This window comes from Hyperoodon ampullatus, assembly GCF_949752795.1.
Source record: "Hyperoodon ampullatus genome assembly, chromosome: 9".
Lineage (NCBI taxonomy): Eukaryota > Metazoa > Chordata > Mammalia > Artiodactyla > Ziphiidae > Hyperoodon > Hyperoodon ampullatus.
In genome coordinates this window covers 91,240,820-91,384,998 of record NC_136922.1, presented here as the reverse complement: position 1 = coordinate 91,384,998, position 144,179 = coordinate 91,240,820, and the positions used below count along the sequence as shown (strand labels likewise).

Sequence of the window (144,179 nt, the reverse complement as noted above, 5' to 3'; positions counted from 1 at the left end):
GCGGCAACGCGTGGAGTCGGATAAGGGAAAAGCGAGGCAAGGCAGGCGGGTGAGTCTGTGCGGGGCTGGGCTTAGGGGAAACCCGGTGCTTGCCGGCTACGAGAGAGCGGAGGCTTCGCTGGGACTGTGCAGGCCGCACCCCCCTTTCTCCCCACCCCCCGCCTCATCTTCAGCCTCCTTCTCGGTCTTCCTCCTCCTCCTTCTCCTCTTCCTCCCTCTCCCCTCTACGCCACAGCAGTTACCGCCGGGAAAAGGGAGCGGGGCAGAAGGCTGCGCGGCGGCGAGCCTCGACTGCTTCAAAAATCTCTTCAATTGGGCAGCCGAGGCGGCTGCTCGTCTTCAGTGCTCTCCGCTACGTTTTTGTAGGGGCAGGAATCTTAGGTCTCAGGACTCCCTGTTTTCCCAACCCCCTTGCCCCTCTCTGACGTCCTTCCCCAGTGGCTCCCGTCTCCCAAGACCGAAGCCATCACTTCCACTCTGACCCGTGGTGCTCATTAATCCCACTGCTCGTTGCCCACTCGTCCTGCCGCTTGTTTTTTGCTCCGCTGCTACCACTGTGGAGTTAGCCTTTGCTCCCCCCTGGTGCTTGCCATTAGTCCCCAGCCTATCTGCTACCCTAGAGCTTCTTCCGATTTGCAGTCTTTCCTTTAACCACATCTGTCATTTTAAAGCTGCCCCTTAACTATCTAGATTATGCTGCTGCTCGTTCTGACCCACCTGTTTCACAGCGTTCTTGGGTATTGTCCGTTCCTTCCCTCTTTCCTATACAGATTCTTTCAGCATACACTTCCAGAAAAAAAGGGATGCCCCGTGTTGGCCCCTGAAAAGTCAAGGAAGTTGGGAAGTGAATGAAGTGAGGTAGGATACTGTTAAACATTTTGAGTGAAGCTCATTTATTCAGGCTACTCCGGAGAGGAGCGTCTTCGTTTTGCTTTCAGTGATCTATTTGTGGATTATTCGCTCTGTTGGGACGTGTTTTTTTTTTTCTTTCCCCATTTTGGACCGGTTTCTCCATGCTACCAATCATTCTTCTGAATTGAGTCTCCCCAGGATACTTAATGTGGGCTCTGATTATACCAACAAATACTAGCCTGGGCGTTTAAAAATAAGATAAATCTGGCACACAACCAAATTCATCTGTGAGCTCCACAAGCAAATATAAGTGGTGTTCTGATTATATGCAGGTTATACGTGGGTTACAGATTCCTTCCAAATTGAGAATTGATTATTGACTCAGTTTTATTGATGTTCAGCTTAATTGATGACATTTTATTTATAGTTTGAGTGGAAATTTCCTCTCCAGCTAATATCTGACTGACTTGATATTTTTGGATTTGGGAAGTTCTTTCTTTTAACATATCTAGAATGGTAGGTATCTGAATAAATTGTCTTCTCTTGAAAACCATTAGGTCTATAAGCAAAAGAAAAATCGATTTTTTTTTCAAAACTAAATCTCATTTTTTCCATAGAAAAGAAGGGGGCTGGGAAAGAAATGACAAAGCTGTGCACATAAATGCATTTGGTAACACTCAGTGTCATTATTATTTACATTAAAAAGCAGAAAACTAGAAGCCAGTGGTGGCTTATGATGTCTGTTTTGTGAAGAAGGAGCTTTTGCTATAATCAGACTACTGTGAAGTAAAGAATTACCAGAAAACCAAACAGGATTACATAGATCAGATACATACATCTCAAATTTAAACATAAATAAGACATTGTGTTCTTAAGATATATGTAAAAATATTAAGTCATAGTAGCAATCTCATGCAGCAATATACCTCTTATTTGCAAAAGTAATAATACCTCAAGTGTAAATATAAATACATATAGTTGCCCATTAAATCACTTTTGGATGTTACTGCATAATTGTGATTTTTTTTTTTACAGATTTTATCTGTAATACTTGATGGAATCTTACATTTGACATTATATTCACTTGATTGTGATAAATGGTCTGTTTCATCAAATGTAAACCGAGGTTAGGAAAGCTGTTTATAAACTTCATTTTTCCTTTCAGCCACTTAAGCCACAATTTGGGGAAACTAAATAAATCCCGACTTTTCTGAGAATTGGAAGCAATTTATATAGCAAACCTTGTCCTAAGTTATGACCTGAGGTTTTTTAAAAAAAATTATTACTTACTTTTAGTTTATCAGTAGGAATATATTTAATACAATTGATCTTCAACTCTAAGCAAAAAATATATTTCATTTTTCTTTGTAATACACTGGTGGAGAAGCTTTCCACTTTGAACAAGCCTAACACACGGGTTTAGAAACCCTTGGCAGTCATACTTGGCTGAATTGTAAGCAGTGTGTTCTAGGAGAGGACTGTTTGTCTGGCAGAAGAGGGTAATTGATTTTAATACATCTTTTGTTTTGTAAAGATATTTTGCTTCAATAAAAGCATTCTCAAGTAATTTTCTCCACTCTATAGTTTTTCTCCTGCCATCGTCAAATTCTTAGTATCAGCACTGTGAAGTCAAAATGAATTTACTTTGGAATCTTTAACACATCTGAAGAAGATATCTAAAGTTCTTTGACATTTTGATAGGAAATACAGAGCTGAGAGTTCAAAGTATTTTTGTATGGTTTAACTTTTTAAAATTTTTATAAATTTATTTATTTATTTTTGGCTGTGTTGGGTCTTCGTTGCTGCACGCGGGCTTTCTCTAGTTACCGTGAGTGGGGGCTACTCTTAGTTGCGGTGCATGGGCTTCTCATTGCAGTGGCTTCTCTTGTTGCCGAGCACGGGGTCTAGGCGCACGGGCTTCAGTAGTTGTGGCTCGCGGGCTCTAGAGCGCAGGCTCAGTAGTTGTGGCGCACGGGCTTTGTTGCTCCGCGGCATGTGGGCTATTCCCGGACCAGAGCTCGAACCCGTATCCCCTGCATTGGCAGGCGGATTCTTAATCAGTGCGCCACCAGGGAAGCCCGTGTGGTTTAACTTCTTAGATGTAACATTTTGAGTATTGTAGCTTCATAATTTCGTGGGGTTCTTTTTTTTGGATAGTTTGGAATACTTTCTGCCAGTTTCAGTAGTTGAATTCTTCAATTGAATAGATTATTTCTACAGGAGGGCTTTTGAACATGAGTTACTTAAGGTTGACTTGTTATGAAATTTGTTTTCATAAAGTTCCATAGACAAATCTTTATTTTTATTAGGATGAGACAGTTATAATCAAATGGCAAAATACAGAAAAATTGTTTTGTAATGCCCTTCAACTTCAGTCTGATTGGAGCACTAGTGATAACTTGCAGTTTGTTACTTTGTAAAAGAAAGAGGGCATTGCTTAAGGATGAACTCCTTGCATTAGGGGAGTTTTATTTTAAAGTGATGTTATATGTATCGATATAATGAAAAAATATCTTCTCAGTTTAAGCACTATGATTTTAGAAATCTTCCCTTTCTCTCCTTTGCTACTCCTGCTTTAAGGTTAAGCTACACTCTTCATTTAAAAAAAAGTTTCTTTTTCTTTAAATTTATTTTATTTTATTTATTTATTTTTTTTTGCGGTACGCGGGCCTCTCACTGCTGTGGCCTCTCCCGTTGCGGAGCACAGGCTCCGGACGCGCAGGCTCAGCGGCCATGGCTCAGCGGCCATGGCTCACGGGCCCAGCCGCTCCGTGGCATGTGGGATCCTCCCGGACTGAGGCACGAACTCGTGTCCTCTGCATAGGCAGGCGGACTCTCAACCCCTGTGCCACCAGGGAAGCCCTCTTTTTTTGATACCTGCAGATAGCACTTGATTGAATCTATTCTCAATGTTATTATTATTTTTAAATTTTTTTAAAAGTCATTTATTTATCTGTTTATTTATTTAGGCTGCATTGGGTCTCTGTTGCTGCATGCAGGCTTTATCTAGTTGAGGTGAGCGGGGGCTACTCTTCATTGCGGTGCGTGGGCCTCTCGTTGCAGTGGCTTCTCTTGTCGTGAAGCACGGGCTCCAGGCACATGGGCTTCAGTAGTTGTGGCTTGCAGGCTCTAGAGCGCAGGCTCAGTAGCTGTGGCGCACAGGCTTAGTTGTTCCCCAGCATATGGGATCTTGCTGGACCAGGGCTCAAACCCGTGTCCCCTGCATTGGCAGGCGGATTCTTAACCACTGTGCCACTAGGGAAGCCCAATGTTATTATTTTTATAGACCATTCAAGTGAAATAGAAAGTTTTAGTTTGTGAAAACTTAAACCTCTGCTGAAAATTCATTTAGCTTTCTGTCATTAAGTATAGTACTGTCTTGACTTTTTGTGAAGGAAGTTACATTCATCTCAGTTAGTTCTAAAGAAAAACAGTAGGGAAATAGGTTATAGAGATTTTTAGGGCTCTAGAAATAGTATAACTAGAATGTACTACATACTTTTCTCAAAGGATTTCTTAATCTAAGTGGAACTTGTAAATGGTTTTCATCCCACTGGAATAGCATGTATTGGATAAAACTTGTTAACACATTTTGAGATTTAAAAAATTTTGTGTTACCTGAGAGATATTAGGAAAAATCTGCAAATGCCCATTCTTATATAAAATGTGTCAATACCACTGATATTTTAAAGAGAGTAATATTTTTTTTCTCAAAAGTTGAGAGTACACAAATTATAAAGATGGCATAGTTTACTCACTTATTTAGTGATGCAATGAAAGAAGATAGTGGGACTGTTAATCCTGTATTTAGTGGTTTTCTGAAAAAACTTTTTTCAGAATTGTTTTTAATCTGATATTTATGTGGCCTTCTTTATTAGAAAAGATTGTGTAGTAAATGTTAACTTTTTCACGTGTAGTAATATTAATCCAGTGGGTTTTGTCACATTTCTTTTTTGTAGCATGATTCTTTTATTTTTTAATCAGAAAGTAGTTTATAGAAGAGAAAATTTCAACACTATTTTGGCCCCTTAGATTAGCCTTCCCGTAACAGTTTTTCTTTTACTATAAGAGAGAAATTACATGCTACTAAAAAGAAGATGATTACTTTTACTTGCTAGGAAAATGAAACTTTAAAGATAGGGCAAGTACAAGGCAATTTGAGTATGAGTTTATTTTTCTCCTAAGGAGTTTATTTGTGAGGATGGTTTCATTCTTTCTGAACTCTGTTTATACAAGAGAGTTGTCCTGTTTTAAACTTTAATTGCATTGGGTGATGGGCAGATGATGTATTGCTATTGGGATAAAGCTTGCTATTTGTATATGTCAGATATCTGTTCACAATCAAATATGTTATTTAGTTATGGTATCTAAAACCTCCCCTCTTGAGTATTTAGAGAAAATACGGAGAAGGGGAAATCAAAATAATCAGATTGGTTTGTATATATGCCTAAAACCAGTATGGGGGAAAAAAAAGTCAAGGCAAAGAAACAGTGTAATTAGAAGAATAAAATGCCAGCATTTAAAGATAGTAGATGTTTGTATCACTGCTTTTGGAAGGAATTAGTGAACAATGATGTAGGGAAATAATGGTTGAATTTTTTTTTTTTCTTTTTTTTTTTTGCGGTACGCGGGCCTCTCACTGCTGTGGCCTCTCCCGTTGCGGAGCACAGGCTCCGGACGCGCAGGCTCAGTGGCCATGGCTCACGGGCCCAGCCGCTCCACGGCATGTGGGATCCTCCCGGACTGGGGCACGAACCCGTGTCCCCTGCATCGGCAGGCGGACTCTCAACCACCGCGCCACCAGGGAAGCCCCAATGGTTGAATTTTGAAGAGTAGTTATAGACTGAAATATCAAAGGGGTGGAGCTATATGTTGTCATTAAGCCAAATATCTGAAATTTCTTAAGCATATTTTTCAGTTCTCAGAATAAAGAGGAAGGGCTAATTTTCCTGATTATTTAAGAACCTACTAATTCAATCCCTGTTAAGGGCAATTGGTGTCTTCAGATAATGAATTTCTTGAAATAACATTGGCTGATTTGGGTTATTGAACATTGATTTTAGCAACTTTTTTTCTTTTTATTTTCTGCCTTTCATATTATGCCTTTTTTTTTTTTTTTAACAATGTTTCGTGATTTTCAGCTATTGTTTGGGTGGACCCTTTTGTGAATGCTGTAATTGAATGAAAATTTGAAATATAAGCAGTATTGCTTTTTTTTTTTAGCATCTTTATTGGAGTATAATTGCTTTACAATGGTGTGTTAGTTTCTGCTTTATAACAAAGTTAATCAGTTATACATATACATATGTTCCCATATCTCTTCCCTCTTGCGTCTCCCTCCCTCCCACCCTCCCTATCCCACCCCTCTAGGTGGTCACAGACCACCTAGCTGATCTCCCTGTGCTATGCAGCTGCTTCCCACTAGCTATCTATCTTACATTTGGTAGTGTATATATGTCCATGCCACTCTCTCACTTTGTCACAGCTTACCCTTCCCCCTCCCTATATCCTCAAGTCCATGCTCTAGTAGGTCTGTGTCTTTATTCCTGTCTTACCCCTAGGTACTTCATGACCTTTTTTTTTTTTTCTCCCATATATATGTGTTAGCATATGGTATTTGTTTTTCTCTTTCTGACTTTCTTCACTCTGTATGACAGACTCTAGGTCCATCCACCTCACTACAAATAACTCAATTTCATTTCTTTTAATGGCTGAGTAATATTCCATTGTATATATGTGCCACATCTTCTTTATCCATTCATCTGTTGATAGACACTTAGGTTGCTTCCATGTCCTGGCTATTGTAAATAGAGCTGCAATGAACATTTTGGTACATGACTCTTTTTGAATTACGGTTTTCTCAGGGTATATGCCCAGTAGTGGGATTGCTGGGTCGTATGGTAGTTCTATTTTTAGTATTTTAAGGAACCTCCATACTGTTCTCCATAGTGGCTGTATCAATTTACATTGCCACCAACAGTGCAGGAGGGTTCCCGTTTCTCCACACCCTGTCCCGCATGTATTGTTTGTAGATTTTTTGATGATGGCCATTCAGACCGGTGTGAGATGATATCTCATTGTAGTTTTGATTTGCATTTCTCTAATGATTAATGATGTTGAGCATTCTTTCATGTGTTTGTTGGCAATCTGTGTATCTTTGGAGAAATGTCTATTTAGGTCTTCTGCCCATTTTTGGATTGGGTTGTTTGTTTTTTTGTTATTGAGCTTCATGAGCTGCTTGTAAATTTTGGAGATTAATCCTTTGTCAGTTGCTTCATTTGCAAATATTTTCTCCTATTCTGAGGGTTGTCTTTTGGTCTTGTTTATGGTTTCCTTTGCTGTGCAAAAAGCTTTTAAGTGTGATTAGGTCCCATTTGTTTATTTTTGTTTTTATTTTCATTTCTCTAGGAGGTGGGTCAAAAAGGATCTTGCTGTGATTTATGTCATAGAGTGTTCTGCCTATGTTTTCCTCTAAGAGTTTTATAGTGTCTGGCCTTACATTTAGGTCTTTAATCCATTTTGAGTTTATTTTTGTGTATGGTGTTAGGGAGTGTTCTAATTTCAGCAGTATTGCTTTTAGTAGTAAGATTAATTTTTCTTTTGATGGAGATCCCCTCCATTTTGATTAGATTTTTTCCTTTAATTTTTAAATTAATTCTTAGTTGAGAATTAGCTCATACAAGTTCCCTGTCAAATTAGATCTTTCCAGAATTCTTTTTCGTACTTTAAATGGGGACTTAGGTATTTGTTGGGTAAAGAAAAGTGTTATGATATGCCTTGTTTTTGTCATTTAAAATGAAGTAAAGATATTATTAGTGTTAAAAAAATTGACTTATTAGCATGAAAAATTTTAAACAAAAGTAGACACAAATCTCTATGTGTGTGTCACTTCAAAGATCATCAACTCATAGTCAATCTGGGTTTACCTATGCCCCCACTTAGTTTACTCCTTGTCCCCCTACTCTTTGACCTGGATTATTTTGTTGTTTTTTGTTTGTTTTTTGCGGTATGAGGGCCTCTCACTGTTGTGGCCTCCCCCGCCGCGGAGCACAGGCTCCGGACGTGCAGGCCCAGCAGCCATGGCCCACGGGCCAGCCTCTCTGCGTCATGTGGGATCTTCCTGGACCGGGGCACGAACCCGCGTCCCCTGCATCGGCAGGCGGACCCCCAACCACTGCGCCACCAGGGAAGCCCTGACCTGGATTATTTTGAAGCAGATCCTCGCCATCACAATTATTTCATTTGTACTAGAACTCTTTTTGACGTATAATATCCTTGATTTTTTAAAAAAAATCAGGATTATTGAATCAATTTGTCAAATAGTCTTTAAGTACTTATTATAGACCTACTTCTTGGGAAATGGCCCAACCTCTTCTAAGAGTTTATTACCTTGTTGGGTATACTTTCATAATAATATAACTAGCACTATCCAAAGCATTATACAACTAACGCTTTGATACATGGGTCTGAGTCCATTATGTTAGTATAGGGTTGTCTAGGAGTAGGGCTTCCTTGAGAAAGTGGGACTTGAATAAAGAATATGTACTGTCTGCATAGGCAGATCATCTTCAGAAGGAGAACATTCCATACGTTCCATGTGGGGCTTGGAAGCAGGATCAAACACTTGGTGGGGACCAGCATGATGTGAGAGAGGTGTAAGGAGTCTGATCTCAGTAGAATAAGGTGTTAATTTCTGAGAATGGTGTCAGAGAAATTAGTATGCTAGAGTAGGGCTAGATTATGAGGTGTATTCAGTGTCAGGTTGAATCTGATCAGCTACGGTAAGGAGCCAGTAGTTGGTTGGGGGCAGGAGATGACATGATGAAAGTACTCTTTAGGAAGATTCCTTCTTCAGTAGTATGCAGCATATTTTGGGGTTGACAGTTGAGTTGAGTGTGAAAAATTAATGAGTAGGCCACTGAGGTAAGGGGCCACCTGAGAGATGTTGGTGTGGATAGTCTACACGATTTGGCACCTAATTGATTCCATCTTCTCTTCAGTCCTTATATCCAGAAATGACAACAAGGTTTTGGAGAATAGAGGACTGAAGAAATGTGTATTTGTCTTTGGTAGTAAACTGCAATTTGTTATCCAAGCCCAGCTTTTGAAAAGGAAGTGATGTATGATTACTCAAATAACAATCTCAAGAAAATTCAGCAGAAAATAGCTACCAGTGTTTTCAAATAATTTTAGATATGTATTCACTGGGAGTTTGGAAAATAAAGAAAATCTTTATTACATGATAATGAGGTGGAACATATTTCATTTGTAAAAGGGAGATTGATGCCTCATCTGCTTCTTATGTGTGTAAGAGTTCAGAAGAAGTATTAGGAAATGTATATTTGAACAGCTTGTAACCAGTATATATTACTGGATAGCTTTAAAGTTTAATAATGATCTGATTAATGCAGAAGGAATGGCATAAAATTCTGATGAATAGGGCACTAATATTGTCAGCCCCAACTCCTTTAAGGATGGATAAGGATAGGTCAGCAGGCCAAAGAAGAATGTAGGGACATTATTAAGTGAAAGTTTATTCTTTGATTTATTTTGATATACCTTGTTTTGCAAAGGTATTGTTAAAAACAGATCTGGTTACACAACAGCCATATTTATTTTATTTGAAAATGTTTTTAAGTTCTCAGACCCTTGAAGTTATTCTTTTCTTTGTTTTGCTTTGTTCACTCTTCATTAAACCAACTTTCTTCATCTATTGTGTATTTCTGGATAGCATGCTTGCTTTGTTTTGTGAAGGATAATTTCATTTGTTATCTTAAAGCAGCAGGGGAAAAGTAGATTTCTTGTTTCTGGCTGTGTAAATAGTAGATGAATAATCCTGTATTGCCATTGTTCTCTTCCTGCTTCCCTCAGTATCACATGTATTCCCTTTCTACAATATTTAGCATGTGAATCTCAAGAATTCTCATAGTTGAGTCTGAAAACATCTCAAGCTTAGGTGCTTACAGCTTCAAAATTTAATTTACCTTAATTTACCAATCATTTTCTTTCCTATTATTATAAAAGGTATAACCTACAATAATGCCATGGACCTTTTGGGTACTTGGGAAATATTAATAAGGATAAAGATAATGATGCAATACAGTGCATTGTTGGGAAATATGTGTTTTTCATGGATGTTCCCTCCATCCTAAACCTCCTTAATCCTGGTGATGTGACAGAACTATTTTTGACATTTTTTTCCTTCTTTATTTAGCGGGTTATGTGTACTATCAAATATGGTCACTGGAATAGAAGGCTATTGCCTTCTGCTTGGGTATGTTTTAACAGAGCCTTTAATATTTTAATTGTGGATTTAAGATTGAATTGCTATCGCCTTTGTGCAGGAGAATCTTGAGGAGGATTATGCTTCTTTCTCATTACCACCCAGTGTATGTGGGAAGGAAGTAAATATCAAATATGCAGTATAGGAGAACCTTAGTATTTGAGAATATTTCCAGTGGTAGCTGCCAATCCATTCTTTTCCCCAAGAACTTTTAATTTAATGCCTTGAGTGTGGAGCCACTTAAAAGTGTCACAGTGGGTGGTGGAGGGGAGAGGAGAAAATGGTTCCATGCTCCAAAAATCTCTCCCAGATTTTAACAACTTGAATTAACCTCAAATTATTAGTATTTTGCATAGTTTTATTCATGAAATTCTTGGGAGGGAGCCCTTTTTGTGTGAGTGGCTTTGGGGTGTCTTGGGTAGCTGGGAGGGCAGGTGCATTTCAAACCTAGGAAAAGGGAGGAGAGGCAGAAAATACAGTGAAACACTTCAAATTCTAATAATGACCACGGTGCATTTTTGCCTAAGGCATTGATGGCACTGGCTCCTTTGCTGCCTTTGGCTACATACCTTAGGTTTTCTTTTCTAAGTTAGGCTTCTAGTTGGGAAGGCTACAGACTTTAGCCTTTTCTAAGTCAGACTAGCATCCCTGTCCAGGCTTGTGCATTTTAACGTCTCTAGCTCAAAACCTGACCATTTTTGTGTCTTTAATCTGCCAGAAGGAAGGGGGAAATGGGAAAGAGAAGAAAATGATATGTGTGATACTCCTCATTTTGCTCATGTATTGGCGTAAGGTTATTCTAAGATTGTTTTATAGAAGAACCTCTTCCTTTCATTTTTAATTTTATGTAATCAGTTATAAAGTAGTTTCATGAATTTACTAAATTAATACTTAGAAATCTTTTAAAATGTCCTTTAGCAATAGAGTTGGTGATAGGTTGAAGGGTACTGATGTTAGATGCTTCGTGGTACTTTCTTGGAATTTCTTGCTTCTACTAAAATCTTTTCTGTTGTCCTGGACCTAGTCCTAGACGTGAACTTTGCTTCTAAAAAGTAAAGCTAGTAGTCTTTTTTAAGGTAGTTACCATCCCTGTACTGTATTCAAATCTGTTTGATCCTAATGAAAACAAGTATGACAGTAAAACACTTTAATATAGCTGTGCTAACAAAAGAACATTGGTTAGTCATGTGTTGCCCTCTATTTTTTTGTCATGCCTAGCAAATGTTTTCAGCAGCTTTGGAGAACTCTGAATAATATATGATGTGTTTGTGTTTACAGATTGTGCTTTTTATTATATACTGCTAAATTCTGTAATTTTTAAAACTTGACATTATATTAAAGGAAATATTGCTCTTGGAGTAACAGGCTAACTTAAATGATTTTTTTTATAGTTGAACATAGTTTTCATTGGTCTGTAGATTTCCTTGCCAGCCCTTTCAATTCCCCCTATTTTTTTTTTTTTTTTTTTTTTTTTTTGCTGTACGCGGGCCTCTCACTGTTGTAGCCTCTCCCATTGCGGAGCACAGGCTCCGGACGCGCAGGCTCAGCGGCCATGGCTCACGGGCCCAGCCGCTCTGCGGCATGTGGGATCTTCCCGGACTGGGGCACGAACCCGTGTCCCCTAGCATCCGCAGGCGGACTCTCAACCACTGCACCACCAGGGAAGCCGAATTCCCCCTATTTTTATTTATGGCTTCTGCTGGGAGCATGTAGGTTAGTATGGAACCAGACTGCCTGAGCTTGAATCTTACTCCTGCCACTTCTTGTCAGACCTAGGGCAAGTTACCTTATGCTGTCTGGACCTCAGCTTCCTCATTTGTAGAATGCAGCTATTAAGATTGTTGTGTGGAATAAATGAGTTAATGTATATAAAGTGCATGGAATAGTGTTTGGCATATAGTAAGCCCTGGATACGTGTTTGCTGTTTTTATACATTTGAAAGAATTTTTTAGAAATCTATTTTTGAAGACTTATCTTTTTATTCAGTGTACTTTTTTATGTCTGGGTAGTAGACATACGTTTTCAGTAGTTATTTGACCAGCTGGAAACACAGGTAATGTGTTTTAGGGGGTAATCAAAGGACTGACCTACCTGGAATTCTTTCGAATCAAGGAGTAATGGAAAATGAACCTGGACAGGTATGCTAGAAAATAATTATGGAGTGTTTTGAACTAAGGCAGAGAAATTTAGATGTGGTTGATAAGAGGGGAATCATTGCAATCACTGCAAGTTTGTTTGTTTGTTTTAAGTCAGGGGAGTGATGTGTTTAAAATAGTATTTAGGGGAAGATGGTTTTGAGTGCCGTTGATAGCATAGACTTATTTGATTTTATGTGGATAAGAGGATTTTTTTTTGTCTGTTCTGTTCACTGATGTATCCAAAGTGACCCAAATAGTGCCTGGTAGATAGTAGGTGCTCAATAAATACTTATTGGATGAATAAGCCGTAAGGGGGACTGAGTTAACAGAGACAAGCACAAAGGAAAGTAAGCTTTTTGGATACCTACCTTTAAAGGGGTAGAAGTGAAAAAGTTTGTTCTTTTAAAATATTTATTTATTTATTTATTTGGCTGCGTCGGGTCTTCGTTGCAGCACGTGGGATCTTCATTGCGGCACGCGGGCTTCTCTCTAGTTGTGGCGCACAGGCTCCAGAGTGTTCAGGCTTAGTTGCTCCACATCATGTGGGATCTTAGTTTCCTTACCAGGGATCGAACCCATGTCCCCTGCATTGGAAGTTGGATTCTTAACCACTGAACCACCAGGGAGGTCCCTGAAAAAGGTATTATTAAAGGAACAATTAGAGAGGTAAAAGGAAGATGGAAAAGTTTGTCTCAGAAAACAAAGGAAGAAATTTTCTAGGAGAGAGAAGTCACAGGGATAGGAAGATCTAGGATGATACCACTTCAACTTCAAGAAGAAAAAAGGAATTGACATAGTTCAATGCAACATTCAAGCAAAATGAGAATAGAGGAAGCCCTTTGGCTTGTGTGTGACAATCACTAATCACATGAGAGCGATTTCAGTAGACTAAGAATGTAAATCAGATTGGCGGGAAGTTGAGAAAGATGTTAAGTAGAGACTGTAGCTAAAGACTATTCAGTAGTAGGTAATGACTGTAAAAGTGGCAAGAAGACAAATTTTAATAGCAGCTTTCACAGTTACTGAATGTGTAATATGAGAGATTCTATTTATTAGAAATGAGAAAACTTGAGGCAGTCTTTGTGCTGAATGTTCTTCAGTTTCACAGTACAGAAGACTTATTACACATGCTGCTTCAGTGCTGTGCTACTTGCTAATAACTCTGTAATCTTGAGGAAAGTTGCTTAATCTTTTGTGCCTCAGTTTTCTTCCTTGTGAATGATGGAGATCTATTTCATAGATCTGTTATGTTCATAGATCTATGTTATTTCATAGATCTGTTAAATTGCTTAATCTTTTTAAAACTCCTACAACAATGCTTGGTATGTAGTAAATATTTGATAAATATTAGCTGTTATTATCATCCACTGCTGAAGTAACGTAGAGAGTAGGATTGGATGATAGAATAGAAGAAATAGAAAGAAAAATTAATAAAATTATTGCCAAGTAGTGGTAAGAACTAAATGGAAAAGCCTTAGAATCTTTGCTCTGACTGTCCCTCTGCCTGGAGAACACTTATCTAATTACTACATAGCTGTCAGAACTCCCTCAGACCTTTGTTCACATGATGTCCTTTTCACTAAGGCCTGCCCTATTTATTTACAGTTAGCATCCAGGCCCCTCTCCCCTAATATTAATATTTGCATTTTAAAACTTTTTTTTTCTATAATACTTATCTCCAAACATATCATGTAATCCACTTACTCATTATATATGCTGTTTGTTGTTGATCTCCATCTACTAGGATGGGGATGTTTGTTCTTTGATGTATCCCAGGTTCTTGGAATAATACTTGGTACATAGTAGGTGCTCAGTATATGCTTATTGAATGAGTAACTTATTTTACCATTGACGTGGGGTGGATGGGGCAATCAGTTTAAGTGGTGGTGGGGATACATTTTTGGAGGAGAGCCAATTTTCTGAGATTGATGGACACTACATAGAAGTTGATCTTCTCACAGACTTTGTCTTCTCAAATGGCTTTTCTGAGTCCATTTTGGTAATGGTTTTCCTGGAAATCACTTGGGATACTCATTTAGCTGAGGAAAAAAAATGTAAGATGTATCTCTTTTTTTCCCCTATAATAATTATATTTTATATTTGATTAGCTAATAAAAGCTTATATTTGTATGCTTATTAGAATCTAGGAACTGTTCTAACTTCTTTATATTATTAATTTTTAAAAACTCTACAGCTTTACAAGTACATTACAGTTTCCTTGTAAGCCATCATTAGGGGTGAAGGAAAAGCCCTTTGCACTGAGACAAAGGGCAGTGCTTTCCCAGATTTTTGTGTTCCATTGACAGGGAGCTTCTGATACCTCTCTCTAGCAGTCACAGCCTAGACACTACTGCTTGCCTAAAGTCCATCAGGACTAATCTCATTATATATTTTATCCCTTTTTATGTCAGTTACTACCATTCTCCCAGGTGACAGTTCATGTCTCACACTTGAATTCTCACAATTTTCTGAATATTTCTTATCTTTTCACTCCTCTCCATCATCAGCAAAATTTCTTGTATCCTTGTTTTTTTTTTTCCTGAACACTTCCTCTACTTTCTACTTTTCTGAAGACACTGCCTTGTACATGTTGGCTATAATGTTTTTCATTTTTTTCTTATATACTATCATTAGGGGTCAGTGAGGAGTCCATGCACTGAGATTTAAGACTGCATTTCCCATTCTGACCTCTTCCATGGAACAGGAGTCAAAAAGTGAGCCTGGTTATATTGTTCAAAAACCCTTATGTTTGCTGGCATTTCTTGCATTCTGAGTTACTCATCTTTTCTTCGCTTTTAGCTCTTAGTTTACTGTCATTCTTGCTAATAACACTATCCCTTTTTAAATTCTTGGTAATTTCAACATATACCATCTGTGTTGCTCCTATTACTGTGGCCTCTTAAGTTCTAAAATTCTTTAATGATCTTTCTCTCCACCCTATCTCAGTCACCATTCCATGGTCATATCTTTCTTTTTTTGGCCGTGCCGCATGGCATGTGGGATCCCAGTTCCCCAACCAGGGATTGAACACATGCCCCCTGCAATGGTAGCACAGAGTCCTAACCACTGGCCCTCCAGGGAAGTCCCCATGGTCATATCTTATACCTCGTTATTACCAATAACATGAACCCCATGACTTGCAGTTCATGCAGCCCCTCTCTGACCACCATCTGTCTTTTCAGCTCCTTCCACGTACTTCCCAACTCAACAAGCTTACTATCATTAGGACCTCCAGTCCAGTTTCTATTCCCTTTGCACTGTCCTTTGCCACCCTTGATTTCCTTTCTTCCCTTCTTACCCAGTGTATTACATTCATGACCTAGGTATCAGTCATGATATTCATTCTCTTTCATTGGCCTCACCTCTCTTGCTCCTTTCTTGCTTCTTCATACTTACTTGGCGAAACCTTAACCCTAGTTAAATCAGATTCTCTGAGTTCTTCATGTCTGCACCTGTGCAGCTGACAGGGACTAAAGACTGAAAGTTACTGAAAAGCCCTTAATATTGTCTGGAAATCCTAGTCTATTTCCTTAGTCCATTTAGTTTCCCCTCTCCTAGATGACCTAGTTTATACCTTTGCCTTTCTCCTCAAACTTCCAACCGTCCTCATACTCACTCTCAGTTGATGGACCTGCTTTCTACTTCATTGAGAAAATAGAAGCAGTCAGAAGAATATTTATAGACTCCACCACCTATGTACCTATTGATATGACATTGCCTGCCTTCCATTACTATGGATGAATTGTCTTTGCTTCTGTCTAATCCCAGTGCCTCTGACTAATGCATTAGATCCCATCCCCTTTCATTTACTTTAGACAGTACTCTAGCAATTTCTCCTCCCTCTCTTTACATCCTCAGTTCTTCCTTCTCTTCTGGATTATTCCCATCAGTGTACAGACATACTGTTTTTCTCATCATAAAAATATCTTCTCTTGATCACTATTCCTTGTTCTTCTCTATTTCCATTGCTATAGAACCCCTTAAAGCATTGTCTAAGTGCACTTGTTCTAATTGTTTTCTCATGTTCTTTCTTAAGCCTATTCCAATCAGGCTTTTGCCCTTACCACTGTACTAACATTTTTTTGTTCAGGTCTCCCAACAATGACATTATTAAATCTAGTAGTCAGTTCTTTGTCTTATGCAATCAGTCTACATTTGACAAAGTTATTTTCTTCTTCCTCTTTGATACACTTGTTTCACATGCCTTTTAGGATACCACATTCTTTTGGTTTTCTTCAAAACTCATTGGCTGCTCCTTCTTAGTCTTTCTTGGTAGATCCCAGGCAGGGCTCACTCCTTGATTATCTTTATCTGCTCTCACTCCCTTGGTCATCTCTGCTAGTTTCATGGCTTTGAATTACTTCTAAATATTGATGAGACTCAAATTTATTTCTCTAGTCCAGACCGCTCTCCTGAACTCCAGATTTGTATGCCCAGTTGCCTACTCACTATCTCCGTTTGAATGATTATTAAACATCTCAAACTCAACATGTGCAAAATGGAATTCTTGCTCTTCCCCCCACCAAGTCTGCCCTCTCATACCTGCATCACCCACAAAGCCTTCCTCATCTTAGTTGTTGGCAGCTTCAAGTTGCTCAGGATAGAAACCTTGGTAAAATCATTCTTGATTCTCTTGTTCTCACATCCCACATTCATTTCATCAGGAAGTTGTTGGCTCTACCTTTAAAACATACCCGGAATTCAACCAGTTTTTCCCATCTCCATAGCTATCATCATCTCTTGCTGGGTAATTGCAACAACCTTTTAACCAACTTCCCTGCTTTTACCCTTTTCTTTATAGTCGGTTAACTAACAGCTGTCAGAATGATCCTTTGAAAACATAAATGAGATGGCAAGATTTGCTCTGAGTTTAAGAAATTTCATGAATTAATAAGATTAGAGATTATTCTAGTCTATCTTATCTTACTAAATCTTGAAGGCATATTTAATGTAGTCTTTGATTATGCTAATTTTTATGGATGGGGAAGTTGTCAGGGATGGCTCATGGCCTGCTTCTTTTCTCCTCACTAACCCTCCTCTCCTCCACCCTATACACAGAAAGACTTGACACCTATATCTCAGAGGAAATTGGAAAAAGAAGGTATGAGTTGGTTGCTATTGCAGAAAGTTGCTTTGAGTAGAAGACTGGACCACCCTTTTAAAATAGAGATCTGTGGGGACTTCCCTGGTGGTCCAGTGGTTAATTCTCCATGCTCCCATTGCAGGGGGCATGGGTTTGATCCCTGGTTGGGGAACTAAGATCCCACATGCCACGTAGTGTGGCCAAAAAAAAAAATAGAGATCTGTTGTTATTTCACTACTACCTCTAACCTCCTTTAGCAATACTTGCTTTCTCCCCAACCCCTGCCAAATTTAGTGTCCACCCTCTACTCCTGCCCTTTCTGTTTTTCCCTACTTCCAGATGGATATATTGTATTTCTTAAGACTTTTGGCTCTATTTGAATTAGTATTTTATACTCTAAACTCTTTTCAGATATCTTGATAACCCATTCTTAAGTCTCTGATGTGAGTTGGTTTTACTTTTGTTCATAAAGTTTCCAACAGAATGATGCTGAACGTGACAGTAAAAGGGAAATTGGTACAAATAGGTGAAGAAGAAATCCTGTGTAAAATTGTGGGGAAGATGAAAGATATGTTTTTTGGGTACTCTGAATGTACTTGTCATAATGCTAATGATTTCTAGAGGAGTTACACTGTAATGCAACATATAAAGAAGCTTGGAGATGAGTTGAAAAAAAAACTTCACAGTTCATTTCCTTTAGGTCTTTACTTCTGTTCTCTGAAGGCAGATGTTCTTTAATTAGTTTTCTTTTGATTCCCTTTCAGAGTGTTCTCTTATACTGGGATCAGCAATGATATTACAAGTTGTGATATTGTGTATACATTACTACTGATATCATATCTTTTCATATTATGGTGCATAGTACCATAGATTGGTACCAAGAGATTGGTCTGAAGGTAGATATATGCCTGTTTTCTCAAGCTGTTTCATAGACTTGTGTTGTTCAGTATGGTATTCACAAGCTAAATGTTGGCTATTGAGCACTTGAGATGTAGCTGGTCTGAATTAAGATGTGTACTCAGTGTAAAATAACGATTACATGTTGAATTCATAATATTTTGGATATATTGGATTAAATAAAATTAATTACTGGTTCTTTTTCTTAATGTGGCTGGTAGAAAATTTAAAATTCTGTGTATGGTTTGCATTATATTTCTCTTTGACAATGCTGTCTTATACTTACCTTTCTCTTTGTCCTAACACTTTGAGTTATTTTAACTCAGTTAATAATCTGTTATGTATTCACTAAAAATGATTTTGGTATTATGTATTATAAAGGATTTTTTTCCTAATACTTTTATGTTGTTATCCTTCTTAGTATTCACTTTCTCAAGCTCTGAGTTGTCCTTTTTTTTTTTCTTTTTTTTTTTCAACCTTTTGACTTTTGTCATACCCTTCTCATGGTACTACATAGGCATAAGTGATTCTTTCTGTATATTGCCTGGAAAAATTTTGGAGGAATTTAAAAGTTGATCTTTTATTTACTTCTTAAAATAATATTAGGACTACTAATAGTATATTTTACAAATCATTCGGTTACTAATGTAAAATTTTAAAATTTAAAGTAAAGGCAGTTTGTATCTGGTAAAAAAGAAAATGGATTGAAAATTTCACATGTGAGGAAAGACTGATTGAACATAAAACCCAGCAAACAAATAAACAAGCAAAAAATACCTGCACTGACTTAGTCTGTTGTTACAGGTTTTACAAACTTTCATAAACTTGGACATTAGCATCATTACTACTGTTTTTCCCTCCGTGTTATAGTCCTTTAAGGATTTAAGCTTATGATTTTATTACTCTTACCTTTTTTGATCTGTTGAAAAAAGATTCATCCTGGGTTCAGTGAATCCTTTTTTTAGGGTTAAGCCTTGAACTGTGTTTAAAACCAAGTGGCGTATAGCTCAGATCTGGGTAGTTTTTAAGTGAAAAACTGATTTGGGTAGCTGTGGATTATTTAAAGGGGGATTTTGATTTCTGAGCTCCAAAATATATTTCAAAGTAATCCATGATATGTTGTTACCATAAAGGTATTAATAAAAATGGCTTTGTTAGGCATTTGAAAATAATTTATTTACTGGAGAGCTATTTTATTAGTTTCACCTACTCAGAGAGTCCACAGCACCTAGGTATGGAAAATTATGTAAAAGCACATTCAGAAGAAAGTGTATAAGAAAAAAGTTTGGGCCAAAGGGCTTGAATTTTTTAATTTAATTTAATTTAATTTTTTATACAGCAGGTGCTTTTTTTAATAAATGTATTTATTTTATTTTTGGCTGCATTGGGTCTTTGTTGCCATACGTGGGCTTTCTCTAGTTGTGGTGAGCACGGGCTACTCTTCGTTGCGGTGTGCAGGCTTCTCATCGCGGTGGCTTCTCTTGTTGCAGAGCACGGGCTCTAGGAGCGCTGGCTTCAGTAGTTGTGGCACGTGGGCTCAGTAGTTGTGGCGCACAGGCTCAGTAACTGTGGCGCATGGGCTTAGTTGCTCTGCAGCATGTGGGATCTTCCTGCACCAGGGATAGAACCCGTGTCCGCTGCATTTGCAGATTCCTAACTACACTGCACCACCAGGGAAGCCCCAGCAGGTTCTTATTGGTTATCTATTTTATACATATTAGTGCGTATATGTCAATCCCAATCTCCCAATTCATCCCACCAACACAAACCCCGCCCCCCCTTTCCCCCCTTGGTGTCCATACGTTTGTTCTCTGCATCTGTGTCTCTATTTCTGCCTTGCAAACCGGTTCATCTGTACCATTTTTCTAGATTCCACATATATGCGTTAATATATGATATTTGTTTTTCTCTTTCTGACTTACTTCACTCTGTATGACAGTCTCTAGGTCCTTTTTTTAATGACTGGAATTGATAAAAAGTAGGTTTGAAAATGACAAGTAGGGGAGAAAAGATAAAGATATCTAGGGAGAAAAGATAGAGAAATAGAGAAAATAGGGGTTGTGGGAAAGAAGAAGAAAAGTGAGCTCATTGAAGTTCACATTCTTAGATGCTCAATGGAAGGATAATTTTGATAGACTCTTTGATAGACTGAAACAAAGATTTTGCTACCTGTCAACTTTCTGGATCTTAGAATACCCTATTTACCTGTTTGGTTCCTCCTAAGTTTTGAGGATAGGCCTGATTTCTGTTGGCTGTGCAGACTTAGATTTGGGTTGATCTATAAGAATAATTTCTGAATCCATTTGTGTTGTTTATATCAAATGTTTGTACTTTTTTATTGCTGAGTCGTATTTTGTGGTGTGGATATATCACAGTTTATTCGGATTTTCAGTGTTTTTGGCTTTTACTAATTGAGTTGTTATGAACGTTTGTATACAGATGTTTGCATTAATATACGTTTCCATTTCTCTGGGATAAATGCCCAAGAGCACACTTACTGGATCATCAGGTAAGTGCATATTTAGTTTTAAAAGAAACTGTAGGATTATTTCCTAGAGTTGCTGTATGATTTTGCATTTCCGCAAGCATCGTATTAGTGATTCAGTTTCTCTGCGTTCTAATCAAAGTGGGTGTGTGTTAGCCCTGTTTTTTATTGTAGTCATTCAGATAGATGTGTAATGATATCTCATTGTAGTTTTAATTTGCATTTCATTACGGTTAAAGATGTAGAACATCTTTTCATGTGCTTATTGGTCATTTGTAATCCTCTTTGGTGAAATGTCTGTTGACGTCTTTTGCCCATTTTCTAATTTGAGGGGTTTTTTTGGCCTTAAGTTGTGAGAGCTCTTTATATATTCTAGATACAAGTACTTTGTCAAGTATGTGGTTTGCAAATATTTTTTCTCAGTCTGTAGCTTGTCTTTTCATCTTCTTCATGGGGCTATTCACAGAGCAAAAGTTTTAAATTTTGATGGGAGCCAGTATGTTAGTTCTTTGTTTTATGTATTGTGCTTTTTGTGTCAAGTCTAAGAACTCTTTACCTAGTCCTAAGTCTTGAAGATTTTCTCTTAAGTTTTTTCCTAAAAGTTTTAGAGTTTTACATTTTATGTTTAAGTGTATGATCCATTTTGAGCTACTTTTTGTATAAGATATGAGGTTTAGGTTGAGGATTTTTTTTTTTTCTTTTTAGTCCATTTGTCCTAGCACCTTCTGTTGGAAAGGCTGTCTTTCCTCTATCAAATTGCTTGCATACTGTTGTCAACAATTAATTGGGCATATTTGTGTGGACCTATTTCTGAGTTTTCTGTTCTGTTCCATCCATCCATATGTCTATCTCTCCATCAGTACCACACTGTTTTGTTTTGTTTTAATTTAATTTATTTTTTTATACAGCAGGTTCTAATTAGTTATTTATTTTATACATACTAGGGTATATATGTCAATCCCAATCTCCCAATTCATCCCACCACCGCCCCCCCACCCCGAGTACCACACTGTTTTTATTACTGTAGCTATATAGTAAGCCTCGATATCAGGAAAAGCGATTCCTCCCACTTAATTCTTATTTTTCAAAATTGCTTTAGGTCTTGTAGGATCTCCTCTCCATACAGATTTTAGAATAAGCTTATTTATACCTATAAAAAATCTTTCTGTGACTTTGCTAAGAATTACATTACATCTATATCAATTATGGAGTATTGTTCTTTACTATGTTGTGTCTTCTAGTCAGTGAACATGCTAAGTCTCCAGTTCTTTAGGTCTTCTTGGATTTTGTTCATCAGCATTTTGTAATTTTCAGTATACAGACCTTGCACATTTTGTTAGATTTATAGCTAAGTATTTCATTTTCTTTGGAGTGATTTTAAATGGCATTGTATTTGTAATTTAGGTTTTCACATGTTTATTATTAGTATATAGAAATGTGGTTGATTTTTATGTATTAATCTTGTATCCTCTGACTGTGCAGAACTCACTTATTAGTTCTAGGGCATTTTTTTTTTATAGATTCCATGGTATTTTCTAGGTGGAAAGTCATGTCATCTGCAAACAGGGACATATTTTTTTCTTCGGTTCCAATCTGTTTGCCTTTCATTTGCTTTTCTTAACCTTATTTGCTAGCTGGAAATTCCATTAACTATGTTGAAAGAGATTGGTGAGAACAGCCATTCTTGCCTTGAACTTGAGCTTATGGGGGAAATACATAATTTTCACCATTAAGTTGTGATGTTAGCTATGGGGGAAGCATGGAAACTATTAAGTTGTGATGTTAGCTATGGGTTTTTTTATATATATTCTTTACCAAGTTGAGGAAGTTCTCCTCTATTCCTAGTTTACTGAGAATTTTTGTTTTGAATTTGGTTAAATGCTTTTCTCTCAATTGATATGATCATATAATTTTTCTTCTTTAGCCCTTTTATCTCATGGATTACAGCGATTGATTTTCAAATGTTGAACCAGCCTTGCACCTAGAATAAATCCCAGTAGTCTTTTTATACGTTTCTGGATTTTATTTGCGAACATATTGTTTAGGATTTTTGCATCTAAGTTCATGAGAAATAGTGGTCTGAAATGTTTATGTTTTTTGGTACTGTGTCTGATTTTGATGCCAGAGTAATATTGGTCTCATAAAATGAGTTGGGAAGTGTTCCTCCTCTTTTCTGGAAGATGGTATAAAAATAGAACTAATTCTTTAAATTTTTGGTAAGATTCTCCAGTGAAGCCATTTGGGCCAGGGGATTTCTTTTTCCTGAGCTTCTGAGCTATGGATTCAAATTTTTTTTTTTTAATGCTTAAAGGATTATTCAGATTATCTGTTTCATCTGTATTGAGTTTTGGTGATGTGTGGTTTTTTAAAAAATTGTTTGTTTTTATCTTTTTTCTTTCTGTTTTATTGAGATATAATTGACATATAGCACTGTGTAAGGTTAAGGTGTACAGCATAATTTCACTTACATCATGAAATGATTATCACAATAAATTTAGTGAACATCATCTCATGTAGATACAAAGTTAAAGAAATTGAAAAAAATTTTTCCCTGTGATGAGAACTCTTAGGATTTACTCTCTTAACAACTTTCATATATAACATACAGCAGTATTAATTTTATTCATCATGTTGTACCTTACAACCCTAGTATTTATTTACCTTAAAACTGGAAATTTGTACCTTTTGACCACCTTCATCCAATTTACCCTCCCCCAACCCCCAGCCTCTAGTAACCACAAATCTCATCTCTTTTTTTAATAAGTTTGTTTGGTTTTGAAGTGTAACTGACTTACAATACTATTTTAGTTCCTTTTATACAACATAGTGATTGTATATTTCTATACATTTCAAAATGATCACCATGACGTCTAGTTATGATATGTCACCATACAAAGATATGTACATGGTTGTTTATTATATTCCCCACATGATGTATGGTTTTTTAAGAATTTTTCTAAGTTGTTGAATTTATGAGTATGAAGTTGTTCTCAGTATTTCCTTATTGTCCTTTTAGTGGCTGAGAGATCTGTAGTGATCCCCTGTTTCCTTCTGATATGATTCCAGTCTTTCCTCTTTTTGTCTTTGTTAGTCTTGCTAGAGGTTTATCAGTTTATCTTCTGTTTTCAATCTTATTGATCTCTGCTCTTTATTTTCTTCCTTCTGCTTGCTTTGAGTTTATCTTCCTCTTTTTGTAGTTTATTGCAATAGGAACTAAGATTATCGACTTACGGCCTTTTTTCCCTAGTGTAAGCATTTAGCGCTATAAATTTTCCTCTGGGCACTGCTTTAGCTGCGTTTCACACATTTTGATATGTTGTATTTTCATTTTCACTTAGCTCTATGTATTTTTAAAATTTTCTTTGAGTCTTCCTCTTTGGCTCATGGATTATTCAGTGGTATCTTTGTTAAACTTGCAAGTGTATGGAGATTTATTGAATTCCAGTTGGATTCCATTATGGTCAGAGAACGTAATCTGTATGATATCAGTTCTTTGAAATTTGTTGAGGTTTTATGGCCCAGGATATTATTTATCTAGATGAATGTTCTATGGGTCCTTGAAAAGAATATATGTTCTCCTACTTTTTTTTTTTAATTAATTAATTTATTTATTTATTTTTTGGCTGCGTTGGGTCTTCGTTGTGGCGAGTGCGGGCTACTCTTCGTTGTGGTGCACGGGTTTCTCATTGCAGTGGCTTCTCTTGTTGCAGAGCATGGGCTCTAGGTGCATGGGCTTCAGTAGTTGTGGAGCGCGGGCTTCAGTAGTTGTGGCTCGTGGGATCTAGAGCTAAGGCTCAGTAGTTGTAGCGCACAGGCTTAGTTGCTCTGTGGCATGTGGGATCTTCCCGGACCAGGGATTGAACTTATGTCCCCTGCATTAACAGGTGTATTCTTAACCACTGCACCACCAGGCAAGTCCCCTCCTACTTATTTTTGACTCTATATAGTCTTACTGGAAAGCCACCTACCCCTCCCTATGCAACTCTCTTCTTACTCCCTGCCCCATCCATTCTGTTTGGTTCATGTTCCTTATTATTGGTTTGTATAGCATCATTAACATTTATTCTTATTTTCTCCCTTTATAATTTTTTGTTTCTCATAAATTCTTTATTTTTATGTCCCATGTGTCATTTGACGTTTTCTGTAGTTTTAAACAAAATTTAATATTCTTTGTTCTAAATAGTCACTAGTTTTTATGTTGGCGATGTAATTTGTGCTTACACTAGTGGCAAATTGACCTTGAAATGTTACCACTCCAAGGTGAAATATGGTGTGTGTTTTTATTATTCTTTAAAAAGGCAACCACAAAGTATGATTCTCTGGATAAACTTAGACTGAATAGGAATTATGTGCTAGGCATATTGCTCTGCATTAAATGGGAGGAAAATTTGTGTTCTCAAGGCACTTCATGGGGCACAAGATGAACACTTCTGCAATGTTTCTAATAGTATAAGACAGCAGACACCAGCTGCTTAATGGAGAAGTACTATAGAAATTCAGAAAAGGAGTAATTAAAGAATGTGGGCAGGATTAATTTGTGTGGTCTTGTGAAAAAAATAATACGATTGACCCTTGAACAATGTGACGGTTAGGGACACTGACCTCCATGCAGTCGAAAATCCACATATAAAGAAAATGTAAAAAAAGAAAATCCGTGTATAATTTACAGTTGGCCCTCAATATATGCGGTTCTTCCATTTCTGAGATTTCTCTTTATCTGAGGTTTTGCATTTGCGGGTTCAACCAACATCAGATCATGTAGTACTGTAGCATTTACTGTTGAAAAAATTTGCATGTAAGTGGACCTGTGCAGTTCAAACTCATGTTGTTCAAGGGCCAACTGTATTTCAATGAGTGGTAGATGGAGTGGGAAAGGAAGTTGAAGTGAAACTGGGGAACATTATATAAGGGGACTGCTGAACAAAAATGAGTATGACCTGTGGGAGAGAGTGAGGGGGACATTCTGTGAGGCAGTGGGGTTATTCAGTAGTTGACCATTGAACAACTTGAGGGTTTGTGGTGCCTAACTTTACAGTTGGCCCTTCATATCCCCAGTTCCAAATCCGAGGATTCAACCAACTGCAGATTTTGTACTGTAGTATTTATTGGGAAAAAATCCATGTATAAGTGGATCCCCAGTTGAAACCCATGTTGATCAAGGGTCAACTCTACTAACAAGTAGAGGGAGGGTTCCAAATACAAGAAAGAGCTTCAATTCGAGCAGGAGGCAGTAGCAGATTTAAAGGTTCTCATTCTGAAGAGTGACTTCAAGAATGGAGTATAAAGCATTGGCATAACTTGAGAGCTTGTTAGAAAAGCAAATTTTAATACCTTACCTCAGACCTACAGAATCAGAATCTACATTTTAAAAAAATATTTATTTTGGCTGCGCGGGGTCTTAGTTGCAGCATGCGGGATCCTTAGTTGCGGCATGCGGGATCTAGTTCTCTGAACAGGGATCAAACCCGGGCCCCCTGCATTGGGAGCACAGAGTCCCAACTGCTAGAATAAGATATTCAAGTCCCAACCACTTGAATAAGATATTCAAGTGATTTGTATGCATGATCAAGTTTAATAAGCACTGGTCTGAAGGGAAGTTAATCAGACAGAACTGTGTGTGAATTGGATTCTAGAGGAGAGAGATTTCATGTAGTTCCTATATTAGTTATCCAGTTGAAATGGTGGCCAAAGGGCATATAAGAGAGTCTTTTTTTTTTTTTTTTTTTTTTTTTTTTGCGGTACGCGGGCCTCTCACTGTTGTGGCCTCTCCCGTTGCGGAGCACAGGCTCCGGATGCGCAGGCTCAGCGGCCATGGCTCACGGGCCCAGCCGCTCCGCGGCATATGGGATCCTCCCAGACCGGGGCACGAACCCGTATCCCCTGCATCGGCAGGCGGACTCTCAACCACTGCGCCACCAGGGAGGCCCGAGAGTCTTATTAAAGGAATACAATCAGTAGGATTTAATGACCAGGGTTTAGAGAATGGAGACTGCTAAATTGAAGATTATGATCAAGTTTTGGCACTGGGCAACTGAAAACTGGGTGGGCCATTGACAGGAAATAAAAAGCCTGGGTGGCATAAAAAACTGATTATTCTTTAGTCTCAGGCTACTAGAACTTTTTGTTAATGGAAAATCAGCATAATAAGTAACACTGGAGAAAATCTTGAAGAACGAATGGAAAAAACTTTTATAATTACAAAATCCTAAAATAAACAGCATTTTCATTATTTTTTCATGTTATCTTGATTTTTTATTAATATGTGAACTTGTTTTTATATTGTTGTATACTTTATTTATTTATTTTAACTTTTGGCTGTGTTGGGTCTCCGTTGCTGCGCGGGGCTTTCTCTAGTTGCGGCGAGCATGGTCTACTCTTTGTTGCGGTGCGTGGGCTTCTCATTGCAGTGGCTACTCTTGTTGCAGAGCACGGGCTCTAGGGCACGTGGGCTTCAGTATTTGTGGTGCACGGGCTTAGTTGCTCTGCGGCATGTGGGATCTTCCCAGACCAGGGCTCGAACCTGTGTCCGCTGCATTGGCAGGCGGATTCTTAACCACTGCGCCACCAGGGAAGTCCCTGTTGTATACTTTAAATGTTTATTATATAAATGTTTTATATTTCTTCATAATTTAATTAATTTAAAGTACTTTTCCCATTATAAAATACATACACTCTCACCCAAAATTTTAAAAATGCAAATTAAAAATAACAATGATTCCAGTATTTACCTTTTAGATTGGTAAGGATTAAAATGTTTGGTTCTAATAGGCTTTAGTGAGAATATAGATTGGTGCAACTTTTATATATATATATATATATATACACACATACACACATTTACTTATTTATTTATTTTTTGCTGCATTGGGTCTTCATTGATGCGGGCAATCTGTCTCTAGTTGCGGCGAGCTGGGGCTACTCTGATGCAGTGCACAGGCTTCTCATTGCGGTGGCTTCTCTTGTTGCGGAACACAGGCTCTAGGCGCACGGGCTTCCGTAGTTGTGGCACATGGGCTCAGTAGTTATGGCTCGTGGGCTCTAGAGCGCTGGCTCAGTAGTTGTGGTGCATGAATTTAGTTGGTCCACGACATGTGGGATCTTCCCGGACCAAGGCTCGAACCCATCCATGTGCCCTGCATTGGCAGGCAGATTCTTAACCACTGCACCACCAGGGAAGTACCGGTGCAACTTTTTAAAGGGCAATTTGCCAGTGTTCGTCAAAATTAAAAATTGCACATACCATTCTTGATCTAGCAATTTCACTTCTAGGAATGTGTTCTGCAAATATACTGGCTCTAGTTCAGTTAATCTACAAGGCTGATTTGTCACATACACCAATTCTTTGTATCTATGTATTCAGGAAACTATTTTTCAAATGAATATAGACAAAATAGCATTATTTCATAGGAGAATTTTTCAGTTTACTCTGATTTCTTTCCAGTCCTTTGAAAAGTTATTTTATGTTTTTTTTCTAGCATTTTGATATTTTTAGGATTCTTTTGTCAGTTTCAAAAGGCATCTACCAGGCTTGGTTTTTTTTTTATGTATTTGACTAAAATTTACAGTTATTTATATTGGATGGAATGATTTTAATAGCTTTTGAAGATTTTTGATGGGATTTGGTTTACAATTTCCCCCCTTATTTTAAGGAATATTGGAAGCTAAGGGTCATAGGTTGGTTGATTTTTATGAATATATTTAATATTCAGAAAAACATTTCACAATCGGTAATTATTATTTCACTGTAAATCTTATATGTATTTACCATAGATATGTGCTGAAAAATATCTAGAACAACCACATCAGTAAGAAATGCTAATATTTTGGTTATTAATTGCTATAAAAGTTAAGAATGTCTTCATTGAGGCCTTGGGGAATAATAATAAAATTACCTAAAGACTGGAATAATGAAATATTTCATTCAAACAAGAGTGTGAAAGAACTTGAAAAAGTGGCCTAAATCTTGCCACAAAAGACAGATTAGTAAATTTAATGATAAGAAATACAAAACTAACAAATCTGTTTATTAATAAACATAAGATACTTATAGAAATATTTATGAGATATCTATATTTATTATATTAATAAATATAAATATTTTTACATGTAGATAACTGTAAGTACAGATATATCTATTAAATTAAAAATAACTTATACATACAGGTTATATTATAAATACATATAACAGTCAACCAATATGGTATATATTAATATAAAATATAATCAGGGTCATGTGACTGATTTGTTCAGATCATTGAGATGAATATATAAATTTGGCAATTTCAGTGAATTTATTATTCAGCAGACTGAATTTTGGAGAATTGGTTTCTGATATACTAACATACTGGAACGTATGTTCAAGGGTGTGTATTGCAGTATTGTAATACCAAAAGACTGAAACTACTGAAATTAATGTCAATAGGGCTTGTTAAATTATGTGTGCATCTATATGATGGAATATGTTGTAGCCATGGAAAGGAAAGAAGTAGAGATATATGTATTAAGATAGAAAAATTTCTGGTGTATGTTAAGTGAAAAGGAGAAGGTTCAGAACAATGCACACAGTCCTTTTCATTTTCAGTTTAAAAAGGAGATGCAGGGCTTCCCTGGTGGCGCAGTAGTTGAGAGTCCGCCTGCCGATGCAGGGGACACGGGTTCGTGCCCCGGTCCGGGAAGATCCCACATGCCGCGGAGCGGCTGGGCCCGTGAGCCATGGCCGCTGAGCCTGCGCGTCCGGAGCCTGTGCTCCGCAACGGGAGAGGCCACAACAGTGAGAGGCCCACGTACAGCAAAAAAAAAAAAAAAAAAAAGGAGATGCATATGAGTATATGCTTATATATACATTGAATATATCTGGAAGAATACATAAGAATTATTTACAGTGGTTGCCACTAGGGCCCTAAAATGTGGAAACAAAGTTAATAGGTACCCTTATTGTGTTTTAATTTTGATCAATTTTACTAACTAGTAAAAGTAAAATTAAACATTTATGGCATATATTCACTGTAGAAAATGTGAAAATGACATGTAGAAGAAAAGTCTCCCAAAGATGATGCTTGTTAAAAATTTTGTTTTACTGTGTTTCCTTTCAATCTTTTTATTTTATACATATATATATTTTTTGTATTAGTTTATTTACTGCAACATTAGTGTTTGTCATATACTCTTTACCATACTTTCTGAAATAAGATGGGGATGTAAAATAAACTTATAAGAGCCAGTATTAAACATAATATTCCATTATGTTTCTGATGGGAAGGCAGTGTGGTTGTGTATGTTACCACATTGATTTCCTGGGTTGATGGCTGATCTTGGTGGGTTGGGTGCATAATGTCTTCCTCATGGTTGCATGTATGTCACTCTTAAAGCTCCCTAGTGGGTTGAAGAAGACAGAGCCTCCCTGGGTAGGAAAACTTTCCCCCCATTGGACATCTGGGTATTTCTTTTTTTTTTGCGGAACGCGGGCCTCTCACCGTTGTGGCCTCTCCCGCCGCGGAGCACAGGCTCCGGACGCACAGGCCCAGCGGCCATGGCCCACGGGCCTAGCCGCTCCGCGGCACGCGGGATCCTCCCGGACCGGGGCACGAACCCGTGTCCCCTGCATCGGCAGGCGGACTCTCAACCACTGTGCCACCAGGGAAGCTCCCGGTATTTCTGTTTTTGATGTTAGAGTGTACCCTTTTTTTTTTTTATACAGCAGGTTCTTATTAGTCATCAGTTTTATACACATCAGTGTATACATGTCAATCCCAATCATCCAATTCATCAAGAGTGTACCTTTTTAATTGAGTATCATTTTGACCCAGTGGACATACTGATCCTCCAAGGATACTGCAAATGCAAGCATATCAATCAGTCACACCAACATGAATGAATTTTAAGTAGATTATTTTCTGTGGAAAACTATATTAAATCATTTAAATTTATTGGCCAGTTTCTTACATAGTGACATTAAAATTTGTTTAACTTTCTTTTTCTAGGTTTTTTTTTTACTCAAATTATTTTTACTGGGATTTATTCTTTTCCTTTTATACTTTAGAATGAACATACAATTTATTGATTAGATTTTTATTCTTAATTTTGAGGATTATAGCTTTGGTATTTGTTAGTTTTCATTTGAAGTTGCTTCTATCAAATTCACTTTTCCTACATATTGTACACTGAAATTTTGTCAAGAAGAGTTGACCCATCAGTTTTTAGTAGAATGTTTTACCATGTGCAGTTTTTGTCCAGGTCTGCTTAATTTTGTTTATTAACTCTGCCATTAATATTCTTTATGAATTGGGCAAAAAGCTGATGCTGTATTTCCTAGCTAATCAATGAAAAAGTTGTAAGCAACTTCTGTTTGATACTATAGGACTGCTAACTTTGTGATGTTCACTGAGTCTCAGAATTCTTTCAGTTCTTTTGTTATTTCAGCTCTTCTTCACCCTAAAAGCATTGGGCATGATTTTGACCTTTTATTTTGGAGGCTTCCTGTTCCAATGATAAGATTTTAAAATGTAGAATTCTGTCTGCATGTGACTTATTCATATCTTTGATAAAGTTTTGTTCCGTAGTTGCTATTGGTTATTCTACCACATAGATAAAGCCTTTGGAGTAGTGCAAGACAGTTTCGATCTTGGAAATACTGATCTTCACACTGACTGAAACCAGACTTCAGCTGGTTTAAATTGACTGCAAAATTATATTAACTGGACTCTCGAGTGCTAGGCAAGGCCGAAACAGCTTATATTTCTTTTAACTAAATTCTTTGCCTAAGCTGTGTTTCCAGACATGAAAATACTGGAGCAGAGGACATCATTATATAAGGCTTTTGCATTGTGTTTGCATCGTATTCAATCCTATTTTCAAAAGGATTGAATCAGTTTATAATGCCATCAGCAGTGTATAAACACCTCAATTTCAATGTATTTTCTTTAGAAATCAATTTATAATGCCATCAGCAGTGTATAAACACCTCAATTTCAATGTATTTTCTTTAGAATTTGTTATCATTATTTGAAAATATTAACTAGGAGTAAAATGGTCTTGTGGAGTTATATTTTCATTTGCTTTGTGTAGAAATTCAATAGGAACAACAAATTAGAAGCGGCTTGGGAAAATGTTAACTCCTAACTAGAGCATTTGGTTATGCAGCCTTCACTACATTATTGTTTTGAATCAAAACAGCTTTAAAAGTTAAGATTGGTTATTAGCATAATGAAAGAGAGTGTCCCTGGAATGAAAGTCACGAAGAGTACTGTCGTACTCTTGGAACAGAGGAGTTCTTTTGTCTTATGTCCCTCTAGGCTCAGAATAGAATAATATGCTGCTTTTATCCAGGAGTTTGACAGTCACTGTGCTTAAATCTGTCTCTGTGACTGCTTGGTTCAGTCAATTAAAAAATAGCTGTTTGTTTCTTTGCCAAGTTTGTAATGCCATAATATAATTTGCAAGGAAGTGAATAAAAAACTATTTTTGTCATGTTTTAATAGCTTTTCTTGTTTATTCTTTTTTATTTAACAAGAAAATTAGTGTAGCCCCACTTTTATTGTTTTTGAATGTAGTTTTTAAAACTATAAGTAATTTAAGAGAAACTTAGAAATAATCTTTTAAATTCAGCACATCACTAGTTCAGTTGTTAGAAAATAAGGAATACTTAAATAGGTTAAGTGAATATTTTTATTTACTTTCCCATTTATGACACTTTTAAGACTCTTATTCAGCCTCCAAGCCATCCAACAATTTTATTAAAACCTGATTCTAAGGCAGGTTAATCACTTTTTTAAATATTAGCAAGATAAGAAATTATAATTGCATCTTTTAAAAGATTTATTTTTAACTGTTGTTTAGAATTTCTTATAATTTGTGAGGTGTATACTTAAGTTTCTTTTTTTTTTTCTTTTCTCTGTTTAATTTCTTGTGGAGCCAATCATCTTTAGAGCTAGTTTGAAAGGGTTGCTTAAATGCTATTAGATGCTTTCTGCCATCACTTACTTGTAGTGAGGAACCTTTAATATACTATATAACAAGATCTCATTTGGCTACTAAGTGTGCCTTCCAGCTCTGTGCTAGGTGTAGGGACACTGCCTTCAAGGCACTGGCATGTAGGCTAGCTGAATTACAAGATTCGCAGATATAACGTAAGACAGTTATGAGTAATACAAGTCATTGTGTACATAGGAGCTGAATAAAGAGAAGGAAAAGAATAATCAATAATTCACTTTCATGGCTATTTTCTACCTTTAATTTTGCTTATCTCTTGATGATTTTGCTTCCCCAAACATAATTTTATCAGATCTCTTTAAAATTAGTCTTAACATGATTTTTTCATAAGTACTTAACTTATTTACAATTTTAGTACCAGTTGTGAAGGTGCAGCTTCTAGGCTTGTGCACTACTCTCATAATAATTCATAATTGCAAAATATTCTGTAGTTTAATAAATTTTTTTGAGGAATCTCAAATTTTATAAGATAGGTGTCTTATAAAGTCACTTACAATAGAAAAGTTTCTTTAAAATATCAAGTTTTTCCAGTAGTTTGAGTGGTCTCTGGTTGGTTTTGCATGCATAGTGACTTTTTATCAACTAGAATCCCCTGTCTCTATTCCAGTCCACAGACCAATGGTTTACTTGTAATTTAGGATAGTTGTCTTGAATATTTCAGGATTCAGACTTCTAGGGGAGAGCTAAAAGACTTCCCTCTCTTCCTCCCCTCAGCCCCTACCCCCTGCCCCCCGCCGTCCCCTGCTTTGCTCTGCTAGGAGTCTTTACCACCAGCTGAATAGTGGAACCAAATTCTAATAGTGGAGGCTTAACTGTAAGGACCCCGCAGGCATGGAGAGCTGATAAGTAGAGATTTTGTTTATGGCTTTTAAAAAATAATGATATTTAAGTAATTTGAGGTATAATTTACATACAGTGAAATATATAAGCTTTGACAAATGCATGCACCTGTGTAGCTTACACCTCTATCAAGATCTATAACATTCCGGGACTTCCCTGGTGGCGTACTGATTAAGAATCCGCCTGCTAATGCAGGTGACACGGGTTCAAGCCCTGGTCCGGGAAGATCCCATATGCCGTGGAGCAACTAAGCCTGTGCGCCACAACTACTGAGCCTGCGCTCTAGAGCCTGCGAGGCACAACTACTGAGCCCTTGTGCCACAACTACTGAAGCCCAGGCACCTAGAGCCCCTGCTCTGCAACAAGAGAAGCCACTGCAAGGAGAAGCCCGCGCACCGCAACAAAGAAGTAGCCCCCGCTCACCACAACTAGAGAAAGCCCGTGCGCAGCAACGAAGACAGAACGCAGCCAAAAATAAATAAATAAATAAATTTAGGGGGAAAAAAGATCTATAACATTCCAGTCACCCCAGAAATCCCTTATGCCCCTTACTACTCAGTACCTGTCCCGTGGAATCAATCTCTGTTCTGATTCTGTTACCAGAGCTTAGTTTTGGCTGTTAATGGAATTTTACATAAGTGGAATAATTTTTTTTTTTTTTTTTTTTTGCGGTACGTGGGCCTCTCACTGTTGTGGCCTCTTCCTTTGCGGAGCACAGGCTCTGGACGCGCAGACTTAGCGGCCATGGCTCACGGGCCTAACCGCTCTGCGGCATGTGGGATCATCCCGGACCGGGGCAGGAACCCGTGTCCCCTGCATCGGCAGGCGGACTCTGAACCACTGCGCCACCAGGGAAGTCCCTAAGTGGAATAATTTTGTGACTGGCTTCTTGTACTTAGCATAATGCTTCTGAGATTGTGCATGTCATATCTATCAGCAGTTCCTTTTTACTGCTGAGTAGTATTGTAGTATTCCATTGAATAAATATACCACAGTTTGTTTATCCATTCATATGCTGGTGGACATTTGGGTTGTTTTCAGTTTGGCTACTGTGAATAAAGCTGTTTATGAACATTCATGTATAAGCTCTTATGGACATGTGTTTTCATTTTTTCTTGGGTAAATATCTAGAATTGGAATTACTAGGTTATATGGTAAGTGTCTGATTAAAAACTGTTTTCCCAAGGCCAGTGTTTAGAGGGGAATGGAAGTGAGAGACACCTTAAAAGGCTATACCATGGGGCTTCCCTGGTGGTGCAGTGGGTGGGAGTCTGCCTGCCAATGCGGGGGGCGCAGGTTCGTGCCCCGGTCCGGGAGGATCCTGCGTGCCGCGGAGCAGCTGGGCCCGTGAGCCGTGGCCACTGAGCCTGCGCGTCCAGGGCCTGTGCTCCGCGGCGGGAGGGGCCGCAGTGGTGAGAGGCCCGCGTACCGCAAAAAAAAAAAAAAGGCTATACCATGAATGACCTTCGAGGTCATATTAAAGAAGATTTATCCCAAGTACAGTATAAAGCCATGGAAGGGTTTAAGAGGAGAGAGTAAAATTATCAAGTGTATAATTTTACTCTGACTGCTCTTCGAAGAGTGGATTAAAGGTGAGGCTAAAGAAGGAAGATCTTGTGAAGAGGACTCTTTTATTGCAAATGACATAAAACTTGACCCAAACTGGCTTAAGCACAAGGAGAATATTTTGGGTCACATAAATGAGAAAGCCCAGGTAGTATCATCAAAACCTTGAATATTAAATATGTGTCTGAGTTAAAAATTTATATTTCAATAGCCCTCATATCACTGAACTCTAGACAGGGTTATTCAAGTGACCCCCATGCATAGGAAAGTGCATTGTGTATATTAGATGCTCAGTAAATATTTTAATGAATGAATGAATGTTCTTGGGCATCTCTGAGAGTCATATTGAGAGTCATTCTTAAAACCTCTTTCTCGGGGCTTCCCTGGTGGCGCAGTGGTTGAGAGTCCGCCTGCCGATGCAGGGGACACGGGTTCGAGCCCTGGTCTGGGAAGATCCCACATGCTGCGGAGCGGTTAGGCCCGTGAGCCATGGCCGCTGAGTCTGTGCGTCCGGAGCCTGTGCTCCGCAATGGGAGAGGCCACAACAGTGAGAGGCCCATGTACCGCAAAAAAAAAACCAAAACCTCTTTCTCTTCCTTTCTCTAACATCTAGTCTATCCTCCTGCCAGAATATTTCTCAAACTTGTTCACTTTTCTCAGTCTCTACTGTAACTATATTCTTTTTTCTCCTGCCTCTCTCTCGAGTATCTTCATGGTCTTTATATGCATCCCTTTCTCCACTGCAGTCTCTACAAGGTTGGAATCACTCTGGTCTTGGTCCTGTGTCCTCATTTCTTTCTCTCTGCCCTTCCCTGGGTATAAGGTAGATTTTTTAAAAAGGAAGGTTAAAGGTGTGGTATTTGGAGTAAGGCATGGGGTTTTAAGTGATTGTGATATACAGTGAACTACATACTGATTTGCTTTAAGGAGAAAGTAGAAAATATACCAGTGGTTATTATAAAACTTCAGGGAAGGAATAGATATGTAAAATTTGAAGGAAAATTTCTAGTAGAGTTCTTTCTGGTTTGCTTGAGAATTGGGAAAATATATTATTTCTTTGCTTTCAGTCTATAAATTAAATATACAAAATAAAATCTTAATGTACATATCAAGTAATCTGTAACCATTTTATTTTTCCAAGCCAATAAATTACTTTAAAATCTGTAAAGGAGATGAAGAAAAAAATGTGTGCAGAATAAATCAGTTAAAGTACCAGCATTTATACTTTCTTTTTGCTCTTGACTTCATCCTTACCACTCCACCCTTTATTTTCCTCAGACATTCAGATTTTCTGGAAAGTTTACATCTTTACATCACAGACTGTTAACTAAAAAGGGTTGACTCATAGTGATGATGGGGAAAGTCACGGCAGCATGGAGTAGACAGAATTGCACAGTAGTTTGCACAGCTATGTTTAGAACATAGCTGATTTATTTTTAAATCTGGAAGAACCTGAAATTTGCCTGTGTAAATAGAGTAAAGGTCATTGAGTATATAATAAATTTATTAGTCATTAATTTTTCTCCCCCAAGCAACAACAACTTCCTTATGATTATCAACATCATCATCATCTTCTTCAGTGCCTAGCACTGTATCTGACACATAGTAGGTACATAGGATTTGCTGCTTTAAAAGTGATGAACTTCAGTTCCCTGGAAAATTCACAGATGGTGAAAGATAAAGTAAACACTGCTAAAAATGCTCAGTTCTAGAAATGGAAATGTATTTTAGGGAGGAGTAAGAATTTGGTCTAAATATCTAGTCTATATAAAGTTCTTTTTTTTAAATGTGAATTTATTTCTTGTCATTTATCTTTTTTCTAGACATTTAAATATAGCATGTAAACCTGCCCCAACCAGTGATCATTGTATTGTAGTAATATGACTTTTTTCAAGTGTATTTTTCTGAAAAACTTTGTTCTTAAAAACTAAAAAATTTACCTTTAGTCACACAAGCTATGAATTTTTAGAAAAATTCAAACTGTACAAATAAAGCAAAGTCCCTCTTAATTGAACCCCACTGCCCTCTGCCCATCCAGATCACTTAGATAGCTAACTCCTCTGGTCAGTTTGGCATTTATACTTCTGAGATTTTATACATACACACAAATACACACACTTAAAAAAATGTTTAAAATTATAGTTTCCCTTAAGTGAGTTTTAGGAAGCTTTCTGCACTTTCTCATCTGGTTTTATTACATATATGATACAGCACTTTTAGTTTATGTAACCAAGTCCTATCCTTTTATTTAAAATTAATTTACTAAAACTAGAGAGCAGCAGCCTAGAAAATAAGCCAGACTTATCTAAGAATCTGCTTTAGTAGACAAGCTGTCTTCCATATCATCTTTGGTAATTTATGCCATCAATAGCAATCCTAATGTATTAGATACAGTGTGTATACAAAGAAGTACTCTGCTAATTCAGACTCTCCTCCGGTCTAAATTAGGAAAACTGTGTTTGTATAGGAAAAACTTGGGAAAAACTTTTTTTATACAGTAACTTTTTAGATTTTTCTAGCTATTTAACACTAAAATTAAGAGCCATTTATTAACATTAAATATCAAAACATTGGGTTTTATTAAATAAATCTTACAATTTTCTTGAGAATGGTGACAATTTTGAATTTTAGAATCACAAGATGCTGGATTATCATTAAATGTTTCCTAAGTAACATTTTATTTTATTACTATTGTTGGCCATTATATAATCCCCTTAAAAAACTTTGTGCTTAATTGTAGGAGGTTTAATCACTTTGCATTTTTAGAATTTTTAGAACCAGGAGAGATCTCAGTGATTTATCTAATACAATCCCTTTATAATACAGACAAAGAAGCCTCAGGCCCCTAGAAAGTCAATAACTTGATCAGTTTCCCAAAACTAGTTATTGTAAGAATCAGAACTCTAACCTAGATCTCCTGCTATATATACCTTATTTTCTGACCCTTTCTAGCTTTGAGTTTAATTGAAATAGAGAATGAGCTCAATATTTGCATGTTTGTTTCTTTAATTGGTAAGAAAATCTGCCAGAACCTATAACGGCGGAAAGTAGTTTGGGAAAGTGAAATTTCCTGTGAGAAAGAGTATTTCTTAAGTCTTTGTCTTAGTGATATGTGGTTGATAATTATCCAGTCTTTTATTATTCCATCTCTTTTTTCCTTCTCTCCCGTCTCCTTTCTCCCTTTGAGTGCAGATAGCAAGACTGTAAAGTAGACCTATTATAGGGAGATTGGACCTAGGGAGGTAGGGTCAAACTAGAGTAGGTTAATTATGTTTTGTAAATTTCCATACTGGTTCTGATGTTCCAACCCAGTCACTAGAAACCAAAGGAACCAAAACCAGATTTTTAGAAGCATCCCTGACTTAATCAAAGTTGGCAGTATTATAAACGTATTGAATTCTCTTTCCATTAGTTTTCCAGCCTACACCTGTAAAGTCTATCTTCTATGTTTTCTTTTTTAAAAAACTCCTTTTATCCTTCTTCAAACATTGTTTGCTTAGTAATTTTTTTTACAAAGGAACATAAAATATAAAGTGAATATACTTATAAGGCAGATATTCTTTTAATTCTTTGAAAGGTCACTGGTAAACAACTTTTTTTTTTTTTTTTTTTTTTTGCGGTACGCGGGCCTCTCACTGTTGTGGCCTCTCCCGTTGCGGAGCACAGGCTCCGGTCGCGCAGGCTCAGCGGCCATGGCTCACGGGCCCAGCCGCTCCACGGCATGTGGGATCCTCCCGGACCGGGGCACGAACCCGTGTCCCCTGCATCGGCAGGCGGACTCTCAACCACTGCGCCACCAGGGAAGCCCTAACAACTTATTTTTTAATATTATCTTTATTGTATTTCTTCCACCTGTTTTTTATAAAGATTTTATAGGTAAAGCGAGGACACGCTATGGAATAAGATGGGTACAATTAGGTGACGATGTTTATTCTTATAGCTGTGAATCATTATGTAGCCACAGTTGGGAGTACAGTGTTTGTTGGCAGTAGCCTTTCAAAGAGTATCTTCTGAATATTTGATAAAAGTAGTTGAAGAGTCATGAACATTAGCAAAACCACTGATTCTGATAAGCACCTTTAAAATTGTTCATCTGTGAACAAACTGTGGCCTGCAGACCAAATCCTGTCCACGGACTGTTTTTGTAAGGTCCATGAGCTAAGAATGGTTTTTAACATTTTTAAAAGTTTGTAAAAACAAAACAAAACAAAAAAAGAATATGCAATAAAGATTGTATGTGGCCCTCAATGCCTAAAATATTTACTATCTGGCCTTTGAAGAAAACAATTGTCGATAGCTGAACAGAATCATAGAGAAGGCTCTAAATGGTCATAAAGAACCATTTTAAGCCATTCAGATTTACAGTAAAAATAATAGAAATGAAGAAAGTAAACACAGATGGACTGTTTGTTACAATATTGTCCACAGTAATAAAAAATTGGAAACAAATTTTTAGTAATGGGACTGATTAAATAAATTACAGGACATCTGTGTAGAAAAATATTACACATTGAGTGACATCACCCATGACTTATGCAAGGGAAGATATGAATTGCATTAAGCAGTGGGCTAGATTCCAGAACAGTGTGCAGCATGATCCTCCCCCTTTCAAAACACACAGATATTTATAATATGTACTTGAGGTGGGTAGGTACAGAAAACTTTATATACTAGAAAATTGGATTGTGGGTAACTTACACATTTTTTTTGAATTGTTCCAGTTTTGTAACTGCTAATTATTTTATAGTGAAATTAAATAATTGACTTTTTGGCATAGATAAAAATTAAACTTGAATAGAGTTTTAAGTCACAAAGAGAAGAGATAATATATTAATATGTAACATAGTATTAGAAGTATGGATACTCTGTTGAAACTTAGAAGTCTTTGGACAAATGAAAGAAAATAAAACTGCTGTCAAAATCCTCTTAATATATTATCCTTGGACAGTCAGTAGGCTGAACATGTAATAATGGCATTTCAATGGGCTATTCAAAGAAAATAATACAATTTTGAGGTATATTCCTAACAGTTTGAGGGACTGTGTATCATAGAGAACACTCCCTTCCACAAAAGATTTGTTGGTGTCCCTTTCAGAGATAAAATTTTGATTTAGACCATGAAATTTAGATTAAAATGGCACTTCTTTCCTTCACCTCCCTTTTCTTCTTTTCCTTTGCAGAGTATATAATTGAGGGACAGTTCATATAAAAGTAAACATTTGACCTTTTACATATGTATGCACACTTGTCTCCGACACCTAGATCATTATATGGAACATTTACAGTCACTTTAGATAGTTCACTTTTGCCTCTTTCCAGTCAGTATCACTGTTCCCACTAAGAAGCAAGCATTCTGACTTTTGATTAGCTTTGCCTATTCTCAGACTTTGTGTAATGAAACCTTGTACTCCTTTGTGCTTGGCTCCTTGCTCTCGACATAATATTTTTGAGATTTATCAAAGTAGTTATTCGTATTAGTAGTATCTTTTCTGTTGAGAAGTAGTATTCCATTGTATGAATATAGCACAGTTTATCCACTCTTCTGTTGATGGACATTTGAATCATTTCCTTTTTTTGTTGGGGAGGGAGGGGAAGCTATTATGAATAATGCTGCTGTGAACATTCTTGTACAAATCTTTTTGTAGGCATATGCACTCATTTCACTTGAATATATACCTAGGAGAGGATTTTCTGGGTTATAGGGTAGGTGTGTGTTTAACTTTATTAAAAACTGCGTTTCCAGAAATAGTTGTCCCATTTTATGCTCTAATCAAAATATGGCAGTTTTTTAAAAATTAATTAAAAAAATTTTTTGGCTGTGTTGGGTCTTTGCTGCACATGGGCTTTTCTCTAGTTGCGGCGAGCAGGGACTACTCTTCGTTGTGGTGCGCGGGCTTCTCTTGTTGCAGAGCACGGGCTCTAGGTGCGTGGGCTTCAGTAGTTGTGGCACTTGGGCTCAGTAGTTGTGGCTCGCAGGCTCTAGAGCGCAGGCTCAGTAGTTGTGGTGCACAGGCTTAGTTGCTCTGTGGCACGTGGGATCTTCCCGCACCAGGGCTCAAACCCGTGTCCCCTGAATTGGCAGGCAGATTCTTAACCACTGCACCACCAGGGAAGCCCAAAACATGGCAGTTCTAGTTGCTTCATGTCCTCACTAACACTTGGAATTGATTATAGCTATTCTGGTGATTGTGTAGTGATGTCTCAATGTAGTTTTAATTTGCTTTTCTCTGATGACCAGTGGTGTTGAACATATTAAGTGCTTATTGACCATTTGTGTAAATTGTATTATCTTTTATTATTGATTTGTAGGAGTTCTTTATGTATTTTGGGAGTGGATTCTTTGTTAGATGTGTTGTGAATGTTTTCTTGCAATATTAGCTTGTCTTTTCACTTCATTATTGGCATCTTTTGATGTGCAGAAGGCTTTAATTTTGATGAAGTCTGTTTTATCAATTAAAATTTTTATGGTTATTGCCTTTTGTGTGCTGAGAAATCTTTCCCCTGCCCCAAAGTCATGAAGATATTCTCCTAAATATTCCTCTAAAAGCTTTATGTATATTCTTATTTACTTTTTAATTGAATTATTTGTTCCTTTATTTTTTGTAGGGATTTTTCATACAGTTGAGATACGAGTCTTTTATCAGCAATATATATCAATAGCTTAGCATTCAAATTTAAATCTGTGATTCAACTGAAATTAATTATGTATATGATGTTAGGTAGAGGTTCACTTTTTTCCCACATTGGTATTCAGTTTCTTCAATATCATATATGGAAAACACCTATCTTTCTCCATTGAATTTTATTGATGTCTGTCCAAAAATTATCACGAATGCCAGCACTGTTTTTACTTACTGTAATTTCACACTGAGTTTTGAAATCTGGTTGTGTAAGTTCTCCAGCTTTGTTCTTCTTCAAGATTGCTTGAGTATTTTAATTCCTTTACATTTCCATGTAAATTTTAGAACCAGCTTGCCAATTTCTGTTTTTAAAAAGTCCATTTGGATTTAGATTTTGATTGCATTGAATATATACATTAATTTGAGGACAATTGATATCTTAAAAATATCATGTCTTCCAATTCATAAACATTGTGTATCTCTCCGTTTATTGAGGTCTTCTTTCATTTCTCTTTGTAGTATTTTGTGATTTAATGTAGATGTGTTTCACATCTCTTGGTATATTTATTCCTAAGTAATGTTTTATTTAATTCTATTAATAAGTGGTGTTGTGGTTTTACTTTATATCTCTATTGTATGTTACTGGTATTTAGAAATACAATAGATGTTTGTGTATTCCTTTTGTATCCAGCAGTCTTGCTAAATTCACTTAGTAGTTCAAGTAATTTTTCTATTCCTTTGGATCTTCTATGTATGAAGTTACATCATTTGCAAATAAAGACTGGTTTTAGTTTAACAATATTTGTTTGTTTACTTTTCTTGTCTTGCTGTACTGGCTAGGACTTCTAGTAAAATGTTCGAATAGGTAAGTTGAGAGCAGACTGTCTTGACTTGTTTTTGACTTCAGGGAAAGTGTTCAGTGTTTCACCATTAGGTATGATGTTAGCTGTAGGCTTTTTATAGATACTTTATCACATTGAGGAAGTTTCCTTTTATTTCTAATTTGCTGAGAATTTTTATCATGAATAGATGTTAAATTTTCTTACTTTTCTATGTCTTTTGAGGTGATCATGATTCTTTTTTATTTGGTTAATGTGGTGAATTCCACTGACTTTTTTTGGTGTGTGTGTGAACTCGTAATGTTTATTTCACAAGTATTGTTTGTAGTTTTTAAATATCTTTTTGTCTTATACTTTATAAGACATTTAAAATATACATATGAATGAATAAATGAGGATGAATGTAATGGGTCATTAGAGCCCACTGATAATTCAAGGTTTATATCCAAGCAGCTTTATTCTGATTCCGTGTTCATCAAGCAACTTCATCTTCACATTAACTTGCTCATTGAGGCCGTAGGTTGTGCAGGCCAATCTTCACACCTGGTCTGCTTGGCATTATATTCTATTCTTCAGTGTCACTGGCATCCTGGTATACTCTCCTTGGCAGTTTGTACACTTATCCACTGACTAATTTTTGAATGTTAAATTAATTTTGCATCCCTGGGATAATCACAGTCATGATATATTTCCTTTAATATATTTGCTATATTTTGTTTGTTAAGTTTTAAAGAAAAAATTTTTTTTGGTCTATGTTCATGAAGATTCTTGTTCAGTAATTTTCTTGTCATGTTTTTGTCAGGTTATGATAACAGTGTGCTGCCTCATAAAATGCCTTGGGAAGTGTTTTCCTATTCCACTCTTTAAAAGAGTTTGTCTAAGTTTGGTATTACTTATTTTTAAAATATTTTGAGGATTCACCCATGAAGCCATCTGGGGAGGTTTTAAAATATATATTAAATTACATTAACCTTTAGAGGACAATCTAGATTTTCTATTTCCTCTTGGCTGAGTTTTATTTATTTATTTATTATTTTTTGGACATGGCCCGCGGCTTGTGGGATCTTCATTCACTGACCAGGGATCAAACCTGTGCCCCCTGCAGTAGAAGCGCGGGGTCTTAACCATTGGACTGCCAGGGAAGTCCCTTGGGTCAGTTTTAGAAACTTGTGTTTTTACAGAATCTAGGCATTTCCTTTTATGCTTTTACTTCTTCTTATGCTATCTGTAATAATGTTCCCATTTCATTATGATATTGGTAATACATGTTAGTCTTCTACATTTTGTTTTTAATTGTTCTTTACATATAATATTGTTTAATTTAAAATTTTTATATAGCATTGACTACAACTTCTGGAATAATGTTAATAGTAATGATAGCATCCTACCTTATTCCTGATTTTAGTGAGAATCCCTTTAACATTTCATCATTAGAATGTATTGGGGTAGATATCCATTATCACATTATAGAATAATCTTTTTATTCCTATTAAGAGAGTTCATAAGGACAAGATAGTGAGTTTTATTAAGTGACTTTTTAGTATTTCTGGAGGTGGACAGTTTTTTCGTTTTGCCCTTTTTTTTTTTTTTTGTGGTACGCGGGCCTCTCACTGTTGTGGCCTCTCCCGTTGCGGAGCACAGGCTCCGGACGCGCAGGCTTAGCGGCCATGGCTCACGGGCCCAGCTGCTCCACGGCATGTGGGATCTTCCTGGACCGGGGCACGAACCCATGTCCCTTGCATCGGCAGGCGGACTCTCAACCACTGCGCCACCAGGGAAGCCCTGTTTTGACCTTTTGAGGTGATAAATAATTCCCTATTATGAAGTCCTTGCACTGCTGGGAAATCTCTACTTAGTTTAATATTGTTGAATTTGGTTTTGCTAATATTGTACTTAGGACTTTTGTATTTATGTTTTCATGAGAATGATCTGTTGTTTTCTTTACTCAGATTTTGATAGTAAGCTTATGATATAGTTCCCTCTTGTCTGTTTTTCCTCTCCTTTTCTCCTTCCCTCCCCATTTTATCGAACTTCATCCTTCTCTACAATTACACCTACAGAGCACTTTATACTTGTTCCTTACTGTAAGGCTAATTTGCTTATTAGTCTCTGTTTAGGAGACATAATCTTATAAATCTAATTTTGCTACTTGAGCAATTTTTTTTCACCTAGTAGGTTGTAGTCTAGGTTGCTACTCAGAAGCTTCAAGCTAGTCCTTCTCTGATTCTTAGTTTGATGTAGATTTCTGCTTGGTTAATGTATTCTTATACATTTCTGTTGCTTTAAAGCAGAATTTTCTTTTTTAAAAACAATTCTTATTTTGTGCATTAAAGCTTCTAGAAGCATTGTAGGTGTTCCAAACAGTTTACTGTAATTTGCCTCGTCCCCCAAATTGGTGGATAAGTGCTGAAGTTCTAGCCATTATCAAAAGTTAGACCCTTTCACAGGTTATAAATGTAGTAACAGAGTTTACAGTTATCTACAGCAGTTTATTATGCATGCATATTATTGATATTACCAGCTTGATTCTTAAACTTTCCCCTTAATAGGTATACTGTGATTTTTACAATAATTGGAAGGTAATGGTTGCATACTTCTATATAATGACTACAACTCTTGCAAAAATGATTGGAGGTGGATTGTAACTAAATGGTGACTTAATTTTAATGTTCTATTTTGATTATTTTCTTTTTTATTCCCTCTTTCTCCTTGCATTCCTCACCACCGTTATTCATATAAACTGTTTTCTCTTTAATAAAACCCAGCTGCTTCCTTTGTGATGCTAAACTCAGTAGGCTACCTTTGGCTATTCTCCTTTCTTGTTAAAACATAACTTAGACTCTAATAATTTTTTTATCTCACTTCCATACCTTTACTTTCTTTGCTCTTGCATTTTTCGGTATTCATATTTTATTTTCATTATTACTCCTTTTTGCACCCCAACAGAATTTCTTCCTTCTATGAAATATGAAACTGCACCCAATTCTAAACTTCTAGATAATTTTCTCACTCTTTGAATTTTTATATACAGATAGTATGAGTTTTTAGAATTTTACTGGGGCCCTCAACATCAGGAACATTTTGTAAATGTTTAGTAAGTGTTGGTTAACATCACTAGGGACAGTTTTACTTAATGCTTCAACATGTATTATTGAGAATGATCTTGGTTTCATTGTAGTTGTCATGTGGTGGGTAAGTATTTCATGTCAGTGTTTCTCAGTTACTGTATTTATTTCCTGAATTTTGTCTAATTGGAAAACAAGGCTGTGTCCCCGAATTATTTCAAGTTTGTGAAATTTTATAGTTAAGAGTATGAAGATGCAGAAAGAATTTTTTTTTTTTTTTTTGTGGTACGTGGCCTCTCCTGTTGCGGAGCACAGGCTCTGGACTCGCAGGCTCAGCGGCCATGGCTCACGGGCCCAGCCGCTCCGCGGCATGGGGGATCTTCCCGGACCGGGGCATGAACCCGTGTCCCCTGCATCGGCAGGCAGACCCTCAACCACTGCGCCACCAGGGGAGCCCAGAAAGAATTTTTAATATCTTAAAAATAAGGCTAGTAGTTTCTTTCTCACAGTATGCTAGGGCCAACTCAGCAGGACATGTAAAAGTAAATGCTTAGAGTGGAGAGAAATCATTTGCTTAATAAAATACGAAAAAGATTTCCTCAGGGAGAAGGTTGAGAGAAATAGATTTGAAAGCAGTCCAAGACTTAGACTCATAGACTCATGTTCAAATTTGTGAGGTTTCCATGTTAGTTTAGAGCAGGGGTCCATGCTGCTTATTTTTGTAAGGTCTAAGGGAATGGTTTTTAAATTTTCAGGTGGTTGAAAAAATTAAGAAGAGTATTTTGTGATATGGGAAAATTAAATGAAATTCAGATTTTAGTGTCCATAAATAAAGTTTTATTGGAACCCAGTCACACTCATTTATTTAAGTATTGTCTGTAACCGCCTTTGCATTTCAGCATCAGAGTTGAGTAACTGCAAGTGTGTATGGCTCACAAAGCATAAAATATTTAGCATTTAGCCTTTGACAAAAAATATTTGCTGACCCCTAGTTTAGCGCCTCTTCTCTTTTAGTGTTACATTTTTTAATGGGGCTTTTAGTTTCTAAGATAGCAATGGTATGGATGAGTTAATGTGTTTTCCATTCCACAATTAAGTAAACAGTGCATCCTTCATCTCAGAATTTACATGCACGTACGTTTCAGTCATTTTTTTTAACCTATAGGTTTAAATTCCATGAAACCATCTGAGATGTATAATTATTTAAATAGACCATTTTGGCTGCAAAAAATAAATATAACATTCTTTCTAAATTGCTTCACTTGTAGTCAGTCATGAACTTTTAAAGTATGTGTATAGAGTATACTTATATGTGCAAATTAATTAATTATATTTTATTTTTTGGCCGTGCTGTGCAGCTTGCAAGATCTTAGTTCCCCAACCAGGGATCGTACCCAGGCCCCAGCAGTGAAAGCGTCCTAACCACTGGACCACCAGCTAATTCCCTTATATGTGCAATCTAAAGATTACTAAAACAAGCACATTGGAAACACAGCCTTTGAGTTGGTTGAATGAGTTTCCATTTCTATACAGATTTGAAGCCACTTTTTTTTTACATGATTCTTTTCTTAGGGGGTAATGATGTGTGTTTTACTATTGTATTGGATCTAATGTCATGTAACAATGGTCCTTTATTGTTTATAAAATGTTTTATTATTTAAAACATTCCAACACACACATTCTCTTTGAGACTTTCTCCAGAAATACAGTTTGCTTAACATTTTCTGTTTGAAGTAGGAATGAACTAGTTGTACATGTACAGAGGATTCTGAACTGTGTACTATTTTTACTTGGCTTTATAGTGTAAAACTGTTACCATTCTGGATTTTACTGCGTCAGAATAGAAGCAAGACACACGTGGAGATTAGGGAGGAAGAAAACAAATTGAAACATTAATTTTTGTCTTCTTTTTATTTTATTTTATTATTATTATTTTTTGTCTTCTTTTTAAAGGAGAATTATTAGCTATTATTTCTATATCTTAGGCTCCTTAAATACCCTTATTATTAATCTTTTAATTTTATCCTGGGTGGGGTGCATGGTAATATATCTAGAAGTACATAATACTGACAATTCCGGGAGTATTCATATATAAGCTTGATTCCTGTATTTGTTTAGCATTAATGTTTAAAATTCATTTTTTCCATTTAAAAGGCACTTTTAAACCAGATTATCTCATACCTTTCCTGTCTACTGTACCCTTCTACGTCTCACCCAGACAAAAAATTGAAAGGCTGTACTTCCTTATTAGTCGGTGCATGACATGAAGTGGGAACACCAAAGTGCTGGCAGGATAAAAGAACTTAGGGATGGTTGAATTGGAAATGATCTCATGGTGGAAGAGGAGCATTTGATTGGCACCATGTGATCTGGGATCAGAATTGAGGAGATGGTAGAATCTAGATTTGGGTAAAGAAAAGGTCACACTTAACCATGCTAATAAACATTATTATTTTTTTATTTTTTAATTCTGAGAGGATGATACTGGCCCTTGCACTTCAGTTTAGTATTTCTCCTTGGATTAATTTTTTTCTATCTTATCTGTTACTACTGGTATATTGTAAATCGATATACAGAAGCCTCTCTAAAAGAACTAATTTAATAGGTCCAGAGTGACTTGGAGGGTTTTAAGCTTTTGGTAGCTGGATGCATTTGTTTCAAATAGTCTCTGGGTCAGTTCTTAAAAACTCTATAAAATAGGCATACACTTCTACCAGGCACCTTCCCCCAAATAGATCTGTTCTTTTTCCTTAATTGAAAATACATTGATGTAGGCAACTACTTCTGTTGACAACCTGCCCAAGTATGACAGAGAACTAATTGGCACATTAATTAGTCTCTGCTTTGATTTTATACAGATTTGATTTTATCTTATTAATAAGACCTTTATCAGGCCTTTAATTTTTTATACTCCTAGCCTTCTTCTGAGAGGGCATTAAGTTAATAGGAAACACATTAATGCTAATTCTCTAATTATACATTTAAAAGATTTTTCATCTCATCACTTGTTTCTTTTTATTTGTCAATAGCACCTAGTTTTTAACTAATTTAAAATAGCTTTTCCCATTGTAAATATAAATGTTTATTTTCTAAAAATTGGGAAATAGAAGAAAATAAACGGAAGAAAAGAAGCTACTTATAACTGCTCTACTAAGTGATAAAAGTCTGCTACTTTGGTATATTTCTTTTGAGTCACTCTTCCATATCTCCCTCCACCTCTCCCAGTTGTGGGAACCTATTATTTGCTCTACATTTGCCTGTGGTACAATGTTGAGCACAATAGACACAATCTTTAAACGGAAAGAATTCAAAGTTTAATGTCCTTAAAGTTATTTTTAAAAATAAATTTGTTGTTATAGAGAAATACATAAATATAGTCTGTCTTTACAAAAATCATAGACAAGGCTCAAGTTTCCAATCCATCCCATTTTCTTCATTGTTTCATAGGTGTAGCCACTATTACCACCTTGTGTTTAATTTTTTTCTGTGATTTTGCATATAAAATTATATATTTTCCTCAACTTATTATGGGATTATATTCCAGTAAGTTGAAAATCTTGTCAGTCAAAAGTGCATTTAGTACACCTAACATGCCGAACATTATAGCATAGCCTAGCCTACCTTAAATGTGCTCAGAACACTTACATTAGCATACAGTTGGGCAAAAACACCTAACAAAACCTTTTTTATAATAAAGTGTTGAATATCTCATGTAATTTATTGAATACTATCTGAAAGCGAGAAACAGAATGGTTATCTGGGTACAGAATGGTTTAAGTGTATCTGTTGTTTACCCTTCTGATGGTGTGGCTAACTGGGACACGTGGCTGCCTGGGAGTTGTGGCTCACTGCTGCTACCCAGCATCACAGGAGAGTATTGTACTGCATATCGCTAGCCTGGGATAAGATCAGAATTCAGAATTCGAAGTACGTTTTGTCTTCTCCGAACACACATCGCTTTTGCATCATGATAAAGTTGCAAGTTGAACAATCATAAGTTGAAGACCATCTGTATGTTTGTATATAAAGAAAACATATGGTTTCTTTTTTAATGTAAAAACTGTCATATAGTACCTGCAATTAGCTTTTTTCATTCAGTATGTTTGTAAGTACAGATCTACCTTAGTCTTTTAAATTGCTGTAGTATTTCATTTTGTTGATATGCCATAAATTTGCCATTTCCTATTGATGGACTTCTTTTGTGTGTGTGGCCTCACTGTGGCGTGCGGGATCTTAGTTCCCTGACAAGGGATCGAACCCGTGCCCCCTGCAGTGGAAGCGCGGAGTCCTAACCACTGGACTGCCAGGGAATTCCTTGATGGACATTTAGGTTTCCAGTTTTTTTGCTGTTACAAACAGTGCTGGAACTATTTGTACATGGTGCCTCATTAAAATGTGCACTGGTTTCTCTAAAAAAGATAAAAGGAAGTGCAGTTAGTAGATCTTAGAGAATATGTGGTTATCCTTGAGATTTTACTATTTGTATTGCTCTTAAAGTTGGATCTTATAGCAGTTTATCTTATATCAGTCCTCTCTCAACTGGCATGTTATTGTTGTTTAATGTTTTATTTTATCCTTGTTAAATCCAACAAGTTATATTATTTTATACAGAAATAGAATATTCTATAGAAATATTCAATTTACATATACTTTTACTATATTCTTTCCTCACCATCTTCTTTAATCTCTGACTGTTCTTCTGAGATCATTTTCCTTCTTCCTGAAGAATATCTTCACAAATTCCTTTAATGGATGTCTCTTACTGGTAAACTGTCTCTATTTTTGTTTATTTGTTTTAATTTTAATTTAGCCTTATTTTAAAATCAGTTATTTTTATCATGGAAAATTTTAAGCATATGTGAAAGTAGACCAAATAGTGTGATTAAACCCAATTATTTCCATCCCTCAGTTTCTGTAGTTACGGACTTTTGCTATTCTAATTTCATCACTTCCCCATTCTGTGCTCCTTTCCTGCTAAGATATCATACCATGAAGTCTGTAAATACTTTAGAATGTATCTCCTCTAGAAGAGCTTTTTAACAAAATAAACACAATACTACTATCATATTTAACTAATATCTTCTAATAATCAGTCCATGTGAAAAGCTCGATTATCTCAAAAAATGTTGTTTTATCATTTACTTTCATTCTTAAGGGTTATTGTTTTCAAGGAGCACAACTGTAGGTTGACAGTAATTTTCTCTCAGAATCTTGAATATTGTCTTTCCCTTCTGGCTTCACTTGTTGCTATTGAGAAATCTGCTGTAAAGTCTAATTATCATTTCATTGGGTGAAGGGTTCTTTTTAAATGTTTGCTTTTGAGATTCTTGTTGCCTTTAGTGTTCTGCAGTTTTACTGTCTTGTGTCTGGGTGTGGATTTATTGATCTCACTTGGGTATGTTGTGCTTTCTGGGGCAGGGGGTTATTTTTAACCATTCTGGGAAAATTGCAGCTATTATCTTTTCCTTTTAAGACTTTGAAGAACTGTATATTCAGAAACATAAAACATGTACATGTAAAACATGTAGACTTTAATTATATAGCAAACATCTTTGTAACCATTTCCCAGGTCTAAAATAGAATATTTCATTGAAGGTGAGTCAAAGAAGGTGAGCAAAGTCAAATCCCATGCTCTTGGATTGGAGGAATTAATATTGTTAAAATGGCCGTACTACCCAAAGCAATCTACAGATTTAATGTAATCCCTATCAAAAATACCCATGATGTTTTCCACAGGACTAGAACAAATAATCCTAAAATTTACATGCAGCCATAAAAGACTCAGAATTCCCAAAAGCAGAAGGCATTACCCTCCCAGACTTTGAACAATACTACAAAGCTACAGTAATCAAAACAGTGTGGTATTAGCACAAAAACAGACATGTGGATCAGTGGAACAGAATAGAGAGCCCAGAATAAACCCACACACCTATGGTCAATTAGTCTTCGACAAAGGAGGCAAGAATATACAATGGAAAAAGACAATCTCTTCAACAAGTTGTGTTGGAAAAGTTGGACAGCCACATGTAAATCAATGAAGTTAGAACACACCTTCATACCATACACAAAAATAAACTCAAAATGGCCTAAAGACTTAAATATAAGGCATGACACCATAAAAATCCAAGAAGAAAACGTAGGCAAAACATTCTCTGACATAAATCGTACCAATGTTTTCTTAGGTCAGTCTCCCAAGGCAATAGAAACAAAAGCAAAAATAAACAAATGGGACCTGATCAAACTTACAAGCTTCTGTACAGCAAAAGAAAACATAAACAAAATAAAAAGACAACCTACCGACTGGGAGAAAATGTTTGCAAATGATGCGACTGACAGGGCTTAATTTCCAAAATATAAAAACAGCTCACATATCTCAAAAACAACAACAACAAAACAACCCAACTGATAAATGGGTACAAGACCTAAATAGACATTTTTCCAAAGAAGGCATACACATGACCAACAGGCACATGAAAGGATCCTCAACATCGCTAATTATTAGAGAAATGCAAATCAGAACTACAATGAGGTACCACCTCACACTGGTCAGAATAACCATCATTAAAAAGTCTACGAACAACAAGTGTTGGAGAGGGTTTAGAGAAAGGGAATCCTCCTACACTGTTGGTAGTAATGTAAGTTGGTGCAGCCACTATGGAAAACAATAAGGAGGTTCCTCAAGAAACTAAAAATAGAGTTGCCTTATGGTCCAGCAGTCCCACTCCTGGGCATATATTTGGACAAAATTATAATTCAAAAAGATACATGTACCCCCTATGTTCACAACAGCACTATTTACAATAGCCAAGACATGGAAACAACCTAAATGTCCATCAACAGATGAATGGATAAAGAAGGTGTGGTACATATATATACACAATGGAATATACTAAGCCATAACAAAGAATGAAATAATGCCATTTGCAGCAACATGGATGCAGCTAGAGGTTGTCATACTAAGTGAAGTAAGTCAGAAAGAGAAAGACAAATACCATATGATATCACTTGTATGTGGAATCTAAAATATGACACAAATGAGCCCATCTACAAAACAAAGAGACTTGCAGACATAGAGAACGGCCTTGTGGTTGCCGAGGGAGAGGGGAGTGGGGGAGGGATGGATTGGGGGTTTGGGATTAGCAGATGCAAATGATTACATATAGAATGGATAAACAACGAGGTCCTACTGTATAACACAGGGAACAGTATTCAATACCCTGTGATAAACCATAATGGGAAAGAATATAAAAAAGAATGTATACATATGTATAACTGAATCACTTTGCTGTACAGCAGAAACTAACAACATTGTAAATCAACTATACTTGAATAAAAAAATAGAATATTTCAAGTACTTCAGAACACATACACCCCGTCCCCCGCCAAGCATACACACGTCTTCCTGTTCACCTCTTCATAACCCTCTCCCTTTCACCCAGAGGCAATCGCTGTCCTGACTTTTTATCACCTTATGTGCACCTCTAAAAGTTTTCTTTTATCTGTTGAAATTTGTATGAGCACAGTTATATTCTACTTCTTGCTTCCTTGTTCAGTACTGTATTTCTGGGATTCATCTTTGTTGTGTAGCTATAGTTCATTTTTATACCATTGTTTCTTCAAATATGTTTCTTCTTTTCCTTTTCTCTCCTTCTAGTATTCCCATGATGTGTATGTTGACGTGCTTAATGGTGTTTTACATTTCTCTGAAGCTCTGTTCATTTTTCTTCATTTTTTCCCCTCTCTGTTCTTTGGATTGCTTAATCTCTATTAATCTATCTTCTCTTTCACCAATTCATTCTTCTGCCAGTCTACATGTACAGGCTTTGAGCCCCTCTAGTGACTTTCTAATTTCAGTCATTGTACTTCTAACTCCAGAATTTCCATTAAAAAAATAGCATCTATCTCTTTATTGAAATTCTCTATTTGCTGTGACATTGTCATTATATATTACTTCTTTAATTATGGCTCCCTTTAGTTTTTTGAACATATTTAAAATGGCTCCTTTGAAGTCTTTGTCTGTTAAATCCAACATCTGGTGGCTCTCACAGGCAGTTTCTGTTGCCTGTTTTTTTCCTGGCGTACGGGTTATACTTTCTTGTTTCTTTGCACAGTTGTAATTTCTGGTTGGAAACTGGACATTTTATATAATATTATAGCAAGTCTGGGTACTAGTCTCCTCCTACCCTTCCCAGGGTTTGTTATTCTTATTTGCTTATTTGTTTAGTGACTGGGTGGATTAATTTAGTGAAGTCTGTTTCCCTCTTTCAGTGTTAAGCATCTGTTGGTGTCCCTGGGGTGTGCAGATTTGGGTATGTCCACATGCATCCTGGGATGATAGTGTTTTGGGCAGGGCCCTCTTCCACTGTCTCTTTCATTGACCACACCCAGATGTTAAACTCCGCAAATTGCCTGCTGACTGCTCAACAATGCCCTAGGACATAAATTGCTTCTCAGCCTGATTGAAAAAGAATATTGAGCTCACTTGAAGGCATAGTTCTTGAGGTCAGAGCTTGAAATTTGTTCTGACCCCAGGAGGGTTCATCCCAGCAGTTAAGAACCTGATTCTCCTTATTCTTTCCTGCAAAGTAGCTGGTTTACAGTTCAGCCTGTGTCTGACTCTCCTCCCAGTTGTCTTTCACTACAACCGTCATGGTTTTGAGATTGTGCTTAGGTTTGGACTTCAGACACCATTACAAATGAAGCCAGTTTTGGGGGAAGAGATTCAGAGCTGTTTTAAGACCTGCTTTACCTTCATGTTAAAATCTCTGGCTAAGCTCTGGCATTGAGTAGGGGGGGCAGTGGTGCACTTTTTTCTCCGTGTGACACTCCCAGTTTAGTAACTGAGCACTCATTGGAGGGGTATACAGTAACCTCAAGTCTCATCTTGCCTTTCCTGGTGCAGGACCCCAGCTTTATGAAGTAGCTGGTTGGAGGGCAGTCTGGGTCGTAGTATTTTCAACATGCAGCAGCAGCATAGGTCCTCTTTCCCATGAGTGGCAGTTGGGTGGAAGAGGGGAGCCTCCATCTATCGGCTGCACTTAACGTGGAACTTTAGCTTCAGCATCAGGTAGCTTTGGGCAGGATGAGAGATGCTAATGTCCTGCCCCTCCTAGGAAGATGGCTCTCTGAGTGGTAACCCTGTGTTCTTGGCAGCGTCAGCCTGGAGTGAAGTTTGAGTCTCACTGAACTAAGAAGGGGGAGGGAAGGAGAGAGGGAACAGTTTTTAGTCAGATACCACATAGTATTGTTGTTTTTCCTGAGTTTTAGTAGATTTTCTTGAATACGCATTTCTTCATTTGCCTTACGCTCTTAGCATCATTTCTGGATAGTTTAAATGGTTGGTTTTAAATAGTTTTCAGCAGTTTTGCTGGGGAATGAGCTCATGGAGCTCCTTACACTGTCACGCTGGAAGTGGAACCCAGAGAGATCTTTTGAAAATATAAGTCAAATCCACGCCATTCCTCTCTCTAAAACTCTCGGGTCCTCTTCATGTATTTCGCAAAGAAAGCCAAAGCTATTCCAATGGCCGATGATGAACCCTTGCCAGTTCCTGGAACTTCACATCGCTCTGACCTTATCTCAAATTGTTCTTCCCCTCCCTTATTCTACTCTAGCCACTCTGAATTTGCTGTTCTTCAAGCATTTCAGGCAGTTTCCCTTCTTGGGGTCTCTCTACTGATTTTTTCCTTGCCTGGTCTGTTCTCAGTGTATGCATGGCTTACTCAGGTCCCTCTTAAATGTTACCTTTTCAATGAAATCTACTCCAACTGGCCCATTTAAATTGCAGCCTGACTCTGGTACCTTCTCTCACCTTTTATCATACTTAATTTACTGACTTATTATGATTTTTGTTTAGATTTTGAATTAGAACAGGAAACAAAGGTAGAGATATTTGCCTGTTAGGGTCACTAAAGTATCCCAAAAACCTAGACTAGAATTTGAAACAAGGGCTTAATAACTATTTATTGAATCACTGAGTGAATGAAGGTAAAAACGAACTTTTAGATGGCAAAAACCTTCAGTGGTCAGCCATCTAAGTTTTCTAATAAAGTTAAAACTTTGTACCTAGAGAGAATAATAAGTAATGTTTTTGGTATACTGGGTACAATTAGAATAACCAGTTAGCTTTCTTGATTAGAGAGCCTAAATGTACTTTTTTTTTTTTAAACTCTCTCCCCCTTTAAAAGACTAATCATTGTTAAGTTCTGCCTACTATGCTTTTCATAGTAGAGATCTTTACCAAATTGGCTTGAATTAGATATTTTTACTTGAACCATTTTAAATGTGTTTGAAAACATTTTTATTTAAAGGAAAGTTGTCACAAGCCTTTTTTCTTTAAAATTGATTGTTCACAAAATGATCATCTTCAATTTTTTTAATACATTTATATTTTCATAGTGTTAGGTTTTTGAAAATATATTTGTATGCAGCAGTTGCGTTTCTTTATGGCTTTGATTTAAATGGTTTGTCATCTTTGTTGTCTTTGTACAGCTGATAAATTGGTGGATTTTGTTGAACAACTCTCCCAAATCAACATCACATTGCTCTAACTATGCAAATGAATACTACATGCAAATTAGAAATTACTTTTTTTAGTTGTGTTACATCATAAGAAAATAGAAAAACCTTTGCCTTTTCAGTGAGGTGTTCACAGAAGTCTATTACTATGTCTAATGTGCATTTGCTACATGTAGACTTGTAAAGATTAGCACAGTTTTGTTCAGTGACTCTTACAATATGTGCTTACACATTTATGGATGAATGAATAGGTACTTCCCTTTCCTTCACTCCCTTCCTTCCTCCATCCCTTCTTTCTTGTTTTCCTTCCATTTGACACATATTTGTTAAGTGTTTGCTCTCTGCCAGAACTCTTCTAGGATTTTTGGATACGCTAACAAGTGAAACAGTCTCTGTCCTCATGGAGGTTGCTTTCTATTGGAAAAACATTGTTTGTCTCCTTCCACCCTTATCTACCCCTTCTCCTGAAAAAGATACTTAGGGGACATGATATATTATGTGAGATGACTTGTATGCTGATTTTTATTTACATCTTAAGAATATAAAGTACAGGGAATTCCCTGGCGGTCCAGTGGTTAGGACTTGGTGCTTTCACTGCCAGGGGCCGGGTTCAGTTCCTGGCTGGGGAACTAAGATCCCACAAGCCACGCAGCGGCCAAAAAAAAAAAGAATATAAAGTACAAATAAGTTACTAAATAAAGAACAAATTGGTGGGGAGGTAGAAAGCAGCCCCACATAATCGATTTTTTTGTATAACTGCAGCTTAACCTTTTATGAGAGACACTTTAAATTCTTAGGTTTTCTATGAGAAAATGTCTAAATGAGATGTTTATTTCTATGAGAAAATGAATAAGCTTTCCTGCCTTCCTAACTTGGGTATATAGGCAGTCTTAAGTTCCATTGTAAATGTACATTCATGGTATATGTATATTGGTATTTTGGTATTTAATTTAAAAAGGCGAAGAGGTGTTGGTGCTGATATTTAGTCAGTTGACTTACCTTGCTCTTTCACTTGCAAACTGTTCATAGCTACTGTTCAATCTGTTTTTGCCTTTGTGTAGTTTATATGAGTAACATGCTTTGTGAAGTATATGCCTAATACAGAAACAGTGAACAACCTGGAGCAGTGTTTCCTACTTTTGAAGAGTGTTGTCAGTCAAAACTGACATATAACAAATAATTCATTCCTCCTTTTATTTATTATTCATTCATCAAATACGTGAGTGCTTATTATTTACCCCCAGTCATGTTGTAGCTGCCTGGTATATCATCGTAAATGTGATGCACCAGTTAACTTCTTTCCTGGAGCTTCCATTCTATTGAGAATGGACTGATTGTTAAAGAAACAAGAATTTCTAGTTATAAAACATTGGCTAAGTAGAATATAAGCTGTGTGGTGTTGTATGTAAATTTATTATAGGTTTTTTAAAAATGTTAGTTTATAGTTATATGTATATATTGAATTTATGGTTTTTATGGAAACTTAAGATGCTTTTCTAGTTACCATTCGAAGTGTGTGTGTGTATATTTCATATCTATAAATAGCTTTTCTCTTATGTGTAATTATAGTGTACATATAATTTGGGGTGTATAATGTATTCAGGAATGTAATTTCTATGTAACTATTCAGTGGAATTGCATCATACACACATTTAACTTATCACAAATTCACTGCCACATTGGCAGAAAATTAAAGGATTAATTAAATAAAGCAACCAAATACTTAAGTTTTTTCGAAAGTGCTGTTTATTACATATTTCATTTAAGTGTGTATAGTTATATTTTCATTTTTAATTTTGTAAAATATTTGTAACGTAAAACTTGTCATTTTAAGTATTTTTAAGCGTACAATTCAGTGGCATTAAGTACATTCACAGTGTTGCGTAACCATCACAACTTTCTATTTCTAAAATCCTTTTATCATCCCAAATGGAAACTCTGTACTTATTAAACAAAAACTTCCCATTCTCCCTCCCCCTCCCAGCCTCTGTTCTGCTTTCTGTGTCAATGAATTGCCTATTCTAGTTACCTCGTATCAGTGGAATCATACAGTTTTTGTGTTTTGTGACTGGCTTATTTTACTTAACATAATGTTTTTAAGGTTCATCCACATTGTACCATGTATCAGAATTTCATTCTTTTTATGGCTAAATAACATTTCATTGTATGTATACACTACATTTTGTTTATCCATTCATCTGTTGATGGACACGTGGGTTGTATTGTGAATAATTCTGCTATGAATATTTGTGTACAAGTATCTGTTCAAATCCTTTCTTTCAGTTCTTTTGGTATATCCCCAAAAGTGGAATTGCTGGATCAGATGCTAATTCCATGTTTAACTTTTTTTTTTTTTTTTTGCGGTACGCGGGCCTCTCACTGTTGTGGCCTCTCCCAGCACAGGCTCCGGACGCGCAGGCTCAGCGGCCATGGCTCACTGGCCCAGCCGCTCCGCGGCGTGTGGGATCTTCCCGGACCGGGGCACGAACCCGTGTCCCCTGCATCGGCAGGCAGACTCTCAACCACTGCACCACCAGGGAAGCCCCCATGTTTAACTTTTTGAGGAACCACCAAACTGTTTTCCATAGCAGCTGCAGTTCTTGACATTTTATAGTGGTTTTTTTCTTTTCTTTTAATTTTTATTGGAGTTTAGTTGATTTACAATGTGTCAGTTTCAGGTGTATAGCAAAGTGAATCTGTTATACATATACATATATCCATTCTTTTTTAGATGCTTTTCCCATATAGGCCATTACAGAGTAATGAGTAGAGTTTCCTATGCTATACAGTAATGGCCCAATTTTTTTTTTTTTTTAACATCTTTATTGGGGTATAATTGCTTTACAATGTTGTGTTAGCTTCTGCTGTATAACAAAGTGAATCAGCTATATGTATACGTATATCCCCATATCTCCTCCCTCTTGAGGCTCCCTCCCACCCTCCCTATCCCACTATAGTGTATTTTATACAAATCTTTTAAACAGGGTCCTAAGTACATAACCATGTATACAGCACTTTATGAGTGATAAGGAACTTTTGAGCATGATTTTGAGTGTATGATTTTTATTTTGTACACTTACTACATGGGAGGTTTTTGGTGATGCAGGAGCATTTTTATGTATGTCGGAATTTGTACTGTGTTGTCTGTTTACAATAGCCAGGACATGGAACCAACCTAAATGTCCATCCACAGATGAATGGATAAAGAAGATGTGGCACATATATACAGTGGAATATTACTCAGCCATAAAAAGAAATGAAATTGAGTTATTTGTAGTGAGGTGGATGGACCTAGAGTCCGTCATACAGAATGAAGTAAGTCAGAAAGAGAAAAACAAATACCGTATGCTAACGCATATATATGGAATCTTTAAAAAAAAAAAAAGGTGCTGATGAACCTAGTTGCAGGGCAGGAATAAAGAGGTAGACATAGAGAATGGACTTGAGGACATGGGGTGGGAGGGGGAAGCTGGGGCGAAGTGAGAGTAGCATCGACATATATACACTACCGAATGTAAAATAGTTGGCTGGTGGGAAGCAGCAGCATAGCACAGAGAGATCGGCTAGGTGCTTTGCAATGACCTAGAGGGGTGGGATAGGGAGGATGGGAGGGAGGCTCAAGAGGGAGGGGATATGGGGACATGTGTATGCATATGGCTGATACGCTTTGTTGTGCAACAGAAACTAACACAGTATTGTGAAGCAATTACACTCCAATAAAGATCTATTTTAAAAAAATGACCGCTTAGAGTTGAGCCCAAGAAAAGTCTGCCCCAACCAACACATGCTTGCTACCCTGCTCTGTCTCTGGCTCACTCTTAACCTGAAGTGGAGGACTGCCCTTCCCCCAGCTCATTGTGATCCCCCCACGCCCCCCCCATTTCTGAGATTTGTAAGTAATAAATCTTGTTACTTAAAAAAAAAAAGAATTTATACTGTGTTGTGTTGTTAGTTGCAGGTGATATAGAGAACAAGAACTTAGATAATGAAGTAGAGATTTCCTGTAGAATTTAAATTTTTGAAAAAGTAATGTCACTTTTACTTTCAGGACATTTGCACTATATACCGAAGAATATGTGACTGAGCCTTCAGTAATCATAACTTCTTTCTTACCATATTGGAAAGGACATGGGCTTTGAAGTTGGCAGTCTTACTTTTGCATTGTCTTTAACACCCCTCATTTATTTGTTTGTTTATTTTTGAATTTTTATTGGAGTATAGTTGATTTAGTGTTGTGTTTCTGCTGTACAGCAAAGTGAATCAGTTACTCAGTTATACATATACATATACCCACTCTTTTTTAGATTCTTTTCCCATATAGGTCATTACAGAGTATTGAGTAGAGTTCCCTGTGCTCTACAGTAGGTCCTTATTAGTTATCTATTTTATACGTAGTAGTGTGTGTATGTCAATCCCAATCTTCCAACTTATCCCTCTCCCCCTTCCCCCCTGGTAACCATAAGATTAAACCCCTCATTTTATATATGAGGAAACTGATAGTGGCAAAACTGGGTCTGCAGACCAGGATTCCTGAATTGTTTATAAATACATATACCATTTTTTTCTTTTTAAAAAACTTATATTTTGAAATAATTATAGGTTCATAAGAAGATATTTCGTTTTATTTTTCTTCTAATTATTAACAAAAGTCAGATTGAATTTTCCTAAAAGAGATGAAAATAATTTCTTTTTTTAAGTTTGGCCATTTGAATTGCAAAAATGTTTGTTGTAGCAATACAGATAATACAGATTTTCAAAATAAAATTAGTACCTCCATTTTGTCTTTTGTGATATGGATAACATTTTGGTGTATAACCTTCAATGTGCTTTATTTTCTTCGAGAAACAAATCAAATATATACACATAGAGTTTTTATATTTACGTAGAAGTAATTATATATTTACGTTAGTCTCCAGTTTACTTTTACAAATTAAAAAATCCTATATAATAGACATCTTCTGATTCAACACACATCAACCTTATGGCTATATCATTATTTACTTAATGATTTGCCAACTGATGGATAGTTAACATTGTTTGCAGTTTTCTACTCTTATGAACAATGCTGCAAAACATATAGCAAAGTACTTGGTGCACATGTGTGAGTATTTATGTAGGATAGAGTCTAAGGTGGTTTAAGGGAGTGGTTAAAAGCACAGATGTGGGGCTAATTCCTGGAATGAATCCAGGCCGCACCACTTAATAGCTGTGCAATTTAAGACAAGGTACTCTTTGTGCTCCCGTTTCCCTTTGTAAAGAGGAACTTAGATCAGTTGATAATCTCCACTTTGCGGGGAGACTAACTTTGACAGGCTGGTGGGGGAAAAATGCTACCTCACTGTTTACTAAAGAGGTTGATCATCTTTTCATATGTTATAATCATTTGTAATTCTTTTGTGAACTACTCATCATATTCTGTTCTCATTTTTTCTTTTGACTTGTTTGCTTTTTAAAAATTGCTTGTAAGATTTTTTTATATATTCTGGATAGTGACTCTTGTATACAGTGAATATATCCTTTACTCTGTTGCTTGCTTTACTCTGTTGCTTGCTTTACTCTGTTGCTTTAATTTGTCTGTTTTTTTCTTTTCACATTGCTAAGTTGATCATATCTATCTTTTATGAATTTCTGTTTCTGCTTAGGAAGACTTTCTGTATCCCAAGATTTTTAAAAATTCTATTTTCTTCTAACACTTTAATAGTTTATTTCAATGTATAGCTCTTTAGACAGATCATATGGGATTTATTTTGATTGCAGTGTGAGATAGCTATATACTGTTTCTTTCTTAAAATGGATAGACCAGGATCCTGTTACTGCTTTTAAATTGGGTCTATCCTCGCCATATTGATTTGTTATGTCCCCCCACACCTTTTAAAAATAAATTTATTTATTTATTTTTGGCTGCATTGGGTCTTCGTTGCTGTGCATGGGCTTTCTCTAGTTGTGATGAGCAGGGGCTACTCTTTGTTGCAGTGTGCGGGCTTCTCATTGCGGTGGCTTCTCTTGTTGCAGAGCACAGGCTCTAGGCGCATGGGCTTCAGTAGTTGTGGCTCACGGGCTCTAGAGCACAGGCTCAGTAGCTGTGGCACACGGGCTCGGTTGCTCTGCAGCATGTAGGATCTTCTCAGACCAGGGCTCGAACCCATGTCCTCTGCATTGGCAGGTGGATTCTTAACTACTGCGCCACCAGGGAAGCCGTTGTTATGTCCCTTTTGTCAAATATTAAAATCTCATTAATTCGTGGTTCTGTTTATAGATTCTCTATTTAGTTTCTTTGATCTTTTGTACCAATATCAAATTATTTGTTACTGTAGCTTTGTAGTACAGTTCAGTATCTGCTAGTGCAGATCCCCACATTTCTTCCACAAAAGTTTCAGAGCATGTCTCATGCATTTACTCTTTCATGTAAACTTTAGAATTAGTTTGTCAAATTATGTAAACAAACAAAATATCTCCGTTATTTTGACATAGCGTTTTAATTTAACAGTGACTTTAGCCTGAAAATTTTCAATTCTCCATAATCTAAAAAGATAAATTATTTAATTTTTAAAAAGACTTTGAGGCATGGAGGTCTATTTGTTCTCTTCCCCCTTTCTGTAGGCTTTTTGTAGCATTTCTATAATAAAAAGGAATATTTTAATTTTGTTTAATACATGTGTATTTTCCCAGAAGTGAATTTTTCATTGGCATATTAATACATATTTAATTGTAAACAATTAGGTTCTATGGCATATTTTTTTCAGGTCTTATGTTTTCTGTGGTAATGGTTTGATATTAACATGTAATTACAGGTAACTGAAACTGCTCTTCTTCATTAGTTTTATTTTGTAAATTAGGACACATTTTAGACTACTATAATACTCTTTTAGTTATGTGGCAGTATTACTACTAGCTTTTAGGTGAAAGATAAGACAGTTTAGAGTATGTTTTAAGGTGAAAGATAAGACAGTTTAAGTTTAGAGTATTTTTTTTTTTTTTTTTTTTTTTTTTTGCGGTACACGGGCCTCTCACTGTGGTGGCCTCTCCCGTTGCGGAGCACAGGCTCCGGACGCGCAGGCTCAGCGGCCATGGCTCACGGGCCCAGCCGCTCCGCAGCATGTGGGATCTTCCCGGACCGGGGCACGAACCCATGTCCCCTGCATCGGCAGGCGGACTCCCAACCACTGCGCCACCAGGGAAGCCCTAGAGTATGTTTTAAGGTGAAGATGTTTCTGTATAGTATTTATTCCCCTAAAATATGCTGTGATTAGTACTGGTTAGTATTAAATGTTTTAGCTAAAAAAAGGAAGTTCTTTTCTGTTTCTGTTGAATCAAAAAATTTAACAACCTCACGCCTTTTATCTTGACATGAAGAATATACAGAATTCCATCTTCTGAGATAGCAAAAATTGATCTGATTAACATTTTTCAAATTTTTTATGAAATTTGATTCTTGATCATTGAATATGCCATTTTTTTCAGTAGTAAGCAGTATATTTTGTTTTTTCTTATGCAGGTCTTTGAAGTTCTACATTTTAGTTCCTAGCGCTGAACCTCCTTCTCCCTTAAATTATTATAAACTTTTGCTGCTGTTTAATAAACGTGAAGATGTCTCGCAGTCCTGATGTGAAGGAAGACCCTGTGGAATGTCCTCTTTGCATGGAGCCCTTGGAGATAGATGATATCAACTTTTTCCCTTGCACCTGTGGCTACCAGATTTGCCGATTTTGTTGGCATCGAATTCGCACTGATGAAAATGGGCTTTGTCCTGCATGCAGAAAGGTAAATACTCCAAAATAACTTTGTGTTTAGTTTTTTTCCCCATGCCTATGAGTAAGTAGATTTAAAAGAATCTACAAACCTCAGATGAGATAATGTGTAGCATTGTATTTTTAAGATTTAATGAAGTGGAAAGAACACTGCCCTGAGAGTTAACCTCTCTGGTTGGCCTTAGTTTTCTTATCTGAGGAGATTGACAAGATTGGTGGTGCTGGCTGTTTAATAGGATTAGGAGTAGAGAGAGGCAGTAGATTTAGATAGGATGGTGTGAAATTGGAAAAACACAATCAGTATTACATCTGAGGGGAAATTTGCTTTAGTTTTCTAGTACAAAATAGTAGAGAAGTTTTGATGTTTACTAAAAAAGATCATGAGTTAAAATGAAAAGAGAAATCCTGGTTTAGAAGGTAATACTTACTCATTTGTTGGTCCTTATGACAATCCTAGGCTGATAGTGCTATCCCTATTGTATGCTTAAGGAAACTAGGCCTTTTAAGTAACTTATCGAAGGCATCAACTAATGGGTAGTAGGTTTGGGGGTCAAATGCAAGTCCTTTGAATCCTTTCTAAATCTAAAATATCTATGATTTTTAAAATAGTATTCTGGGTTTTGTTGTTTTTATAGGCAGATGCAGCAGTTACAGTGTAGTAAGTGACCTATTAGGGTGAGTAGGATTGCTGCATCTCTGTTTTGAAGGACTTTGTTACCACCTTAAGGATTAATGCAAATAGCTATTTTTTGCCTTATCTTTAATGTCTGTTTGTATGATTTAAGCTTTCTTTTGTTTACCCATTCAAAGAGCTCTTGGTTCATTATTACCAAATTTTGAGAATTGGAAATGTGTTTTAGATACCTAGATTAGTAAAAAAAAATAATATCTCAGAAGGCAATGCATTGTCCAGTTGTTTTTTTTTTTAATCTAGTGGGCAGTTAACGTGTATTATATGAATGAAAAGAGGTGAGCTCTACTTAAATGTTAATTAATGTAGTTATATATATATATATATATATATATATATATATATATATAAGTTATATAACAGTAGGTGTTTATAATGTATATATATATCTTTTTATATAGTTCATATACTTTAAGAATGTGAATGGAAAGATAAATGAAAATGATAACATTAGCTTTTTAAATTTGTGTTAATGAATTTTAAAAAATTCAGTTGTATTTTAAAAATCAGTTCCCCATTATTCCATTAGAGGACAATTGTATTGAACTATTATGTTGAAAGTGGTGACTTTCAGGATAACCTAAGACTATCTGAGGAAATGGCAAAGAAATTCATTTCAGTTTTAAGGGATTACCTAGAATCACCTCAAATCCTTAGAAAGTGGAGCAAAAAATAGAAAAAAATTTAGGATTAAAAACTAAATAGAGTAACTTCAGCAAAGCTGGTTGTTAGTAAAAGGGTTCCTTTCTGGGAGGACTAGTGTGAGGAATCTGGAGGGCAGAACGCCATTGGGATCAATTTAAAGAAAAAGTGTTAACTCAAAACATATTCAGGAGAAGACTGTTGAAAAAAGGTAATAATAGTGGTGCTTCAAGATCCTAGGAAAACTGTCAGTGTGGTTGGTTGAGTACAGAGGCATTGGAGCAACAGTCCAACTTTTATGCCAGGTAGCAGATACAGATGCCCTCTAGTTGGAACACTGATTATAAATTTAGGTCAGAGCCTTAAAGGGGATAGAAATACCCTGGAGGAACTAGGACCTCCTATGCTCAGAAGATGAACTATTAACATACCCTTTTGAGCTGTTTTTCCTCTCTGTGGTCACAAAAAAACATCCTGCAGCAAACAGAAATAGCATTTTATAGACTGGTGGACAGTCCTTACATGTGCAACAACCAAGAATCAATAGGTATTTCAGGAAAGCCAACATTATGGAAGGGAAGCACAAAAATCAGTATATAGAAGAATCTAACATAAGTAAGCAAACAGAAAGAAACTTTTTCAAGTGTCATTGGTACCTCTCAAAGAGGTAAGAGAGAATGACATATTCATGTAGAAGGAACTTTTTTTAAAAAAAAAAACAGAGATCTTCAAAATAAACAGTCTTATAGATAGGTTGAAGAAAAGAATGAACACAGTTCAAGAGCAAATTAGCAAGTTGGAAGATTGTGCTGAGTATTTTTTTGCGGGATATAGTGCAGAAAGATAAAAAATAGAAAGCATGAAAGAAAAGTTAAGCAATGTAAAAGAGAGATCTACTGGTTCTCGTCTCTGCTAAAAGAAGTTTTAGAAGCAGTGAGCTAAGAATGGATCGGAAGAAATAATGAAAGAACTAATAGAAGAAAATTACTCACTATGAAAAGCAGATGTCCTCAGATTAGAAGGGTTCTGTCAGTATGAAGCAAGATGACTGAAAAATATCAACACCTATTTACATAATTGTGAGATTTTAGAATATCTAGAATAAAGACAAAGTTCTGAAAGTCCATGAGAGAAAAATACATAGATTACAAAGGAACAAGAATAAAATGGATGCCAGTGTTTTTGTTTTACAACCATAGAAAAGAGAACACAAACGAAAAATTTGTTTTTCCAAATTTTTGAGTGAAAATAAGTTTTAATGAAGAATTCTCAATTTCATTCAGATTTGAAAGCATAATAAAACAATTTACAGACATACAAAGATTAATCGGGTTTGATATCCACTATACAATACAAGTTGAAGAGTTGAGGATGACTGCGAGATTTTGAACTGAGCAACTAGAAGTAGAGAATGGCCATTAACTGAGATGGGGAAGACTGCATCTTCTAGGAATAGGGTTTTTGAGAAGATCAGGAACTCGGTTTTAAACATGTTAAGTTTGAGATTCCTATTAGAAACTTAAGTGGAGATATTGACTAGACAGGTGAATATTCAAGTTTGGTTTGGGCATGGAGATATAAATTTGGGAGTTAATATATAGCCTTTTTTTTTTTTTGCGGTATGCGGGCCTCTCACTGTTGTGGCCTCTCCTGTTGCGGAGCACAGGCTCCGGACGCGCAGGCTCAGCGGCCATGGCTCACGGGCCCAGCTGCTCCGCGGCATGTGGGATCCTCCCGGACCGGGGCACGAACCCATGTCCCCTGCATCGGCAGGCGGACTCTCAACCACTGCACCACCAGGGAAGCCCAGAATATTTTTATAAATTAATGACACTGAATGAAATCACAAGAGGGTCAGTGGAAAAAATGAGAGATTGTCTAAGGATGAACACCAAGGCTCTCCAACATTTATAGAAAGAAAAGAAAAAAAAATCCAGATTAAAGAAATATGAGACAACCTCCTTTTTTTTTTTTTTTTTTTTTTTTTTTGCGGTACGCGGGCCTCTCACTGTTGTGGCCTCTCCCGTTGCGGAGCACAGGCTCTGGATGCGCAGGCTCAGCGGCCATGGCTCACGGGCCCAGCCGCTCCGCGGCATATGGGATCCTCCCAGACCGGGGCACGAACCCGTATCCCCTGCATCAGCAGGCGGACTCTCAACCACTGCGCCACCAGGGAGGCCCTAGACAACCTCCTTTTGGGTCTCCAAGTTAGAATCTTTAGCTGAGGCACTTATTGTTAATAGTCAGACCAGGAGTTTTTTTTGCTTTTGTCTTTGTTTTTTAATTTCTTGTTGGCTTAATATCCACTTAATATCCACAACTCTTAGAACCTCTCCTTAGTTTCTTAACTACCAGACTTTGCTCATACCTGTCTCATGGCATGAGTCACGGAAGGCAGACAGTGTAGGACACACAAAGTCTTGGAATCTGGCTTAGCTTTGCTAGAGAGTGCTGAACACACATAATTATGAAGCTGCCCATCTCAGTCAGGGACCAGCAAATCTTTACATCTCTGGAGCCCAGCCTCAGTGGTTGTGTTAACACAGAAGGAAACCACAAGTGTTTCTGGAGAGGACCATGAAGCTACAGTTTAGATACAGCCCAACCCTGCAGGGAGAAGCCTGTAGAAGGCGTTCTGTGAGATGTCAAATTGAGATGATTTAAATAAACTTGGAGATGCAGGTGGTGCTAGTTGAAGCCAGCTCCTTATTTTGCCTCACAAGATGAAACCTGTCTGTTTGCAGAAAGGGCCTCTTTTGTTTTAATAGCTTTGAAAAGCAGAGAGAGAGGCAGGTTTTAAAAACATACGAAGTTGGGCTTCCCTGGTGGTGCAGTGGTTGAGAGTCCGCCTGCCGACGCAGGGGACATGGGTTCGTGCCCCGGTCCGGGAGGATCCCACATGCCACGGAATGGCTGGGCCTGTGAGTCATGGCCGCTGAGCCTGCATGTCTGGAGCCTGTGCTCCGCAACGGGAGAGGCCACAACAGTGAGAGGCCCGCGTACTGCAAAACAAACAAACAAACAAACAAAAAATATGAAGTTGAATGTTTCTCTTTGGTCCTAGTGGCTGAGCCTAGTGGGGTCAAAAGGACCTTAGTGCTTTCCTAAACAGGTGCAGGTCATTCCTTAGACTGCCTTTGCATGTCCTTTTAGTACAGCATGTCTGAGAAAAATATCTGGTGGAAACAGCAGATGTGGGAACATGGGTGGTTTACTGATGTAGCACCATACAACATTGGCTCACATGGAAATTAGAGACTGGCCAAGGAAATGAAAACTTCAACAAGGGTATTATTTTTACCTCAGAAATAATAGAAGATATTGAATCCATGAAACAAGAACAGTATGGTATAAATAATTCAGTGAATAAGAAACAGTTATTGAAAATTAAAATATGATAGCAGAAATAATTCAAGCAAAGAGTTAGAAGATGAAGTTGAGATGATCTCTTAACAAGTAGTGCAAAAAAGGCAAAGGAGAATGTTTGAGAGAAGAGATAACTTTTATTTGAGGATCAGTCCAGGAGGTCACATAACAAATAAGTTAGTATTCTTGAAAGAGATCACAATGATACAGAGGAAAATTGTCTTCAATAATATATTTTTGAAGAATATTCCCAGAACCAAAGGACATATTTTCAGATTAAAAAGGCACCGAAGAATACAAAAACATTAATTCAAAAAGATATATGCACTGTTATGTTCCTTGTGGTATTATTTACAGTAACAAGATATGAAAACAACCTAAGTGTCCATCAATGGATGAATGGATAAAGAAGATGTGTATTCCACACACTGGAATACTACTCAGCCATCAAAAAGGTGGAATCTTGCCATTTGTGACAGCATGGATGGACCTTGAAGGGTCCATGCTAAGTGAAATAAGTCAGATGGAGAAAGACAAATATTATATGATTTCACTCATATGTGGAATATACAAACAAAACAAAATAAATGAACAAACCAAATAAAAACAAACACATAGATACAGAGAACAGAGTAGTGGTTACCAGAGGGGAAGGGGTGGGGTGGGGGGAAGGTGAAATAGATAAAGGGCATCAACTGCTTGGTGACAGATAGAAACTAAATTTTTGGTAGTGAGCACGCTGTAGGGCACACAGAAGTAGAAATATAATGTTGTACACATGAAACTTACAGAAGGTTATAAACCAATGTTACCTCAAAAAAAAACCACCAAAAAAGCAAAAATGCCCATCAAGTGCCAGGCACAGACTTATATTTTTAAGTATCAAAATACCAAAGAGAAAGAACCTCTACAAGTTTCCAAAGAGGAAGAAGTAGGTTGCACATAAAAGATCAGGAATCAGTCATTTCAGACTTTTCTAAATCAAGTCTTAAAGCTAGAAGACACTTCTGAAGGAAATTTATTTTCATTTTAGAACTCTGTATCTGCTTGACTGTTAATTAAGTGTGAGGGAGTTATGAAAAGACATTTTCAGACCTGAAAGTTCTCAAAAATATTTTACCTTCTGCGCATTCTTTCTCAGAAATTTAGTAGAGGATATGCCCCATCAATATAAAGGAATGAAGAAAAAAAAATACATGGGATAGGGGAAATAGGTAATCAAACATAGGCAAGAAGCAGTGGGATTTCTTGGATGATGGGGAAAGATGAAAGATGTGACCTGTAGAGGGCAGTTAATCCAGAATGAGGCAAATCAGAAAGCTCCAAGAGGAATCTCTACAAAAAGATCAAAATGAAAGAATACTTGGTGTTTTTAAAGAGAAATGTCTTGTGAAGCCATTTCAACAATTGGAGGAAATTTGATGGTTGAATTAGTAATAAACACATAGAGATCTAATCAGACAAAAACACAGTTATTAACTCTATGGGAAACAAAAACTTGTACAGAAAAAGTAATCATATTATGCTGCAATGGCTCAGATATGAAGCAGGGGTTGAAATTTATTTTTTTTTCCATACAGATATCCTGTTGTTACTGCATCTTTTGTAGAAAAGACTACCCCTTTACTTTTTTTTTTTTGCGGTACATGGGCCTCTCACTGTTGTGGCCTCTCCTGTTGCGGAGCACAGGCTCTGGACGCACAGGCTCAGCGGCCATGGCTCACAGGCCTAGCTGCTCCGTGGCATGTGGGATCTTCCCGGACCGGGGCACGAATCCACGTCCCCTGCATCGGCAGGCAGACTCTCAACCACTGTGCCACCAGGGAAGGCCCCCTTTACTTTTGAATGGTTTTGGACTCTCATGAAAATCAGTTGCTCATAAATGTGTCAGTCTATTTCTAGAGTCTGTATGTCATCCACTGATGATTATGTCCATCTTTTTGTCAATACCATACTGTCTTGACTACTCTAAATCTTCAAATCTGTTATAATAAAAACTTTCAAATTTGTTATTCTTTTTAGAATTTATTCTGTGTACCTGAACCTTAGCCTTTCCACATAAGTTTTTTAATTAGCTTGTCATTTTGTACAAAATGGTTGAGATTGCATTGAATAAGCAGGTCAGTTTGAGGAAAAATGACATCTTGAGAATGTTGACTCATATAGGTCATGAATAAGTTTTATCTTTCCATTTTTCTAGGTTTTAAACATTTCAGAAACAATGTTCTGTAGTTTTCATGTACAGAGTACAGCATGTTTTGTTATATTTGCCTATAACTATTTTTTTTTAGGGGGGGATTTTTTTTGGATTTTTTTTTTTTTTTTTTGGCCATGCCATGCGGCATGTGGTATCCCAGCTCCCTCACCAGGGATCAAACCTGTGCCCCCTGCAGTGGAAGGGTGGTATCCCAACCACTGGACCACCAGGGAAGTCCCTGTGTTTTTTGAGCTTTGGCACATGATACTGTTTTTAAAATTCCATTTTCCAGTTGTTCATTGTCATTATGTAGAATAATTGATTTTTGTTAAATAGATTCATTAGGATTTTCTAAATAGATGATCACATCTTCTGTGGATAAAGACAGTTTTATTTCTTTCCAACCTTTATTTCTTTAAATTGTTTTTCTTGCCTTATTGCAGTGGGTAAGCCCTACACTATAACCTTGGATAAAAGTGGGACGAACACATATCCTTGTTTGTTCCCAATCCTAGTAAGAAGAGGTTGAGTAGTTCACTATGAAGTATGTCACTGTTTTTTTGTAGGTGGTCCTTATCAGGTTGAGGAAGTTTGCTTTTATTCTTTGCCTACAGAGAGTTTTTATCATGAGTGGGTGTTGCATTTTATCCAGTGCCTTTTCTGCTTCTATTGAGATGATCGTGTGTTATCTCCTTTGTTCTGTAGAAACAGTGATTTAGGTTGATTTTTTTAATCAACTTTCCCTCCCAAGGGTAAATCTCATATGGTCATGATGTATTATCCTTTTTATTTTCAATTTGCTAATATTTTCAGGAGGAGTTTTGCGTCTGTGTCATGAGAGGTATTTATCTGTGGCTTTCTTTTATGTTGTTTTTAGATTTGGTACCAAAGAAATACTGGTTTCAGGAAATGTTTCCTCCTCTATATTCTGAAAGAGTACATGTGACTGGTGTTCTTTTTTATTTCCTCCCTAAATTCATTGTTTACACTCTATCAGGGTGTCTTCAGGAGGGCTGATATGAAAACTGGCTACCACAGGATTCCTGTATGTAGATATCTGGAATTCTTTTTGTACTGGTTCCCCCTTTGTGGTATTTTGACCCATAAATTTCAGTTGCCTCAACCTCTTCAAATTTTGAACACTGTCCCCCTCTGCTCATTGTGACCGTTGGACCCAGTGCCAAGGTCCAGTAAGTGCCAGAAGAGCAGAAAACTGGGACACTTGTGGTTTTCATCTGTCTTCTTTCTTTTCTCTCAGAGGTCATAGACCTGCTGTTCACTGTCTGTTGTTCGGTGTCTGAAAACAGTTATTTCATATATTTTGTCTAGTTTTCTAGTTGTTTATGCTGGTATCCCTAGTCTTTTACCATCTAATCTGCCATGGCTGGAGGTCGAAGTGTATAAATAATATTTGAACTTCATAATAATGTAATTGTGACCCTTGACCTAACCAAAATTAGGATGGAAGGTTGGAAAGTGGGCTTGGAATGTATGGTTAGGCTGGCTGAAAGAAATCTAAATCTTCAATTTGCATAATGTAATAATATTTAATACTGAAAAATCAGGAAGTAGCAATACAAGCATGTTATTTAATGATGTGATAGTAAATGACAAAAGAATCATCTAAGAGAATAAACAGATTATTTTAGGGAGAGGCAACTGTTGCGGGGGGGGGAAGGATATGGGGGACTGCTCTTTTTCCTAATAAACCTTGTAGAACTGTTTGACTAGGAACACATATAAGAAAAATATCAGTGAAACTAGGGGAAAAAAGATAGAGTGGGCAAATGGAAATCATAGGAAAGAAAGTATAATAGTAATGATATTAGTTAGTCATAATCAAATTCAAGATCAAACACATTTAAAAAAGATAAAGAAGGGCTTCCCTGGTGGCGCAGTGGTTGAGAGTCCGCCTGCCGATGCAGGGGACACGGGTTCGTGCCCCGGTCTGGGAAGATCCCACATGCCGCGGAGCGGTTGGGCCCGTGAGCCATGGCCGTTGAGCCTGCGCGTCCGGAGCCTGTGCTCCGCAATGGGAGAGGCCACAACAGTGAGAGGCCCACGTACAGCCAAAAAAAAAAAAAAAGATAAAGAAGATACTTTTCTTACTGATGAAAGGTCCCCTAAAGTCACGAAACTTTTATTTACTTAACAGAGTTAAGAAGTATATTGAGCTGATGTAAATACCAGGAGAAACTGCACCCACATGCATAATGGAGAGACTTCTAATTTCTGTATTTTAGAAATATATGAAGTACACAATAAAAAGGAAATGGAAAATTTGATTAACACAGTTAGCAAGCATGTGTGTGTTTGTGCATGCACACAACTCTGTACAAATAAATTTGTACAAAGCTTTAAAATACAGGTATAGTGGGCATAAAAATTGACTGTTAGGCCACAATGGATATATTAATCAGTTCCAGAAAGTAGAACTCACTTGTGTATTTCTATTTATTCTTCTTGGGGTTTGTAGGGCTTCTTGAATCTGTGGATTTGGTGAGTTTCATTAGTTCTGGAAAAAATTAAGCTGTTATCTCTTCAGCTGTTGCATTTATTCTCTCTCCTCTCTTTCTGAGACTGATTAAATATTTTCCAGATCTTTTCACTATCTGCCATGTCTTTTAATCTCTTTTCTGTTTCTTTCTTTTTCTTCCTTTCATGCATTAATGGATGATCTCTTCTGATCAATCAGAATTTTTTTTTTTTAGGTCTAGTCTACTGAGTTTTAAAATTTTGCCATTGTGTTTTCCATTTCTAGAAGTAACGTTTGTTCTTTTTATTATTATTATTTTTTGCGGTATGCGGGCCTCTCACTGCTGTGGCCTCTCCCGTTGCGGAGCACAGGCTCCGGACGCGCAGGCTCAGCGGCCATGGCTCACGGGCCCAGCTGCTCCGCAGCATGTGGGATCTTCCCGGACCAGGGCACGAACCCGTGTCCCCTGCATCTCCAGGCGGACTTTCAACCACTGCGCCACCAGGGAAGCCCCGTTTGTTCTTTTTTGATACTTGATTTTTTTTTTTTTTTTTTTGCGGTACGCGGGCCTGTCACTGTTGTGGCCTCTCCCGTTGCGGAGCACAGGCTCCGGACTCGCAGGCTCAGCGGCCATGGCTCATAGGCCTAGCCGCTCTGCAGCATGTGGGATCTTCCTGGACCGGGGCACGAACCCGTGTCCCCTGCATCGGCAGGCGGACTCCCAACCACTGCGCCACCAGGGAAGCCCAATACTTGATTTTTTAAAAAGCTTTTTATACCATGCAGATATTTTCAAGTTTGTCATATATTTGTTTAAACAGATTAGAATTATTGTTTTAAAATCTGTCCAGTAATTCCAGAAGCTGAAGTCTTGTGAGGGATGTTTCTGTTGTTTGTTGTTCATGTTGTTTTATTTCTTTATGTGATTTGTTGTCTCTATCTGCTTCGTGGTTGTCACTGAATTATTTTTAGGGTTCTCCAAGGCCCCAGATGAATTTGCCCTCTGATAGAGAGGCTTTGATTTGGCTTCTGCTGGATCCTGTAAACATTGCCATTAGGGATGCCTTAAGCGTAAAGGTCTTTGCTCTGGCCAACCATAAAGGTCTTTTGTTCTCCTGAGTGCACATCTTCCCTGCGATTGGTTTCAACTTCTCTAGGATGGTTTTCTTCTGCACCCTTTTCCTTTTTTCTTATCTTGTACTGACCTCTGTGTATTTTGTACTTACCCTAAGACAAAATGAGTTCTTTGAGGGTGGGCTGGGTCTCAGCTTAACGTGGGAGTGATCTCCCCCAAAATTCTTCACCTTGATTTGGCCTTGGACTTCTAATGCTGTCCCTCTTCCCCCATTTGTACCTCTCTCCCATTTGTTGTTACTCAGACTTTCCACTTATCTCTCTGGGTTTTGACTTTTATCCAAAAATTGTCTTGGGACTTCCCCACTGCAGATCAGTATTGTTTTTAAGATGTTGGTTAGAAAAAAGTCTTATACAGTATTTTTCGTTGTCTTTAGCAAGAGGAAGAGATAAAGCTGTAAATGCATTAATTAGGAAATGAAGAACAAAAATAGATGAACTTATTTCCAGGTTAAGAAACCAGAAAAAGAATAAACATTGCGACAGTGGAAAGTAGAGATTGAGTAGAATTTAGTGAAATAGGAAAAAAGCAATATTTCAGTAAAGGTTAGAACTGGTTCTTTGAAACAACAAATAAAATAAAGTCCTGGTAAGTGATCAGAAAATAAAACAGAAGACACATGTAAATACACATGTAAATTATGAATAAAAGTGGAAACATAACTACACATTTTTATTTTTTTGGCATTTATATTACTTTGCATCATCTTTTATCAGGATTTTACAGTGTCAGAGATTGTTAGCAAAGAAAAAAACCGGAGTGCTTGTCAAATCCGTCATGTTTTCAGAAGAGTTGAAAGTTACATCAGTGTTTTTCAGACTATCTCTGATGCAAAACCAGATTTTTTGTATCCCCCCTGCCCCTGTCTGTTGGTGACTGATACAGGGTCCTATTAAGCATGCCTAGTACCCAGCTTGTGTCATGTGATTTACCACCTAAGTTCGATAACAACCACACAGATAACTATCTTATTCTTCAGAGCCCACTGATGATGTACTTGAATGCTGTGGCAACGTTAAGTTGCTATAAAAGTTTCCAAACGCTTTTTCTCAATTTTTATACTTCTCTTCTCATGGACTGGTAAGATTCAGTGCATGGATTAGACTTTGAAATGGAACTAGGAACAATCTATATGCTTGATCCACTCAGGGAGTAGACTGTCACCACTATAGATGTTAGTGAAGGGCCACAGCTTTCAAATAAACTTAATGATAAACACTCCGAAAGGAGCTACCCAGAAATCCTGTGGTAGAAAATAGCGTTTCCATGTGCAAATGAAAATTTTAAATGATCTTGTGGAAAGATATTTTAATTGGTTTGTATGTAGTTCATTTTTATACTTGTGCCCATATAGCTTTGAATAGCTTCATGGGATTAAAATCATCCAGGCAGATAGATTAAGATTTGAAAGGAGATAATATAGGTACAGAAGGGTGAGTGGAGAGAGAGAAAAGATTTAAATTGGGAAGATTACATCATTGATTGAAGAATTTAATTTATTGTAATAGATCCATAACCATTTGATTCCTCAAATTAAAATGTAAGAACACTTTGAAGTAAGTTTTTTTTTTTCTTTCTAAAGATGGTAGCCAATTCTTTTTATTTATTTATTTATTTTTGGTGGCTTTGGGTCTTCGTTGCTGCACGCGGTCTTCCTCTAGTTGCGGCGAGCAGGGGCGACTCTCTGTTGCGGTGCACGGACTTCTCATTGCGGTGGCTTCTCTTGCTGCGGAGCACGGGCTGTAGGCGCACGGGCTTCAGTATTTGTGGCACGCGGGCTCAGTAGTTATGGCTTGCGGGCTCTAGAGCGCAGGCTCAGTAGTTGTGGTGCATGGGCTTAGTTGCTCCGCAGCATCTGGGATCTTCCCGGACCAGGGCTCGAATCCCTGTCTCCTGCATTGGCAGGCGGATTCTTAACCACTGCGCTACTAGGGAGGTCCCCCACTTTTTTTCTTGACGGCAGGATTTCTGTTAATCCCCACTTCTGATATTCTGATAGGCACAGTTTCCCATTTCTGAGATCTCTTCACATTCAGCTTTTAGATATTATTATTTAGTGTGTTCCATCTTCCATTTATTATTAACTGTTTTTTGTAGTAGTACAGTTGTCCCTTGGTATCTGCACAGGATCGTTTCCAGGAACACCACACCCCACCCCTGCAGATACCAAAGTTCGTGGATGCTCAGGTCCCTTATATAAAACAGTGTAGTATTTGGGTATAACTTACACACATCCTCCCATATACTTTAAATCATCTCTAGGTTACATATAATATCTAATACAACATAAATGCTGTATAAATAGTTGTAAATACAGTGTAAATGCTACGTAAACAGTTGCTGGGTGCATGGCAAATTCAAGTTTTGTTTTTTTGGAACTTTCTGGAATTTTGTACCCCCAAATATTTTCAGTCCATGGTTGGTTGAATCTGAGGATGTGGAACCTGCAGATATGGAGGGCTAGCTGTTATAATAACTGACTTATTGAATAGTTCTGTGCAGAACACAATTTTAATTACTTTATAAGTGTGTTGTCTTTCTTAATTCTCACAGAAACCCTCTGAATAAAGTACTCTGATTCCCATTTTACAGAATAGAAGACTGAGGCAGACAGATTACATAACTTTGCCAAGGTCTCTTGGTAAAGAATGATCCAAGATTCAAAGCCAGTCAGTGTGAGTCCACAGCTCTTATTCAGGCCATCAGTAGTCTTGGCATTAGCAGTAGGAATGAAAACAAAATTATAATGATGAGAGAGGAAACCATTGTAAGAGTGTAATTACTAGTATTTATTGAGGGATTACTGTGTGCCAGTTACACATAATAATTGCTTTATGAATGTTATTTTTACACCAGCCTTTAAGATTATTTTCATTTTACTTATGAGGATATGGAGGCATAGAGTTTAATTGACTTGCCAGAGACCACGTGGATAATAAGTGTTGAAGCTAAGTTCAAACTCCTGGGCCAGAGGATCTATGTATTGCTGTTTATTTGCCCATCTGTGTCCGTAGACTGGGAACGTATTAAAGAATAAGTACTTAATTAATCTCCAAGCACATAGTAAGTTTTCATTAAATATTTGTTGATTGTAATACATAAACCCATATTTAGATGAGAGAACTTACACTCTTTGCCTCTTACACAGTGCCTTAGAAGCTTAATTTTCCTCTAAACTGTGTGCTAGGCATTGTAGGGAATACCAAGATTGTTGTTTTAAATTTTAGAACCTTTGGTGATGTTTCAAATTTCAGCACAAAAAGTGGTTTAAATAGTATTTTAAAACAATTCTATATAACATGTAACTTTTATTAAATAAAAACTGAAAAGATTCAGAAAAAGGGAGTTGTAACAAAGGGAGATGTGATGTGCATACACATCATCCAGAATTTGATAATTGTTATTCATACAGTTTTCTGTTTATTTAATGCTAACTTCTATATTTGTTTTATGCCTACAGCCATATCCAGAAGACCCAGCAGTTTATAAACCACTCTCCCAGGAAGAACTGCAAAGGATAAAGAATGAGAAAAAACAGAAACAAAATGAGAGAAAACAGAAAATATCAGAAAATCGCAAACATTTGGCTAGTGTACGTGTTGTACAAAAAAACCTCGTCTTTGTTGTAGGTCTGTCTCAGCGCCTAGCAGACCCAGAGGTAAGTCTTCTTCTCTTTTCTTTCTCAACTTGGCATTTTTTCTTTTTGTTTATTTTGAAATAATAGCTGACTCTGCCAACTTCAGGATTTACCTGAAAATATTAAAACTTAGGAGAAAATGGGAAATATTTTTTTAATGATCACTAAGAAACCAATGACCAGTTGTGATCTTAGGCAAGTGTATTAATCTTCCTTGGCTCATTTTCTTCAGTTGTAAAACTAGGCAGTTGAACTAGATCTCTAAAGTCCCCTTTAGTGCTAATAACCTGTGAAAGTTGGATAATGGTTCTGTTTTGCTCTTAAGGCTAATGTGACATGACTACTCTGTTTGTTTCCTCTTTTCTGTAGCTGTATTAAGGACCAACAGTGGAGATGCAGTTTCATGAACCCACCAAAGATCCGTATTATTTTTTTTTAAATCGTGCCCAAGTAGTGAACCTTGGTTTTAGAACAGTGATAGAACTGTTGCTATACTGTATCATCATTCTTTACTCATTCATTTTAAGCCAGTTTTGGGGAAAGAGGGAGAATTTGATGAAGGGAAACCATGGACCAGGTTCTTTGTCATTCGTTTGGAGGCAGGGGAGGTCTTAACCCTTTTGTTTATTACTTAACTCTTTTCTCTCCTTCCTCCACCAGCCTTATTAGAATAATGTTGAACTCATAACTTTCCTTGATGGCCATGGATGCACATCTGCTAACTTTTAGTTTCTGATATACCAGGAGGTGCTGACTAGATTGTTGGGAAGGCAGATAGAAACTGATTGGCAGCCAGAATGTTGGAGAGAGCCGAATTTGGGGGATCTGTCAAAAGTACTCCTTGAGAAGGGTTTGAAGTAATGCTCATGATGGTTGCAATCAGAGGGAGGATTATAGTGAATATGATTAGGGAGGTGGGAATCTTTGAACTTGGCTAAGTGGGCTAAAGGCCCCAGAATGAGGAAATTTAAGGTGCCTATACATTGATTTTGTACAAATCAGTTTAGAGACAATAAAAAATATTTATTGCTGATAAGTTTACTATGTATTGAGGCTGTGAAGGGCTTCATGATAAGTAGAGGAGAAAAATCAGGGTGACCTTACTAAGAAGGCTTTATCATTGGTAATAAATGTGGAGGCAGCTCAAGAATTACTAGGACCTAGGTCCAGCTCAAGAATTACTAGGACCTGGGTCCATTAGTGGGCTGCATGATCTTCCGGAGACGTTCTTTCCAAAGTCAGAGGGTTCATAGTGGAGAAGACTTCTTTAATAAGAGATGATAAGGAGAGCGCTCATTTTAGACCTATGGCTTAACCTCAGCAGCCACTTCTCCCTTTTTCCTAAATCTAGTACTTAACTCCCCAGACAGGCAGAATCCCACTTCACCCTTGAACACTGCCACAACTTTGTCCCAACGCTTCTGTCTCCCTCTTTCAACACTACTTTTTTTTCCAACCAGAGAGCATTTCTTGCCTCTGCAAGTTTTTTATTTACCTACCTCTATTTATTCCTACTAATTTTTTTTTTTTGCTGCACCATGCAGCTTGTGAGATCTCAGCTCCTTGACCGGGGACTGAACCTGGGCCACGGCAGTGAAAGCACAGACTCCTAACCACTAGGCAACCAGGGAATTTCCTGCTACTCCAGTAAATTAATGGAACTTTTATTTTGATTTTATAACTCTTGGATATGGATGTACTTGATTTTCTTAATACAGAATCCAGTCACCTGTGGTACTGGAGGCATACAGAGCACCACCCAAAGACTGGATAAAATTAAGCCATAGTCTCAGTCTGATGCTTGGATTATAGGTTTCCTACCTCTTCTTTGGAATCTATGGTTTGTTTTTACTTATGTACAGAGATTTCTTATTTTCATTTCAAATAACATGATGTTAGTAAGATTAATCTGAAGAACTATTACACAGAAAGAAATTAACCTAGGGGGTGACTAGTGAGAGAGAACATTTTATCATGAGTCTAAATATACTTAAAAATCACTGTCCTGGTTTTATACTTTTGAAATCATTGTTGCTTGGTGAGAGGACAGTGAATTTTCTTAAACATTAGTTTCTCTCATTTCTCTTGAAAGCCTAGGAAGACCAGAGATTAGTGTTTTAGTTATTAAATCCTACTACTTCTAAATATTATCTTTAAAATTTTTCTTAATGTAACTGTCTAACCCTTTCAGATTGGAAAAATTAAAGTCAGCTTCATTAGAAAACTCGAAGTTTCAAATTGTTAGGGTAACTTTTGAGACAAAGAAGATCCCTGTGATTTACTTATTTTGGGATGATGACAGTTTGATATTTGACTGAATTCTGATTAGCAAAACAGGAACATTTAGGAAAATTTAAAGCTTGTTTTGAAAATAATTTTTGTACATCTGAAAACTTCATACCAAGATTGATAGTCAAATGTATTCATTTATCGCTCAATAGAAAAAAAAACTATCGTAGAAGATATGGTAATTAGAGGTAATGATTAGAGGTAATCATCTCCTAAATCCTAAAAATTTATATTGTCAGAACCTAATTCATTCATTCTGTAAATTAACTCTCGAATACTTACAATCTGTTAGGTACTTTGATGTTGGAGGTGAAGTGGTTTAGCAAGCAGACAGTCTCTACACGTACAAGCTTACAGACAGTGGAGAAGACAGAATTAAGTACTTGTAAGCATGCCGAGCATTTATAAACAGGGAAGTACAGGGCTTTTTGAGAACATGTAACAGTGGGGAATTTAGCTAGTACAGAGATCCACAAAAAGCCTCCCTGAGGAAAGGATGATTAAAAATCATTAGGGATTAGCTGGGCAGCGAATAAGGACAAGGATGTTTCAGGTTCGTGACTGCGTGAAAGAGCAGCTTGTTTGAGGAACTGAAAGACTTTAAAGACACAACCATTTCATTTTACAAACGGGAAACCGAGGCCCAAGGAAGTTGAGTGACTTGCCTAGGATCACTCAGCTATTTCATAGCAGAGCCAGGGCTAGAAACCACCCCCATCCTCCCCACCTCCCTGGTCTTAGAGCTCCTATTCCAATGTATTTTACACCAGTGAATGGTCTGTTGTTCCTCCATCCGTCCATTTATCCATCCATCCTTCCATCTGCTTACCACATTTTTTATTTTCTCTGTGGTGGTCATGAACACTTGACTGTGTTCCCAAAGAATAAATAGGAAGACATTTTACACATTAGGTATGCCATTGGGAATTTATAATTTTATCATGTGGCCTTTTATATGGTAATTAGTACTAAAGTTGGCTCACTGTGAAGTAAATATAGGACATTAAATATATGGGTAATGTGGTGATACGCAAGGTGTTCCGCCTACTACCCATACTCTTTACCTTTTTTATTTACTAGAGTATTGTTTTGCTCATTGACTTATGTTTCAGACAGAATCTGTAATGTGCAACTTAATATAGAACGTCTAAATTATTTAAATTTCCCTTGCCTGGGCAAACCATTTCTTATCAGCCATAGGCCATTTTCTAATACATTAAGGCCCACCAGTGTTTTATATCCATGTTATTCCTTTTTTTTTTTTTAAGATTTAGATCTGTATTTATTTATTTATTTGGCTGTGTTGGGTCTTAGTTGCAGCGTGTGGGCTTAGTTGCCCTGCAGCATGTGGGATCTTAGTTCCCTGACCAGGGATCGAACCCACATCCCCTGCATTGGAAGGTGGATTCTTAATCACTGGACCACAAGGGAAGTCCCCCATGTTACTTTTTCTGTTCAATACTAAGACAGTTTAATTTTTCAATAAGCATTTATTGAGTTCCTACAGTGTGCCAGGCATTGTGTAAGACATTGAACATAAACCAGTAAAAAGGTAGCCCCTGTTTATTTATAAAAGCAGCAGTACAGTATGAGGAGTGCTGTGTGCTGTGGAGGCACAAGAGATGGTACCTGACCTTGGGGGGAAGATGTGTACTCTCCTGCTATCTCTGGGGTAAAGTGCTTCAGGTACAGGAATTATACAAATGCTTCTGGATGAGAAAGAGCTCAGTCTGCAAATGATTTGTTTGGCTGGAAAATTAGAGTGAAATGGTGAGAGGGGAGGCTGACAAGGTAAGTGGTAAGGGATAATGAAGGGCTTTTAAAACATGCTAACAAGTTTGCACTTTATCTTAAAGGCAATGGGAAGCTATTAACTATTCTTAAGAACAGAATGACGTGGCTAGATTTGTGCTTTGAAAATATTATTCTGGCTGCTCAGTGTACTTATGTACAAATCTTATGTTGTTATGAAGGTGTTACTCAAATACTGGCCAGAATTTATTTCCATAAGCCAGCTTTTAACCTTTTCAGACCCAGTACCCACTTTTTTTTAAACTAATATTTTATGACACCCTTTAAGTTTCACGCAATGACTTCTTGATAATATCTGTCTGTGTAGATACATAATTTGAAAAAAGTGAAGGAGAAATTAAAAATTATAAAAAGACTGTTTCTGCATGTAAATACTTGGGTAGCTCTGCTCTAGAACCTTGCTACTCAAGGTGTGGCCACTGGGCTGGTAGCATTAGTATCACCTGGGAGCTTAATTATGCGGACTCTCAGGGTCTGAAATATGTATTTTAACTAGATTCTCAAATGACTTGTATGTGTATATAAGTTTGTAAAGTACTTTTTTTCCAGTATGTTATAAAATAGGTGCTTGCATCTGTTTGTAGAATCACTGTGAATATGACAACTGCAAAGGCAGATTGTTACAGGTGTATGTATTGGCACCTCAGGTACCATGAAGTGCCGATGATGTTATTTTTCTGAAGCAATTCTTAGTAAAATTTCAAACAAAGCACTTGTGGTTGTCACTTAATTACATACTACTTGCTTTTAAATTCAACATATGTCAGAACTGTGGGGAACTACTTTATGTTTATAATTTGTTTCTAGGTTCACTTAATTGTAAACAGGCCTCTCAGCTAGATGAATGTCTTGTAGAACATTCAAAAGTGGTGCAGGACAATTCTTTGTGGTACAGGGCTAGCCTGAGCGCTGCTGTCAGCTTTCCCTGGCTCCCATCCACTGAACACGAATAGTGTCTCCCAGTTATTTTGACAACCTCCCCTAATAAAAGCTCCCACAGAGTTCCAAAATGTTCCAGCTTCCCTTGATGCTGCCTTTATTGAGAACTACTGCCGTAAACTTGGATATGATATGAGCTGCTGATGCAGCACAACTTGTAACCAGCCTGAATCCTTTGAAGCAGGTATTTTGGCTGAGGCCTTTTGCTGAGTTGGTATGCATCAAGCTGGAATATTGAATACAGTTCTATACTCCACTGGCCAGAAAGCTTTTCAAGATATACTCTTCCCTAACCCTCTGTTCTAAGCCTTTTTTTGTGAACAACCCAAGAGTTATTGCCTTTACCACACTTACCGCCATATCCCTCGGGGGATTTGGGTAGAAGACAGATTGAAAGCCAATGTAGTCACTTCACCTTCTAATCCATTAAAATTGGCTGTAGAAAACAGAAGGCCTAAACCCTATACTTATAAAAACCTGAAATAAAATAAGGTAAAAAAATATATAAATCAAGTTGAAAACTGTTAAGAATTAATGACACCCCAATCACGGACTGTTTCACAAAGCTTTGGTTCTGTCAGGTGCAGAACATATTAGCTAAGTTGCAAGTATGTGAGAATATTATCAAGAGTATAAGAGTATTTGGAAAGGATACTTTGCACACACTTGAACAGACATGTGCATAAAGCTTTCATTGAAAGAGAGCTTGCTATTTGGAGAGATTGTAGGAACAGTAGGTCTATAGATGAATTCTAGGAAAAGAACAAAATTTAATTTTGAGGTAGTTGCAAATCATAGGAGAGGTTTTTGTATCAGGTTAGCCAAGGTTAAGTAAGTTTTAGAGAAGCTAAGTGAATGCATATAGTGATCACATAGTAAAGGAGATGACACAAGTATGAGGGAAAATGACCACCAAGAAGTAACCAGGTAGTAGAGAAAATATTGTATAAATCTGTTTTCCCAGTTTTTTTTTCATCCATCACCTCACATTTGTTATTTATTAGGAAAAAGAGAGAAAAAAAAAACAGGAGACAGTTGAGAAATGGTGAAATTGACATAAGGAAAATTTATTGACACACACAGAGTAATAAATCATAAAGCATAGAAGTTTGAGGAACATTCTGTTACCATATTTGGAATGCGTAACTTATAAACAATGCTTTAATATATAAAATATTATATACAATAGATTTATGAGTAAAGACTGTCTCTACTGGTGTCTGTTCTTGAGTTTCTGTTTCTGTTTAATACATAATCTTGGTCATTGTTCTGAGAATTACTTTCTTATAATGATCATCTATTAATGAAAATGTGGTTAAGATATTTGATCTGTTTTGTGTTTAAGAATACTGTGAAGCTAAAATCCCTTAGATTATTGGTGTAGATATTAGAATGTAATAGATAATACTGAACTTAGTAAGTCTCAGTTTCTATTCAGTGGGTCAATAAAGAATAGCTTTTAGACTTTGTTGATGATTTCCTGTAGGTTAACCACACAAATTGTAATTAGGAAGTAGTCACATTTACTAGAAAACTTTAAAAATTATTTTATTTTCACTGAAGAGGGATGGTGTATGTCCCCATTAAAAGGATAAAGTTGATGAAATGGGGACAGTTTATACCTTATTTCTTCTTCTTTTATAGGTTTTAAAACGACCAGAATATTTTGGGAAGTTTGGTAAAATACATAAAGTTGTCATCAATAATAGCACATCATATGCAGGCTCACAGGTAACTAATTATAGGGATTTTTGCCTTTCCTCCCTATGGTCTGGGCTTGACCTGGGCTGCTCAGAAGGAAAACTTGCTTTCTGTGATTAGAAAGCTTAAGGGTCAAAGATTTAAGCAGTGTAGTGACCTCTGTTGGTGGGGTGGGGGAATTTTTGGTGCTTATTTGACCTTTTCAGGACTTAACAGTGAATTGATAGTATTAAGACGGAAATAGTAAAACAAAGATCTAGTGGTGGTTTGAAGGGGAGGGGGAATTGAGTATATTATCAGGCAGTTAAATTATATAATGATTTCTAATTAATAATGTTTTCAGATATTGTGAACTTAATACAGCGTCTTTGTTATGCTGGTATTAGCAGATAGAATACTCCTACAGATTGCATTTATTTTGGGGAGAACATAGTTTGACACTGTCTTCAAATCTTATTTTTTTTAAATCTAACTTTCAAGTTTGTTTTTTGTAACCTTGACAAGCCTGTCAGATGACTTTTTAAAAAAATAAATTTTATTCATATTTATTTTAGTCTACTTAAAATCAGATAAAATTCATTAAGTATGATTGTCTTAAGATGAACTAGTATATGGTTTAATCAAAGCTACTACTACTTCTAATCATTTGTCATTATTATTAATGAAAGTAGTAGTAAAGGCCTTTAGAATTCCTTAGGCAGGTTGTAAGATAATTTTGTTGTTGTTGTTAAGTTTTTGTTGAATTTGATACTAATAACAGTGGGTTTTCACTTTAGGGTCCAAGCGCCAGTGCTTACGTAACCTATATCCGGTCGGAAGATGCTCTCAGAGCCATACAGTGTGTCAACAATGTGGTGGTAGATGGCAGAACACTTAAGGTAATACGGTCCTCTTGATTTTTTTTTTTTTTTTTAAGGGGGAAGGGATAACATGTATTAAGTAGAGAAGAGCATAGCTTTTACATATTACATGAAGGGAGTCTAATTTGAAGATTGCTTCTTACGCATCCATTCCAACCTATGACAGCTAACTTGTTTATAGCTGACCTATGTAGGGTCCTGTTTTACCAGCTAGGAGTAAACGCATTCATTATTAGGGGCTAATCTTTAAAAATCTCCTTATATTTACACATATTTTATTTTGTGAAAATGGATTTATTACTCTCCTTGTCAGAAATAGATAATTGTTATGATTTGTTGTCCTTAAATATTTGGGCATTGATCAGTTCAGGTTTGCATGAAGGGTCCCACCAAGCAATGCTTTTAAGTAAGTGGAAGAAGGATGGCATAATTAGAAAAAGGAATTTGCCTTACGTGCCTATAACCACCTAAAACATGGAACAGATTTTGTCTTTCTACTCTTCTGACCTCTAGGGAAATGATCTGGGTGCTCAAGCTCTGGAAACCATAGGCCGAGATTTTTTTTTTTAGTTCTTTTAAATGATCATCATCTTTAATAAAGCCTGCTAATAATAGTTTAGTTCTCTAGTATTCACAGCCATACTTTGTTTTGTTGTGCCTGTGCCTCATTTTAGGTAAAATGAAAACACTAAATATGGAAATTTTCATTGTGGTGTCAGTTCACATTTTGGGTCTTTTTCCTCCCGCTTTCCTCCTCTTGCTGCAGGCATCTCTAGGTACAACAAAATACTGCAGTTACTTCTTAAAGAATATGCAGTGTCCAAAGCCTGACTGCATGTACCTACATGAATTGGGGGACGAGGCGGCCAGCTTCACAAAAGAGGAAATGCAGGTAGTAAAGTAATGTGAATTATCAACTTTGCAGAAAAGGAAGTATTTTTCTTTATAAGTTAAAATTACAAAAGCAAAAACTAAGAATTTTCTTTTTCTTTAAACTGGTATTACTTTAAAGTAGCATTTTCCAGGGCTTCCCTGGTGGCGCAGTGGTTGAGAGTCCGCCTGCCAATGCAGGGGACACAGGGTCGTGCCCTGGTCCGGGAAGATCCCACATGCCGCGGAGCGGCTGGGCCCGTGAGCCATGGCTGCTGAGCCTGTGTGTCCGGAGCACCGCAACAGGAGAGGCCACAACAGTGAGAGGCCTGCGTACCGCAAAAAAAAAAAAAAAAAAAAGTAGCATTTTCCAAATACGTAGTGTTCCATGGAATATCAGTTCTGCAGGATATTGTTACAATAAAAGTGGATCTGTGGTCCACTAAGTTTGAAAATGCTTGATTAATGAAGATAAATAGATTCCCCCACCCCCACCCCAGCAACACTTCTTAGAGTCTTTAATATGCTAATACATATCCCAGAGGGGTATGTAGAACCAGGACTTAATTGACCAAGGAAAGCATTTTGGTAAATGCTACTTTAGGGGGAATGTCAGCAAAATGAAAGCTAAGTGGGATATTGTAATTATGAGGTCCCCCACCCCATCTCTACTCTTCACAGAGCATGCTAGAAAATAATACTCTATTAGATGCTGCTGAAAAGCTAACATTATTTTTATAAAATGATTCTCCCCATGAAAGTATCCAGTGAGTCAGTGTCCTGTAAAGGGTGAATTGAAGGCTTATTTTCCTGTGTTCTTTTTTACATTTCCTGTTCTCCTGTCTCCTTTCAATTTGTAGTATAAACATGCCTTTACAAGTAAAAATGTTGACCATACGGCATATTAAATGAGGATTATGCCAAAGCACAATACTGCACTTCCCTGTTATAGGTGAGGACTTCAGATTGTTGCTGTGGACTTTTGCAGGAATACTTCTCATTTAGAAGGTGGGGGGCATTGATTACTGCCTTTCATTCTCCAAGTCAAACTAGAGACAGTCTAGGAGGGGCTCCTTTCAGAGCAGATTGTTAAATGAAATGAAATATTACCTTTTTTGACTTGGAGTTACTACAGATTAAATCCCATTATAATAAATACATTGGGATTTCTTGACAGTATGTATTGTCTTTATGAACTAAAAACAGTGTTAAAATAAGTTCTCTGTGATATTTAACGGGGATGGATGACTTACTTATTTCTTGCTTATCCAATAAATGTATCTTGATTTTTTTCTTCTTTTGGATGAAGTCTAAGGTTGAACCATTTCATGCTGAATTTTGACTAGTGGGAACTGTGCTTTACCTATGGGTACTATTACAATGAAAATCTCTGTCAAGGAATTTCTAAGCCCCAGTTGATCTCACTGAAGTATTATTGAAGAGTAAAAGGAAATGGATGGACAGTCCCTTAGAATTTATTTGTAATGGAATTTAACCTGTCTCTATGAACTGCCCCTGTTAAATCATTTGAATACCAATTTGAGCTCTTTGTGGCTAACGAAAGCCATAATATCTCCTGAAGTATTGCTTGCAGAAAGAGTTTTCAGGGCTTTTTATGTTTTAAAGATGTAAAATCCACATCTAAACTGTGTTTTTTCTTAACAATTTAAAATTCATTTCATATTGTTGTCCTGAATTCATCTTGCTCTTCTTTATCTTAGTTCAGAATTACTTTGGTTTCCTCGTTAAAACACTTCGTCAATGTAGAAAGGAAACGAGCAAATTATATCACAGCAAAAACCAGATCCTTCCTTGTTACTGCATAACTTAAAATTTAGTACCATATGAAATATTTATAGACTCAGGTGAACAGGCAAGAGCCCTCTCAGAACAGGGAACAATGCATTGTGCAATATATATGATACAGTTGTGCTCAATTTGATGATACTGCCCTTGTTTTTATTGTTTTGATTTTGCTTTGATCTGTTCTGTTCTGGTTTTGGTTTTCCCATAACATCTATTTAGACCACACTTTTAAAATAATTAACAACCCTGAAGGTAAGTAAAAAATGTCATTGCAGTCGTAATATACATGCAGATAGTAAAAAGTTATTCAGAGTAATTTCATTGTATTGTAATTTATTTTTTGTATGTGCCTAGTTTCTACAGTCAGTCTTTGTCTGATTTATTCCATCACATTTGCGACACTGCCTTCTGATAGACAGCTACCAACTCCAGTAAATACAGAGTTGTCTTTGTTGTGTATAGAGCAGAGATTGGCAAACTTTTTATGTAAAGGGCCAGTTAGTAAATATTTTAGGTTTTCTGGGCATATGATCTCTGCAGCAACTACTCAACTTTGCTGTTGTAACACGAAAGAGGTCATAGATAACACATGAATGAATGAGCATGAGTGTTCCAGTAAAACTTTATTTATAAAAACAAAGTGGCTGGCTCTAAATTGCCATCCTCTGGTCTAAAGTTTAAAATATATTAATTTTTATGTAAAAACAAATTAATGTGCTAATTAGTGTTAGGATAATGAAAAATATAGTAAAACTCTTCATCTGTGTGTTACTTATCAATCTTCTAAAAAGAGAGACTGATTTTTTAGTGATTTTCAGAAAATTCTGTAATGACCTGTTAGAAGACTTAATTCTTATGTGAAAGATGGGGAAGTAAGTTTAAAAGGGCCCCTCTAGTTTTTTAAACTAGCAAAAATGTTGTCTGTTAATATTCTTTTCTCCACATAAAGTGGGTGATGAAATGCCTTAGTTAATGGAATATGTCTCATGTAGTTTTGTTGCAAGAACTTTCATTGGTCTAGAAGTTCTGTGACATTTTCCTCACAGGTTTCTCTGATGCCATGACAAATCCTTATGTGTTTTATTTAGAATAGCTTTAGTAATTCATAAAGTACATCAGCATTTTATACCAGCCACTTTGTGAGTCCCACTGCAGTTTTAATTTCTTCTTCCACTAGGCGGGTAAACACCAAGAATATGAACAGAAGCTACTTCAAGAATTATATAAATTAAACCCCAATTTTCTTCAACTGTCTACGGGTTCAGTTGATAAGAATAAGAACAAAGTGACACCACTGCAGAGGTATGATACGTAAGTACCGATATTAGTGTAATCAGATACCTTGCCTTCATGTCTGTCAATCTTCTCTTTTCATTCTACATCTTTTTCAGGCAGGATCCTTCTTGACAGTGTCTGTCATTTGTGCAGAATTGTTGTACTATATAGGAAATGTTGAGTCACAATTTCTGGGTTTGAATATTTGCTGCCTGCTGCTCCCTGGTAATACTGCAGATGAGCCTCTTGATGCTTCCCCTTTGCATTGATTTGCAGACTACCCTGAGCCCTGGGAACACTCTCCTTGATAAAAAGGAAATTAAGAGATGTGGGTTATTTAAAAGGCTCTTGTCACCTAACTGGGGTTTCCCTCCCGATGTAATGAGAGGGAAAACACTGTAAAAGGGACAGTGGGCGTTATCTGAAGCATTTTTTGTTGGGGATAGAAGTATTCATGGTTGTCTAGTCGCAGGAATCACCAAAGTCTTATGTCCTCTGAGTGAGGAGGGTATCCCATATTCAGATCTTATTCATCTTGGAGACAACTTATTTTTGCGTAGACCTATATTCTGTTGATGTTTAAACAAATTTATAATTTTATGTATTGAGTCTTATCCTGATATGGTGATCTTCACATCTTGGATTGTATTTGGTTATGGCCTGTGAGAAAATGGTATGATTAATAAAACAATAATTTGGGGGTTATACTTTATTCTGAATGTACCTTAAGTTTGATGTGTCAGGATCTTTTTTTTTTTTTGATTTGTTAAGTCTGACTTTTGTAAAGTGAATTCATTTAAAGTAAATAGCTGTAATTAATTTAAATAGGTCGATTTCTTTTTTAAAAAATTTATTCCAAAGTTAAATTCATTTAAGTGATGTTTTAAATGTCTGGTTATTACATAGTCCCATTGTAGTCCCATGTTTATTTAGCACTAAAATAATGTAAGGGCCATTTTTTAAACATAGCTAATAATAACTACATGGATTGTTATCAGAGTCAGTTTCTTCAAAACTTATTCTTGTATTTAAATTCTTGAGGTCCTTGTTAAGTTTATTCACTTAGATAGTAAAGATTATTTATAAAGGCAGTTCAAATTTAAATACTTCCTGTTTATTTGCACACACATATGTACATGTGTATATAAATATATGAGGCCATAGAGCAAAACATAAAATTACTATATAATAAACTATGTGAAATTTGTTTTATCAAAGCTAAGAATAAACGCTAAGTTTAAAATCTTTTTGGGTTGATGAGCTTTGACCCTTTCCGTTGATCTTTTTGTCCCCACCCCATATGTTTATTTTATTATGAACCTATGCTATTATTTACCTCATTGGTTGCTAACTCTGTAGTGCATTATATAAGAATGAGGTTATTGCAGTAAAAATTTATTTCAGATGCTTTTAAATACACATCTTTATTCTCATTAAAACTGTTGTCATTCTAATTAAAGTCATATTCTGGGTTTACAGCCCCTAGAGAATTCAGAGCAGAAACGTAAAATTTAGATGATCTCTTTGCTACATTTGTTATTCCCTGAATATAAAAGTAATGTTTCTATTGAAGGAAATCTGAAAAATATACAAAAGCATAAAGAAGAAAGTAAAAATTGTATGTGATCTCAATACTCAGACGTTTTCACTGAAAATGATTTGATGTATCTTCCTTGCAGTGTATATTTCCTTGTAGTCCTTTTCCTTCCTGTGAATGTATATATACACAAAACACATTGGTTTGTTACATTTTAAAACTTAATACCCATTATTATGAATATTTTCCCATGTTATGAAAGCAATTTTCATGACTGTGTAGTATTCCATTATATGTGAGTATTTAAAATTTATTAAACCAGTCTCCTGCTGATGTATATTATCTTACTTTCATTTTGGTGCTATTATTTATAACACTGTGATGAACATTTTTTCATGTAAACATTTTGGTTATAGTTTTGATGCTCTTAGAACTGCTGAGTCAATGATTGTGAGTACCTGTTTCCTTGAATTGAGTATTTTTTTCTGCACATTTACCAATTTGATAAACAAAAAATCTCATTTTGATTTATAGTTGATTAATATAGTGAACTTATGCATTGTGAATTCGTATCTCTTTGCCATGTTTTATTGGTATTTAAGTGTTTTCTGTGCAGTATATAAACTGGCTTCCCCCATTAGTTGACCAAGTCTGTTTGTTTCAAAATACTTGAGTTTACAGATCAATTTTGGGAGAATTTATATTCTACAGTATAACATTGAGTCCTCTCAACCATTAGTGTGGTATATCTCTCTATTTAAGTCTTTTGTCTCTCAGGAAAGATTTTTTTTGGTCTTTTCCCTGCATTTTTAAATCGGATCTCCCACCATCATCTCTTCCTATTTGAGAATCCCTAGGCTAAAAATTAAAGAACAGTGTTAGAGAGTGGTGCTAGCAGGCATCCTGTTGCATTACTTTTATAGAGATCTCTCCAGTGTTTTATTCACTCTTAAATATGATTTTAACCATTTATTTGAGATAAATTTTTAATCACAATGTGAAAGTACCTTGCTATTTTTAATTTATTGGGCTTTTCTCTTTAGATTGGAAGTGAAAATTGGAATTTACCAAATGTCTTTTTAGCGTTTTAACAGTAGTTAGCTTTCTTTAAATTATTTTTTTTGTGATCCCTTATTAATAGATTTAGTAATATTTTATTGACTTTGCTTTCATATAAAGTGTAGTCAGAGCACATTTGTAACTGTTTCAGTAACAGGAGAGGAGTGTCATAGCAGCCACAAGTTGTAGAGAAAAAAAAGAAGAAAAAGAGGGATTTAAAACAGTATTCCCATTTGATAACTTTGCCCAAAACCAGTGCAACTGAACCTCAGCTGGGACCAGAATAAATTTTGACATAGTTACCTTTGCTTTTCATAAGTACATGATATAGGAAGGTTTTGCGGGGAGGGAGAAAGGTTGTTTTTTGTTTGTTTAATGCAAGTCCCCCAAATTTATTAAGGACAGTTAATGGCCCAGGTTACAGAGAGTTGTGGGTTTGTTGTTTTGTTTTTTTTTGGCAGCTCCTATAGCTTGTTTTCTTTCCATGCCAACCCCTGTAAGAGAGTAAGTTTGACTGTCAGTATTACTGAAAGTCTGCTTTGGTCTTCATTTCTACGTTGCCACCATACAAGGTACAGTGGTAGGGATGAATTTGTAGATAAGTTTTCTTCTTCCCACAGGGAAGAACTGCCAAGTTAGAAAGATGAGCAGTACAACTCTTTCTATGGTCCTACCCTACAGAGAACATTTTTCTTATTCAAGATAAATTGAGAATTAGACTTTCCAAGGACACAAAGAAAAAGAATGTTCCTTTTCCTCTTTTCTTGGCATTCCTGTGTAGTGAGTAGCAGTTTTAGAAGAATTGCAGGAAAGCAAAACTTGGAACTTTATAGATTGACATTAAACTTAAAATGTACTTTTTTCATTTGTAATTAATCCAGAGTACAAATATTAAAATTATCATAGCTACTAATCGTCACTGAACCCTGACATGGTCCCCTGATACACATTAATGTTAGTAAGTGAAATTTTCTATAATATGTCTTATTCCTATCTCACTTAAATGAATAATAAATTAGAGGGTGTGTGTCATTTGTTCTTCACACACACATCCCCATTATTATGAGTTTGAGAGTGTATCAGTCAGATTGAGCATTGACTGTAGATATGCTGTTTTTCTATATTAGTAAGTTACTTTGAAATGATGAATACAAATGTAAAGAATGGGGAGTAAGGGAGCCATGCAGTAGTGATGCTTATGGACTGGATATTTTGTTTTTAAATTTGGGGCTCTGAGATACCTTTATTTACATTGAGGCACTATTTGTGCACCAACTGAAGACTGAGACAGGAATAGTAGTAGCTAGATGGCTGCTCTATGCCCAGGACAGTGCACAGGCCTCCCTACAAGTGTTTGGGGGACAGATTATGGGGTGTGCAGATCACTCAAGGTAAGTGGTTCTGACTTGATGTTGTGGCTCCAAGAAGCCACCGTTGAAGGAATCGAGATGTTCAGCTTTAGGTTTAGGTAGAAAGAGGGTTGAACAGAAATTTGGTGTCTTCTGTGTTCATTTAATCTCCTCAGTAGTCCTGTGTGGTAGACATCATTGGTATTTTACTACTGGCAAGAATACTAAGTCTCAGAGAGTTCAGATAATTTACCAGTATCCTACACAAATAAGTGATAGACCAGATTCTGACCTAAAGTCTCTGCCACTTTTAAGCCCAAGCTCATTCTCCCACTCTGCCATTTCTTAGTCTAGAATAGGTGAAATTTAAGACTCTAACATGAATTAAAAACTCTGACATGAATCAAACTAAATCAATTAAATGAAACTATGCCATAACTGTATGTAGTTTGACCTTAAAGATCTCTGGTACTTAAGGCTTAAACATAGTGGATGTACTATAAATTCCAAGGAAGGTTAAGCAAAATCTTCCCTAAACCACAGATTGGTGGCAGTAGAGGATAAGCTAAAGAAAAGATGAATGGAAAACTTCTATAGAAATTTGTCAGTTTTTATCACATTGAAGGAAGAGGTACATCCTTAAAAAATATATACAGCTATATTTTTATTGAAAGTCAAATATAAGCTCTGATAGACAGAAGCCATAGCCAGAGTGCCTTATTTATTTAGCAGAATGGGGGTAGTCACTGCGTGAATCCTGTTCTTCTGTCCTAACATCATGTGGTAAATCCCTGAGATTTAGAAAGGATATGGTCCAGAGGCTTGTACAAAATAGTCTCAGTAGAGCATGTTAAATCACGCATAGGCTTCTGAGTATCTGTGAACTCTGAAATTTTATGTAAAATGTGTGTGTGTGTGTGTGTGTGTGTGTGTGTAAATTTTTCTGGAGGAGGAGCAGTGTAAAGCAGTAATTCTCAAAGTATGGTCAAGCGCCATGAAAGGTAGCCTACATTTTTTTTGTAAAATGGATCCCCAGAAAGCCATTCCCATTTTTGAAATAGGTAAATGGTTTGCAGTTCCTTACTTTTATTTTTGTATAAAACTAAGGGCTGCTTACTAGTAAATTAAGTAGATAGTAAAGTTTGCTAAAATTGGATATTTACATTAAAATTCGTGAATTATGAGATTTTTCTGAACTTATTTCTCAGTCCTTCCTTATTTTTCTTAAATTTTATTCCCATGATGTATTTGGATATATAAAGTTACTGCACATGTACACGTACATACTTGGAAAACTAGTAAGTCAACTCTGGTATCTTGCTCCACCTAAGTAGAATATTTTCAAAAAGGATAGAGAGCTACTGGTATTTTTTCCAGAGGGTGGGTGTAATGAGTGAGGGGAAGGGAGGGGAAGGGTTATGTTGGGAGGGATGGGAGGAAAGGGTTAGAGATAGAGTTTTTGGTGCCCTTATTTCTTAGAATAGAAGAAAAGGCACATCAAATGAGCAATTGTGTGTTTAAATTCAACTTAGTATCTTTTAAAGATCAAACTTTATTACTGAAATACAAAATTATAATGAATAGATGGAGATTTTTCTGTTGTTTTTGAAAGCTTGCCACAACCTTATGATATGTTTAGGATGGTGGATGTCCACCTTTCAGTTTTAATATTAAGGATAATTAATTTTTTGTGCTTACTAGTAATCAGAACGTTTATGTTCATTCATATTTGGTATGTCCTGGAGTTATGAGAAAATTCCAATTAGAATCATATTTGCCAGCTACAGTTAGTCTAGGTTTATTGAGGCATTTTTTTCTTGCCATGTTAATCGTGTCATGTTACTTAAGATGTGGCCATATTTTAGTAGCAAAGTGATATTTTCAATGTTAATGTATATTTGAAGCCCCTGTATCAAAATAAATTCTATAAAAGCAAGCTTCCTGTCTATAACTTAAATTCGTCCTTTGCAGTAGCAAATGTTTATCTCAGTTATTTAAGACTCTGGTGAGCATGAAAAATTAAAATGAATTCTTCTCAATAAATATGGGAATATTTAGGAGCGGTGTGAATATGTACTTGGGTATATAGTAACATGACAGAAATTTGGAAATGTCCATTATATTGACATATGGCTTAAATTTTACTTTATATTCAAAATGCAACAAAAATTAGTACAACCATGACTACTATTTTTATCTTGTGAATGTGAGAAACAAGGGAACTAGACTTCCTCAGTATTTTTCCTATCCCACTCCCAGTTCTTAAAAATGATTTTTTCTTTGATTCTTCTACTATGTGACTACTTGTTTTATGTTGAACATTTTAGAAAGCAGCCAAGAAGACTATATTTAGGAATTTGGTGCTGTCGCCACCAAGGAAATAAAAGGAAATCAAACTCAAAACTGCCCAAAGGGCCAGTTAGAAGGTAGCAGAATTGGCTGAGCATCTGAAGATCCAAACAGAGGCACAGCTGTGTCACACTACCTGCTTCAGATAGTTGTGAATTTTGGTTTCTTTATCTGTAAAACAGAGTATTTAAATTTGATATTAATGATTCCTTCTGGCTCTAAAGTCTAATAACTTCAGAGACTTTGAGGAGACTTGATGCCTTTTCACTGTGTTCCTTTTGCACTAGTGCAGTGATCATCAGACACCAGGTATCTCAATTTGGACTAACTGAATCAGAATCTCCAAGGACAGAATCTAGATAGATATATACTCTATACTTTCAATAGATAAATATAAATATTTATATTTTGAAAAGCTCCATAGCACCAGATTCCAACTGTTGGGTTTGTTGGAAAATATTTAATCCTGAGAAATCTGTACTTTCACCATAGGTTTCAGAACTATTTAGGACTAGAACTTAAAAATTTTTAATGAGACTGTATGGAAACACATTTACAAATTTTAATCTGCAGGGATTTATACACACAGCATTAACTTCCGGAAATAATATCTTGATTGTGTTATGAACCCTAACTACCTATTAGAATTTCTCAGTCCCACTTGAAGCCAGTGCTTTTCAGTCAACTCTGTGGTTCAGGTGTCTCAATTTCTCTTTCCCTTCGTATTATTACTGGACAGCGATGATTCCAAGGCTAACATGCTATTCTTCCACTTCTTAAACCAATTGAAATATAAGTGTGGATGCAGCCAGGACCTTGCATGTTTGTTACTACAGCACAACTTGCAAAAATTCTGTTGGGACATTCTGGCCTTTCCTCGGGGCCATACCTAATTGGCTGAGACAATCTTTGATCTCTTTAATTCTGATCCAGGCTCAGAGGGCTCATTCGGAGCAAGGAGAGGCAGACCTCGAAGCACCTGTGGAAAGCCAGCAGCATGAGATTGAATCCTGGACCCTAGAATTAAGGGCTATGATGGAGAAGCTGGTGAAATCCATCAGCCAACTGAAAGACCAGCAGGATGTCTTCTGCTTCCGATGTAAGACCCAGACCCCAGTGAGAATACCCTCTTTGGGCGCCCATCAGACCAGACAGCAGCAGCTTTTGCAGGAAATTCTCAGTGAACTGGACTAAAGGAGAAAGGAGGTGCTAGATGCCTCCAAAGCACTGCTAGGCCAATTAATCACCCTAATTAATGGAAGGTCCAGCAGCAAAACACCTGCATTGGAGCCCCCCGGACGATGGGTTGGATCAGCTGGAGAAGTGTTCACAGCTGGAGCAAAGTTGTTGTTTCACCTGAATCAGCTGCTGAAGGAACTCAGTTGCCTGGTTAGCTATCAGGATGACCTTCTGACTAAAGGGGTGGACCTCTGGAAGGCCCCATACACAGAGTTGCTTTTAGATCTGTTCCTGGCCTTTGTGGTAGAAACCCAGCCCTATGTTTCCTAAAGTCCCCATTGACCCCTCATCCTCAAGACGGGGAGGAAGTTCACTGTCCAGATGAGGCCGCTGATGAGATTCCAGGAAGACAGTGGGTCACTGACTGCAAAAGTCTCCACTGACTGTAAGCTTCATCAATTACAGTCATCCCTCAGTATTCATGGGGATCAGTCCCTTAGGATTACAAAATCCTCGGATGCTCAAGTCCCTTATATAAGATGGTGTAGTATTTGCACATAACCTACACACATCCTCCTGTGTACTTTAAATCATCTCTGGATTGCTTATGATAACTAATATAATGTACATGCTAAGTAAATAGTTGCTGGCACAAGAGAAATTCAAGTTTGCTTTTTGGAACTTTCTGAAATGTTTTCTCCTCTGAATATTCTTGAATCTGAGGATGTGGAACCCATGGATGTTGAGGGCCAACTGTACAGAGTTTCCAGAAGTTCAACATTCTGACTTCAAACCAGAAAACTTTGTCCCCCAAGAAGGAGCAGAGTCAGGCTTTAATTTGGGACTCTGGCTGCCTGACTGGTGGAGCCGTGTTCAGGTGGTTTTGGAAAGGGCAACAATAGGGGACTGCTGGGTGCAACAGGAACCACACACTTATCAGCTTCATGGTCAGATACACCTACCAGGATCTGAAGCAGGAGCTGAAGACAGATACCCTCTGTGTAGTGATTATTTCTAACATGAAGCTACTCTTGATTGCCTGGTCCTTGGTTCTCGGGTTCAGTCTGGTCAGCTCACATCCCTAGAATCGGCAGTTCTTTTCCAGCACCGCCAGGAATGCCAGCTGCTGAAGACCATCTCTAGTACCTTTCTGTTGCACTTAAGTGAATCACTGGGAGGGGGTATTACCTGTTCTTGGTTGAACGATGATGAAGTGCAGCCTTGCACCAGGAGATACTGCAGTCATTCGTGCTAACTGAAGTCATCCACCACTACCAACCTCTTACTGAGGCGGACTTACCCGAGAACCTGCTGTACTTCCTCTACTCCTGAAGCCCCAGGGATGAGGCTTTTGGGTGCTACTACCAGGAGAGAGTTAACCTTCAGGAACAGAGGAAATAACCTGAAACATAGGCTCATTGTGGTCTCTAACAGACAAGTGGATGAGCTAGAACAACCACTAGAGCCAGAACTTGAGTCATTAGAGCTGGAGCCCACACTGGCACAGGGGGCCAGAGCTAAGCCTGGAGTTAGAGCCACTGCTTGAGCAGGGCTGGATCTGGGACCAGCACTGGAGCCCACACTAGGCATGGTATCACAAAGAGTGCCAGAACCAAACCCAGGACCAGTACTAAAGCTGGAGCCTGTTCTAGAGCCATTCCTAGGGAACCCCAGGAAATAGGTCTCTATCTTCATTAGTAAATGTGATATTTATTAAAGTTTGCTTTCCTTTCTTAACCATCTTGGCATGATAATGGGTGGATGGATGTTGAATGTAACACAACAAATGCGTTAGTATGACAGAGCTTAATGAAGAAGGAATTTGGACACCTGATGCCAGGAGAGTTGCGAGAACTCTGACCTGTTAGTGGTAGCTTTGAGATATGTGTTTTCTGTTCAGCCATCAGAGTGCAAGAAGTTCACATTTATTGCAATTAGACTTCAAAAATACACTTTTTCTTTCTTTTGGGTTTGTACATGCATTTGCAGGGAGTCCCCCATCTTTATTTGCCATTTTTGCACTTACAGTTGCACTTACTATGGCAGGTTTAATTTTAATTGACCTTTTACCTAAAAAATAAAACTTTCTAGTTATATCCTTATTCCTAAAGCTCTCATTTATTATTCCTTGAATTTGTTAATTACTCTTAAATAAATTGAAGAATATACTAAAACTGAATGGAACTTAAGCTTACTAATATCTTGCCCTGATCCTGATTTTTCAGCAGCTGTCTTTGGATTGATGACAGTGATCTAGAAATTTTGATCTAGAGATCTTTGATAAAACCTTCCCAGGTAAAGCGTTAAGTGTTAATGAATCAGTGCTTATGAAACTGCAGTTGGCATGGTGGAAAAGATGATATAAGTTACCCTAATTAGTTGTAATCCAGAAACAGTCTCAAGATTTAATTCTGAATGTCATAATATTTTCATATATTGCCCTTGACATTAGCAAGATTGACCTCATCTATATTGAAAATTATTTAGTGCTTTTTAATGGTGGCGACTGAGGAGGTGAACCAAGATCAAGACACTGAAGTTCTTCCTATGTAATAGCTTGATTTCATCCTTCTGTTTCTATGACTACTCCTTCCTCTCAACTTGAAGCCTGTATTCCCTTATTATAAGAATAGTGCAAATTCGGGGAAGGTGACAGAGTAGATAGCACCAGGAATCACTCTCTCCACCTGGACAACAGTTGAACTTGCATAATCTGTCTGATATAACTATTTTGGAACTCTGAGGTCTTTTGAAGGCTTGCAACTTCCAGGGAGAGACTTGGCAGTTAACTTCAGTCAATTTCAGCTCTTAGCACAATAGCAGCTACCCCTCCCCCACCCCCAGCCACAGGGCAGCGCTATGTACATGTTCCTGGAGCAGCTTGCATATAGCTTGTGGGAGACAGGGTGGAGAAAGAGGACCGTGTTCTCAAATATTGAGGATCTCTGCTATGAATGCTGATTATTGCTTCCAATCACAGGTGCAGATGAAGAGGCAGGCAGTCATTGTTGCACCTTCCCCAAGTTGGAAGTGCCTTCCTCTCTGAAGTGATTTCAGGGGATTTAAAGGACTGACACCCTCCTGCCATACTCCTTTAATTTTTGCTTTTTCCCCTTTTGGGAGCCAGACACTAAGACCTAGGACATTCAAAAACAACCATATATAATGGGGAAAGTTAGAAAGTGACTCCATGTCCAGGGAAGGCTCAGACCTGAGAAGACCTTAAGTTTACGCCTAAGACTGATTCTCAGCACAGAGACAGCCTATAACAATCAAAAAAGAAAAAAACAAACAAAACAACAACCAGTAACAAAAAGAGCAAACACTGGGGAAGGGGAAGAATCTGATTTCCAGAGGTACCACATTACTAGATAGATTTCAAATGGCCAGTGTTAAACAAAAAATCAGACGGCATACAAAGAAACAAAAAAGAATGGTCCATTCGAAAGAAAATAAAGCAACAGAAACCATCCCTGGAAAAGACCTAATGGCAGATATACTGGACAGAGTCTTTAAAGCAACTCTCTTAAAGATTCTTAAAGAATTAAAGGAAAATGTGGAGAAAGTCAAGAAAGTGATGTGTGAACAAAAAAGGAAACATCAATAAAAGGTAGAGGGACTTCCCAGGTGGTCCAGTGGTTAAGAATCCGCCTTCCAGTGCAGGGGACATGGGTTTGATCCCTGGTCGGAGAGCTAAGATCCCATGTGCCGTGGGCAACTAAGCCCACATGCTCTAGAGCCTGCATGCCACAACTAGAGAGCCCGCGTGCCACAACTAAGACCCGATGCAGTCAAATAAATAAATATTTTAAAAAATAAATAAAAGGTAGAAACTTTTAAAAGAAACTAAAAAATTCTGGAGCTGAAAAGTGTAATAATTGAAATGAAAAATATTCTAGAGGAGTCAAATGCAGATTTGAGCAGGCAGGAGAAAGAATCAGCAAACTTGAAGATAGGGTGATGGAAATTATCTAGTCTGAGGAACACACACACACACACAAAGATTGAGGAAAGGTCAACAGAGACTAAGGGACCTGTAGGACTCCAAGTGGACCAGCAGATGCATTACTGGAGTTCCAGGGAGACGAGAGAAAGATGCAGAGAGAATATTTGAAGAGATAATGACCGAAAACCTCCCCAATTTGCTAAATGTAAACATCCAAGAAGCTTAACAAATTCTAATTAAGGTGAATTCAGAGATCCACAGTGAGACACTGAGACATGATAATCAGGACAAAGGAGAGAATCTTGCAAGCAGCAGAAGAAAATCATCACATAGAAGTGTATCTTCAGTAAGATTATCAGGAGATTTCTCATTAGAAACTTTGGAGCCCAGAAGGCAGTGGGCTGATAGATTCAGAGTGCTAAAAGGAAAAAAATACATATATACACCGGCCAAGAATCTTCTGTCCAGCAAAACTGTCCTCAAAGAGTGAGGGAGAAATTAAGACATTCCCAAATAAACAAAAGCTGAGGGAGTTCAGGACCTCTAGATCTGTCCTGCAAGAAATGCTCAAGGAGTCTTGCAAGATGAAATGAAAGGACACTGGATGGCAACCCAAAGCGGTATGGAGAAATAAAGATCTCAAAGTAAATAAGTGAGCTATTATGAAAGCTAGTGTTATTATAACAATGGTTTGTCACTATACTTTTTTCTTCCTATATGACTTGAGGTTAGTACATTTAAGGTCCAGTACTTCAGTGTAAAAGCTAGTATTACTGAAACTTCGGTTTGTGACTTCAAATCTTGTTTTCTACATAATTTAAGAAACTGCATTTAAAAGAATTATTGGGGGCACACAATGTATGAAGGTGTAATTTTGTGACATCAGTAACCAAAAGGGATAGGGATGAAGCTGTGAAAGAGCAGAAATTTTGTATATTATGAAAGTTAAGTTCATATAAATTTAAGTAGACTGTTGTGACTTTAGAATATTAAATGTATTTCCCATGATAACAACAAAGAAAGGAGCTCTAGAATATACACAAAAGGAAATGAGAAAGGAATTTAAACATTTCACTACAGAAAAATCAAACATAAAAGAAATGGGGAGTGTGGAGGAAGCTATAAGGCATATAGAAAACAAATAGCATGATGACATAATAACTCCGTATCACTAGTTATGTTAAATGTAAATGGGTTCAGTTCTCCAATCAAAAGACAGAGATTGGCAGAATGGATAAAAATACACTATCCAACTATATGCTGTCTACAAGAGACTCACATTAGACCCCAAAACACAAACAGGTTGAAAGTGAAAGAATGGGAAAAGATATTCCGTGCAAATAGGAACCAAAAAAGATCAGGGGTGGCTATACCAATATCAGACATAATAGACTTTAAATAAAACAGGATTATATGAGACAAAGAAGGACATTATACATTAATAAAAGTTTCATTACAGCAAGAAGATAGGACAGTGATAAACATTTACACACCCAATGACCATCAAAATATATGAAGCAAAAACTGACGGTATTGAAGGGAGAAATAGTTCTGCAGTCATAGCTGGAGACTTCAGTATCCCACTCACAATAATGGATAGAACAACCAGACAAAGCATAAGGAGAGGATTTAAACAACACAAACTAACTAGATCTAACAGACATATACAGAACACTGTACCCAACAATAGAATAAACATTCTTCTCAAGTGCACGTGGGACATTTTCCAGGATAGACCATATGTTAGGCCACAAATTAAATTCAATAGATTTAAAAAGATAAACATACCAAGTATCTTTTCTGACCACAATAGGATGAAATTAGAAATCATTAACAAAAGGAAATCTAGAAAATTGTGGAAATTAAACAACACTTTTAAACAACTAATGGGTCAAAGAAGAAATGACAAGGAAATTAGAAAATACTTAAATGAATGAAAATGAAAGCACAACATACCAAAACTTCTGGGAAGCAACAAAAGTGGTGCTAAGGGGGAAATTTATAGCTATAAGTGCTATTATTACATTAAAAAAATAAGAAAGATCCCAAGTCAACAATCTAACCTCACAGTTTAAGGAACTATAAAAAGAACAAATAAGCCCAAAGCAAGCAGAAGGAAGGAAATAATAAAGATTCAAGCAGAGATAAATGAAATAGAGAATAGAAAAACAGTAAAGAAAATCAATGGAACCAAAAGTTGGTTCTTCAAAAATATCAACAAAACTGACAAACCTTTAGCTAGGTGAACTAAGAAAAAAAAAGAGACAGCTCAAATTACTAATATAAGAAATTAAAGTGGGAACATTACTACAGATTCTACAAAAAATAAAAAGGATTATAAGAGAGTACTGTGAACAGTTGTACGCCAACAAATTGGATCACCTAGGTGAAAGAGACAGATTCCCAGAAACATAAAACCTATGAAGACTATGTTACAAAGAAATAAAATACATGAATAAATGTATAACCAGTTAGGAGATTGAATTAGTCATCAAATATCTCCCAACAAAGAAAGGTCCTGGACCTAATGGCTCCACTGGTGAATTCTACCAAATATTTAAAGGAGAACTAATACCAATCCTTCTCAAGTTTTTCCCAAAAATTGAAGAGAAGGGAATGATTCCTAACTCATTCTTTGAGGCCAACATTCCCTGATAACGGAAGCCAGACAAAGACACTGTAAGAAAAGCAAACTTTAAACACCTAATGAACATTGATGCCTATATCTTTAACAGAACACGAGCATACAGAATTCAGCACATTAAAAGGATTATGCACCAAGACCAAGTGTGGTTTATTCCTAGAACGCAAGGATGGTCTAACGTGTGAAACTTGAGCAGTGCAAGATATGCTCTGTAATGCAGAATGTAGGATAAAAACCACAGGATCCTCTCAATAGATGCAGAAAAAGCATTTGACAAAATTAAACACTCTTTCATGACAAAAACAATTAACCTAGGAACAGAAGGAAGCTACTTCAGCATAGTAAGAGCCATATATGAAAAACCACAGCGGTTTTTCAATGGTGGAAGGACTGAAAGCTTTTCCTCTGAGGTGAGGAGCAAGGCAGGGATGCCTGCTTTCACTACTTCTGTTCAACACAGTATTGTATTTTCTAGCCATAGCAATTAGCCAAGAAAAAGAAGAGGCATTTAAATTGGAAAAGAATAAGTAAAATTATCTCTTTTTGCAGATGGTATGGTTTTATATATAGAAAATCCTAAAGATCATACACACACACACACATACACACACCTGTTAGAACTAATAAGTGAATTCAACAGTGTAGCAAGATACAGAGTCAATACGCAAAAATCATTTGCATTTCTATACATGAACAGTGGACAATCTGAAAAGAAATTACAAAAGCAATTTCATTCACAGTAGGATCAAAAGAATAAAATACTTAGGAATTAACCAAGGAAGTGAAAGACTTGTACAAAAAAACTATGAAACATTGCTGAAAGAAATTTAAAAAGCCACGTAAATAAATGAAAACAGCATCTCATGTTCATGGATTGGAATACTTAATATTAAAAAGTCAATTCTACCCAAAGCAATCTACAGATTCAATCCCAATCATGTCAAAAATCCCAGTTACATTTTTTGCAGGTAAAAAATCCATCCTAAAATTCATATAGAATCTCCAAGGACTCCAAATAGCCAATATAATCTTGAACAAGAAGAATAAAACTGGAGGACCCACACTCCCTGATTTCAAAACTTATACAAAGCTGCAGTAATCAAAATAGTGTGGGATCAACATAAAGATAGATGTACAGACCAGTGAAATAGACAGCCCATAAATATTAACTGTCACAAATATGGCCAAATGACTTTTGACAAGGGTACCAAGGCCAGACTACTGGGGAAAGGACAATCTTTTCAACAGATGGTGCTGGGAAAACTGGGTATCTACATGCAGAAGAATGAAGTTGGATCCTTACCTAACACCGTATTCAAAAATTAATTCAAAATGGATCAAGCACCTAAATTTAAGACCTAAAACACCCCCCCCAAAAAAACCTTAAGAGAAAGTATAGGACAAAAGCTTCATGACATTGAATTTGGCAGTGATTTCTTGGATATGACACCAAAGGCACAGGTAACAAAAGAAAAAATAGACAAATTGGACTTCATAAAAACTTTAAAATATTTGTAAGTCGAAAGACACTATCCACAAGCTACAGAATGGGAAAAAATATTTGCAAATTATATATCTGATAAGGATTATTAACCAGAATAGAGAGCTCCTAAAACTCAACAACAAAAAAATCAAATAACCCAGTTCAGAAATGGGCAAAGGACTTGAATAGACATTTCTCCAAAGAAGATATGTGAATGACCAATAAGCATATGAAAAAATGCACAACATCACTAATCATTAGGGATACGCAGCTCAAAACTACAATGAGACATCTCATACCCATTCTCCTCACACCTGTTAGCATAGCCACTATCAAAAAAGCAGAAAACAAATGTTTGAAAGAATGTGGGGATATTGGAGTCCTTGTGCATTGTTGGTGAGAATGTAAAATGGTACAGCTGTAGTGGAAGATAGTATGGCAGTTCCTCAAAAAATTAAAAGTAAAATTACCATATGATCCACCAATTCCACTTCTTTATATACACGTAAAAGAATTGAAAGCAGTGTATCGAAGCGCTATTTGTACACTTATGTCATAGCCCCATTACTCACAGTAGTTTAAATGTAGAAGCAATCTCAGTGTCCATGGACAGATGAATGGACAAGCAAAATGTGGTACATATGTACAATGTAATATTCAGTTTTAAAAAGGAGGGAAATTCTGCAGTATGTTACAACATGGATGAACTTCGAGAACATTATTGTTTATGGAATAAGCTAGTCACAAAAAAGACAAATACTCTGATTCCACTTATATACAAGGCATTTAGAATAGTCAAAGGCATCTAAACAGAAAGTATATGGTAGATGCTGGAAGGAGGGGAAAATGGGGAGTTGTTGTTTAGTGGGTATAGAATTTCATTTTCATAAGATTAAAAGAGTTATGTGGGTGGATGTTGGTGATAGTTGTACAACAAGGTGTGTGTATTTAATACCACTGAAGTGTACACTTAAAAATGGTTAAGATGGTAAATTTTATATTAAGTGTATTTTACCACAGTAAATTTTTTAAAAATATTGCAAGTTTATCTCAGATTATCTGAATTATATTCCAGCCTGTTCTTCATGCTATCACCAAATTAATCTTTCTAAAACACTACTTTATTTATTACATAACATTTCTGTGCTCAAAAAAATCTCCATTGGCCTCTTGTGTCTTATCTTTCTATCCTTATCTCCCATTGTTAAAATCATCCTATATGTTAGCTAAACTACTTACCTTTCTCTCAGCCTTTTCTACGACCTTTTGATTCTTGAAACACTTGCTCTTCCTACCTTTAATGCCGTTTTCCCCCTTTCCCTTCCTCCTCCCAATGTGCAAATCTTTTTAAGGACCTAGTTAAATTTGAACTTCCCTAGGAGACTTTTCCTAATTGCCCCACTTGGAGTGGCTCCTCTTTCTTCTAAAGATTTATGGCATTTAGTGTTTAAACAGTTCATTTAATAGTTGACACTGGCTGATATTTGTTGGTGTGTACCTGTCTTGTTTCCCCAACTGCCTCTAAATTAAGTGGGCTCAGTGCTGTATCTTAAAATTATTTGTATTACCCACTTGACAATAATATGAATTGATTTATTGATATACTGTGAATAATAAGAAGTAAAGATGCTCTTCAAGTAAATTTCAGACTTATCAATCAGATTCAAGAGCATCTGGCAGTGTTTCTGCAGAAGGTACACTTGGTATTCAGGTTGGGTTCTTGTTAAATTTTTCTAGAACAATTAAATGTGGTACCAGTAAGTTGTCTGTTTGTAAGGTGACTTTGTATATGTTTCCAGGCAATAAAATAATTTTGAGAAATTTGGAATCTTAAAGTTTTTTGCTATAATATTGTATCAGAAATAAGTATTAGTATATGGGTACTAATACTTATCTTTTGTTCATGTGCTGGGTTAAAGTTAGTTGTAGAAATGACTTGCTAGGTCAGTGTTATAATGTTTATAAAGATTTTTGTTTTTAAGTCAGATGAGTTAAAATGGACTTGAAGTTAGCAAATCTGTGTTACTTTACTGTGATACTGCATTTTCTCTTGTGGAAGTCAAGTTTTACTGTTTTAGTTTGAGGCAGTAGTTTACACAAAAGTTTCTTTCTGTTAGTCTCCTGTGTGTGTGTGTATACACTTACATATGCCTTCTCTAGGGTTATGATTAGGATATTGAAGTATTAAAAAAAGGTATTGCCTTTAAGAAATGTAGATAACATTTCAGTAACTTTTACACCCTCCATTAAGCACCTAGAAAAATAGGTGAGTATTATTTCAAGAATTTTAATGGGGAATGTGTTTATCATGGGCACAAAACTAAATAATGGATTAGTGTCCATTTTAGGCAATACTTTTTTTTTCATAAGCTATTGTTTCACCCGTTGTTTTTTGAGAATCTGATTAAACTGTAAATTGCTCAAGGATAGAGATTTTATCTTATACTTCTTTGTGTCCCCAGCATCTAACCTAATGTCTTACATCAGAGTGCTTCAGTAAATGTTAAGATGATAAAATGTCTATTTTTCTGGCTTTGGTTGTGGGGAATAAATGTACTCTGATTTGATTTGATTTTTTCCTTTTTACAGCCCCATTGACAAACCTTCCGATTCTCTCAGCATAGGGAATGGTGATAATTCCCAGCAGGTAAGATTTTGATACTGTATTCCTTCATTTATCTGCCGTCTGCTGAAACAAGACATTCTATGCAAGTGAATTTTCTAGATAGTGAAAAATACTTTAAATACTGAAACAATTTAAGAACACTTTTAGTGGACATCTTTGTTAAATGTGTTATAATTAGCCCTCTTTTTCTCCACAGAATAGAGCATAATTTAGCCCTTTCTTGATGACTCAGAATTATCATTATGACCATATGTTATTGTACTGTGTGCTAATACATTAGTGTCCTTGGAGTCCCTGATATTCTTGGTCTTTTTGACCCTACATGAAATGGTCCCAGACTAACATGCCTTCTGCATTCTTGATTTTGAGTTGTTTCTCTGCCCCGTGCTCCCCTTGTCCCTTGCTGTCAACTTTAATTTTCTTTTCTTTTTTATTTTATTTTATTGAAGTATAGTTGATTTACAATGTTGTGTTAATTTCTGCTGTACAGTACAGTGACTCAGTTATACATATATATATATTCTTTTTCATATTATTTTCTACTGTGGTTTATCACAGGATACTGAATATAGTTCCCTGTGCTATACAGTAGGACCTTGTTGTTTATCCATCCTATAGATAATAGTTTGCATCTGCTAATCCCAAACCTACTTTAATTTTCTATTTCTCTCAGTGAACTTGCCCCCAAGTTTTCCCCCTTCCCTCAAATGACTTTTGGCTTCGAAATGATAAACCAAATAGTTAAGTTCAAAGTTGCATCCACTATGATACAGAATGAGGTCCTGATCTTTAGAGCATGCTTTGTATCATCTTGTCTAGTTGTTAGCTTTTCACTACTTAAGTTTCTGTACACCTCTTACTTTGGTTTAAGAAAAAAAAAAGTGTAGTTCTAATCTCTTCTGTAAAGAACAGCCAGTTCCCCACAGTGTGAGAAACTTAGAGATCTAAAATACATTGTTTTTCTCTTGTTGTTCACAGTTTCCATGAAAGAATTAGAAAATCTGTATATCCCCTTGTATATTTTAAGTTAACATTAAATTTTTTTCATAATAAGTTAAAAATAGCTGCAAAGGATGTAATTTCCAGCTTATTATAAATTTTGGTATTTTTAGATAAACATGCTACATTGGATTTTAATAAGTATCTGAGAGATTTAAGTATCAGAATGTTTTGTTACTCCCTCATCCATTTACACAGGCTATTCTTTAACAATCAGAAATTTTACATCATTACTTGAACTCATTTTTTAATTTTCACTGACATTACAGAATTTTGTCTTTTTTTTTTTTTTTTGCGGTACGCGGGCCTCTCACTGTTGTGGCCTCTCCCGTTGGGGGGCACAGGCTCCGGACGCGCAGGCTCAGCGGCCATGGCTCAGGGGCCTAGCTGCTCCACAGCATGTGGGATCTTCCCGGACCGGGGCACGAACCCGTGTCCCCTGCATTGGCAGGCAGACTCTCAACCACTGCGCCACCAGGGAAGCCCCAGAATTTTTCCTTAATGCAATATAGTTTATACTTGGGACTTCCCTCGTGGCTCAGTGGTTAAGAATCCGCCTGCCAGTGCAGGGGATACGGGTTCGAGCCCTGATCTGGGAAGATCCCACATGCCGCGGAGCAGCTAAGCCCGTGAGCCACAAGTACTGAGCCTGCGCTCTACGGTCCGCAAGCCACAACTACTGAGCCCGCTTGCCGCAACTACTGAAGCCCGCGTGCCTAGAGCCCGTGCTCCGCAACAAGAGAAGCCACTGCAGTGAGAAGCCCGTGCACTGCAACGAAGAGTAGTCCCTGCTCACCGCAACTAGAGAAATTCCACACACAGCAACGAAGACACAACACAGCCAAAAATAAATTAAATTAAATTAAAAAAAATATATATATATATAGTTTATGCTTGATAAGCATTCTCTCAAATAAAAGTAGACATATAAATTTTGAATTGGAAATAAAAATATTTTGTTGACACAATGCCAAACTTCTTTCTTCTGAATTTTTATTTGTAGTACTGATTGGATCAAAGCAATATATATATAAGTATAGATTTTGATTAAAAAATTAATCATTAAACATAAACACTAAAATTGTATTGGAAATTTACCTCTGAATGAAGTGGAAAGGGCATTTTAAAATTAGTTTTTTTGTATGCATGGATGAATATTACCTGTTGGTACAAGGAGATGTTTCAGCAGCAATCTAGTCATGTTTTCATTTTTCTAAATACAGGTGCTGAGACATCTTGTTCATATAAACATTGAGATTATAAGTAGATGGAAGAAAGAGTTATTATATCAATATCACTCAAATTTTTGAACTCCTTGTGAATTAAATACCTAAGAATCATATTAAGATTTCTTATAAAAACTATTTTTAATGATGCTTTTGGAAATAGCTTGATTAGATCTTCTTTCCATTTTGTTTAAGACTGAAGTATTGGGAATCATCTAGTTTGCCAAAGAATCTAGTAATTAGAGTCAGTCACTGTGTCATCACTAATCTTAATATTTCTACTAAAGTTTTGTTTGGCTCCCAGAAGGTTTTCACACTTGGGCAAAATACTATAGTTAGATCCCAGAGAGTGAGAAATAGTATTGTCTTTGTAAAGTAAGAGAAATTAGGTTGTAAAAGGAGAGGATACTGGCTGTGTCTTTTCAGGGGGGTCAGTTTTATAAAAGAGTACATATGTAAGTTGATAGGTTTTTTTGAAAATTTATTCTCTCATAAAAAAGTCTTTAAGTACCCCAGTTTTTGAAAATCACTATTCTAATACCTTTCATTGCAAGCCTTTTAAACTATGGCTTATTACATTGTATAAACTTATATTGATTATTCTTTTCTTTTTCCATTTTATTTAGATATCTAACAGTGAGACACCTTCACCACCACCTGGTTTATCAAAATCCAATCCAGTCATCCCCATCAGTTCATCCAATCACAGTGCACGGTCTCCTTTTGAAGGGGCAGTAACTGAGTCACAGTCATTATTCTCAGACAATTTTCGCCATCCCAACCCTATCCCAAGTGGGCTTCCTCCTTTCCCCAGTTCCCCACAGGCATCCAGTGACTGGCCTACAGCACCAGAACCACAGAGCCTCTTCACATCAGGTATATAACAATACTATGTGTGTTAGTAATTATACTCAGACTAAAATGAGACCTTTGCTGGATGTGTTTTTATCCCTTTTTTGTCCACTCCCTTTTTCATAAAAATGTAAACTTTTAAATGGCAAGGAATTGGATGGTTAGGTAAGTAGTTCTGTGACCTAGAACTTACCATGTTAACAGACAAATTTCTCCAGAAATCAAGGGTTAGATCATTTTTCCAATAATCAAATGCTTATTCCTCTAGGAAGTATTAAGGGCTTACAATTTTTAATTAGATTTGTGTTTGTATAGTTATATTTTTAAAAATGTTTCCCCAGCTGACAAAGAAATATGTTAGTTAATTTTTAAAGTTACATTTTGAGACATTTCCAATTTCATTCATTGTAAGTTCTCATTAATGTGAAGGATAACACAAAATCAAGACAATTTAAAAATATAAAGATTAAATGGATAGTTTTTTCATTAAGTTATAGTAGTAGTATGTAAAGCATATATTCAGAATTATACGTCATCTTTGATAAATACATTTCAAAAATAAACTTTACTAATTGGATTCTGTTATATTTATTACTTTATTTCATTTAAATGACTTACTTTGGGTTTTGATGATGAATAGTTGAGAGTATAATTTGGGTTTCAAGTAGTACTTTGTTTTCTTTGATCAGCAAAATCAGTCTATATTGTTCAGGTTTTGAAGTCAGTAACTTATGGATGAAATCATTGCTAGAAGTATCTGAGGCCTTTTGTAATTTTACAATCGTAATGTTCTAAGAAATTATGTAGATTTTGCACATATTTGCCTTTGTGTTATAGTATGATGTTGCACTAGTGTGGAAGTGAGCTATATATTTTAAATTCATCACTCATTTTTTTTTCCCCACCAGAAACAATCCCAGTATCGTCTTCTACAGACTGGCAAGCAGCATTTGGCTTTGGTTCTTCTAAACAACCAGAGGATGACTTGGGTTTTGATCCCTTTGATGTCACTCGAAAAGCCTTAGCAGACCTGATTGAAAAGGAACTGTCAGTCCAAGACCAACCTTCCCTTTCGCCCACATCTCTTCAGAACTCCTCTTCACACACTACAACCGCCAAAGGTCCGGGCTCTGGATTCCTGCATCCTGCTGCACCTACAAATGCCAACTCGAGTCTCAATAGTACCTTTTCAGTCTTGCCACAGAGGTTCCCTCAATTTCAGCAGCACCGAGCGGTTTATAATTCATTCAGTTTTCCAGGCCAGGCAGCCCGCTATCCTTGGATGGCCTTTCCACGCAATAGCATCATGCACTTGAACCACACAGCAAATCCCACCTCAAATAGTAATTTCTTGGACTTGAATCTCCCGCCACAGCACAACACAGGTCTGGGAGGGATCCCTATAGCAGGTAGGTTCATTTATAGCCTTTGAGAATTTGTGAATAACTCATGCCTTCAGGTTGTTGGGTGGGCAGGGAGGGAACTTCTGAATAACAGAAAGTATTTATCATCAGTCTTGGAAATTTCAATGGGAAAAACTCTTTATCATAATCTAAAAAAATTTTAATTGGATGGATGCCTTGTAATAGTGAGCTTTATAAGGATGGTGGAGTATTATACCTAGTTATTGCTTGGAAGCATTTTACTTAATAGAATAGTTACCAGACTTTCTTATGGCATATAAATGCAAAAAGACAAAGAAAAAAAATGGGCTCTGAAATTATGGTGCCATAAAGTCCAACACCATGGTAAAAATTCTGATTATACATTCTAAAAGTAAACTGGTTCAAAAAAATTTTTTAGAGATGGTAATTAGTGAGAGCATGAGGGATAAAGCCACTCTCTTAACTCCTTTTGACAACTTACTTATTTTGACTGATAAACACGTACAAACACACACATACACACACACACATCAAAACTGTGCTATATGTTAATAAAGGACTTCATATTTGAGAACTCTCATTATTAGTGTTTCACAGACATATGTGTATAAGTATACCTTCTGTGAAAAAGAAATTGTTCAAGGAGAGATATTTTTCCTTTTGGTCTGTCATGTTTTTATTTCTGGGGTAAATACTAGGTTCCTGTAAGTGATGCCAGAATACTTCTGGTTTTGTACTGCTACCCTTGAAGGTTTCAGAACTTTTGGCTTTTAAGGTCCCATATGATATTTATTAGATCAAGTGACCTCTATATCTAAAGGAATCTTTCTTATTAATAGTTTTTCAAAATTTAATTTGGGCTTTAGATATGACTGGTAAAAGAGTTTGTTCTCTCCTGATTCTCTCAAGTAGAATAGAATAGTCTTTCACTCTGTTATATAACTTATAAAATTTATTTTTATCCCTTTTCATGGCCTTTGTGATATGACATGGCATAGCATTATTGTAATAATGTGCTGTTACCAGCAAAGCGTTCGTTCTCTTGTTTTTAGCAAGGTTGATAGATAAATTTACAGAGATCCATCAAAATTCTTTGGCTCTATTCTCTTTGTGACCAACAACATTTCATTTTCAAGACAAGTAGTTAGGTTAAGAGAGTATGGTTTGTGGCTGTTGATACAGTGAAGTTAATTTACACATAAGCATGATAGCACCTAATGTAGTGGTTTGCACATCGGTGGGACTCATGTTATTTGTTCATTTGATATGGTAGTTAGTAGGTAAGCGAGAGTGACATTTTTCAGTCCTCTTCTACATGACATTCACTTGTGAAACACTAAGTGTTTAGTTCCTGGTACTCTTTTTTTCATCCATTGTAGACAGCATATTAGAACGTAATTGTGTTTTGTTTTGCTTTGTTTCAACCATTTAGAAATGTGGCATTTAAATTACTAGTAGTGTATCTCATAACATTATAACACTAAAAGTTAAAGTTCCCCTAAATATTCTAAACATTTAACAATAAAATATTAAACCAATACTATAAATATTTGGGTATCTGTTTGCCCAACAGTGAACTGGGCCATGTGAATAATACAGAACAAGTATAAAATATGGCTACTATTTCCAGGTACTGTACAGTGTAGTTGACGAGATAAAATAAGACTGTGTATGAAAGTGGTAACCATATGATACTGGAATCCAAAACACATCAGTGGAGCCTGTAAATTGTTGGGGAGGCTTCATTGAAGAAGTAGGAATTGATCTGAATCCTGGATTTGGGTTAGCAGGAGGGAAAGGAAAAAACCTTTTATGTTGATGGAAACTCCTGAATGAAAGCATAGAGGCAGGATTTAGTATGTCATTACATTAAGAAGCATTAGAACTGCCTTCTATACCAGGAGGTCCTTCATATATTTTATACATAGAATGGATGAGAGGACGGAGAGCTCTGACGGTGAGGCAAAACAGTATGGACTTGATCTGATAGGAAGGAGGATGCCTTTGTGGAACTAGTTCTTAGCTGTCTTCATTGTGTACTTTTATTTGACTTATTACATGACCATCTTCAAAAATTATCTGTTCTTCTGATTTCATAGTTATCATATTGTCCATTAGTACAAAATGAGCAGTTTTAAACCAAATATTTCAAGCCAGTATATATTCTGGAAATGCCACAGGGGTGATGAGTAATCACTGATTTTTGAGTGTAGTTGTCCTCATGTTAGTCATTTGAAATCTTCTTCTAAAGTAGGTGCTTTATGAAAAAAATGTGGCATTAAATTCTGGTCCTATCTTGGTGGGCTTTTCTTTTAGCGTATACTCAACCATAGAGCATAAAATACATTTTTTTTCCCAGAAATTCTAAGAATGAAGTCACCGACTATAGGTTCTGAATCATTGTTGTATTTTGTGGGAGGTGGGGAGAGTTTGTTATTTCAGATTTTCAGTTTTTGACTATGCATACTAGCTTGGTATTTAAATGGTGACTTATGGTTAAGCTTATTATTGTTAGATTACTTTTAAGGCTCTCACGACTAGAGAAATTTTAGTTTTAATGTACCAAAATATTTTAAATTGTTATCAAGAGTTATAGAATCCTTCCATGGCTTATAAATATTTGGCAAGTACCTCAGAAAGCTGAATGTGCTGAGCCTCAAAACAGAATAGTTTTATAATTGTAGCCAGATGATTGAGGATTTTCAATAACAGAAATGACAAACTAAAATTCTGAAAAACTGTGTACATCTTAACTGTGAATTATTTGAAGCAATTTAATAGGTAGGCAATATCTGCCTCCCACCCCTAGCTGTAACTCAGTTGTACTTACTTGAGTTGAACTACTGAAAAAGGCCTAACTCTGTATTCTGCAGTGAGTATCATGGTATCTTACACAGGATAGCTGTTAAGTGCTTCATAGTGGAGAGTACATACTGTTTTAGTGAGGCCTGCCTCTTTAAGATATACTTAAGCAATATTCAATACTGGAAAAGGCATGTATATTTATTCTTTAGATATGTAGAGCAAAATGAGGTTCCTGACCTTTAGGAGTAAATACTCAGAGATGTCAGTCTTCTGTGTATCATACAGAAACTATGTCTATATTTATTATATATTTGTATTTAAATTTTAAGTTTTGGTTTGTTTCAGTTAATTATTTAAAATTGATGCACTGAAACCTATCATGGGAAGGACAGTTGCCAGAGGTTTGACAGAAACATGGTTTCCATTTCTTCTGCCAAATTGAAATCATTTTTGTTTAAAATTAGTTATTTCCTTAATTAAGTGAAATCTTTTTAGTAGCATTTTCTTGGCTGCATATTCAGTTTGCTAAATTTAGAAGGATTTTTGGAATAAATATTCTTGAGGGAAAACTTTGATCAGTGGGCAGTAATAGTGAAGTCCATTCAGACCTTTTTTATTATTGGAACCATGTGCTTTTGTTTTAATAAGTGACTTTTCTTGTCCTAAAAAGTGACCTACCTTGTTCAACTCCTTCATTTTAGGAATGGCAAAGCTGTGTTCTGGAAAGGTTAAATAATTTGTTAAAAGTCACACATTCAATTAGTAGTAGAATTAGGATAAGAACCCAGATCTCAGATTTAGTAACTAAAATGGTTTTTCATTACAACATTGATGTTCTCCTTCATAAATGAAAATTACTGGCATTTACTTTAACATGGCTTTCTTCCCATAGTAAGTGACTTTTGCTCTCACACACTTGGGAGGTCCCTTTTTATCAACAGTGTCTATTCATGAGACAATTGGCCCATCTCAGGAATATGACCTGTAGTTACAAAATAGAATGAATTTCACTGACTTGATGAAAATGAATCTCTTGCTTAGTTCTTGAGTACCACGTTCTCACCTAGAACTCTAGTCTAAAATTTCCTTTACACAGCCTCCTTGCTATGTATTTGGGATTTATAGAATCTTTGCCAATTTACTGAAAAACTTTGAAATAACCTGTTCTAAAGACTGAAAGTCTTTATCTTCATGTTATCAGTTAAGCTGTCTTTCCAAGTGTAACTTTGCAGATTTGTCTTTCAAAGGACTCCCTGCCAAGATGTTTTTATTCCATAATGCTAAAAATTATTTGGAAAACAAATAATAGTCTAAGTCTGTAAACATTGTTGTTTCAGAATATACCTAGAAAAATATTTGAAACTGTTTAGGATTAGATTTTTGTTCATGTTTTTGTTCACTTGAATTTTACTTAAGAGAGGGCATTTAAAAAACAAAATTCTTAGTTTCTGAATTAGCTGTTTTAACAGTGACTTGATTGAATTTTGAGTCACGTGTGAAACAAGTCACTTGTAGTCATTATCAATTATAATTGGGAGAACTGATCTCATTTCATGTACAGTTCTCTGAACTAGAAGTAGTCATCTCACTTTCAGTCAATTGGATCATTGTATTGTTAGCATTTTACTATTTGCTGATTACTTCAAAAGTGCACATTGAATTTTCAGATGCTATATGGTAATTTGCTAAATTAATATTTATATCTTTTTATTTCTTTTTTCTAAACATAATTACTGCTTTTAAAACATGGATTTGTCATTTTTCCCTTTTAAAAAATCACATTTTCACTTCTGTGAATTTAATTTTAATTTTTTCACAAAATACTGCTTACTATTAGGAGTGTCTAAATATATAAGGGGTCCAGTTGGCTTGGAAAAGAATGGCTTTCCTGGTCTCTTTTTTTTTTTCCTTTTTGTATATTTATAATTCTAAATCTATTATATTTGTTCTTAAATCTGACATAGTGTTAAATTTAAGGGTGTGATTGGAGTATAACTACTTTCTAGGTACTTGATAAGTTTATATTTTAAAATTCATGTCTTGTTTCACACCCGCATTCCAGCCATTACGCATGTATTTTATATATGTATCAGTATTCCAAATATTGAAGTCATTTTTAAAGGGACTGTTAACAAATCTAGTCACCCATAACTAGACCATGACTGACTTTTCCACAGGGGAAGAAGAGGTGAAGGTTTCGACCATGCCACTGTCAGCCTCTTCCCATTCATTACAACAAGGACAGCAGCCTACAAGTCTCCACACTACTGTGGCCTGACAACAGAACTGAGAGGAGAGGATTAGACTCTGGGGTGCTTGCATGGGCAACCGGATTTTTGCATGATTCCTTTCTGATTTTGCATTTAATGTATACACCCAAAAGAGCCAATATAAACGTTCCTCATGCCTACAACTAGTGTGTTACCTCATAGTTGCTAAAGTATTTCTTCATTAGGCCTTTAACACAATTTATTAGCATAATAATTTTGGCATTGTTTCTCATGAGTGATACTATTTTTTAACTCACACAAATAAACTTGTAGTACTAATTAAGATCCCAGATGAGATTAGCTAGAATTGTTATTTTGGCTCTATTATTGAAAATATTCAAAGATAATGGTAGTTCCTTGTTTTCTGATTTGTGAAAAAATGGTAATATCCTAATATATTCATGAAAATTTGAAAATTAAGAAGATAATGTCTTGCATTCTTTGAATACTTGAGAAGAAAGAATACATATAAAACAAAATTGGTGGTGTCATTTAATGCTCAGAAGGATGTTGTCAGCAATTGTTTGTAGTTGTATGGATTTATCCTATATTATGCATTACATGTTTAGAAACTGTCTTTGTTCTCTCTCATTTGCACATTTGCACTTTCTTTTTGAATGGTTGTTAATTATATAGAGACGCTTAAGAGATAATTATTATAGACTAAATGCAATATAATCTCTTTTCCAATGCACTGCCTAGTATACCGGGAAATGCCTCAGAAACAGAATTTCAACTTACAGTTGATTTATCAGAAACTTGAATATGGGGTAAATATTGTATGTGAGAAGCAACCATAGTAGTGTAAAATTTTTATTGGAAAAACGGTAGTTCTGTGGGATATTTGTTTGGAAATTTCATTGTTTCACAATTGAAGTGTGATAATAAAACTATATTACAAGTACCTGACCAGAATGAGACTAAGGTTGAAGAGAAGAGATTGGGGATCCTCTAAAATTAGGCCACGTAAGTTGTCATAGGTAATTTTAGTTAATCACAGAGAATAGTGGTGTACTTTATTAGGATATAATGTTGAAGTGATGTTTTTGGATAATAGACAATTTCTTGAAATAGTTCTAAAGCTAATAATGAAAGAAAATAAACTGAATTCACTTCTGAGCATTAGACAAAAGCTGGTTCAGAAAACATGACTATGTTCTGCTGAAATTAAGCATCTGGGAAAAAAGAGGAAAGTCAAATCTCCTCTTGAGATTTTAAAAAAACATTGTGATATAAAAGATACGCCTTAATTTAAAAAAAAATATTAAAAGAGTAGCATGAATACCAAAAAAGGAAGCCTAGAGATTTAAAATAATAATAATGATAATAATGAAATACCTTGCTAGGAGTGATACTTAATACCATGTTGGAGTTGGAGTTTTCAGGGTTACCTCTCTATGTAAACTTTCTATTAGATATAATACACAAGTTAAATGGCTTTGTACTGAGATATAGTGGGTAAACTAAAATCTATTCTTAGATATCCTTCAATTTGGTTAGCTGAGGGTGTAGAAACAACTAATTATCTAGCCATTTTAATTATTTTTGTAAAATTCTGCATAAATGACAATCTCTAACTTCTGTTTAGAAGTGACTTCAGACAGTGTTATGAGAAATTTAGAAAATACAAATAAAATATTGTAGATTTGTTAGCCTTTTAGCATGTGTTGAATATGAAGTCTTTTAGTATGTGTTGATTATGGTTTCATTTTTGCTGTAAGAGGCTAAGACATCCACTTAATGTCTCCTGTGGTGCTGAGGCTCCTTGGCTTTGTGAACAAACTTGGGCTCCCTGTAATAGGGCTTACTAGCGTGTAGTTTTCTCCAGCCTTCAGTGCAAGCCTTTCATCACTCGGATCTTCTTACAAAAACATGAGGTGGTTAGCTCCCATTTACTTACTGTTTTGAGAGATTTACCTGTTAAACAAGGCTTTTTTCCTGTGGTAGCTTTCTCTGTCCTCTCTCATTCCTGGCCATTGCCACAAAACTGTCAGGTAGTTTAACCAGACTTGCTAGAGCCCAGGAGTGTCTTTCTGCTTGCTTCCCCTTCTGCCCCCGCCCCCACTTTCCACATACACCCCATAATCAGAAAAATGCTTTCTTGGGTAATTAGGCTTCAACTTAGATATTTTCACAGAGACTAGCTAAAGATTATCATTTAACTAACTGTAATTCCAAGACTTTGTAAGCCTAAACAAATAAGCTTTGCTGTTTTGCTTACTTTATATATTATGGTTTTAAAAAGTGAAGTCTTAAAATCAGTCAGAATTAATTATACTAAAACACAGAAAAAGTTACACAACATGTGAAAGAAAGTACTGCTTCACTTAGCAAGTAAATTGATGAAACCAAATGACGGTGAAGAATGAGAAATTCTAAAAACTTCAAATTAGTTTTTGATAAATTCCTGCCTGATTGATCTGTCATACACAAGGGAAACTTTATGTGCTTTTATATCCTTAACTTTTAAAAAACCATTTCAGAGCAGCAGTTCTTAGTGCCAGTGTGTAGGATATAGACCTGGGTTGAATGATTTTGATCTTATGATGAATGTCAAGTGCCTCTTTTTAATTTCTTAAAGATTCCATTAGAAAATATTTTCTGATTAATAATACTTTCCTTTCATTCTGCTGTTGCATTTTGTTTTTACAGGTGGTGCTTTTGTATACTCTCCTCTTATTTCAACAAAGCATTAATATTTGAGTGCCTGTTCTTTGTAGTGACTTGAGCTAGATCTTGAGGGATACAAGGCTGAATAAAGTATAGATCCTATTATCAAGGATAACAGTCTAGTGACAGTTTTATTTCAATTATTTCTATAGGGTCAGCTCTTGATATATTTTAACCACAGGAACAGCCAGAGCAGTCCAGACTCATTTCATTATTCATGGCTCTGACAGTGGCAACAAAGGGTATTGAGTACTGATATTTGAAATTTTAAAATATATGATAATTTGGAGAGAGTGAAAAAATTTTTAACGGGAGAGACATACATTCATTATTCTAATTTAAGTATTTCTCAGTCATGTGTGTGTGCTCATGTCTTACTCTTAGTGTTGTGGCGATTAAGTACAGCTTCCTCTATATATGTTCTTTTAAAGAAAACTTTAATGCATTGTGTGCACATTTTTACTGACATGGCTCCTATTTATACAGTATTCCAAGCACCTTCAAGACTGACAGAGCTCTCCTCTGCTGTGATACACGTACATAGGGAGCTACTCCCACAGAGGCCTTACCTCAGAAAGCCAAGAGAAAGGAACGAATTGCAGGTGCATTGAAATCTTACGAAATGAAGACCACCATGTTATTTATGCATATATAAAAACGGGGGGACATTTTATCCTATATTGAGTTGTAAGGTTTTAGATTCTTTTGTTTATTTGATCATGAAGCTTTCCTATATCTGCTTAAGAGATGTATATCATACAATTGAGAGCACAATAACTTAAAAATGTTTTTTTCTTTTAAAGAGGTAATATCACAAAATGATGATATATATGTCTTTTTCTACAAAGTATAACCAAGTCAATTATCTGGTTTCAAGCTAGTCCTTCTGCCATTAGTGCTATGGCTCTTCTCTCAGTCTTTTTATTTGAATATCTACTACGTTGTCTCCTTGTGCTGAATAAATGGTAGTAGTATATGTAGGTATTCACACATGAAATGTTTAGTGAGCTAATCAGACACTTTGCTGATACAAAAGTAAAAATAGGAGTTAGAGAAGTTACTGTGAGCAGATTCAGGGAAAGGCTTCATAAAAAGTGTGGGGCTTTTTGCTTTTGAAGGATGGCTTGAAATTAAATGATGGAAGTGGAAAATACAGTAAAGGCAACATATTGAACAAAGAATCGGGAACAGAGATTAGCATGGTCTGCTAAGGGTCAAGAGGGAAGGATAGTAAGGAGATGGACTCGTCTGAGGTATTACAGGTCATATAGGAAGGTGGGATAAGTGTGCAAAAGCCTTGAAGACTAGGAAGAAGAGTTTAGTCTTGATGTGGATGTGGTCAGTGTTAGAGAACTATATGTTCTTTGGCAAAGATGTAACTTGATTGTAGCACTTAAGAAGATTAATTCTGTAATACGTTTGCTTGAAATTAGGACCAGTTAGAAAGCAGTTCCAGTATGTCATTGCAAATAAGATGGCCTGGGCTGGAATAGTAATAACTAGTAGGATTGGAGAGGAAATTATGAATTAGAAGTCAGAAAGAATGAGATCTAGGAAAAGGGCTTTGGGTTTGGCCAAGTCTCTAGTGACCTTTAAAAATGTTACTTTCAGGGGCTTCCCTCGTGGCACAGTGGTTGAGAGTCCGCCTGCCGATGCAGGGGACACGGGTTTGTGCCCCAGTCCGGGAAGATCCCACATGCCGCGGAGCGGCTGGGCCCGCGAGCCATGGCCGCTGAGCCTGCGGGTCCGGAGCCTGTGCTCCGCAACAGGAGAGGCCACAACAGTGAAAGGCCCGCGTACTGCAAAAAAAAAAAAAAAAAAAGTTACTTTCATAAAAAGATACAGATGGAAAGCAGAGTTCTAGGATTCATGAGGAAATGTCAAGGATATGGATACAGCAGTCATTGACTGAAGGCGTTTGGCAACAAAGGGGAAGAGAAAAACAAGATGCTAATTAGATGGGTGGTAGATCTTAGAAGGCATTGCTTTAAGATAAGGGAGATAGCTAAATATTTAAAGGCAGAGCATATAGAGTCAATTGAGAGGATACCATAGATAGTGTGGAAGAGAAGATAGGCTAACCAGTAGAGTAACACATTTCTGTAGGTGCTGGGAGGAGATAAACTCCTGAGACAGAGTTAGGTTATGGGTTTAACTTAAAAGAGATGGGATATATGTCCCTTTGTTATTTGTAAAAACAATCAGAAAATCTAGGAGAGAGAATGTGAGATTAGAGAAAATGAGAATAGATGAAGGTGCTCATATCAGTAATTATTGAATGCATATTGTGTGAGAAAATGGGGGTGAAAGAGTGGAGTTGGGAACCTATTAAAAAAAAAAGAAATTAAATAAGTCTGTGAGAATAAGCCTAGAAGTGCATTGGAAAGAAATTTAAGAACTGCTGAGTCAAGATAAGAATCAAATTTAAAATTTTAGTGTCCAGATATATATGGTTTTGTATGTTCCAGTGATTCAACACAAAGCATCAGGAGTGGACAAAGCAAATCTGAGAGTTTGGTTAGAGGGTGGAGAAGGAAAGGACACAAAGGTATTTAAGAAGACAAAACTGATATAATCTTGTGATCAGGAAGAGTCCAGTAAGGCAGGAACTATCCAGTGGTGCGAGTGTGTTGAAGGGAGTTCATTGATTTTAGGTTTTGACGAGGACAGAGAACAGGTTTAGTATTGTTAAGGGAAGGACAGATTAGGAGACTGTGGTCAGTGTGACGACCACTCAGCGCTAAATGACGAGTGAGAACCAGAGGAAGGATGGTAGATAGATGTCTAACATTAGGGCTAGAGGTTGGAAAGAAGGCAAGCTTTCGTTACCCCTGTGATCTTTTCTCTCCCTGCTTTCCCTCCAGTCATTTTTTGAGAGTAGGAAGTCAGACTGTGTGAGAGAGAATTGCAGAAAGCATGGTATTGCCTGGGGAAACCTGGATCACGTTTCCTATAAGTTGAAGGTGATTCAAAGGAAAACGTCCCACAGTGGAGTAAACATTGCTTCCTCAAAGCACAGTAGGAGGATGTTAACGCAGAGTGCAAGGGAATGCCTGGGAAAAGCCAGAGATGAGATTGGATGGGTGTACGTATGCCCAGTGAGTGTGTTACTTATGACACGGAAGGTTTAGACAGAGGGGGTAGGTGTGCCATATGATGAGTCTGGTAGCTTGAGGAGCCCGTAGTACAGGTGTGAACTAGTTTCTCCCAAGCTTAAATGCAAACTGGAAAGAATCAGCTTTCCACCTACATAGGGAAAGTATCTCTTCTTAGTTGGACTAGGTCATTCTGCTTTAATTTTATGACAAATTGGAATTAAAAGCAGTAGATTGGTGAAAGTAGAGAGAACTTAAGAATTTTATTATAACAGGTTATAAAAATATTTTGACAACTTTCCCCAAAAGAGAGTGTGCTTTGTAAATAGACACAAACCTACAAGTTTTTGAACTCAGAGATTGAGATATAAATATATAATATATTTTTTTCTCATTCAGTTAATAGCAAACATGCCTAGTTTGGAAGCATCCTTAATTTCCTGACTAAATTAAAATCCTGCCTGAAGTCCTACTAAAATATTTTAAATTCACTGGACTTGTTCCGTATATGTCAGCTAAGATATCACCTGTGACATTTAAAAATGATAATGCTTCAAAGTATAAGTTATTGCTGAAGAATGCTAAGTTTGTGGAACCATGTTGATGGATTGAGAAGCCGCTGCTCCTTGGATCTCCTTACTGCCCTGTGATTTATTAGTCTTAGCAACCTTGTATTGCTAGGCATATTAGACCACAGCTTCTTTAACCAGGAGCTTTTTCTAAAGAATCACTCTTGGGAATTCAAGATTCATTAAGGTGAATCTACTCTGTTCTGGTGCTTTGGAGAGTATACCCTGGGTTTGAGTTATATAAAAATCTAGTTTATACCTATCAGGTACCTAGAATTGAAGGCAAGCTTAAGTAATATAAGCTGCTTGAGAATTGGACAGAAGTACCTAGAAGTTCCATGAACCAGCTGGAAATTATTGTACTTGAGAACCAATCTATTTACTCCAGCTCCCTTCACACCAGCCTTCATAAGGCAACTATTGACTTGACTTTGTTCTTAGCCCGCCTCACATTTTATGGTTATTTTCGAGGTTCCTGGAAGCTCCAATCCAACCCCTAAGAACATACTGTGCTTAGAACAGTTTTGTTGTTCCAGCTCCAGTTTGGTCCTAAGACCCACTATTGTGTAACACCCAAAAGGTTTTTTTTCCCTTCCATATAATTTATAAAGCCTTTAAAGCACCCAGTACCTTTTCTTTTTTTTTTTTTGGTGAAATTCACATAACATACAATTAACTACTTTAAAGTGAAAAATTTGGTGGCCCAGTAGGACTGTTCTTTAATTATCTTAGTGTTAAAATTGAATAAATAACCCACTGTGGCTGTGAGAATTTTGGCCTGTCCTTGTTGGGGCTGTGTGTAACAGCTGCATCTAGACTCGGTTAAAAACGTTTAAAGCAACTGTCTGAATAGTTCTTAAGTGGTAATAATAGTCCTTCTGTCTTCGTGACATTTGATTAGCACATCAACTAAGAGAAAGCTTTCTTAGCAAAGGAAATAAATAAGCCTGGCTCTGTGTCTGGGGGTGAGGTTGAGTGTTGTGTGTGTGCATGTACATTCGTTTATATATAGTAATTTTCATTTAAATCCTCCACTTAGTGAATGTGGCAGATGAAAAAATCTCAGACCATCTCTCTGTGACTTTCTCTAAAGGATTTTTTTTTTTTAAAGAAATTAAGACCCTGTTTAAATGCAGCAGGGTTACAGTACAGGTGCCCACTTCACCCCTGGTCATGCTTTATCTGAACAAATATTTTCACTTCCACTACTAAACATATCCATCCCATGTCATACTCTTTTGGAAAACCTAAGGAAAGAAGAAGAAGAAGAAAAAGATGTTTTAGAATCATGAAATTTCAGAGCTATGAAACATACAGTCTTCAACAATCCACTTTTAAAGACCAAATAATAATAACACTATTAATAAACAAGGCTCAGAAGCATTGTGATTGCCCATAATCACATTCTAACCACAGTTTTATGTTTTCCTAGCCCTCACCATGTGAATATGCTTTTGTATATGTAATTCAAGGAGAAAAAAACTTCAAGAATATATCTCTTCTCTAAACTTTGTTGTGTCTTACAGTTTATTTTAGTAGTTCTCACAAGTCAAGGGCTTTCAACTGTGAATATCAGTGCGAGTAATGAATTGAAGACTTTCAGATTGTGTATCTGCTGGCAACTGTTATTACAGATCCTGTAAGTTGTTAAAACAGCCTTCTGTTAAATGTGGCCCAATGATCTTGGAGCAACTTTAGTGGAGGGAAATTGTAACCTTGCAGGTACTCTTAATGTAGACTTAAAGTACAAATATCAGAACCAAAATAAACAGTAAAACACGTGGAATTAAATTTACCCAGCATTTTTCTGCAGTGCCAAAGAGCATTTAAGGATCAACATGCATGACCACTAGACTGGTGATATCTCTAATATTACAGAATGAAAAAAATGCTTATAGTAATGGCACCAAGATGTACTACACCCACACTAAAGGGGTGATTTTAGAATCATCTTTGAAGAGCTACTATATGCTACACTATGTAAAATGATAGCATATCTGCTGATTTTTTTTTCAATCAAGGAGGTTGTTGTTTTCAGCATAATGAAAAAGAGGGGAAGCTCCGCAAGGATTTAAAGATGATAATACCATCATCATCTCCAAGAAGAAATGCAGGAATGCTGACTGCAATCAACTTTTGTAGCCTAGTGATGTTTCCTAATATGGTGAGATCTCTTCCCAAGGACTATACTAGCATTTATACTCTGTTATCAGTCTTGCGTACTGAAATAATGTGTCTACAGAGCAGAACATAGTGATCTGGAACATTACCGGGATGTTTTTAAACATTGTCGTTTTATATGTTGGCGTTTGCAAGAAGACTGACACCCTGAAACCATTCATTTTTTTCCTTTACTACATCTATAAATTGAGTATTCACCTTAAGGTAAAAGGAGGCCCTGGGTTATGACTTCATCAACAAAGTAGGAAGGTTTCTTATTGGCCTTAAGCTGAGTGTTGGCCTACATACCATTGTTGCACTTACGTTTTCTCTATTAAAATACGTTTTTATGAAGTTTGTGATTATGGATTACTGATACATATATACCCTATTCCCTCATCCCTCACTTAGGGTATGATTTGCTACCAGGTATGCGTTTTTTGGGTTTGTTTTTTGTTTTTGTTTTTACATCTAAACTATTAACATTCACTAATTAACCTAACAGTGGCCTTCCCCAGCCCCCGAGTCACAAATAAGAATGACATTTCTTGAGCCTTAGTGTAGTCAATGCTGCAAAACCTCACCTGTATTTTAAATGGTAGGTGATTGGAATGAAGCTTATTACTAAAATAAGCAAAGATCTTACATAATTTCCACATAAATACCTAGAGCCCTGCAACCTTTGTTTTAGAACATGCTTTCAGGTTTTAATTCCTGACAGGCTGGAATCTTATTCTGATTGTTTATACTCACCTCTCTATCCAGTTTCTTTTTCTTTCTTTGGACAAAGAAGAAATTGTTTCTATCTCTGTGTAACTTAACCACAATTAGAGGGGGCGGTCTTGACTAGATCTTAATGTGCACTACCTGTGTGATTACCCTACAGGATCCCTGACAGGCCTGAATTTTCCCATTTCAAAGGAGAAGAAAGTGCTCTGTCAGGCTGCTGTTTACTCAGAGTCTCTGGTCATTTACCTCCCAATTTCCTTCTCAGTAACTGGTCTTATTTCCAAACTAGCTTTTGATTTTAAGTGATCATATTATTTTTTTCTTCTCTCTTTTAAATCAAAACAGCACATGTGGGCTTCCCTGGTGGCGCAGTGGTTGAGAGTCCGCCTGCCAATGCAGGGGAAGCGGGTTCGTGCCCCGGTCTGGGAGGATCCCACATGCCGCGGAGCGGCTGGGCCCGTGAGCCATGGCCGCTGAGCCTGCGCGTCCGGAGCCTGTGCTCCGCAATGGGAGAGGCCACAACAGTGAGAGGCCCGCGTACCACAAAAAAAAAAAAAAAAAAAAACAAAAAAAAAAACAGCACATGTAAGCAGAAAGCACAGTCTGGGTTTGGAGTAGATTGAGTAACAAGTATCAAATTGGTAGACTTTTGACATTGTAAGATTGGTGTTATTCGCTTTCTCCTACCTCTAAGTTATTCTAGCTCTTTAAAAATACATTCTAGACAATACTACTAAAATTAAGTGTTTCACAAATATGTGTGATTTTTAATAGAACTAATTTTTTTTCAAAATGTTCTGGTTCAGTATAAACCTGGATATGGTGAAATAGGAATTGTAGTTTCTAATTTATATTTAAGATTGTATTCATATGATCTTCCTTCCCTCCTTCCTTCCTGCTTTCCTTTTTTCTACCCTGATTGAGATTTGGTTCTGTCAAGACCATCTCTGGCATTCTTTTGCAATTGAACTATATAATAAATCATAGCGAAGGATGAACACTGAAATAAGTATATTTCAAAAATGATTTTTTTTTTTTTTTTGCGGTACACGGGCCTCTCACTGTTGTGGCCTCTCCCGTTGCGGAGCACAGGCTCCGGACGCGCAGGCTCAGCAGCCATGGCTCACGGGCCCAGCCGCTCCGCGGCATGTGGGATCTTCCCGGAACGGGGCACGAACCCGTGTCCCCTGCATCAGCAGGCGGACTCTCAACCACTGCGCCAGCAGGGAAGCCCTCAAAAATAATTTTTAAAATAAGGCCCCTTAGTGAACTGATGGTAAGCATATAGCTCTTTAAACTCATCAGCATATAGGCCTTTTGAAATGCTTTCCTCCACAGGAGTATCATCTTTTGTAGGTCTGGAAAGGATGCAGTCTTATGCTAAGTCTTTCTAAATTGAGGCATAATTTGAAAATTGGAAGCAAAAAATTTCTGTATTTTCCCCAGTATAAGAATAAATAGTAAGGAGGAATAAGAAGCAAAATAGTCTTATTTTTTTTTAAATCATGCATTTCACATAGCTAAAAATAAGTAAATTTCAAATTTGCATTCTTGTTTTGAAAAATCAAATGTTTATTTATAAAACAACCTCAAAACAAACTTTAACAAATATCTCTGGTTTGTGAAAATAGTGAGAGAGAAAGATGTATGCTTGGTCTGTTGGGTTGGAAATGTTTATTACTGTGACTATACCCATATCTATGTTATTTAGTTTCAGGATAATGAGGAATTTACTTCGTTTCCTAAAAATAATCTTTTTTCTAAAATTAAGAAACAAAGCAAATGATTATTTTAATGCCTAAAAAGATACTTTCTAAAAATAAAGCTCAGAGTTGGGTTTTGAAGAATTTGTCAATTAAAATCATGTTTCAGAGCATGGATAATTTTAGTCTTCTTTTTGGGGGATTTTTATGTCTTTGATATAAACCCTTAAGATAGGAGCCATCTTTCAGAAAAAGATGAGACTGATCTTCACTGTCAGAAGTGAGCTGTGTAATCAAATGGAGTAAAAACTGGCTATATGTTTTTTAATAACTTTTAGAAAATTTAGAAATCTTTTAATTTGGAAAATTATGAACATCAGAAACCTTAGGACTTTCAGTAGACATATAACCATATGGGGATTGGCAGCATAGGCAGCAAAATACTTTGGTCTTAGTGCAAGTTCCTCTTCAGGCCTGAAGAGGAACTTATACTCGCATAAAAATATTTTATTGGCACTAAACGATCAGAAGCTATCACTGCTTTGTTCAGAATAGCCAAACTGCAGTGATCCGTTGAAGAAATACAAAACAAGCAGAGCAGCAAGACTTCTAGGAAGCTGCTGCAAAATGTTATAGCATCAAGCCCCAGAGAAAATAATACAGAGTAGATATTCGATAAATGTTTGTTGAATGAAAACTCATGGTTGAGAGAGTAATGTTAGTGTCTGATATTATTTCTGGAGGTCTGCAAAGCCTGGATCTGGATCTGCTTTGTGTTAAATCTGGACTTCTGGAGACCTTAATTAGATTCGTTTCCACATGAATTATCTCACCTCTGGGTTGAACTGTGGCCTTCAGTTCAGTGTTAAGATTCCCCTCACCACTCCATGATCAGTCCCTCTCTTCTATCTTCTTTACCTCTGAACTCTGGAAATTCAGCTCTTGACTGATCCTTATTTTCCCAAGGATCACACACTGCTCCCTCCCTTCACACACACAACTTTTAAAAAATTTCACCTAACCAATACTTTTCTTACCTCCAGTTTCTCATTTGTGATACTCACAAATATATATATATACACACACACACATGTATACACATACATACACATACATATGTATACACACAATTCAGAAAGTCTTTCTAAATAAATACCTTATTTTCCAGAACTCTCTGTGTGGGTAATGAAGAGCTGTTTGGGGAACTTAATACTTTCCTAAGTAGGGAGCTCTCTTTAGGGAACTTATAATTGTTAAAGAATTTTTTCTCTTGGCTAAATCTTTTTCCCATTTATACTTTTGTCAAATATGTGAAGGCAGTTTCCGCTTGTCTAGTAACTACTAGACCTGGATGAAACATCCTTAGTCCTTTTAACCTTTTCACACCTAACATGGTTTCTAGTTCTCTCTGTAGCCCACTTCTCCTCTACACATATTTTGGCATGACACAATGAATGCCTTTTTTTAAAATAAATTTATTTATTTTATTTGTTTATTTTTGGCTGCGTTGGGTCTTCATGGCTGCACGCGGGCTTCCTCTAGTTGTGACCAGGGGCTACTCTTCGTTTAGATGCACATGCTTCTCACTGCGGTGGCTTCTCGTTGCGGAGCACAGGCTCTAGGTGTGCGGGCTTCAGTAGTTGTGGTGCACGGGCTCAGTAGTTGTGGCACACAGGCTTAGTTGCTCCGCGGCATGTGCGATCTCCCCGGACCAGAGCTCAAACCCGTGTCCCCTGCAATGGCAGGCAGATTCTTAACCACTGCACCACCAGGGAAGTCCCTGAATGCCTTTCTTAAAATATGAAGCTCACACTTTAATAATCCAGACGTGATTAGATAATCTCCTTTTTCATTAACACTGTTCTTATTACTAAAGTTCGTATATTCCTTTAGAGTTTACAGAGTCTTTTTATAAAAATATCCTGTGGGGGGCTTCCCTGATGGCGCAGTGGTTGAGAGTCCACCTGCTGATGCAGGGGACAGGGGTTCGTGCCCCGATCTGGGAAGATCCCACATGCCGCAGAGCGGCTGGGCCCGTGAGCCATGGCCGCTGAGCCTGCGCGTCCGGAGCCTGTGCTCCGCAACGGGAGAGGCTACAACAGTGAGAGGCCCACGTACTGCAAAAAATATGTATATATATATATCCTGTGGGGTTATTAACCCTATTTTGTAAATGAGAAAACTGAGGCTCAGAGTGGTTATCATTTGTGATTTGCTCAGTGTCATACAATTGCTAATTTAGACATTTCACATCAATTTACATGGTCTTAATGTTACCTCTTTAGAAGTTCCATTACCCAATTGTTATATCAAATGATATAAGTAAAACCACTAAACCTTTTTTCATACACATGACTGATTAGATCTCTTCCATCCTACACTTTGCTAATGAATTTTTAAAAATCTGAATGTATACATGTTAAATTTTATGTGTTTGGATTTGGTGTAGTTAGAGTGTATCCTGTTGTATATCACCATCTTACAAGTTTATCATATGAAAGACTACATGATTATAAAGTGATAGATAAATGTTACTAGTAACAGTAATAACATTTGTGTGAAGATTTTAAGAATTTTAATTTAAGAATAGGTATAATTTTAATTATTGATTCTGTCCTCTCTAGAATTAGTTTTCTGTTTGCATATTTAAATAAACTTTGTAGGTTTTGTTAAATATAATAAAAAGCATGGAGTCAAAGATAAGCCAAGCACTATCTCAGGAACTTTCAGGCTAACAGTAACTGTGACAGTTCATCTAAACACTGCTGTCATCCATGCTGTACTTTACTATCATATACCAAAAGGTTACCACTAGAAAACTTTCCAAAAACTGCTGAATTCAACATCTATTGTAGTTATGACAATCCTAGAAAGCCTGTCCAAAGGATAAATTACTTTGATATGGTTGATTCTTTATGGAAATGCATTTTGGCTTTCATTGATCACTCTATTCCATTTGCTTTATGGGATTGATGTGTCAGTGGGATGGAAGTGGAGTTTAGCTGCAAAGTTTTTGACTTTGGGCAGACAATAGAAGAAGGGAAATGGACCATAGCATTTAGAAGGAGGACATTTCTAGTAGAAAACAATTGTCAGTAGAAGCTGCCTCCATGACTGCTGTTCCACCTCAAAGTTAAACTTCCTGTGTATTTCATTTGGAAAGGAGCTGAGGTTTTAGCCAAAATGCTATATATTATTTCTCACAAAAAATGCCTGCAAACGTAAGCAATAGAGCAGTGCTTGCTAAACCTATCATATTCATTTCTAAAGAAATCATCCAGCTTCTAATCTGTTTCAGAATTTTCCCAAGAACTCATTTTATAATTATGTAGCTTCTAGAGTCTGCCTTTTCTTCCTTACCCGGCACTTCGCTTTCTTTTTTTCTTGGCTGCGTCGGGTCTTCATTGCTATGCACGGGCTTTTTCTAGTTGCAGTGAGCAGGCTTCTCATTTTGGTGGCTTCTCTTATTAAACAGCACAGGATCTAGGCACGCGGGCTCAATAGTTGTGGCATGTGGGCCCTAGAGTGCACAGGCTTCAGTAGTTGTGGCACATGGGCTCAGTAGTTGTGGCACAGGGGCTTAGGTGCTCTGCGGCATGTGGGATCTTCCAGGACTAGGGATCGTACCCGTGTCCCCTGCAATGGCAGGTGGATTCTTAACCACTGCACCACCAAGGAAGTCCCGGAACTTCTCTTAACAGTGGTTTTGTGATGACATCTGTGAGGATTAATACCCTGGAATAGAATCCATTTTGCACCTGGAAATTTTAAACTTACTTAAATTGAATAGATGTTCTTTTACTGTCTTTGCATCTCTTCTGACTTACAGTTCTCTCTCCACATTGTTTAATCTGTCATTTCTGGTTTGAGGATCATGCTGTTTTATAAAGAAGATGGAAGGAAGCAAAATGAAGATGGAACTACATAGATCTGGCTTTTCTCAGGACTTAGCATTATGACAGGCTGAGCAGTGGCTTTTCCTAATTTTCTCCTGTTCCAAACTTAGCTTTTTTATGCCTTCAGCGTTTTTCACAAGCTTCAGATCATTATGGATTCTGATTTTAATCCTCAAGGATTATGATACTCTTATCTACAGGTAGGTTACATAACTATCCAGCTTTTCTAAGCTTTCTTTTCACATCTTATCCCATGAGATTCTCCCTGCACAAGAACTGGTTTCTTTAGGTTTCGCCCCAATTTCTTTTCCTTATTAGAATTATTTATTGCATAGCCAGAATGTTCATATTTTAGCATCTTCTGTGGTCTATGAATCAGTGTCTCCTGTAACCAGGGGACCATCCTGACCTACCTTTCCTTTTTTTTTTTTTTTAAATCTTTGGAAAGATGTTTTCTCAAAAAAACCTGGAAGCAAATGTTCAAGGCTGTTCATTTAGGAAACATTAAATACCTCTTGAGGTTCAGGTTCAGGAACTATTCGCTATATACATAGAGGATTAAATCAAGCCCCTTTCCTGGAGGAGCTCACAGTCTAGGCGAAAGAACTAATATATAAACAGGTGAATGCAATACACTGTGGTGATTGCAAAAGTAGCCAGGATGCCAGCCATCCAAGAACTCAATCTAGTTAGTCTCATTCCTTGCTTCTTTTTTTTTTTTTTTTTTTTTGCGGTACACGGGCCTCCCACTGTTGTGGCCTCTCCCGTTGCGGAGCACAGGCTCTGGACGCGCAGGCTCAGCGGCCATGGCTCACAGGCCCAGCCGCTCCGCGACATGTGGGATCTTCTCGGACCGGGGCACGAACCCACGTCCCCTGCATCGGCAGGCGGACTCTCAACCATTGCGCCACCAGAGAAGCCCTCATTCCTTGCTTCTTAAAGTCCTAAAATTATGTCACATACTCTTAGGGCTTCTATTTTTTTAAAAAATAAATTTATTTATTTATTTGGCTGCATTGGGTCTTCACTGCTATGCGCGGGCTTTCCCTAGTTGCAGTGAGCGGGGTCTACTCTTCGTTGCGGCGCGTGAGCTCATTGTGGTGGCTTCTCTCGTTGTGGAGCATGGGCTCTAGGCACGTGGGCTTCAGTAGTTGTGGCATGCAGACTCAGCAGCTGTGACTTGCGGGCTCCAGAGTGCAGGCTCAACAGTTGTGGCACATGGGTTTAGTTGTTCTGCAACATGTGGGATCTTCCCGGACCAGGGCTCAAACCCGTGTCCCCTGCATTGGCAGGCAGATTCCCAACCACTGTGCCACCAGGGAATTCCTTAGGGCTTCTATTATATTCACAATAGCCAGCCTGTTCTTTGTTGGTCAGAAGTCCAGAATAAAATTTTTCCCCCTTGTTTCCAACTTGGGAAAGAGGGGTGGTCAGGAGGTGAATTTTCTCAGGTTTATTTTCTTCTGGTAGATTTAGTTCTCAGAGATGTCAGGGTGGTTGACATCCTCTGTGTCTCTGCAGTTTTATAATTCAGTGAAATCATATTCTGGTGGATCTGTATATCTTCTCCTGGATGATAAGTTCCCTCAGTCGTCCTTGGATGTCCTCACGAGGCTTTTGTTCATAGTTCTCAGTTTTGTGCTCACTTAAATGCTTTCCTCCAAGCTTCCAATTTGAAATTTTATAGATTTCTTATAATGGATTTTTGTCCCTCCCCATCGTTTAGTTCTGTTTCTTGGTTCTATCTAATACAGATTATAATGCTTCTAAGAATGTATTTATCTTCTGCATTAACTTTTAAGTTTACTTTTTCTTCATTCGATGTACAGCTTTATATAACTTTTTTCCATAGGTATTTTTTCCTGTTTTTTTTAATAGATTTTACTTCCTTAGATCCTTCATAAAGCAAACATCGAGATGTTTTCCTGGTTCTCATTAGATGGTCTGATTCTTCCCCCAAAACAAACATAGATCCTCGTAGGAACATTCTAGAAGAGAAAAGTACACATTGTGTAAAACACATCTCCGTATAGCGTGCAGGGTTCCTACTGTATTTTGTGATTAGCTGCTTCTCCTGCTCTCTCTGTATGGAATGCCGTTTCCCTTTTCCATATCAGCTTCTCTTCCCTTGAGCTTCTCCAGTCATCATTTATCCTGCATGCAGAATGGCAGAATTGTTCATTTCCTTCTTTGTGCCCCACAGGACTTTGTTCATACAAGAACAACACTTACTATCACATGGTGTAGTTGTTTAAATGTGTCTGACCTCCCCTTCTCTTGGCCCATGAGTCCTGCCAGGACACGGACTAGTTGGTAGTGTGCTCAGTGGTGAGAACAAACACTTTGGAGTCAGAATGGATATGATTACTGACTTCAGCACTTTTGAACTATATATCCTTTGGCAAATTCTTTAAAGTACCAGAGTCTACTTAGTCTCCCCATTTGTAAAATGAAACTACTACTTACTTAGTTCATCGGATTGTTGGTACTAAGGTAATCAAGTGCATCAAGTGCATAGTGAGTGAATGAATAGTGTCTAGAGTAGAAAAATGGGTAGAATATAGCTAATAGGCCTGTTTACTATCCTGTACACATAATATTAGAATATCTTTTTTAGAAAGCATTCCTTATTTATTTTGGTGCATTGGATTTTAAAAATTATATTTGCTTGTGTTTTGGCATCTCAAGCAGTATTGAAAACATGTCATTTTAGTGGCCTCTTTTTTCAGAGAGGCCTTTTGGGCCCCCAAATTTAGCTCATTCCTGCCGTCAGAAAGATTTGCATCTTTTTTGAGAGAACAGCTTGATTCGTAGCATTATACAGATGTGAAATAAATAGGCTTTTTTGGGGAAGGTGGTTTTTCAGCTCCTCTCAAGTTGGATCTTTAACTCAGCAGATATCTTGAAACACATCAAGTTTCTAAGACACTGAGCTGCATGCTCAAGTATCTATAAAATAGCCTATTGCAGGCATTTCATTAGAGTTGTGAGAGAAGATGTGAGTACACATAAGGGTGTACATACTGGATGTCACAGCACAGTGTGCTGCCACATAAGTGTGGTTCAGACCACAGTGCTGTCACCCAGAATGATCTGAGTGGAAGACGTGGACTTTTGGAAGATTGAGTAAAAATTAGTCAAAGAGATTGGGAAAGCATTCTAGACAAAGAGAAAGGCAAGAAGTAAAGACAGAGTCCAGAAAGTCTAAATCATATTTAGCTAATCCTCAAGGCCTCTCTTTTCCTGTTTATGTCCTTTCTACTTCCTTCTGCTAGTGGGAATAAAATTTGACTGTGTTTTGTTAATACTTTGTTCAAGTTCTTCTGTTCTCAGAACTCTTTTTCATTGAGTTCTTAAAATTTTTCACATAGTTTAATCTCTACTTTCAGATCTATTAAACCCTTAAGATTTTGTGCCCCAGCAAATCTGCTCTGCAGTAGTGGTCTATCTTGCTTTTTATAATAAAGCATAATCCTAGAAATTTGAGGGTCAGTTCTTTTTGTTTAAGTAGAATAACATTTTTTTCATAAACAAACTGATTTTATAAATCTGTTTGAAAGCATTCATATTTTAGTTAATAAATTGAAATGATTTTTGTGACTGTCCTTAAAGAACAACATGCCTATGTCATGAAGGCTTTAAGTTCTGATAGGAGAAATTTTGTGTGCTCTTTAAAGTTTGGTTTTACATATAGGACAAGCGTAATTCATTTATATTTGAGTTGCTTAGAGATATGTTGAAGTTTGAGAAAGTTTAGGCTTTCTTGAAATCACATACTGGTAGAGATGGACTCTGTCCCCAAACTCACAGGAATTAGTGTCTAACAGGGCTGGGGGCAGAGTGGGGAGTGTAGTGAGGGGTAGCGCGGCTGACAGGCTGTACTGTGTCTCCTTCTAAAAATGTATGAATACTTGAGAGTCTAACTGGTAAGAATTAACCATAATGGGAACTAGATTTCTGATGGACAACCCCTTGTACCAAGAAAGATTTGTTTCACTAAGGAACCTACCTGTTGGAAGTAGCCTCTGGCTTTGAACTGTAAAGGACAACGGTGAAGAAAAGGAAGATAAAAGCTTGTGAGAAAAAAAGATCAAATTGAAGACTGAGACTTTGGGAAGTAGCTATGAGATAAGGATTAAAAACTGATGAACAGAAGAAACTCTTTTAGGAATATTTTGTGACCGGAACGCTCAGTGACTACTTCCCAGTTGGCGTAGACTGCTACCAGAAATATAACTTGAAATAAGAGATCTCTGGTCCTAGGGGCTGCAGTCGGGAATGGAGTAGCCTAAGGATCAGGGCCGAATATGTGAGCCAGTTGTCCCTGCCCAAACATGAAAGTGGACAGATTGGTGGATTTGTGACTCTAGTTACATCTAGCTAGTTTAATTAATAAGACCTATGTGTTTATAATAAAAAGACCTTGTGGAGGGGGTACCAAAAAGAAGATAGAGGCAAAATTCCAAGCAGAGACAGAATCCTGACCTGGTGGTGTCAACTGTATTAGAGGAAACAAAAACTTGGAATAGCCTTTTGTTTTAGGGTTCCCCCTTAAGTGTGCTTTATTTCACCATGTTGTCATTATACACAGATCTTCTGTCTTCCCTCTTAGCAGATCTTGTTTTTCAAATGGAATCTTATGTGCTACCCTAAAATGGAAGCAGATGAAATCAGGAGGTGGGGGGGATGTGTTGTCCTACCACCCTGTCCCCTTCCTCCCCAGTGGCTCCTGAGGTGGTTTTGCAGTCCGTGAAACCAATTTGAAAATTGTTCTTTTAGGTGAAGGTTTTATGCAAGCCAGAAAAACTCATTGGCTTGTCACCAGTGACAATTTATCATAAGGAGCAGATTTTCCACAGTCTTGTTCTCTGTAGCAAAGTTTTACATGTTATAACAATATATTGCAGTTAATCTGAGGAAATCCACTTGGCCGCTATAATGTGTGCTCTTGCCTAAGCCATTCATCTTTTCCTGCTTTATGATTTTCTGTGAAAGGCCTGATGTCAGACACAGCTTAATTTTATTTTGTAATATAATCATTGCTTATAAAATGTGTATGTGTATTTCCTAGTAAGTAGTTAGACTAGTTTAGTGTTATGTAAAAATACCAAAGATAGTTTTAACCTCTCGTGGAGTTTTCAGGCTCAGGGCATCTACGAATTTTAACTCCATGAACTTAACTCCATGAATGAGAGACTGCAACTCTTGTTCACCCACCAGCACATTTCCACACGTGTGCCTAATTAGCCTTTCTTTTTACTAAACTTTTATAGCCTTTATTAATCATGTACAACCCCATGACATTTCTTCTGTTGGTTTTTCAGGTTGTGGTTATTGAGTTTTTTCCCATATTTGCATTGTCTCACCATCTAGACTTGAAGCTCCTTGAGAACAGGAGTCATGGCTTAAGGGCTTTGTCCTTAGACACTGTAGGCATTCAGTAAATAGTTGCTTTGACTTTTATCTTGGCAGCTTTAACACATACATTTTTTGTTGTTGCCACTGTTGCTAAAATCTAGACTTGTCAGCTGCTTAGTGAGCGATGATTGACTTCTTACGGACTGGGTGTTAGGCTACCAGCAAACTGGCAGAATTTTAACCATAATTTCTTCTTTAATAAAATGTGTTCTGTGCTAGGTAAACTGAAGTATACTGGTACTTCTTACACAATGAATTATGAGAGTGTGGTATATGGCATCTTGAAAGTACTTTAAATTCTGTCTTTGAGTTCTACTCTGAAAAATAAAACTACTACAAACAACTTCACCTGCTCTCCTGCCCTCAAATTATTTAGAACCGAAAACAGTGGTTTTGTACATATTTGGAAATTATAAATTAAAATTAATTTTTTAACATCATAAAACATTTAAACATATTAGCAATCCTTTAAAAATATACAATCCTTCCCTAATGTATTACACTACTACTAATTAAATACTTTAAAAATAAAATTAGTATCATTTAGCATAAAGTATGTTCAGTGACTTGATTTTCTTTGTAGTTCGCTTATGGAAAGTTTAAAGGGCTTTCTATGTCTTCTTTGTCTTTGTACTGTGTTGGTAGTGAGAAGACTTGTTAGTTAGATTGACTACACAGTACCCCTGTGAGAATACGGGGTATTATCTCTCCATTGCTAGGAGGAGACTGTTGTGCCCAGAGCCAGTTCCTGGCAAGTGAGAAATATTCTTACCTTGGCTTTTTGGAAACTACTATCTATTCAGTATTGAGTATTAGAAAAAAATTGTTGTTAGGCACCTATCAAGAAATAAATGGTCTTCAAATTGCTTTCCCTTCTCTTATTTTATCCTTACGAGAGAAGGCAGATGTTATTCTTACTTATGAAGCATACTAAGAGACTTACTTACATGCTCAAGGTTATATTAATTACGAGACTTACATGCTCAAGGTTATATTAATTACGGTTGCCTTATACAGTCCATCTGCTATTTTCAGCCCAGTGTTTTCTCCATTAGACCTACGGACTTGTACATAGTGAATCGTATGCCAGTGTGAAGTCCTGTGTAAATAAAGGGAAATGAAGTTGCATCAGGTTGCATCCAGGTGTCCTGTCCTGGTACTATTTAAAAGGAAATGTGTATTCGAGTGGAATTATTTAGAGCCCTAGAAACAAAGGAATCAGCTTCCTTTGTGTCAGTGGTTATCAGCCAGGGATGATTTTGCGCCCGCCCCCCCAGTAGCCATTTGGCAAATGTCGAGACATTTTTCATTGTCAGAATTGGGGGTGGGGGGTAGTTGTGCGCACATTGCTGGCATCCAGCGGTGCTGCTAAACATCTTACAGCACAGAACAGCCCCCTCATGATGAGGAGTGAATTATGTAGTCCAAAATGTCAGTAGTGCTGAGGTTAATCAACCCTGCTGTGTGTATTGCAAGGAATGGAATTACCAGAAGCCCTCTCAGCCAAAACAAATTTGGGTCAGAGGTGGGGTGGGAGGGTGGGCAGGGAGGTAGAGGAGGTGATTTCAAGTGTGGCTATTGAAATTTTCATGGGGTTAGGATTTATCTGATTTCCTTTTTCTTGCCCCTTCTTTGTGCCAACACTTGGCATAGCAGTAGTAGAGAAAACAGTGAAGAAAACTTCTTTTCTTCTTGTAAACTACTTAGAATAGTGGTCCCATTCCCAGAGCTAATGAGTCAGTCCACTTCCTAGTGACACTCACAACTCCACTGTAAACCAGTCCTCTATGATATCAGGCTCCCAAGATGTCTAGGCACATGACTTTGTTTTTGGCAAGATTGTGAGAATTATAAACTAGCTAATTTATTCCCCAAGGTATCTTATAAGCGTAGTTCACCTGGGAGGATCTAAGTTTCTCACTGTTTCTGTATCATGTGCCATCTGTGAATGTCTTTGGCTAACACACTCTTGCTTGATTTTATTAGCCTAAAATCAGAGAAACAAATATCTTCTTTTTAAATAGATGTTATTTTTTTAGAGCAGTGTTAAGTTCACAGCAAAATTGAGTGGAGAGTACAGAGAGTTCCCATATATCCCCTGCCTGTGAACAAATGTCTTTCGATTTTATTGCAATACTGATTTTCAGATAAACTTTATATAAATGCAAATGTTATTCTGTTAATGCAAAGTTCCTTAGTTCCAGTTCTCACTAACTGTAAAGCAAAAGTAAGGAGAAAATGGGTTTTACTAAGTTATGGGTTTTTTTCTTTTTCCCTGTGCAGTGGAAGAGGGAACCTCAAATCATCTGCATAGGCTTCTTATTGACTTTGGCTACCTAAAGTTCAAGAGCATTAATCTTCCTTAAAATTTTCCCATGTAGTGGTACATCACCTTTTTATATCAGGGAGATTTTATTTCCCTCCTGTGAAGTTTTCCTTGTTTAGAGTTCAAGTTTTTGGTTAATTGAAAACAAGTTAAGTTATTCAGTCTGACAGTGTGACTACTTTAAAGGTTAGAATGTAGCCACCGAACCTTCCTGTAATTGAGGGTATTCTAGGACTTTATTAGTGTCATCTTGTTAATGCCTCATGCAGCTGGAGTGGACTAGGGGGTGGGGGGAATTGATGATTGTGTTGTTGATTAGAATTTTTCTCCCCTGGCTGCAAATTCCAGTTTGTTCCTTTAGCGAAATATTTCTCCTACTAGTCATGGCTGATGGACATACTATAATGTTTCCGTGTTTCTTTTTTGCTTCCTTTTCATCATGGGTCTCACAAGCCCCTGGGATTTGCCTTAAACATTTAACCTATTAAAAAGCCAATTAATTGTCTATACAAATATAAAGTAAATAGTCTATACAAGAGTGAGAGCTCGGTGTTACTAAAAAAGAAACAACTCAGGGTTTGGGTTTCAGGTCTTGACGGTACAAGTCATGTGACATGTGCAAATTATTCTAGAGTCTATTTCTTTATCTGTTAAATGCACACTTTTCCCCCTGCTCTGCCTACCTCACAACATGAGGATCAAATGAAATAATAATGGACTATAAGAGTGCTTTGTGAATTGTACAACACAATGCAAATGTCAGATAGGATGCAAATAGAAAGGTAAGCTTTAGGAAATTACACTGATTGTGAATTGGAATTCGGTTTGAAGAATTTATTTTCCTTTCTATTGACTAGTCTGTAGAGTGTAGATTGTCTTTTCTTCATCTAAGTAAATTCAGAGATGACTTGTTACATTTGGTTGTAGTTTTTTGTCTTTTTATAAATAACATCAATAGGGTTAAAAGCTTCACTTGCTGAAATGTTATAACTTGGCATAGGTTAGTGATTGGTGCAAAGGAAACATTATAAAAAGAAAACTCTGAATTCACCAAATAGCATAGACTGTACCTGATAGAATATCGTTGTCATCGTCATCATCATCATCATCATCATCAGTGGTGGTTGCTCATCAATTCTGTAGAACCAGAAATAATTTTCTATGCTCTTCTCAAAAACCACAGTTGGTAGTTTGACCTACCGTCCTATTTTCAATAAAGCAATTATTCTAAGTAGTAGTTACACTTTATGCTTTCCCCTCTGCTCCCCCCAGCCAGTTAGTTATATATCATGTGGATTCTGGATGGTAGTAGATCAAGTGAGTTTAGTCACAATTTATGAAACCCTTTTTATCTTGATAGTATTTTATCATATTTGGTGCTATTTGTAAATAGAACCAGAGAACTAACTGTAGGACTCCAGGACTTGTGTTTTAAATGGTGGGTAGAACTGTAAGTATAGAGTGGGCAGACTGCTGGAAATGATTCCATCTAAAAGGTAGCTTCGCCCCTGTCTCCTTGGCCTTTGTGACTAATGGAAAAATACTCTTTTCAAATTCAAAAGCCTATTCATTACTGCCTTTCTCCTCTGAAATACATGATCAGTTTTATAATCAGGAAGAACTTAATTATTTTTCTTTTTCTATTGGCTTATGTTTATTCTTCATAAAATGACTTTTCTTTCATTTAATGGGCTCAGAATACACTCCTATATTGAACTTTACAGGCTTGCTTTTTTTTATAGCGTAAATCAGCTCAGCTGGCTAAATGCCCCACTAACTGAAACTTTATAATGTAGCTGGAACTAAATTGTGCTCTGGAGCATTGAGTCTTTAAACTGGATTATTGACTTACAAATGAAAATGGTAAAGAGTCTGTAAGAAGGACAAGGATCCCTCTCCTGATCCTTGAGCAACTTTTTCCTCACTTATTTCAGGGGCTCTGAGCTCATGAGCAAAATCCTAACCAAGTTTATCTTGCTAGGACAACTCATTTTAAAGGCTCAATAAAGAAAGAATAATTCTTCTCCCGCTTAACCACTAAAGAACAACATATGTTTCTAACGTCAGCTTTTTATTTTTTTTTTTTATCTTTCATTTTTTTGTTGGTAAATCTCCCAGACAACAGCAGTTCTGTAGAGAGTTTAAATATGAAGGAATGGCAGGACGGGCTAAGGGCACTTCTACCCAACATTAACATCAACTTTGGTGGACTGCCCAATTCTTCTTCCCCCTCCAACGCCAGCCACAGTGCACCAACGTCCAACACTGCCACCACCGACAGCCCGAGTTGGGACAGCCCTGGCAGCTGGACAGACCCAGCCATCATCACAGGTAACTTTCTCACTCCTTCAGCTCCACTGACTGCCATCAGTTTGGTTTTTAGCACAGATTAACTAAAAACAAGAGGTCTCTTCAACGTAATCTTCCCAAAGCCACAAGTGTGTGGTAGCTTGTTTCGTTCTCTGGGGTCATGTAGCCTCAGTTAACTCTGTTGGCCTAGTTGTGTAACAAGGCATTTGGTACCTAGGTTGCTTCTTTTGGTGTAAGTAGGTACTAACATCTGACAGAATGTGTGTATTTTGTAGGTCTCAAAGTATGAAAGGATCTGACTTATCCTCTCAAAGGAACATACTCCACTTTAAAAAATAAAGCTCTCTATTATAAGGCTATCTTGTTTATGTATCCCTATTAGAGAAAGAGAAGCACAATTGGGAAATAACATCATGCAATCCTGGGGATTCATTTTGGCAACTCTGCCTGTGTGACACTGGGGGATGTCTGTATAGTTGAAGAGGAGGCATGGGTTTGTGTGACAATAAATCGTGGTCATTGTGGGTGGGGAATAAAAGGAACATAAGATTAAGAAGGTCTTATTTGGAAGGAGTTTAAAATTGTAATTCTTTGTTTCTTTTTGGAGAAACTAACGCCTTAAAATTTTTTGTTTGATGAAATTCTTATGCTTTCTGCACAAACTCACCATTTTCCTTCTTGTTTTCTTTTCTCTCCTTAGGTATTCCAGCATCTTCAGGAAACAGTTTAGACTCTCTTCAAGATGACAATCCTCCACACTGGCTAAAATCCCTTCAGGCCCTCACAGAGATGGACGGCCCCAGTGCTGCTCCATCACAAACCCACCACAGCGCCCCCTTCAGCACACAGATCCCTTTGCACAGAGCCAGTTGGAATCCCTACCCTCCTCCTTCAAATCCTTCCAGCTTTCACTCGCCACCCCCAGGCTTTCAGACAGCCTTCAGACCCCCCAGCAAAACCCCCACAGATTTGTTACAGAGTTCAACACTGGACCGCCATTAGGGAAAGAGGAGAATTCATTAGAAAATGCAGGATTTGTCCCACCCTGTTTTCTCCCTCTCAGCCGACCCACAGCTCCCTTCTCATCTCTTATGTTCTGAAGAATCCAGTTCCTGATCAGTTTCGTTTCTCCCTAACCCCAGATGCAATGCGATCGCAGGGTCATTACCATCATTTTTTTATTGTAAAAGTTTCTGTTGATCCAGCATTTGAGTGACACTGTTGAATGTTTTCTAAAAATGCCTTTTTAAGGAGGAAAGAAAAGAAATCAAAGGGCAGTCTCGATACTTAGAAAATTACTGTTTGTCTGTTGCGCATAATAATGACATAATCTGCTTAGCAGAAAATGATGATTAATCTATAGGGAAGGTGAAGTAAATGCATTATCAACTGCAGAAGTTTGAAAACCAGGTTGATTGAAATGAGATGGCTAAATGCATGGGGGAAAGCAGTGGTCCTGGCATCCATCTTGTATTCAGCTTATCACTATTGCAGGGAAAATGCTTTTAATTTAATTTTTAATTCTTTTGGCAAGTTGATGGAGAGGACTTGATTGTGTTGTTAAACAAAAGAATTTATCGGAAGTTGATGGAGAGACAAATTGATCTGCGGTAGTAACTGGCCTATTGCTAAAGAGTTTATAAGGAGGGGAGAAGTGATTTTTTAAAGGAGAAAAATTTTTGGCTTTAGATTTAAAGTAAATTCAAATGTTTTAAAGAAAAAAACTATTCACAGATTTAATACCTATGCATAATATAAGTGCTGAAATATAAGTGATTTCTTCAATCTTTCTCCTCTGTCAGAATCTTTTTTTCTTTTTACCTTAAATTCACCTGACTAAGGGCACTCTGAGATAGCGCTGCTCTGGGGCCATCTGATCACCATCAGGAGCAAATCTCTGACACCTCGCCTGCAGCTTTTACTTAACCCTGTAGTTTCTGGATATTTGTGCAGTATTGAAAAGACAGGAGAAAAGA

At 36.9% G+C, this 144,179-nt stretch overlaps 1 protein-coding gene across 10 annotated transcripts; it reads left to right on the top strand.

The window, feature by feature from the left end:
• Window positions 1-63,761: 63,761 nt before the first annotated feature.
• On the top strand, window positions 63,762-143,205 carry CNOT4 (CCR4-NOT transcription complex subunit 4; the record flags this gene model as incomplete). Of its 10 annotated transcripts, none has more annotated exons than XM_079711501.1 (11): window positions 63,762-63,935; window positions 77,890-78,021; window positions 84,751-84,837; window positions 85,584-85,685; window positions 86,434-86,559; window positions 89,521-89,645; window positions 107,754-107,811; window positions 110,642-110,891; window positions 111,776-112,276; window positions 142,012-142,224; window positions 142,904-143,205. In XM_079711501.1, 11 exons carry the CDS (start codon window positions 63,762-63,764, stop codon window positions 143,203-143,205), a joined length of 2,070 nt encoding a protein of 689 aa, XP_079567627.1. The 10 variants fall into 10 exon arrangements, with proteins under 10 accessions (XP_079567627.1, XP_079567626.1, XP_079567624.1 ...); XM_079711500.1 differs by having other exon boundaries at window positions 77,890-78,087; XM_079711498.1 differs by having other exon boundaries at window positions 77,890-78,087; window positions 89,521-89,654.
• Between the last annotated feature and the right edge of the window lie 974 nt (window positions 143,206-144,179).